Here is a 144,179-nt window from a genome sequence, read left to right as displayed (position 1 = left end):
TTACTTTGGCTGTCTGTTCATTATATATTGTTTTTATCATATTTATATAATTCTGTCCGAAATCCATTATTTGTAGTTGCTGAATCATAAATTGCCAGGAGACATTATCTAATGCCTTTTGGGCATCTAAGAATATTAGTGCCATTTGTTTCCCTGGGTGTAGCTCATAATATTCTAATACATTTATTATCACTCTTAAGTTGTTTTTAATTGGTCTCTTTGGTAAGAAGCCATTTTGATCTGGATGTATAAATTCAACTAAGCATTTTTTCAGTCTCTCAGCCATTATTGAAGTAAAGATTTTATAATCCACATTGAGCAGTGAAATCGGTCTATAGTCCTTAATCTGGGTCAAATCAGAGTCGTCTTTTGGTATTAAGGTAATATTTGCTTCCATCCATGTAGATGGGAGTCTAGCTTCTAATAAAAGTTCATTACAAACATCTTTCAGCGATTCACTTGGTATCTCTTGGAGATTCTTATATAACTCCACCGGAAGCTCATCTGGACCCAGTGTTTTCCCATTTTTTTGTCTTTTTATGGCCTCTGATAACTCATTGTAACTCTTTCATCTAACATAGTTTTAAATGTTTCTGAGATTTTTGGAAGATTATTTTCTTCCAGATATTTTACAGTTCTCTCTCTTGAGGTTTCCTCCTTATCGTACAATTCCTTATAATATTTTTGATTATCTTTTTTATTTTTTCATTTTTATATTGCAGATGACCTTTCCCATCTAGTAAATTATGTATTGTTTTCTTCTCTTTCTGTTTTTTAAGTTTATAAGCTAACCATCTTCTTGGTTTATTGGTGTTTTCAAAAAAGTTCTGTTTCGCTCTTTTTATCTGTTCTGCCACTTTTTCTGAGTCCAACAGATTTAATTTTTGTTTTATTATGTCCATTTCTCTTTTCAAAGTCTTTTTTTGTGGATTTTTTTGCAGTTCTAATTTTAACTTTCCAAAATTTTCTTTTAGTAATGCATATTGCTGTCTTCTCTGTTTATTTTTCTTTGCCATATATGTTATAGCTATGGCTCTAAAATATGCTTTAGCTGTGTCCCATACATTTTGTAATGTTGTATCTTCTTTTTTATTTCTTTTAAAGAAAAATTCCATTTCTTTTTTCGCTAACTCTATGAATTCTCTTTCTTTTAATATAGATTGATTTAAAGTCCATCTTGGTCTTTTTTGTATTCCTTTCCAAATCCCTTTCAGAGGGTTATGGTCTGCCCATGTGCCTATTTCTATCTCAATATCCTGTATGTTCATTCTCACATCAGCAGTCATCCAAATCATGTCAATCCTTGACTAAGATTTTTGGCTATTTGAATAAAAGGTGTATTGTAGTTTTTGTGGGTTAATCTCTCCCTCCAGACATCTTGAATTCCAATTTCCTCCACTATATCAAAAAATGTCTTCCAGTTTTTCCTATTTTATTGCTCTCATAGTCAATTTTTCCATCTACTATTGTGTTGACATCTCCTACTAAACAAATATTTTCGTACTCCATTTCTATTATTTTTCTGTGTAGGTTTTTATAAAAGTCTTCTTGATTATTGTTTGGTGCATAAATTGCCAGTAGCAGTGTCTGCTTTTGGTGCAGATATATTTCTACCATTAATATTCTTCCTTCTTTATCTGAATGTACCAATTTAGAATCTATTGTCTCTCTAATATATACAGCGACCCCTCTTTTTTTCTGATGTGCTGATAGGTAGTAAAGTTTCCCTATTTTTGGATATTCCAATAGTTTATGATGCTGTTACATGTATTTCTTATAGACAGATTATATCTATATACAATTTCTGTAATTTCCTGAAAACTTTGTTTCTTTTTGATGGGGAATTTAGTTCATTTATATTTGCTGAAAAAATTCCATTTTCTTTTTCCATTTCCATTTCCATTATTTATATTTAGGTCTAGTCGATCTAGTAATCCTCTGTTCTCTGGCAAAAGAAAGTCCTTGACCCTCACCCTCTTGATCGTCTTTCTCTTTCTGTTCTCCTGATTGTGCAGTTGCTCCTTGAGTCATCTCTTCCATTTGTTTCTGTTCCTTACTCTCCCCTTGTCTTTGTTTCCCTCCTTCATCTAGAATTGCTCTGCTCCTTACTTCAAAATCTTCTGCTTTCCAGACTGAATCCAATCAATATCTTGTATTGTTCCAATTTATTAAAATGCCTTCCGGCATCAGCCATCTGAAGTGGTGGTTGCAGCAGGTTTTTGGTCACTTCACATGATCCTGGGACACTGTGACCATCATAAATATGAATCAGTTGCCAAGCATCTAAATGTAAATCACAAGACCCTGGAGATGCTGCAATATTCCAGCTGATTGACGCTTCTTCTGTGCTCAGCAGAAACGCCAGGATCAGCACTGAGCTCCAGCTGGAGCCTGGCGCTGATCCTGGCACTTCTGCTGAGCCCTGACAGCCCTGCAGCTCCAGCCATCTCTCGCTTATGTGGTGCTGCCACCGGTTCAGCTCATTCCCCTCCCCCGCTACCACTTTTCTAGGAGGTCATGTACCACCTGCCAGGTGCCAATGTACCACAGGTTGTACCCGTACCACTGGTTGAAAAGCCCTACAGTAAGGGACATACCTGGAGGTTCCTAACTCCAGGCTTACTTACATTGAAGGAAGCATCTTCATTAAGAAATGTTTATTGCACGGACCTGCACATGGACAGTTTAGGATGATACAGATAATTATACACAAACACAGAAACATTTTTTACTGTTATTGCAAATAGCCTACAATGTTACCAGTGTTTTTGTTATTGTTGTTGTTTTTAGGAATGTCTAAGTTCTAACTTAGCAAGAAAATCATCTTGTTTTAACTTTCAGTCTTCTGTCCTTGTGTTACTGAAAGACTGAAAAATTACACTATCCATAACAGTGAAACCTACATCAGAGTGGCAGAATAAATGATCACCTGCCAAGACTGAGTGGCTGTGCATATCGGCATCTCGGGTTAACCAGACCATTCCACCTTTAACGATGGGGGGGCGAGGTGTTACCCCCCGTTGATAGGGCTCGCAACTTGGGTGTCCTCCTTGACTCCTGGCTCAATTTTGAAGACCATATAGGAGCCGTGACCAGGGGGGCTTTTGCCCAGGTTCGCCTGGTGCGCCAGTTGTGACCCTACCTGGACCGAGATGCCCTACGCACAGTCACTCATGCGCTCATGACCTCCCGTTTAGACTACTGCAATGCTCTCTACATGGGGCTGCCCTTGAGGACCACTTGGAGGCTTCAGCTGGTGCAGAATGCAGCCGCACAAGTTGTGATGGGGGTTTCCCGATACTCCCATGTAACACCTCTACTCCACGAGCTCCATTGGCTTCTGGTTGCCCTCCGGGTGAGATTCAAGGTGCTGGTAATGACCTATAAAGCCCTAAATGGCTTGGGTCCGGGATATCTGAGGGAACACCTGCTGCCAGCATCAAGTTCCCTTCGTCCAGTGTGCTCCCACAGGGAGGGTCTTCTCAGGGTGCCGCCGGTAAAAGATTGCCGGCGGGTAACACCCAGGGGGAGGGCCTTCTCAGTGGGTGCGCCTGCCCTCTGGAACCAGCTGCCCATGGAGCTGAGGACTGCCCCCAACCTCCGTTCATTCCGCCGGGACCTGAAGACCTGGCTCTTCGAGCTCTCTGGCCCAGGCTGAGAATTTTAATTTTAATTTTAATTGGGGTTTTTTACTTTTTCATGGACTGTTGTAATCTTTTTAATTGTTTTTAATTTTTGTATTTCTTGTTTTAATTACCCTGTAAACTGCCCTGAGTCCTTCAGGAAAGGGCGGTATACAAATCCAAATAAATAAATAAATAAATAAATAAATAAATAAATAAATAAATAAATAAATAAATAAGCAATCATTAAAATCTATGACAATGCTAGGGAGGAATTATTTGAATACTAAATACCATTTTGGTTATATAGAAGAGGAATTAATGTCATGTGCAGAACATGTATTTAATAGTCTATTCCAGGGGTGTCAAACTGGCAGCCCACGGGCTGGATGCATCACGTGCAGGCCATGCCACCCCAGCTCATCAAAGGCAAAAAATGTTGCAATACGTCACAATACGTCACATGATGTGATTGAGTTTGACACCCATGCTCTATTCGATTGATTTTTATCTACACTGCAAATGAAAAATGTTACTGTACTATTTTAAAAGAATTTCATTTATCAGAGAATTACTATCAATGTTTTAAAAATCCTGTATTAGAGTCCAAAAGAATAGGGTGATGATGCACACCCAAACTGCTGTTAAGTTAAAAAACAAAAACAAAACTTATTTTTAATATGCATATTGACATTCAACAGGTAGATGCAAAAGACATTATATGGATGCATAAAATTTCTTATTGCACTTCTTGCCTGTTTCTATGCTTCAGCTTATTTCATTCAGAGAAGCTAATATTGAGTCTAGTTTGCCACAAAAACACTGCAGCAATGATGTGATACCAAAGTATTAGTGGTCCCAGAAACAAGAAGGCAATTTGGAAAGCAAACAAGGAGATATAATAAAATGGATATAACAGTACATATTTTATTACAAGAAATATAATAACAAAAACAACAAAAATGTACTTTCTCAATTCTAACTGTAATTCTCAAGATCGTAATCAAAGAATATAAAATTCAAAGGCCTTCCTTATGAATATGCAATCAGTGACCCCCAGGCCAGTCCATGTGATAATGTTTTCACCTCCCAAATATATATTTACACTAGCTGCACACAAAGTTTGGTAATGAATTGGGTTTTTTCCCCAATTTCTTTTTAAAAGGGGGCTAGGTGGGTGAAATTGATTAAAATAGCATTTGGAGCTTAAATGGAGGCAGGGAGAAGTTACATAGGAAAGATTAATGAGAAAAGTTGTGAATTAAAATATGTGATTTTTACACCATTAAAAAATCATACTTTTAAGATTTCAATTCAGATATCTAAGTCAGTTGGTGTACAGTATATCAAATTAAGCCAGTCAGCATGATGACAATCCTGTTTTGGTATTAGAACAAGCTGCATGTCAGGAAATAGTTACATTACAAGAATTGGGCTAGCAATGGTCAAATTATGTCATCTCCTTGTCTCATTTGCTAATTATAAAAAGAACAGAAGATATGCCTGTCACGGAATATGCTCTGTACTAAAAAAAATCAATTGGCCCATCCTATTGTATCTACATCTATATTCCTTTACCTATGAGCTATCACAATCATTCCACTAATGTCTTCTCAACATCACTAGAAAAATTAGCGTCCTTATCTTAATATCACTCAGTCTTCCCCAAATAGTTTGTTGCCAAGGCCAGCTTCTTACCTTCTGAACTTTCCCACAGCCTCCTCAGGAATTATACTCCAAGACAGTCTCAAGCTGGTGACTATTACAAAGGTTGACATTAGCAGGATAGTACACTATTATGAAGAAGCCGTGCTTCTTACCATTAACCACCATTATGAATAAGTCATGCTTCTAACTCTAGCTTTTCAAGAGCTAGTGCCATGCTCAAAGAACAGAGGTGGGCTTCTCAAACTGATGTCCTCAGAGCTGGCTGACTGCTGCATACTAAACAGAGAACAAATCTTTATGCCTGGTTTCTCCTAAAGAAAAGCAATCATGGATTTAATATGATGATAATTCCACATTTTCTGGCTAGTCCATGGATCCTATTTAACAGAGTCATTGGCCTAATATTGCTGACTAGCTATATTATTTTAGACCATGGCAAAGGTCTGAAATGGAGTTTATTTACAATTTAATTGTTTTCTAACCTTCCTGTTCCACATATATTTCAGTAGGAAAACTTCTTGCTTGAAAATACTACACTGTTATGGGAAGCAGCCAGCAAAACAAAGCAGTAACAGGAAATATCAGAGGAGCAGCTGAACAGATCTGCTATTATTTGCTATCATAGTTCATTAGAAGAACTGTGAGGTTTTTTTAAAAAGAATTTTATTAGATTTTATAGGGTTAGGGATAAAATAGGGTCAGAATTAGGATTAGGGTTTAGGCTAGGGTTGGGGTCGGGATTAGGATAAGGACGGGGTTGGGGTCAACATTGGGGTTATCCCCCAGTGACATTTTCAATATTTAACAAACAGAATATTGTCTGGGTACATATATTTAAGTAATGATAGTTAATATAGTAATAGATATCAATAGTAAGTATGACTAGTTATCATAAACAGTATTAGTTAATCAATCCATAACATTATTCTTACTAGTATGTATTCAAAATAGCATATCACATTCCTTTCTCACTAGTTCATTTTCTTAACCATTGATAAAAGTTATCCCATGTTCCAAAATAAACTGAATCTTCTTTCTCTTTAATCTCTAAAGTCAATCTATCCATTTCTGCACAATCTAGAATTTTCTTAATATTTCTTCAATTGGTAAGTTTTCATTTTTCCAATATTGCTACTGTTAATACATGTAATATTAATATTCACTCTCCTTCTCATAATTAGCTCCTAATATTCCTAACAAGAACAGTTCTGGTTTAAAATCTATCTGTTTTTTAGTCATCTTTTCCAACCATATATACCCCAAACCTTTTTTGCTTTAGGACATGTCCACCAGATATGATAATAAGTGCCTGGCCTTTGTTTACATTTCCAACAGTTACTTGAAGTATTTTTAAACATTTTCGCTAATCTTACTGGTGTCATATGCCATCTATAAAACATTTTGTATAAGTTTTCTTTATATGGCACTGCTTTAGTTAATTTAATATTTCTATCCCATAGTTTTTGCCAGTTTTCCAAGTCTATAGAATACCCAGAGTTCTTTGCCCATGTTATCATTGTTTCTTTCACTTGTTTTTCTTCCATCTTTAAATTTAGCAGAAATTTATAGTTTCTTAATCAACTTTTCATCTATTTTTAATATTTGATCAAATTCTGTCTGTTCTTTATAGAATCCTGTTGTTTCCTCATCTTTTTCATATCTCGTTTGAATTTGCAAATATGGCCACCATGTTAAATCAATACCTTGTCATTGTAAATCTTGTCTATCTTTCAGTTTTCCTTCAGTATCCAAAATGTCTTTGTATGTCACAACTTTGTCATATTTAATTAAATTTGGGTAGGCAAAAGATTCCATTGTTGAAAGCCATTCATGTATCTTGATATAAATTTTCTTCTTTATTCTTTCCCATTCTAAAAGAAGTGCATTCCCTATAAAATGGTTTTGAAAATATCTGTGTATTTTATTCTTCCCATACCACAGAAAGGCATGCCAACCAATCTGTAGGTAATGCTCCTCTAGGTACAATAGTCTTTTATTTCTAAGCCATGTTAAAATAGTTGTTTGGTAATATAATCTCCAGTCCAGGAGTCCAAATTCTCCACTATCTTTAGCTTCCTGTAACATTTTCGATTTAATTCATGCTTTTTTTCCTTGCCAGATAAATCACAATATTGTTGCATTGAAATCATCAAAAAAGGTTTTTCCCAATTTTATAGGAATCGTTTGAAATAAGAAGAGTATTTTCGGTAAAATATTCATTTTCACAGTAGCTATTCTTCCTAACATTGAGAGTTGGAGATTTTTCCAATTTTCCAAGTCCAATTTTATTTGTTTTAGCAATCTTTCATAGTTATCTTCTTTTAGTGTTATGCATCTTGCTGTTAAATAAATTTCCAAGTACTTAACGTTTTTAACTATTTGCAGATTTGTCTTTTTTGTAAGCTGACTTTTCTGTTTATCTGTTAAAGTCTTTGTCAATACTTTAGTCATTTCTCTGTTTATTTTCAGACCCGCCACTTCTCCAAACTTTTCTATTTTCTCCAACAGTTTAGTGCTTGTTTCAAGTGGCTCCTCCAATACGAAAACCAGGTCATCCGTAAAAGCTTGTAGTTTATATTTTTCATCATTTACCTCTAATCCTTTAATTTGTATATCTTGTCTAATATTTCTTTTCAGTTTGAGTTTTGAGTTTTGAGAGTATTGTTTTTATCCAGCCACTGTCCGTCTCTTGGAGAAGGCTGTGTTTAAGACCAGTTGGCCTTGGAAACAAACCATTTGGAGAAGCCATTTGGACAGTAACATTCAGACAAGGACCTTAATTTTTCTAGTGATGTTGAGAAGACATTAGTGGAGTGATTGTGGTAGCCCATGGATAAAGAAATTTGAATTACTCTTTCGGTGTGTTTATGTCTGCACTTATCTGCAATATTCCTTTTAAGTAATTGATTTCTTAGTGTATATATTGCAATAGGTCAGCAAGCATGTGGCAGAACAGAATATACATCTTTGGAAGATTTGATATTAGCAGGCTAGCACACTATTGCAGTAATCTAAGATAGATTACAAATGCAAAAATTATTCCAACTTCTAACAGCCTTGTTAACTTCAGGCTTTGGGAAAGTTTATCTTGCAATATCATGCTAGTTCAATATGAAGGAAAGATCTACAATTTGATCACAGGAAAATGCTGACTTGACTTACCTATTAAAAATTGGCTGCAGAGAAGCAGGTTATTAGTTTATTTCCAGTTTCTTCTGTATGGGTACCTGGACATGTGGATGGCAAGGTATGTGTTTGTGATCATAAGGCTCACACTGTCCCTTTATCTGTGAAAGAACAGGTGTCAGGACCCACCCCAATCCACATCTTAGGAAAATAAAGAACTCTTGGAGCCAGGGCTTGTCCAAAAGGAGGTTTTACTAGGATGTGATCGGTTGTGGAAATACAAGACAGGATCTGGCATTGTGTTACAACTTGATACTTTATAAAGAGTTCCCGGTTCCACCCCCTCCCCTCAAAACCCATTTGGTCAGACCCACATCAATTAAACTTTGGTGTCAACCCTTTCGTGGGAAAGAGGGAACTTCCCATGTCTTTATGATTATTGCCTCCTTCCTTTTCAGATTCAAATGGAGATACAAACCAGACCCCCCCTCCCATCCCCTCCTTTGTTGTCCTAAGATCAAAAGGGTTTTCCCTGGTGTTTGAATGCAGTCTGAATAAACACCTTCTCCTCTCCCCCTCGGAGAAATGGCAGAATCCAGGGAAGGCACAGTATTTTAAACATACATTTATGAATGTGATATAAATGGATTCTGACAACAGGTCTATACTGAGAGTACGTGCTTCATTCTTGAGACCAGGAATAGACTGGAAATCTAGTAGCAAACTTTCTGTATTTTGCCTTGACAGAATCCCTGACTGAGCTAATACAGCTGATTTTGGACTTGATGTTTATCATTTAATAGACACTTATATATCACCCTAACAGAATTCTGGGAAGCTAACAAAATAAAAATACCAAAAAATTTAATAAGATAAAGAACATTGGGGCCCAATACAATTCCTATTCAACCACCAACTATCCCATGCTTGTTGTTAGCTGCGAAGTCGTGTCCGACCCATCGCGACCCTATGGACAACATTCCTCCAGGCCTTTCTGTCCTCTACCATCTTCTGGAGTCCATTTAAGCTCACGCCTACTGCTTCAGTGACTCCATCCAGCCACCTCATTCTCTGTCGTCCCCTTCTTCTATTGCCCTCGATCTTTCCCAGCATTAGGCTTTTCTCCAGTGAGTCCTTCCTTCTCATTAGGTGGCCAAAGTATTTGAGTTTTAGCTTCAGGATCTGGCCTTCTAAAGAGCAGTCAGGATTGATCTCCTCTAGGACTGACCGGTTTGATCGCCTTGCAGTCCAAGGGACTCGCAGGAGTCTTCTCCAGCACCATAGTTCAAAGGCCTCAATTCTTTGGCGCTCAGCCTTTCTTATGGTCCAACTTTCACTGCCATACATTGCAACTGGGAAGACCATAGCCTTGACTATACGCACTTTTGTTGACAGGGTGATGTCTCTGCTTTTTAGTGTGCTGTCTAGATTTGTCATGGCTTTCCTCCCCAGGAGCAAGCGTCTTTTAATTTCTTGGCTACAGTCCCCATCTGCAGTGATCTTGGAGCCCAGGAAAATAAAATCTGTCACTACCTCCATTTCTTCCCCATCTATTTGCCAGGAATTGAGAGGGCCAGATGCCATGATCTTGGTTTTCTTAATGTTAAGTTTCAACCCAAGTTTTGCACTCTCCTTCTTCACCTGCAACAAGAGGCTCTTTAGTTCTTCTTCACTTTCTGCCATTAGAGTGGTATCATCTGCGTATCTTAGGTTGTTGATATTTCTTCCGGCAATCTTAATTCCAACTTTTGATTCATCTAGCCCTGCCTTTCTCATGATGTGCTCTGCATATAAGTTAAATAGGCAGGGCGACAGTATACAGCCTTGCCGGACTCCTTTCCCAATTTTGAACCAATCAGTGGTTCCGTGTCCAGTTCTCACTGTTGCTTCTTGGCCCGCATATAGGTTTCTCAAGAGACAAATAAGATGGTCTGGTACTCCCATCTCTTTAAGAACTTGCCACAGTTTGTTATGATCCACACAATCAAAGGCTTTAGCATAGTCAATGAAGCAGAAGTAGATGTTTTTCTGGAACTCCCTAGCTTTCTCCATGATCCAGCGTATGTTGGCAATTTGATCTCTAGTTCCTCTGCCTCTTCGAAATCCTGCCTGTACTTCTGGTAGTTCTCGATCCACATACTGCTGAAGTCTAGCTTGTAGGATTTTAAGCATGACTTTACTAGCATGAGAAATGAGTGCAATGGTGCGATAGTTTGAACATTCTTTGGCACTGCCTTTCTTTGGAATTGGAATGTAAACTGATCTTTTCCAATCCTGTGGCCACTGTTGAGTCTTCCAAATTTGCTGGCAAATTGAGTGTAGCACTTTTACTGCACTGTCTTTTAAGATTTTGAATAGCTCAGCTGGAATACTGTCACCTCCACTAGCTTTGTTGTTGCTCAGCTTTTCTAAGGCCCACTTCACTTCACATTCTAGGATGTCTGGCTCGAGGTCAGTGACCACCTCATTGTGATTATCAGGGACATTAAGCTCATTCTTGTATAGTTCTTCTGTGTAATTTTGCCACCTCTTCTTAATCTCTTCTGCCTCTGTTAGGTCCCTGCCATTTTGGTCTTTTATCATGCCCATTTTTGCATTAAACGTTCCCTTCATCTCTCCAATTTTCTTGAAAAGATCTCTGGTCCTCCCTATTCTATTGTTTTCTTCTATTTCTTTGCACTGTTCATTTAAGAAGGCATTCTTATCTCTTCTAGCTATTCTCTGGAATTCTGCATTCAATTGGGCATATCTATGTTTTTCTCCCTTGCCTTTCGCTTCCCTCCTTTCCTTAGCTATTTGCAAAGCTTCCTCAGACAGCCATTTTGCTTTCTTGCATTTCTTTTTCTTTGGGAGGGTTTTGGTTGCTACCTGTTGTACAATGTCGCGAACCTCTGTCCATAGTTCTTCAGGCACTCTGTCTATCAGATCTAATTCCTTAAATCTATTTGTCACCTCTACTGTATATTCAACAGGGATATGATTTAATTCATACCTGAGTGGCCTAGTGCTTTTCCCTACTTTCTTCAGTTTAAGCTTAAACTTTGCAAGGAGAAGCTCATGGTCTGAGCCACAGTCAGCTCCTGGTCTTGTTTTTACTGACTGTATAGAGCTTCTCCATCTTTGGCTGCAGAGCATATAGTCAATCTGATTTCTGTGATGACCGTCTGGTGATGTCCATGTGTAGAGCCGTCTCTTGGGTTGTTGGAAAAGAGTGTTTGCTATGACCATCGTATTCTCTTGACAAAATTCTATCAGCCTGTGCCCTGCTTCATTTTGTACTCCAAGGCCAAACTTGCCTGTTATTCCGGTTATCTTTTGGCTTCCTACTTTAGCATTCCAATCCCCCATGATGATAAGGACATCATTTTTTGGTGTTAGTTCTATAAGGTGCTGTAGGGCTTCATAGAACCGGTCAATTTCATCCTCTTCAGCACCGGTGGTTGGGGCATAGACTTGGACTACTGTGATATTGAATGGTTTGCCTTGGATTCGAACTGAGATCATTCTGTCATTTTGAGGATTGTATCCCAGTATTGATTTTCCTACTCTTTTATTGACTATGAAGGCTACTCCATTTCTTCTGAGGGATTCTTGCCCGCAGTAGTATACCTGGTGGTCATCTGAATTAAATTCACCCATTCCTGTCCATTTTAGTTCGCTGATACCTAAGATGTCGATGTTCAGTCTTGTCATCTCTTGTTTGACCACGTCCAGCTTTCCTTGATTCATGGATCTTACATTCCAGGTTCCTATGGAGAAAAAATCTTTACAGCATCGGACTTTCCTTTCACCACCAGACACATCCACAGCTGAGCGTCCTTTCGGCTTTGGCCCAGTCGCTTCATTCTTTCTGGCGCTACTAGTACTAGCCCTCTGCTCTTCCCCAGTAGCATATTGGACGCCTTCCGACCTGAGGGGCTCATCTTCCAGCGTCATATCGTTTTGCCTTTTGGTACTGTCCATAGGGTTTTCATGGCAAAGATACTGGAGTGGGTTGCCATTTCCTTCTCCAGTGGATCACGTTTTGTCAGAACTCTCAGCTATGACCTGTCCGTCTTGGGTGGCCCTGCACGGCATAGCTCATAGCTTCATTGAATTACGCAAGCCCCTTCGCCACGACAAGGCAGTAATCCATGAAGGGGTATCCCATGCTAGCTCAATCAAAATCCTGGCTCTATGTCTTCACCACTTTCCTGAGGGTCAACAGAGTTGGGTGCCATTCATAACTCTAGGGAAAAGCTGTTCAATAAGGTGGATATCATGACAAAGTAACATTGTTTCACTAAAGGGACCCAGAGCATGCCAATCCTAGGTTCCTGGTACTGGTGGAATTTCAAAATTTGCACTAAGTTTGTGAATAAATGTATTAAGAATAAATAAACTTTTAAGAATAAAATAAACAAAAACCTGGTAAGATCAGCACTCTCATTGGTCACATACCTTTTTTGTTTTTGAAGCACCTAATTTGTAACATAAACAAATTCAAAACTGAATAATTCTTTCAAACTCATATGAAATTGATTATACAATATCTTCAACATTGCTGTAAAATATAATAAAAGTTGTTATACTTCAATGTCAGTAACAAGTAACAAAATCTAATATTAATCTGTTATCTTATATAGTACTCATATTTCAATAACTATTATTAAACAAATTGAATATGTGTGATGCAACTGCTTCTTTATAACATTTATGACAGGCTATTTATAATACAACTTTGCAAATATGTCTAATTTAGAATTAGACAGCACTGCTTTAATTTCTAAAAACTTCTTCTAAATGTACTGAGGAAAAAAAATGTAAACCTGCAATGCTAACAAAACATTTCAACATTTGTGGAAATGTATTAACGTATTAAAGTTACAAATTAAGCATTTATTTTGTTGTAAAAGATAAAACTGCTTAAAGGTGATTATAAAAGTTCTCTTGCACAGTACTTTTCATCTGGCAAAGTAAATGAGAATTTATACTTAGTGCCACAAGATTTTATTGTATTAGATGTGCTGGCATTTGGATACAGAATTTAAACATTAAATTTTAAAGCAATTGGCTCCCAGTCAAAAGTTAAAACAATATAAAGGTAAAGGTAAAGGTAAAGGTAAAGGTAAAGGTTCCCCCGCACATGCGTGCTAGTCGTTTCCGACTCTAGGGGCCAGTGCTCATCTCCGTTTCAAAACCGAAGAGCCAGCGCTTGTCCGAGGACGTCTCCGTGGTCATGTGGCCGCTGTTGCTCCGGCCAGCTGGCAACTTCTGACAGCTCCGGTTGCTCTGCGCATGCGCGGCCCAGGCAACTTTGACAGCTGTCAGTGAGCTGCGCCTGCGCGGCAGCTTGACAGCTGTCAAGGTCAGCCGCTCGCCGCGCCTGCGTGGATGAGAGGCGGCAGCCCTTTTGACAGCTGTCATCGGGCTGCCGTGTTCTTCCTCACGAACGTGTGAGGAGGGTAAACAGTTTAACAGTCAATATATAACACCCCCTTCCCCCTCCCCTTGAAAGTTTTTAACTTGGCTGGGTTTCGCTGCTTCTGCTTCCGGCCCATTCGTAGTTGACTAAGTATGCTGGTGTTTTCCGCAGTCTGGTGGAGCGGCAGAGGTTCTCTCCGGGCTGATCTTCCTTTCCCCCGGCAATGGAAGTTGTTGGGCTTGGAGGTTCGGAAGCGTCGGAGGGATCGGAGATGTGCGGCGGTGGGCTTGGCGGCATTTGTGGTGGAGTTGGGTTATGCAGCGTAGTGGGGGTGTTTGAGGGGGGCGTTTTTGCGGCACCCTGGGTCTCAACTGGTCGGCGTGCCGTTTGATGTGCCGTCCTCCCCCTAAGTCAATTAGATAGGAGATTGGTCCTGTTTGGTTTAGTACTACGCCTTGAACCCATTTGTCGCCAGCCCCAAAGTTCCTGGCCCAGATGAGTTGTCCGGGAGGGAAGGTTTTGACGGGCGGTGTATGGTCGGTTTCTGCGGCTGTCCTGTCAGGGTGCAAGCGGTCCAGATTGGTGACCAGGCGGCGGCCCCAGCGGAGTTCTGCTGGTGATTTACCGGTGGAGGAGCAAGGGGTTGAGTGTTGGGCTAGGAGGAATTGTGCCAGCCGGCAGTGCCAGTCTCCGGAGATGATTTTCTTCAGGAAGTCCTTGGTGGCCTTCACCATGACCTCTGCGAGGCCGTTCGAAGACGGGTGAAAGGGTGCAGACGTGGTGTGCCTAATTAAGTTGTCCCTGGTGAAAATCTGGAAGTCATGAGAGGTAAATTGGGGGCCGTTGTCGGACACTAGGACATCGGGTAACCCGTGGGTGGTGAAAACCCTCCTCAAACCCCTGATTGTGGCCGCGGTGGTCGTGCTGGAGACGGGGATGACCTCCAGCCATCTGGAGAAGCTGTCAACTATTATGAGGAAGTTTTGGCCCTGGAAGGGGCCGGCATAGTTGATATGAACCCTGGACCAGGTGTACTTGGTCATCTCCCACTAGTGAACGGGGGCGTGTGGCGGGGGTGGTCTAGTTTGCTGGCACATGTAGCAGCTGGCTACATGGTTTTCTATCTCGGCATCAAGCCCCGGCCACCAAAGGTAGCTGCGGGCGAGCGATTTCATTTTAACCACACCAGGGTGGCCCTCGTGGAGGGATTGTAGAGCTTGTTGTCTGTGGGGAATTGGAATAATGACCCGGCTGCCCCATAGGATGAACCCTAGGTGGGCGAACAGTTTGTGCCGTCTGAGGAAGTAGGGTTGGAACTCTGGCCCGGGGCAGGCGGACTGCCAGCCTGTCAGAACCCAGGTGAGAACTCTGCCTAGAACCTTGTCTTTGCTAGTTGCTGCGGCTATGTCCTTGGAGGACAAGGGGCGATCTGGCAATTCCTGGATTGCCAGGATTTGGCCAGCTGGTGCAGGATCTGGCTCGAGAGTGGGTAGGGGCAGCCTGCTTAACCCATCTGCGTGACCCATTTCCTTTCTGGGTTTGTGTTCAAGTTTGAATGTATAAGCGGCTAGGAACGTGGTCCAGCGCAGCATTCTTGGGGAGAGGATTTGGGGTGTTAATTTGTTCCAGGTGAAGAACCCTAGCAGTGGTTTGTGATCGGTAAAGATTGTGAAGGAGCGGCCGTATAGGTAATCGTGAAATTTTTTCACGCTTGCCACTATTGCTAGGGCCTCCTTGTCTATTTGAGTGTAGTTTCGCTCTGCCCTGGAGAGGGTCCTGGAATAATACGCGATGGGAGATTGTGTCCCATCCGTGTGCAGATGGCTGAGGACTGCGCCTATGCCGTAGGGAGAGGCGTTGCAAGCGACGCAGAGGGGCATCTTTTCCCTGTAATGGGTGACTGTGGATTTGCTGGATAGGAGCTGTTTCAGTTTCTGAAAACTGTCGTTGTGGACCTGAGTCCACTGTCAGGGGGCTCCTTTATCTAGCAGCCTATGAAGTGGTTCTGCTATGGTTGCCTTCTGGGGAAGGAAGGCGTGATAAAAGTTAAGGAGTCCTAAGAAGGCTTGGAGTTCAGCCTTGTTCTTAGGGGGTGGGGCTGCCTTGATGGCCTGGATCTTAGAATCAGTGGGATGGATTCCCTTGGCATCGATTCTGTAGCCCAGGAATTCAGTGGCTGGGACTCCTATGGAGCATTTTTCTTTTTTCAATTTAAGGCCGGCTGTGCGAAATCTTTGCAGCACCTCCTGCAAATTATCCGCTAAAATTTCCTCAGTCTCCCCTGCGATGAGCACATCATCAAAGTAGGGGCAGACTCCGGGGATCCCTTTGAGGGTTTTTTCCATGGCCTCCTGGAAAATGCCAGGTGCCACAGCAATTCCAAATTGCAGGCGGTTAACCCTGAACGCCCCGCGGTGGGTGACGATGGTCTGGGCGTAGGCTGTCTTTTCTGAGACTGGTAATTGTAAAAAGGCGTGAGCCAAGTCAAGCTTGGCAAAAATGGTGCCCGACTGGATGGCTGAGAGGACATCCTTGACAGCTGGGACTGGATAGGCGTGGGGGTTTAATGTGTGGTTCAGGGTGGCCTTATAGTCCGCGCAGAGGCGGACTTCCCTGTTGGGCTTAACTGGGTTAACTATGGGGGTCTCCCAAGTGCCCCCTTCCGTGGGTTCTAGCACTCCGAGGCTAACTACCCTATCAAGTTCAGCTTCAATTTTAGACTTGAGGGCGAAGGGAACCCTCCTTTCCTTAATCCTGACAGGCAGGATCTCCGGGTTCAGCTTTAAGTCTATGGGAGGGCCGTTGTACTGCCCCAGGGTCCCATCAAACACGTCTGCGTACTGGTGGCAGACAGCTTCTAATTGACGGGACTGAGATTGGTTAATTCCAATGATTTTTATGCCCAGAGTTTCAAACCAATCGAGGCCGATGAGGCTAGCTCGCCTCCCTACTGCAATTTGGGCTGTGAGTTCGCCGTGAAATTGCTTGTAGTCGACCATAAGTTTGGTTTCCCCTTTAAGTTTGATTGGGGCGCCTTGGAAGTCAGCTAAAATTTTTTTTGAGGGGCTAAGAGGGAAACGGCGTCTGCATTGACGCGCTATTCCTTGCAGTGTGTCCCAGGATAAGATGGAGACTGAGGACCCTGAGTCCACCTTCATCTCGCAAGGGACTCCCTGTATTCGAATTTGGGTTTTTACTTTTGGCCTGATGTAGTTGGTGAATAAGGGCCCCTGGTCCATGATGATGGTCAAGATAGATGACCTTGGGATTTCCCTGGGCAATTTAGGGGGGGGTGTCCTACCTTCAGGGGCGACTTCCAGATCGTTGAGGGTCTCACGGTTTGTGCTGCGACAGGCGGAGCGGATGTTGCCGGTTTTGTCGCATCCGTGGCACTTGGCGTTGCGAAATTTGCAAGAGGCTCTGGCATGATTTCCGCCACAGCTGGCACATTTGGTGCGGATGATGGGGAGGTTTTTGGTGCCCACGACTGGTCTGTCCGGTCTTCTGTCGCTTTCTCGGCGAGCTTGGGGGTTGCCAGGTCTCGGACGGATGGCGTCCACTTCGGTTTTCTCCTCAGGTGCTCCGAGGTTGGGGTTTCTGGGGTAGTGTTGGTGGACTGACCCGCTGAAGGAATTCCCCGATGGGGCCGAGTCTTCCCTGTGGCAGTCCTCATAGGCCATGATTTCGAGTGTCAACTCGGCAAGGTCCATTGTGGGCTTGGTGACGATCTTCTTTTGAAGCTTTTCGTTCTGCAGACCAGTGATGACCTGGTCCCTGATGCGGTCTTCTAGGTTGGGGAAGTGACAGCGGCGGGCTGCCTGGCGGACCGTAGCGATAAAGGACTTGGCTGACTCGCCCGGTCGTTGGAATTGGCGGGCAAAATTCAGTTGCCAATAAAGTTGCCGCGCCTGTGTGGATGAGAGGCGGCAGCCCTTTTGACAGCTGTCATTGGGCTGCCGTGTTCTTCCTCACGAACGTGTGAGGAGGGTAAACAGTTTAACAGTCAATATATAACAGTTTCAAAGCCGAAGAGCCAGCACTTGTCCGAGGACGTCTCCGTGGTCATGTGGCCGGCATGACTAGACGCCAAAGGCGCACGGAACGCTGTTACCTTCCCACCGTAGTGGTCCCTATTTTTCTACTTGCATTTTTACGTGCTTTTGAACTGCTAGGTTGGCAGAAGCTGGGACGAGTAACAGGCGCTCACTCTGTTATGCGGCACTCAGGATTCGACCCGCCAAACTGCCGAAAACAATAAAAACCTGACAGCAAGTCAAACTTCTAATATGCAGACATCTAATCTTATCCTAGCAATTATGGGGGGAAACCAGGTCTTTAAAGCTTTACAGAAAGCTAGGAGGATAGAGGCCAGCTGAACTTTAGAGGGCAGAGTCTAGAAATTATCAATTTATATTTCAGTACCAAAAAGGGTTGTGCCAGAGAGTGCTTCAAACTACTGAACAGTTGCACTTATCTCATGTTGGTCAGTTAATCTTCAAGATGTTTGCAGCCTTACGGAAAGGCCTCTGATGGTGAAATGGAAGCTGAGGGGTGCCACACACGTTAATGTAGAGCTCATTTCTTGACTGCAGAAGTATTTCTGGAAGGCCTCTGATGGGAAAACAGAGGCCGGTGATGATGCATATGAGCTGCGGCAAGCAACCGCAGAACAAGTGGGCCATCAAGACAAGGCAGTTGTCAGGGCGTGGGAGGCCTGGCTCTGATGGTCCTAAGGTAAGCGAGTAAGACATCCCCTGAAAATAAGACCTGGTACTTCTTTTGGAGGAAAAAAAAGACTTATTTTGGGGGAAACACAATAGCATTTAATTGTGTGATATCACCTGGATATTTTTTTTTCCTTCTACCTGAAAGAATGTTTAAAATGGAAATTGGCTGGTACTTACAAACAGCTTATTAGTGGTTGCCAATTTCCAGGATATCTAATTGAAAAAAATGGTTTAGGATAGGATCCAAAGAGCAATAATTCTTTCTATACTTGTAAAGGGTTCTGTTGTTATTTTTTTAAGTTACTGCATATTACATATAAAATTTGGAAAGGTCTGAAAGTCCACAGAGTCAATACCAATGCAGACCAAAACAGAAAAAGAGCTTGATATGTGAATTTCCAGTGCTACTCAAGGAGAAATCTCTCTGCACATCCCTAAAATATAGGTGTATCCCTGAGACAGTTTAGAAGGGGCAGATTGTGTTGGGAATGATGGATTGCAGCATATAATAAAAATGTCACTAAAATGGGAAAGTAGAAGACATCTCTCTTGTTCTCAAAACTTTCAGTTTTGGAAAGAAAGGAAACCTTAAAAAGGGAAAACATTTGTTGTTTCCTCCCAAAATCTTTGTGAAACTTGTATCTTTCTTTCCAGAAGTTAACTGAAACATGATATAATCCATCAGCCATAACTACACACAAAAAAAGATGTCCTATTATTTGGCAAAGTAGGGTCGTAAATACTTTAGGGAGCCCTATGCTATAAGACTACACAGACCACACCTATATGAATAAGATGGCATCTGAAAACTAGAAAAAACTTATAGGAAGCCTGCTTCCCATTATTCAGGACACTGCTTATGTGCTACATGCTTAGAGCTCAAAGCATTGTTAGAGACCACATGCACCCACTTCATGGTCTGTTTCTGTTGCTCCCCTCTGGAGGAGGTTTTGAAGTATTTCTAGTAGGACTACCATATTCTGTAACAGCTTTGTTTCTTATGCAATCCATCTGGTAAATTCACAGGATTCATTTTTCTCACCATCTATATGTATACATCTGAACTAGATTGTGTTGTTTTTCTGGGCCATATATGTGTGTGTATGTGGGTATATGTATTATTCATTCATTCATTCATTCATTCATTCATTCATTCATGTCATGTTTATGCATGTATATTGGAGATGGTTACCCTTTGAAAGCTGTATGCAACGAAATCTCATTTCAATGTATGCTGATTAGTGGCACATTTAAAGTGAAAATAAAGCTATTCTATTCTATTCTATTCTATTCTATTCTATTCTATTCTATTCTATTCTATTCTATTCTATTCTATTCTATTCTATTCTATTCTATTCTATTTTCTTGCTACTTATCAGCTGTTTCTGCTGGTTGCCTATGGAACTTTCTTCTAATGTAGCCCAGATAATAAAAAAAAATCTGAAAAACCTGCATACAAACAGAAGGGCAGCCAGACTAGGCCAAACTTCCATATGTTTACATATGGACAATGCTTTGCTCAAGGGATGCACACCAAGAACCTGTACAATGAACCTGTCCTGCTCTGTTTAGTTTAGTCATCAAGATGTGGAGATAGCTTGTTTCAAGGCTGAACTATCAAAATGTCTAGGTCCAAGCCTGAAAATGTTCATGAGCTCAAAATTTTACCACTGACAGGGATATTAACTTCCTGTATTTTCACAAATACTTAGCTCATGTTCCACTCAACGTGGAAGTTAGATTGATATAAATTACATCCAAGATGGCATGCAGGATATTTGGAAATACATTTTATTTTGCCTGCCTGCACACATTTTATTATGTAAATACTATAGCCCAAGTTAGAAAGTGATGTGAATTTCAATAATATAATTTCATTTGCTCTATGCTCTTTCTGTCAGTGGAGAAAGCTTGAAAAAAATGTTGCTGGATATAGTTCTTAAAAATGCTAGGTAGGAGGAAATGTCTTCAGCAATATCTTAATAATTATTTTGTTTTATTTTGCTCTGCTTTGCCACAAAGAATACCAAACATAGATAATGCCATATAGAAATATTTATTTTCAATAAGCCCTGATGAAAAAAATCACAGTCAATTTATTCATCTTTCACAGATGTGGATGATAATGCCATTGAAAACTGTTCATAAACAAGGTGCCTACTGGCTAAATATTACACTTAGAAGTTAACTAAACTAACAGAAATACAAATTCGGATATATTTTTAAGAGGATATTTGCATGTCAAAGTGTTTTAGGACCATATAATAGCACATCAGCCCTTCTGAAGCTCAAGTCTCATTTACTTTGGCCATGTCATGTAGGGGAATTCACTGGAGAAAACAATTATGTTTGGAAGAGTTAGTGGTAAAAGGAAAACAGGCTGCCAAAGAACATGATGGCTAGACATTATCAAAACTGACACCAGCCAGAGCATGGAAAAATTCAAAGAAATAGTGCAAGACTGGAAGATATGGAGAGAACTGCCAGGAGTCGGACATGACTGAACATAATCAGAGCTCAAGAACCAGGGTTAAAATGAAAATAAATAAAAATTGCCCTAGGTAACTAAGGTTGCCCAGGGGCTTATCAAAGAGGTGGGTGGCATATAAATTTAATAAATAAACAATAAATAAAATAAATAACTCATGCCTCTCCTTTTCTACCTAAATGAAGGACTCTTAGCAAGGAATGGGCTGCACCTCACGAAAACAGGGAAAAATCTATTCAGAAAAAGACTGGCCCAACTCATCACAAAGGCTTTAAAGTAAAATTGAGGAGAGGGTGACCAATCTTTAGAATTTCTAGAACACAAAACCAATCATAAATCCCAAGAAAACAAATCAAACAATGAAGTAGGGAGTGATGAGAGAAAAAAACCCTCAAACAAGTAGGAGATGCAGGAAACATACCCACAGAGAGGCATAAAGGTCTTAAATGCTTATATACAAATGCTCAAAGCTTGAGGAACAAACAGGGTGAACTAGAAGTAATAGTACATGAGGGTAACTTCCTGGCCCAATGCTTGAGGGAACATCAAGGTATTTAATGGCTTACAATAGGCCAAAAGGATCAGGCTTCTGCTTGTTTTTATGGTCTAAAGTCTTTTTTCAAAAAAAGGGATTGTTTAAAAAAATAATATTTTACTATCATACTAGATTGTCTTTTGATGATCTGGATCATCAGGTAGTTGGGAGAATGAAAAAAGGAAAATAAAATCTTTTAGGTGGAACATCTTTTTTTTTTTAAAAAAATTGATTTTTAACATACACCTTAATATTTGGTAAACATCATGTTGTCTGGGCTAGTATTTAAAAAACAATCAATAACAATGAATTTCTATAATACTATAGTCTGTATAATAACTTTACTTGATTTCCTCTTCTTCCAATAATATTCTCTTTAGCCAAGCTTAAATTAATAGTTCTCATTTAAATAAATGACAATTAATATAAACATTTTTCTCATGTTTCTGCAAATAATAACCACATCAGTATAAAGTTTCTTTTCATTGATCATCTTGATTGCATCATCATAAATCCTGTTTACATTCTAATTTAAATTTGTTTTCACCACAGTATTCAAAACATTTTTACTGGTTAAGATTTTCTCAAAGTTGGATACATTTAAGTATTTAAATCTTTTTTCTCATACAAGCCATCACGTTTGTACATTTCTCATATCTTAAAAGAAAAAAAGAGCAAAAAGAAAAAAAGACAAACCAAAGAAAACATTTATATAAACCATCCCAACATTTTTATATTTCTCATGTAAAAAGTTTGTCCTGATGAAGACTGTAGACCAAGTGCACATATTAACTGTAAGTGTCAGATTATACTGACCATTCAGGAATAAAGGGTTGATTCACTTAGCTCTGAAGGTAAAACTCGTAAGACTCTTGGCCAAACTGTGTTATATTACCTAGAAGGTGATGAAGACTGAATTGTATAGTCCACCTTCCAAAAACAGAGTATCTTCTTACTCTGTAGACCAGACATGTCAAACACAAGGCCCGGGGGCCGGATCCGGCCCGCAAAGTGGTTTCATGTGGCCCGCGAAGCCACCCTGGAAACAGTGAGGGACCGGCCCCCACTGCCTTGGCCCTGGTCCAGAGACTCTCCTTCTACCAGAGACCCCCAGATCTGTCCCACTCCTGCCCAGGCCCCCATAGGCACCCTTGATGCGAACGATGTGGAGCTGGCCACGCCCACCCAGTAGGCCATACGCACTCTAGCCATGCCCATCCAAGTAGGCCATGCCCACCCTGGCCATACCCACCCGGCCCCTTGAGGGCAACCGCAATGCTGATGTGGCCCTCAATGAAATTGAGTTTGACACCCCTGCTGTAGACAGAGTAATTGTGGTATTATCCAATACACATAAAATGATTATAGCTGGATTGGGTTATTTTTATATATATATAAAGATTTCATTGTCCTGTTCACACCAAATTACAATAGGGAATTGTATTGCAGTATGACTGAGCTGAAACCTTTTCTACAGCAAACTTTGCTTCGGGGCAACTGGCAGTTTTAGACTTAACATTTTAACACATCTTCTTGCTGGCAAAGTGAATCAGCCCAGTACTATCTGTGTTTGTTTTCAGAATACATAGGATGGGAAATTTTTATCAAGTAGTTGCATGTTGATCTGATTCCTGGCAAGATTTATCTTATGAAAAATTGCTGACAACAGTACTGGGTGGGGGAAATATTTTCTAAGTGGAAAACATTCTGATGTTAACTTTTATTCCATTCTAAGAACAACATATTAACTATTCTTTAAGAAGGGAGGGGGAATCAGGCTATTGAAAAGCAAATAGATGCAGCTTCTGCTATGGAAATTTTGCCTCAGCTGCAATGCTGCTTCAAATTGTCCCACAGGACAATACAAACCTAGCCAGATGTTTCTCAGCCAGGTGGAGGAGGATCATCATGCAAGTCAAAGAATAAACCTTCCCTCCAAAGTAAATATTACAGTACTTTCATTTTTGCTGGTTCACAAAGAAGCCCTGCAAAAATATTTTGCCATTTCAAAACAAATATTTTTTTAAAAACAGTAACAACAGCAAGTTACACTACATTATGTTAGTTGGCTTCTTCCTCCCTGCCAAATGGCAATAGTGCTGTCAATATCAATAATCTGCACACTCAAAATGCCTCCTAAAGAGATCATCTTAGTTTCTCAATGATTATCAATATAATTTACATGATTAGAAACTTCAGAAGTTGCAGGTAACCTCAGTTCATCTATGTCATCTATGTGTACCACCAGTGGTACTTTGGCACCTGGCAGGTGGTACACAACCATCCTAGACAAGTGTAGTGGGGGAGAGGAATGAGTTGAAGCAGCAGCAGTGCTGCACAAGCCTGAGGAAGAGACAGCTGGAGCTGCAGGGCTGTCAGAGCTCAGAAGAAGCCTCAGAATCAGTGCACATGGCTGCAAGCTGATCAGTGCTTCTGCAGGGGTGTTGGGGCTCAGCAGAATCCCCAAGATCAGTGCTGGGCTCCAGCTGATTGGGGCTTCCAGAAGCAGCATGTAGCTGGAGGTGCACCAAAGAGAAAAGGAGTGGGGGGAGAGAGGATACAAAAGGAGGTTTTGGTTGGAAAGGGAAACAAAAGACAATGGGGGAAAGAGAAGGGGATGGAGAAAGAGAGACTGAGAAGCACAGTCTTGAGGAATCAGCTGGAGGTGCACTGAAGACAAAAGGAGGAGGGGGAGAGAGAAGAGGATATAAAAGGAGGTGGTTTTGGGAGGAGAGGAAAAAAGACAACAGGGAAAGAGAAGGGGACAGAGAAGAAAGTGTGAAAGGAGAGCCTAGCAGGCAGGGAGGAAGAAGAGACAGGGAAGAAGAAGGTGTGGAAGGAGAGCCCAGTAGGCTGGGAAGAAAAAGAAACAGGGAAGAAGAAGCTGTGGAAGGAGAGCCCAGCAAGCAGGGAGGAAGAAGAGACAGGAAAGAAGCTCTGGAATGAGAGCCCAGCATGCAAGAAGAAAGAAGAAGCTGTGGAAGCAGACCCCAGCAGGCAGGGAGGAAAAGGAGATAGGGAAGAAGAAGCTGTGGAAGGAGAGTCCAGCAGGCAGGGAGGAAGAAGTTATGGAAGGAGAGCCAACAGGCAGGGCAGAAAAAGAGACAGGAGAGGGAGAGAGGAAGAAGGGCCAACCAGCCAGCTGATCACCAAGGTAGTGGTGCATATTAATAAATATGGATGAATTTGTCATACATTTGTCAGTGCAAAGGAAAAGTGATTCAGCAAACTGATATTTTTCCCTTTTTTACGGTTTGTAACATTTTATTAGATTATAGAATAAAATACAAAAATACAGAAGCAAATATTGGGGAGGAAGAAGAGAAAAAAGTGAGGGGGAGAAAGGAAAAAGTAAAGGAAAGACACTGACTTCCGAATTCCTCTGTTGCAGTAGAATGAAGCATTAACATCAAACTTCAACTTTTTACTTTTCCATAATAGTATAAACTAACCATTTCTATAACAACAAATGAATCTAATCAGTAAAACCCAAAATCCCCCCCTTTTTTTTCTTAGTCATCAGGTTTTTGACACCTTGCTAAGCACTGGTGGTACTTGAATATTGTCATATCCTAAAAGTGATACAATCTGTGAAAATGTTGAAAGCCCTGATCTATGTGTCTTCCCAATACCAAAAGATTAGTCTCTTAGCAATAAGAAAAGCATGGAGAATCCATTTACATTATCCAGCTACCAATTCGCAATAGGTATACAATTCAAAAGATCATAGGCATCTGAAAATATTAAATCTTGTCTCAAAGTCAAATTAAGTTATGTAATTATTGTTCCCAGAACATAACAACTTTAAAAAGGTAAAGGTTCCCCCGCACTTGCATGCTAGTCGTTTCCAACTCTAGGGGCCAGTGCTCATCTCCGTTTCAAAGCCGAAGAGCCAGCGCTTGTCTGAGGATGTCTCCGTGGTCATGTGGCCGGCATGAGTAGATGCCAAAGGCGCACGGAACGCTGTTACCTTCCCACCGTAGTGGTCCCTGTTTTTCTACTTACATTTTTATGTGCTTTTGAATTGCTAGGTTGGTAGAAGCTGGGATGAGCAACAGGCGCTCACTCTGTTACGCGGCACTCGGGATTCAACCGCGCATATCACAAAAACCGTATGAACTAATGAACATTATTCTATTGATTCTAAACAAAGAAAATGATGTACTTGTTTCTTTTCTCTATAAATACAATGAAATCCAACAAGTCTAAACTATTACATAAGCCATATTTTACCATGTATTGAAATTTTTGATGCAGACATAGAAACAGCTCCCCATTGTTTAAGCAAAGTGGGGGTCTCCATTTTCTTGTTCCATTCAATTTTTAAAATTCATATATTAATTTGATTGATCAGTAAAGATTAAGACTGTTGCAGTTGCCAAGATTGGCAGATGTTTTTCTATTGGTTACAGTGCGCAAAAGGGGAAGGACAAAAAGCCAGAGGCATCAGCCAGGTGATTTGTTTATCAGGCGCTGCACAAAACTTGTGGCAGTGAACCAGAGCAAAAGCAATGGAAGCAGGACAAGGAATGGAAAGCAAGAGAAGCAAACTGCATGTCTGCATAGTTTTCTAACAAATCAGTAGAAGTAAAGAAAGACAAAGTTAAGTTCTTGCTGCAGCACTTTCAGTGAATCCCTGGCATTATTTGGCAGGACTCTAAATTCCAGGATTTATGGGAAAGACAGTTACACTGATTCCAGTCATCCATTATTCTGTATGTTTTTATGGGAAATGAAGATCACTAACTGTAGGGGTAATACTTATTATTCCTTTAAAAATGAATCTAACCCAAATGGTCCTGTGGAATATTAACATATCCATATAGAAGTACACCCATCCATCCATCCATACATACGAAGCAATTGTCTTCCCTATCCATTTTTGCCTTCTCCCTATAGTGTATTTAATGAAATTGCTCTAAATGTGAGTCTCATTTAGTTTAGGTACAGAGAGGCAATATCTCAGCAAAATTACCCATGTCAAAAGCTTATGCAGTGAAAGCTGGCTAATTCTGACAGTTTCTGGGCACAATTAATGAAGATAGCAAGGCTGGGTATTGGAGACTGTTAAAAGTTTGGCAAGAAAATACTTTTCCACTAGGGGCATTGTTCTGATTTTGTATCTTCCACTTGCCAAGGACTTAGAAGTAATTCTCAGCTTGAATAACTTGCAGATTAGTTAGTCACTGTCTTTAATAAGAGTTTATAAAACTCCATTCCTAGCCATTATTTCACTGATAGCTGTTCATCTTTCTGGCTGAGGATTCTGGGAGTTGAAGTCCACAAGTCATAAAAGGACCAAGTTTGAAGAACCCTGCTCTATTCTAAGCAAGCAGAATTCTGGGTATAAAATATATTTTCAAAGAAAACAACACTTTTTTCAAATTTATCAAGATTGCAAGTTGGTGAAACTGGGTTCGGAATCCTATAGACATTTAAGATTAAACATTAACTCTACTGAATCAAAATATGTTGTCAATCGCTAAAGAAGTATTTGATACAAAAAAAGGAGAAGAAAGGGTAGACAGGTTGCCTATAGCAGCTTTAAAATTTAGCTGTTTATACTTATTCCTCTTAATTCACAGGAACATTTTCAGTATGTTGAAAATGAAAGAATATAGGAATCAAATATTTTCCTTAAAATGGGCTTTCCTATGTTACTTAAGCTTCAAAAGAAATATTTGGGGGCTTTGTTTTCTTCATTCCAGTCCAGTGTTTGCATTAAACTTTATTTTGGAGTCCAAAAAATGAAGTCATATCTAATGAAAGTATATTTAAAGCTTTCCTAAGGCAATAAGCAATTTGAAACTTGTTAACCAATTTCTCATTTTATCTAGTCATAACACATTCTTGATTGCTGCTTTCATGAAAATATGCTGAAGCCAAAGGAGAATAAATGTTGTAGCACTGAGAAACTACTTTCAATGCGTTAAATTGGAGGAACAAACAAACTCAGACATTACCAGAAGACTGCATAAATTTAGAATATTACAGAGTTCAAAAATATTAGAAGACAGTATTATGCTAATTAATCAGCTTTTAAATTGAAGAAACCTGGGCACAGATTTCTCCAAGTTAATAGACATTTTTTTAAAAAAATACATTAAATTATTACATATTTTTAAAGTTTAAACCTACCAAACTACAGTAACATCAAGGGAATAAAGAGACAGGAAGGGAAGGACAAGAATAAATCACTTGAGTAATGTTCAAAAGATAACCAGATGGAGATAAAAGATAATGTAGAGATAGGAAGATAGGAAACATCCTTCTATTAAGTTGAACTATTTGTTTATTTAGCCCAAGATAGTTTATTTGTTTTATTAGGCTTACATTTTACTCCAATCACAGGTGAGTCTGTAGTAGTAATGGTTTGAAAGTATGTTTTGCATCCATACTGGAGATCCTGAAGTAATTAGGGATTGAACCTGGGATCTTCAGCATGAAAGCTATACGCTCTGTTTTCTGTCAAGGTACTATATGATGGAGTTTAGATTAGCAGAATGAGTGGGCAATTCTCAGTCCAAGCTAGACACCAAAATGTTGTTTTCTGGCTTCTGGGAACTATCCTTGATGATGTTGCTATGTGGTTTGCCAACATTTTATGATATTGATATTGATTGCAAGCAACCATTTTAGTAGTGATAGGAAATACACACACACACACACACACACACACACACACACACGTATATATTTATCTCCCTCTCCCAAAGCTTCCAAACATGTGTCAATTCATACTGATACACATACATATACACAACACAATGCACATGTACTAGTGGACTTCCGGGTGGCAAGGCTCCGTTGACGGCAGTCATTTCGGCTGTCAGCCCCGTTGTTTCCGTAGAGCCGCCAAAAACAGCGACAATCAGCTGTTTGGCGGCTCGGAAGCCCGCTCCTCAAGAGAAGAGGAGGGGGTGAGCGCCCAGGCAGGGGTAGAGCTCTCCTAGACCACCAGAGTTGAAACTCTGGTGGTTGAAGGATTGAGCCCCCCCCCTCGAAGCCTGAGTTTGCTCCAGACTTCGGGACGCCTCTGCTCCAGGGCTTTGGAGCAGAGCAGGACGCTGCAACCATCCCTGTCAGCGAGAGTGAACTTTGGATTACTTGGATGCAGGCAGAGCTGTACAGGAGAATGTTGTCAGACCAAGTATATGAACTTTAACTCAGTAGATTTTGTGGAGACTTTTAAAAGTGAAAGTGAAACAGAATTAAGTGGGTGAAAATGGCTGCCAAATCATCTAAAGTTCCTAGAAGCACGGGGACTTCGCCAGTTCAGCAATCTTCATTACAGGCTTTAATGCCCCCCCGGCACCTGCACCCGCACCAGCCTTGACAATAAAAGATCTGCAGGATGTTTTGCAAGAGGCTTTGAAAAAGCAATCTCAACAATTAGCTGAACTTATTGAGGAGAAGAACACAGAAATAAGGGCAGACATTTTACTTGCACTTCAAGGCATGGCTGTTTATATTGAACGTTTGGATGAGAGAGTGGAAGAACTTAGCCAAAATAGTGTGAGATTAGATGCCAAAATGATGGATGCTGAAACGGTGATGGAAAAGATTGACGACGATTTATTATTGGTTCAGCTTAGAGAGATGGAATTTGCTGTGAGAATTAGAGGGATGAAGGAAGACCCTAAGGAAAATTTGAAAAAAGTAGTTTCAGAAGCCCTTGAAGAGGTTTTGGGGCGCTCAGCAGAAGATATTATGGTGGATATAGATAAAATATTTCGTGTCAATTCCTGGATTGCAAGACAAAGGAAACTACCTAGAGATGTGGTGGTTTATTTTACAAAGAGAGCAATTAGAAATGAGGTTATTCAAGCCTTTTATAATAGCAAATTTGCAGTTGCAGAGCAAGAAGTTTTAATTTTAAAAGAGATCCCTCCAAGAATTTTAAGGAGAAGGAAAGTATTGTGTAATGGGTCCGACGCAAGAGAGACACCAGCCGGTGTGTGAGTTCAGCTCTTTATTGGAAGGGAAGTGAACTGAGGAATGAGGGCTACCTGGCCTCCTTATATACCTGGCCAGGTAAGCTAACAGCCAATGGGGTTGGCCCTAGGTTTCCCGCCAAAACTGTCCAGGCCACACACCCTGATGGCTGTTGCTATGCAGATGCCTGCATACATAACACCCCTCCCCCCTTAGAGAAGACCCACATAACAACAACAACATGCAACTACTATAACTATGAGTATATATATATAAAAAAACAGTGGTGTCCTTGTGTGAGGGTCACTTGCACACATAGTCCGACAGGTAGGCTGTTGTCCTGTGTGGACGGGTGGATCGTCTGGGTGTGCTTGGCCCCTGGGCTTGGACCGTGGGTTCCTGAGGCCTTTGTGCAGGGCTGCAAGGAGCCGGCATCAGGAAGTCCTCCTCCTCTGGTCCCTGCCCTGTGACGTCCTCAGCTGGGTTGACCCCTCCTGGAGTGTGGTCCTCCTGTTGATCGTGTGCATTGAGTTCAGGGACGTGTGTGACGCGCTCAGGGGCGTGTGTGACGTGCTCAGGGACTCTTCCTCTGAGCTGATCGATGTGTCGCCTTATGCGTCTGTCCCCCTCCACCCCTACAATGTACGAAAGGGGTCCTGTTTTTCCGACCACTGTCCCCGGAACCCAAGGATGTCCAGCCCCATAGTTCCTTGCCCAGACCAGGTCCCCCAGGTTGAAGACCCTGTGTGTGGGTGATGATGGCAATGGTGATGGTAGTGATGCTGGTGGTGATGGTGATGATGGTGATGATGGTGATGTTGCCCTACTGGTTTCGGCTGCTACCCGGTCTGGGTGTAGGCGGTCCAGCTTGGTGATGAGGCGCCGTCCCCATCGCAGTTCTGCTGGGCTCTTGCCGGTAGCCACGCATGGTGTTGTGTGTTGGGCTAGTAAAAATTTGGCCAGTCTGTGGTGCCAGTCCCCGCTGATGATGCGCCGGAGTGCGTCTTTGGTCGTCCTTACCATCCGTTCGGCCTGCCCGTTGGTAGATGGATGGAAAGGCGCAGAGGTGGCGTGCCTAATCCAGTTCACCTTCAAGAACGCCTGGAAATCAGCAGCAGTAAACTGAGGCCCATTATCAGACACAATTACGTCAGGGAGGCCGTGTGTGGCAAAGAGAGCTCTGAGCACCTGGATTGTCCTCCCCGAGGTCATGTTGGGGACAGGGACTACCTCTAACCACTTGGAGTGACTGTCCACCACTACTAAAAATAGTTGACCCTGGAATGGCCCCGCATAGTCAATGTGAATGCGGGACCATGGCGTGTGTGTGACCTCCCACCGGTGTACTGGTGCATGTGGCACTTCTGGCCTGGATCTCTGGCACGTATAACAGGCCTTGACCCGATCCTCAACCTCCTTGTCCAACCCGGGCCACCAGAGGTAGCTCCTAGTCAGTGCCTTCATCCTGACCACCCCCGGGTGCCCTTCGTGTAAGGAGTCCAATACCCTGGCGCGTAGTGCGGGTGGAATGATGACCCTGCTACCCCAAAGGAGGCACCCTTTGTGTGTGGAGATTTCATCGTGTCTAATGAAATAGGCCTGAAACTCTGGTCCCGGGGATTTGTCCTGCCACCCTGTGCAAACCCATGAGTGCACCCTGCCCATGATGTTGTCTGTGGCTGTGTGGCTGGCAATGTCCTTGGCAAGAACTGGGCACTCGGGTAGTTCCTGCAGGGCTAGGATCTGTGTGGCTGGTGCTGGGTCTGGGTCGTGTGTGTCTAGGGGGAGCCTACTTAGACCGTCTGCGTGGCCCATCTCCTTCCCTGGCTTGTGTACCAGCTTGCAATTGTATGCTGCAAGGAAGATGGACCACCGGAGCATCCTGGGGGACAGAATCTGGGGGGTTTGCCTGTCTGTGGTGAACAGGCCCAGGAGTGGTTTGTGGTCCGTGAAGACAGTGAACTCCCTGCCATATAAGTAATCATGGAATTTCTTGATTCCTGCCACGATTGCCAGGGCTTCTTTGTCTATTTGGGCGTAGTTTCTTTCTGCTCCAGACAGTGTCCTAGAATAGTATGCTATGGGGACTTGTGCCCCGTTGGGCTCAAGGTGGCTTAGGACAGCGCCCACACCATAAGGGGATGCATCGCAGGCGATACAAATGGGCTTGGACTCGATGAAATGGGTTACTGTGGACTTGTCCGACAGCAATGCCTTCAGGGCCTTGAAGCTCTGATCATGGGTGGCCGTCCAGGCCCATGTTGCCTGTTTGTCTAGCAGCCTGTGGAGCAGTTCAGCGATGGCTGCCTTGTGTGGGAGGAATGTATGGTAGAAATTCAGCAGACCCAGGAATGCCTGAAGCTCTGCTTTGTTCTTGGGTGTGGGTGCTAGTTTGATGGCCCTCACCTTGGATTCTGTGGGGTGGATTCCCCTGGCGTCTACTCTGAACCCCAAAAATTCTGTGGAAGGAACGCCTATGCTGCATTTTTCCTTTTTGAGTTTGAGGCCAGCTGTGCGCAGCCTTGCCAGCACTTCCCTAAGCCTCCCTGCCAGTTCCTCTGCTGATGCTCCTGCGATCAGGATGTCATCAAAATAGGGGCAGACTCCTGGAATGCCCTTGAGTGTCTTTTCCATAACCTCCTGGAAAATGCCGGGAGCAACGCTGACTCCAAACTGCAGCCTGTTCACCCGGAACGCCCCCCTATGGGTTACTATGGTTTGGATGTCAGCTGTTTCCCTAGTGACCGTGAGTTGCTGGTACACCTGTGCAAGATCGAGCCTTGCAAAAATGGCACCGCCTTGGAGGGAAGCGAGAACGTGGCTGACCGCGGGAACCGGGTAAGCGTGCGGGTTTAGGGCGCGGTTCACCAAGCACTTATAGTCGGCGCAGATCCTTATTTCCCCGTTGGATTTGAGGGGGGTCACGATGGGGGTTTCCCACTCCCCTCCATCTACAGGCTCTAAGATTCCCTGGGCCACCAACTTGTCTAGTTTGCGCTCGATTTTGTGTTTGAGTGCAAACGGGACTCGCCGCGGCCGGACCCTAACGGGGGAGACGTTCGAGTTAAGCTTGAACGATATGGGGGCCCCGGTGTACTTGCCTAATGACCCGTCGAAGACATCGGCGAACTCCCGGCAAACGGCCTCAACGGAGTCCCCCTGGATCCGATGGATCCCGGATACTGAGATTCCCAGGGCCTCAAACCAGTCCAGCCTGACCAGGCTGGCTCTGCGGCCCTCTACCACTACAACGTCCAGGTGCTCTTCGCGACCCTTAAACCCCACTGAAATGGTGGCCTCCCCCTTCACCTTGACCGGCGAATTCTGAAAATCGGTCAGGGTTAATTTAGTAGGGCGTAATTTAATCCGTTGCTTGCTCCGGCTAATTATGTGGTTAAGGGTCTCGTCCGAAATAATCGAGACCGCTGATCCGGAGACAAGCTCCATGCTGCAAGGGACACCTTGCAAACGGATTGTTAATCTAATTTTGGGTTTGAGCAGCCGGCGGCTACCCGTGTGGTTAATGGCCAGCCGGCTCTCGACATAGCCAATTTTTGTTTTGGTGGGGGCCCCAGTACCTTCGAACGGCGGTTCCTCCGGCTGCAGCTCGTGGATCTCCTCTCGGGGGCGGCAGCTACGGCAGACGGCGGCTATGTGGCCTGTTTTCTTGCAGGCCCGGCACGTGGCGGACCGGAACTTGCAGAGGCTGCGCATGTGGTTCCCACCACACCCTGCGCACCTCTGGGGAACGGCAGTGTTGCTGGGAGGCCTGGGCCTGTCTGGGCGTCTGGCTCGCTGGTCGGGGGTCGACTTCCGCTGGAGGAGGTTGATGCTCAGGTCGTCCTCCTCTGTGGCCCCTTGCCGGTGGACGCTGGTTGCCTGGTTGCCGGGCCGGGTTCCCTGGCAGGCTTGGACGGCCCCGCAGGCCACTTCGTGGGCTAGGATGGCGTCCTCGGCTTCCTGGAGAGAGACCTCCTCTCTTTCGAACAGGCGCTCCTGCAACCGCCTGTCGCGTAGGACGCAAATCAGCCGGTCCCGTAGTCGCTCCTCCAAATTTGTGAACCTGCAAGCGACGGCAGCTTCCCGTAGGGCGGCGAGGAAGTCAGCACCGGTCTCGTCGGGGCACTGGTCCCTTTTCTCAAATTGTGACCGTGCGGCCACCTTGGAGCGCCGGGGCCTGAAATGTGCGTTGAGCCTGGCCACGAGGTCTCGGTACGCGATGGTGTTGATGGCCTACTGGGGGAACAGGTTCGCGGCGACTTCCAGCAGCGCTGGTCCCCCAAGGCAGAGCAGGGCGGCCGCCTTTGCACCGTCCTCTGATATCTGATTGAACCGCATGTACAGTTCAACGTGAGCCAGGTAACGGGTCCAGGTTTCGGGGCGGCGGGTCTCGAATTCGCGGGGTTGTCCGGCTCTAGCCATGGCGGCAGTTGGTCGTGGATGTGGCGCTTGGCGTTGCCGGTTCGGCTGGCGGTCGTGGGGGGAAGAAGGAAAAATGCCTTTCCCTTCAGCTCGCGGAACGTTTCCCCAGTGACTTCAGCTCTTGGTCGGCAGCAATCCCACCTTCGTCGCCACTATTGTGTAGTGGGTCCGACGCAAGAGAGACGCCAGCCGGTGTGTGAGTTCAGCTCTTTATTGGAAGGGAAGTGAACTGAGGAATGAGGGCTACCTGGCCTCCTTATATACCTGGCCAGGTAAGCTAACAGCCAATGGGGTTGGCCCTAGGTTTCCCGCCGAAACTGTCCAGGCCACACACCCTGGTGGCTGTTGCTATGCAGATGCCTGCATACATAACAGAAAGAGTTTGCTTTTTTGGCAGAAGAATTAAGAAGACGGGATATCCAGTTCAGATGGGAGATCCCAGTAGGTATGGTGGTGATGTATGCAGGCACAAGATATCGTCTTCTCACAGTGTTACAGGCACATGATTTTTATGCTAACATTTTGAAGGCAGTCCCCATACCACTTCTGGAATCCAAAAGGAAAAATGGTGAAGTAGAGCGTCAATCACAAAGTGAGAGTACACAAGGTGCTGAAGGAGTCACGCAGCTGAAAGATGGAGAATTCCAGAAAGTTACAGGAGTGGATCAGATTTCAGTACCAACGGAGGAGGTCAGAGACCAAAGAATGACACGCGCTGCAGCTAGACGAATGAGACAAGAGCAAGAACAGCAGAGAGTTATGATGGCATCTCAAAAACTTACTTACAGTGAAGCAGTGGGAGGAGTGAGGCCAAAGAGAGTGCAGGTGATTTTGGAAGAGGCGCTCCAAAAACTTCAGGTCGCAAAAGATGGCGACAAAGCTTCTAACCTGGAAAGTTAATGGTCTAAATTCACCACATAAGAGAAAGAAAGTATTTCAATATCTAAAGCAATTTAAAAACGATATTATTTGCTTACAGGAAACACATATTCAAGCGGCTGATCAAAAGTACTTGGTAAACTTTAGGTTGGGCACACAGTTTATTGCTTCCGCGCCTGATAAGAAAAATGGAGTTGTTATTTATGTTAAGAATACTTTGACAGCGAGTTTAATTGAAGCAGACAAACAAGGAAGATATGTGATACCGTATATACTTGAGTATAAGCCGACTCGAGTATAAGCCGAGACCCCCAATTTCACCCCCAAAAACTGGAAAAAGTTGTTGACTCGAGTATAAGCCGATCCGCCGTTCTGCAAGCCTCTGCCGCCAGCAGAGGCTCGATCCGCCATTTTGCAAGCCTGAATACACAGGAATACCCTGTGTGGCCGCGGCTCTCGGGGAAGCCCTGGCTGTCCGCTTCCTCGCTCCACGCTGCCATTCGGGGCCCGCGCGTTCCCCGGGCAAATCGCGGCGCCCAGCAGGCGAGGAAACACGCCCGCTCCAGTCGCCCCCCCTTCCCTCAGGAGACGCGAAGCAAGTGACCGCCCGGAGCTTACCGAGGACTTGCTTCGGTGCTTCCAGGATCGCGCGCACCTCTCCCAAGCCGCCGCCGTCCGGAGACCTGCCGAAGTTTGGGGAGGTTTGGGGAGGTGCGCGCGCACCTCCCCAAACCTCCCCAAACGTCAGCAGGTCTCCGGACCTCTGCGCCCTGCCTGCCTGCTTCTTTCCGCTGCAGAAAGAAGCAGGCAGGCAGGGCGCGGAGGAACGGAGACCTGCCGACGTTTGGGGAGGTTTGGGCGCCTCCCCAAACCTCCCCAAACGTCGCCGGGTCTCCGTTCCTCCGTGCCCTGCCTGCCTGCTTCTTTCCGCTGCGGAAAGAAGCAGGCAGGCAGGGCGCGGAGGTCCGGAGACCTGCTGACGTTTGGGGAGGTTTGGGGAGGTGCGCGCGCACCTCCCCAAACCTCCCCAAACTTCGGCAGGTCTCCGGACGGCGGTGGCTTGGGAGAGGTGCGCGCGATCCCGGAAGCACCAAAGCCTCGGCCGCGCACAAGTCCTCGGTAAGTTTTTTTGTTGACTGGAGTATAAGCCGAAGTGGAATTTTTCAGCCCAAAAAGTGGGCTGAAAAATTCGGCTTATACTCAAGTATATACGGTAATTGAATTATTAATAGAAGGCAAGAAAACGCTTTTGGTTGGACTATATGCTCCTAATCAACAGCAAGGAGATTTTTATAATTTACTACACAGCAAGATTATTCAGTGGGATTATAAATCTTGTATTTTTATGGGAGATTGGAATGGCATCTTGGATGTACAAATGGACAAGGGAGGCCTTTTTAAAAGCACGCCAAGTCATGCTAAACTGCCTAAATCTTTTTTTGAGATGAAGGACGACTTGGAATTGAGAGATGTTTGGAGAGAAAGGAACTTGCAAAAAAAAGACTACTTTTTTCTCCGACAGGCATCAATCTTTCTCCAGGATCGATTTTGTATTAATTACTAATGATTTTTTTCCTAGGATTAAGAAGACCAAGATTTGTCCAAGAACTATATCTGATCATAGTCCAGTATGGTTGGAGATAGAAAAAGATAATGGAGATAGACGTTCTTGGCATTTAATTGAAAATTTGTTTAGATACCAGGAAAATGTGGAAGAGTGTAAAAAACAGATGAAGGATTTTTTTAAAATTAATATGCATAAAGGTACTCCTATTGAGATGGTTTGGGATGCAAGTAAAGCTTATATGAGAGGTGTATTAATATATTTGAATAATAAACATAGACGTAAACTGGAATTTAAGGGGAAAGAATTAGAGGATGAAATTAAGGAAAAAGAAAATGCTTTAATTCTGAATCCATCTGATGAGAAGATCAAAGAGGTAATTACTTTATTAAGGGGTCAGTTTGATACGTTAATGGCAGATCAAGTGGCAACTAACTTACGGTATGCTAGACATAACACTTTTTGTAATGCTAATAAACCGGGTAGATGGTTAGCTTACTTGTTAAGGAAGAAGCAAAGAGCTTGTAATATAGATAGAATAGAACATAAGGGTAAAGTAGTGTATCAGCAGAATCTTATTAAAAAGACTTTTTTTATTTTTATTCTAAGTTGTATGCTAGAGATAAGATTAGAGATGTAGATATAGATGAATATTTGATAAAAGCCAATATTCCTGTTCTTACACAAGAACAAAAGGAAGGGATGAACCAATTGATAACTGATGAAGAAATTTTTCTAGCAATTAAACAATTAAAAGTGGGTAAAGCGCTGGGAACTGACGGTTTGACCGCTGTTTACTATAAAAATTTACAGTTAGAAATGGTGGAACCTTTAAGGGAATGGTTTAAGACAATTCAATTGGGAGGAGGGGTACCTCCATCATGGAAAACTGCTTTTATTTCGTTGATCCCAAAGGAAGATCAGGATGCCACCCAAGCCAAAAACTATAGACCAATATCGCTTTTAAAGATATTATAAGATTATAAGATATTTAGCTAACAGATTAATGAAGGTAATGCAACAAGTGATTCATAGTGATCATACTGGATTTATAAGTGGTAGACAAATGAAGAATAATGTGAGACACATTGTAGATCTATTGGAATTTTTGGAAAGAAATAATCAGATAATCAGATCCCCGCAGCGCTGATCTTTTTGGATGCTGAAAAAGCCTTTGATCAATTGGATTGGCAATTTTTGATGAAAGTATTAGAGAAAATGGAATTTGGGGGAAATTTTTTACAACCTATTAGGGCAATATATCAAAAGCAAACAGCCCGTATAATAGTAAATAACAGTTTGACAGAACCATGTAATATTGAAAAGGGTACAAGGCAGGGGTGCCCGCTGTCACCTTTATTATTTGTTTTAACATTGGAAATATTACTGATTAAAATACGAGATTCGAATAAAATCAGGGGAATCCAAATAAGAGATCAGGATTATAGATTGAGGGCGTTTGCAGACGACCTGGTTATTACAGTAACTCAGCCGGATTATTCAGTTGTAGAATTGATGGAGATAATAATGTTATATGGGAAGGTTTCTGGATTTAAGATAAACATACAAAAAACTAAAATATTGTCTAAGAATATGACTGTATCACAAAAGGCTGTTTTAGAAGAGCTAACGGGATTTGAAATAGTTAAAAAGATTAAATATTTGGGGATATATCTGTCAGCCTCAAATGTGAAATTATATAAAAATAATTATGAAATGTTATGGGGAAAAATACAAAAAGAATTAGATAGTTGGAAAAAATTACAATTATCTTTATTGGGAATAATTGCAGCAGTGAAAATGAATGTTTTGCCAAAATTTTTATTTTTATTTCAAATGATACCTATACTTAAAAAGGATTTAAATCTGGAGGAATGGCAAAAAGGAATTAATAAATTTGTTTGGGCAGGGAAAAAGCCACGAGTTAAATTTAAGATAATGCAAGATACGCGTGAAAGAGGCGGTCTTAAAATGCCTAATTTTAAATTATATTATGAGGCTGCTGCTTTGTCATTGATAAGTGACTGGTTTAATTTAACACAAGGGAGATTATTAAATCTTGAGGGTCATGATTTGTTATTTGGTTGGCATGCATATTTATTGTATGATAAGAAGGTGGATAATGTGTTTAAGATACATATTTTAAGGTATGCTCTGTTGCGAGTTTGGAAAAAGTATAGACATAAGTTAAATTATAAGATACCAATTTGGGCAATACCTAAACATGCAATAGAAAATATAAATGTGGGATTTAAACATGATGAGACTACATATAAGGAAATCTTAAGTTTAGAAAGGAATGTATGGCAATTAAAGCCATATAATATTTTAAAAGAAGAAAAGATTGTACAAACTTGGTTCCAGTATGGGCAATTACAGGCAAGATGGAAAGAGGACCAGAAAGTTGGTTTCTCGATGATTGATGAAAATTTGGTAAAACAAATTAGAGATCAAGGTCAAGCACATATAAAAAGGATATATAATGCATTGATAGAAATTGATTCAGAAATGGAACTTGTTAAAGATTGTATGATAAAGTGGGCCCAGAATTTTCAAGAAGTTATAACAATGGACACTTGGGAAAAGATTTGGGTTAGAAATGTAAAATTTACACAGGCCCAAAATTTAAGAGAGAATTTTTATAAAATGTTTTATAGGTGGCACTTAGACCCTAAAAAATTAGCAAGTATGTATCCGAACTGCCAGCCCAAATGTTGGAGGTGTGGTTGTGAGGATGCAACGTATTTTCATATATGGTGGACTTGTAAAAAGGTTAAAGCTTTTTGGATTAAAATTTGGTGGAATATGCAAAAGATATTTAAGAAAAGGATGAAGTTTTCTCCGCAATTGTTTTTATTGGTTATTATTACAGATACTACTGTTATAGATACAAAGTTGATGTTGAATTTAATTACGGCAGCGAGACTCTTAGTAGCACAATATTGGAAGAAGGAAGAACTGCTGACTATAGAAGAGTGGACTTTGAAAGTTTCTAACTTGGCGGAAATGGCAAAGATTTCAGCATATTTGAAAGATCAATCGCAACAGAGATACATTGTGGAATGGAGAAGATGGATTGAATATATTCAGAATAAATATGGGACTAAAAAGTATCATTTAGCATTTGAATAAGTAGCGGATTTTAATGACGTATAATTAGTTAGTAGTTATTTTATTAATATTTTGACTATGGAGAGTTAAAGTGTGATAGAATTTAATGTTTTATTATTGTTGTTAGCATATTTTAGATTATGTTTGTTTGTATTATTATACCCTGTATTCAGCTCTGGGAAGTCGGGGAGGGGGGAGGGTAGGGGAGGGGGGGTTGGGGAGAGGGGAGGGGGAGGAGCGGGTTTTTTTGTATTTAAAAATGTATTGTAAATCTTTTCAATAAAAAAAAATGCACATGTACTAGTATGTGTTGACACAGCTTTGAAAGAGGGAGATAATCTCCAGTTCACTACAGCTGGCCAACAAATGCATTTAGATGTGTGTGTGTGACAGAGAGAGAGAGAGAGAGAGAGAGAGAGAGAGAGAGAGAGAGAGAGAGAGAGAGAGAGAGAGAGAGAGAGAGAGAGAGATTTAAAAGAGATAATAAAAAAGAGGACTGTTTATTTTGTCCCCTATCGCCACCAAGCTTTCAAGAATTCCTTTAACTTCCCATTAACTTCCCATTTACCATACCTAGGACATATGTTGAAGACATTAGACATTATTAAATGTGGATTGCCAGAAGGAGACTCAAATTTATTTGTAATAGAGACAAACACTCCATATTTGGGTAGATGCTACAAATGGCTGAACATTTGGTGCCCTAGGCAAAACTTTCAGAGACAGTTCATATGGTTTTGCTAGTTGTAATCAGCACAACTCAAATTATCCATAATTTGGTTTTCACGATTGAGTCTTAAGATTGCCCAAAATCAAGTATAATTACTACCACAAAGGAGAAATTTAGATGCATGTCAAGACATCCACGATGGACTTATAACACACTAAAAAAAAGATTCTACAATTACTAGGAAATTATTTAAAGACATTTTATTGGGTTTTTTCCTCAAAGGCACATGAAATTGCAGTGAGTAATCACAGAATCTGTGGTAAATGGTTGTTAGAATTGTGTGTGTGTGTGTGTTATTATAGTAATAAAATTATCAACTTTTTTTGCCTAGAGAGCATAAAAGTGTCCTTAAAGAATCTAGGAAAGATAAAGGAAGCAGGGAATGGGGAAAACTAAACAGAAGGAAGAAGATAAAAACTTTTGCTATAATGCATAGATAATAAAAAATGGTGGTAGAAATATCAAAATCCTGCTCTTTTGTAAAGAATATTATGCCCACATATAATCTGTCAGTTTCCTCCAAACTGGCATTTGTGAAATATGTAGGGGCTGCTATTTTTAGAATTGGTTCTGGATGTTTATTCTCCAGAATTATGTCTTCCAACACATCACCATTGGCTTAATGTAATACATTCATCTTATACTACTTACAGCATCTTCTGCTCTCAGCATTTTCACTTGACATGCTGAAATGTGATGACAACATTGCCAATTATGAACAGGAATTTTCCAACTCAAACATTATAGGTGCCTCATAGATATATTAAGGCTTAATATACTTTTGAAACATATGAAAAGAAAACAAAGCCAAAAAGAAAAGTTAATAATGTCTGTACTTTTTAATCCATCTCTCACTTTATGCCACTCATTCTGAAGTGGAGGGTGTTAGACTATGCCTGATTACTAAATGTAACTTCCCGGGAGGGGACACGAGGCTGGTTCCAGGCGGTTATATCTGCCTCTTTTTTTTTATTGAAAAGTTTTAAAATACATTTTATCTTTAACAATCCCCCCTCCCCCACCCCTACCTATCCCTCCCTACCCCTACCCCCCTTCCCCCCTCCCCCCCGACTTCCCAGAGCTAAGTACAGGGTATAAAAACAAAGAACAATCATAAGCATCCATATGCTACCAACAATAAATTCTTAAATCTATCACTCTCTAGCTCATATAAGATAACTACAAGCAATACTAATATTTCATATAGGAAAAAAAAAAGAAAATAGAAAGGAAGACTTATTCAAATGCTAAATGAAACTTTTTAGTCCCATATTTGTTCTGGATATATTCAATCCATTTTTTCCACTCCATAATATAACGTTCTTGCGAATGATCTTTCAAATAAGCCGAGATCTTTGCCATTTCTGCCAGGTCAGAAACCTTTAGAGTCCATTCTTCTATAGTCGGCAGTTCCTCCTTCTTCCAATATTGACCTATTGGTTATATCTGCCTCTTTGAGTGAGGGTAGTTTCCCCGCTGCCTTGAAGGAGGCGGTGGTGAGACCTCTCCTCAAGAAGCCTGCCTTGGACCCAGCTGTGTTAAATAACTTTCGTCCGGTCTCCAACCTTCACTTTCTTGCGAAGGTTGTTGAGAGTGTGGTGGCGCATCAGCTTCCTCTGGTTCTGGATGAAGCGGATTATCTAGACCCGTACCAATCGGGCTTCAGGCCCGGGTACAGCACGGAGACAGCATTGGTCGCTCTGGTGAATGATCTCTGGAGGGCTTGGGACAGGGGATATTCCTCTGTCCTAGTCCTATTAGACCTCTCAGCGGCTTTCGATACCATCGACCATGGTATCTTGCTGCGGCGTCTCAGGGGATTGGGAGTGGGAGGCACGGTCCTTCAGTGGTTCTCCTCCTATCTCCTGGGATGCTCGCAGTCGGTGTTGGCAGGGGGGCAGAGGTCGACCTCGAGGCCTCTCGATTGTGGAGTCCCTCAGGGGTCGGTCCTCTCGCCTCTCCTGTTCAACATCTACATGAAACCGCTGGGTGAGATCATTCGTGGTTTTGGAGTTGGGTATCATCAGTATGCTGATGATACCCAGCTTTTCCTTTCGACCCCAAACCACCCCAGTGATGCCCTCGACGTGATGTCCCGCTGCCTGGAGGCGGTTCGGGTCTGGATGGGGAGGAACAGGCTTCGACTCAACCCTGACAAGATTGAGTGGCTGTGCGTACCGGCATCTCGGGATATTCAGGATATCCCATCTCTCTCTATGGGGAGAGAGTTGTTACCCCCCGTAGATAGGGCTCGCAACTTGGGAGTCCTCCTAGATTCACAGCTTTCTCTAGAAGACCATATAGTAGCTGTGACTAGGGGGACCTTCGCCCAGGTTCACCTGGTGAGCCAGTTGCGGCCCTATCTAGACCGGGATGCCTTACGTATGGTCACTCATGCCCTCGTGACCTCTCGCCTGGACTACTGCAACGCTCTCTACATGGGGCTACCCTTGAAGACCACTCGGAGGCTCCAGCTGGTACAGAATGCAGCTGCGAGAGTTGTGTTGGGAGTTTCCCGACACTCCCATGTTACACCTCTGCTCCGCGAGCTGCATTGGCTTCCAGTTGTCTTCCGGGTGAGATTCAAGGTGTTGGTAATGACCTACAAAGCCCTACATGGCATGGGTCCGGAATACCTTGGGGAGCACCTGCGGCCGACGTCAACTTCCCTCCGCCCAGTACGCTCCCACAGAGAGGGCCTCCTCAGGGTGCCACCGGTCAAAGAATGTCGACTGGTGGCCCCCAGGGGGAGGGCGTTCTCTGTGGGCGCGCCGGATTTATGGAACCATCTTCCGGTCGAGCTCCGGATGGCGCCTGACCTCCGCTCCTTCCGGCGCGATCTCAAAACCTACCTTTTCGAACAAGCTGGCCTGGCCTGATGGGATGGGGTTGGGTTTTACTAATCTGTTTTAACCTACTTTTTAATGTGTTTTAACTTATTCGTGGGCATTTTGTTTAATCGTTTTTAATTTTTGTATCTTGTTTTTTTAATATGTATTGCCCTGTTCACCGCCCTGAGTCCTTCGGGAGAAGGGCGGTATACAAATAAAATTAATAATAATAATAATAATAGTTGCCATTTCATGACAAACCTATGACCAGCTTTTTCAAGGGATGTTATATAAGCTTATATGTATCTCCTGTGTTGGAAGAAAAGTCTTCATCCTAGTTCCATCCAAGCCGGGGATAAAAAACACAGCGACTGCTTTGGGAAGAGGGTTACAGTTTATTGCAGAGGAAAGCCTGACAGGAAGATGGATCCAGAAAAAAAGGGCTGACCACATGTGCGTAGTGGGTTTTTATACCCTCTGGACTCTATTGTATGATCAAGACTCACCGCCCTGAGTCCTTCGGGAGAAGGGCGGTATACAAATTAAATTAATAAATAATAAATAAATAAATATTGTTTGGAGTTATTTCCGGTTCCTCTTTGGGCTATTTCCTGTGTGTCCTTAGTCCAGGTGTGCCTTTCTAGGTATCTTGCTGGTTGTATGTCTTTGTCTTTCCTAAGCTCCTGGGTCCAACCTTCTTGATGGCTCACATTTGCATGGCTATAGAACTGGTTTTTTGCTTGGGAGGAAGGAGACCTGAGACTATTAAGAAACCTGGGCATGCTTTCCTGGTTCTTCAATTTCTTTTTAGGAAATGTATTTTTCTGCCCTTTTAATATTTCCTTCTCTGGGGAGCTGACTTCCCACACAAGCAGTCTTGTCAAGCAATTACCTCTTAAAATTAAAACAAGTATCCTATCCCAAAAGATTCATAAAGCTTCTTTTTTTTCCTAGAAAATCTTTAAAAGCAGCTTTATGTCATCCAACATAGGTGAGCTATAAAAACTGTGAAATCCACTTATCCATCCATCTACTTGGAAGAAACTTGGTAACTTAACGTGAGTTTTCATCCCCATTTTTTTTCATTGTGATCATAATGGTACACAAAGTGCTATTTCTATTTATTCACCCAACAATCATGTGAGATAAACAGGGAGAGAATGGTTGAGGATCATTTAAAGACTGTCTCTCCCACATCTCAGAGTGTATTACTTTTGAACTTCAATTTTTGATGTGGTGATTAGGAGCTGGGCTTCTTGGTGACAAAGGTGCAATTACAGAAGTCCCACCTGAAAGAAATTTGGCTGATTATTGTTTTAATCAATTAAAAACAGTTCTGTTCACCATTATGTATTTTCAAGATTGCAACTGTTCCAGGACCAGTTTTTTTTCAAAATGTGAATTCTTTTTATTTTGTTTAATTATTTTTATCAAAATTTTACTGAGTATTTTCATTGGAAGTATACATGGAACTGAACACCTTTTGGAGGAAATGAGGTATTATAACACCATCAACATCCTTATCATCTACTATGCCATATAGGTTGAATTAATTAGGCTAAAACAATTTCTTGACAACTGCAAATCTGGAAATGGATTTTTTAAACATTGTTTTAATGGAATTACTTATATTTTTGAATATGAAAAGATTGTTATCCTCCAATGAGTAAATTTAACTATTCAAATGTCAACTTCTTGGCTTTCCCATCCTTATACAGTTAAAATACAGCAATATGACAATGATGTAAACTTGTCTCATGTCATTATTCACAGTCTTCATTCCTTACTTCTTAACCTGTTGCCCTCCAAGTCAGTTGGGAGTTACAACTTTTATCATTCCCAGTTCAATATGATCAAGATGTTTTTAAGTGATGGAAATTGTAAACACACACATCTGTAAAATTGTTTGGGGCAAGCTGCTTTACAGTATAAAAAGGTTCATTTTAAGTGTAGCATAAACTGTTCCATCAGAGTCTGAACAGAACCAATATTAAATCTTTTTGTATGGTAACTGTTATGTACTGGGCTCTTAAAGAATACCACGTGGGTTGCTGGAGCAGCTAAGGGCTCTCCACCAACCCAGACTACAAGTCTCCTGTGCTGCAATTGGCTATCTCCAGGCGGCAATGGTTGATTCAAACCTATTGGCTGCTGCCTAGGGGCTAGACTATATATTGTGGCTAGTTGCAGCCTTTTCCCCAGTACAGTTTCTGCACAAAATAAACTATGAGTTACCTTGTATTCAGCTTCGCGTCTTCATTCCTGCACCAAAGAACCCGCTATTTAACAGTGGCGATGAGGGTGGGATCCTGCTTCACTGATTAAGAGTTGAAGTCTACGAGGGAAAGGCAGCGCATGCCAGAGAGAAAAGGCATTTCCCCCTCCTCTCTCAAGGTCGACTAGCAAGCTACACTAGCGACCTCATGCTCAGTGGACTCATTCCCTGAGCCTGGAAGCAGGATCCGGAAGAATGCAGGAACCAGCAAAAGAATGCCGAAGGTTGGGAAACAGAGAATTTGACATGAAACACCTGGAGGAATGGCCATCATATCTATCACAAGTAGGGCCAATCAGATTGCGGAAGAAGGACTGAAGGCCACAACGCTACTCTGCATGTGAGGCCCAGCAACCTTTGATTTGGCCGAGAACCTTTTCATGCCTACACCGATCGAAGCAGTCTCCTACGCAGACCTCAAAAAGAAGCTAACCGGGCACTTCCAGCCCAAGATGTCTGAAATGGTTTGGCGGTTCAAGTTCGACCGAAGAGTGCAGCAACCGGGTGAATCAGCTTCCGAGTTCATAGCGGGCCTGAGGCAGGCCGCACACCTTTGCAAATCTTCAAATTTAGAAGAGCAACTACGAGACCGGCTCGTCTGTGGCCTACGGGACAGAACGCTTCAGCAGAGACTCTTTGCTAGGCCAAATTTAACATTTTCTGAAGCGCAAGACGAGGTGATCACCGATGAAGCTGCCGGGGGTGCCGTTCAAACAGTGCAGCCCACCAAATCGACAAAGTTTGAAGAAATGGTCCACCGTGAGGACGCTAAATGCAGCAAATAATTCTCTGAGGAGGAAGAACCTGAAATAACTGACTCCAAAAGCAACATCTAAACAGCCAGCAGCGAGAGGACAATTACAAGGCAGTTCTCTTACCGAGATGTAAGGGTTGCAGTGCTAACCATTTTCGCACCAACTGCAGATTTCGATCAGCCACGTGCAGAGCTTGCGGAAGGACAGGCCACATCGCAGTGGTTTGCAGAGCCCGCCAGAGAGACCAGCCACCCAAACACCAGTCGGAAGAACCGACTAGGAGAGGTACTGGGGCCCAGGGTCCAGTTAGTGTGGGCTTTTTCAGAAGCCATAGAAGCATATGCCACACCGGGGCTCGACGCCCCCTCAAACCCAAACTTAAGCTCATGATAGAGCTACAAGGAGTTCCATGTAAAATGGAATTGGACTCTGGCTCTGCAGTTTCAATTATTTCACAAGACACTTTTAACTTCGTGTGTAGGCGCAGTAACAATTGGGCAAAAATAAGACCCTCAGATATAATCCTAACAGATTTTCAAAATGCTCACATTAAAGTTATGGGAGAAGCCACTTTGTTGGTAAAGTTTAAAGGGTTTTTGGAGCACCTGGATGTAATAGTAGTAGGGGGCCATAGAATGAGTCTCATTGGACTCGATTGGTTTGATGCCTTAGGTATTCAGATTACTGGCATAAACCGGACACAAACTGCAGACCTTGCGTCAGTATGTGAGGAATATGCGGATGTTTTTGATTCAACCCTAGGCACATACACAGGCCCGCTTATAGTTTAGAGTCAGTGTTGCACCGGGTATTTTTCAGGGAATCATGGAGTGTACACTCAAGGGTATTCAGGGCATCTGCCCTTATTTTAATGATGTTCTTATTGCAGGGGAATCCCCAGAAGTGTTGGCCAGTAGGCTCAGGGCTGTCTTGCAGAGGCTTCACAAAGCAGGCCTCAAATTAAAAAAGAACAAGTGTAGTATTGGGGTTTCTTCAACAGAATTCCTGGGTTTTTGAAGTGATGCTAACGGCATTCACCCCGCTGATTCTAAAGTGAAGGCCATTAAAATGGCTCCTAGGCCCAAATCAAAAGGAGAGCTACAAGCATTCTTGGGCCTCCTAAACTTCTATCACACATTTCTACCTCATAAGGCAGCAATAGCAGAGCCCCTTCACAGGCTTCTAGATAAGAAAGCTCCATGGAAATGGATTAACTTACATGAAAAAGTTTCCAGGACTTAAAAGCACTATTGTCAGAAACGTCCACTGTAACTCACCAAAGAGTCTAAACCTGTATGTCTTGCATGTGATGCATCTCCCTATGGGGTGGGGGCAGTTTTAAGTCACATAGAAAAAAATGGGAAACAGGTTCCTATAGCATTTTACTCAAGAACATTGTCCTCTGCTGAGTGCAACTATGCTCAGATTGACAAAGAGGCCCTGGCCATCGTTGCTGGAATAAAAAAATTCCATGACTATTTATATGGCAGGGATTTCACGGTATACACAAACCTCTGTTGGGACTTTTCACAACAGACAAACAACCCTCCCCCCACATACTATCACCAAGAATGCTGAGATGGTCTATTTTTTTTTAATCCCATTTATATCCCGCCCTTCTCCGAAGACTCAGGGCGGCTTACAATCTAAGAAGCACAAATCAGTGTGCTTTAGTAATAGCCTTCATTCTATGTATATGCATGCTTATTAGGGCTTTCGCCCCCCCCCAGCGGCATTTTCACAAAGTCAGCTTATTGCCCCCAACAATCTGGGTCCTCATTTTATCTGCCTCGGAAGGATGGAAGGCTGAGTCAACCTTGAGCCTGGTGGGACTTGAACCTGCACTAATTGCAGGCAGCTGGTGTTACTTAAGGAGGCATTAGCCCACTGCTCCACCAAGGCTCTTTTCCTATCTGCATACAATTTTGAATTAATTCACAAACTGGGCAAGGAAATGGGCCATGCTGATGTCCTCAGCAGACTACCACTGCCACTAATGGATCCAGATCCGGCTCCAGCTGCTGAAATTCAGGACATACCTGAATTTCCCCTCCATGCAGGGGAAATTGCTGCTGAAACTGCCACATATAAATTACTTAGTAGAGTGTTGTAATGGGTATACATGGGCTAGTTGGATAAAAGTCAAGGCTCAGAATTTCAGAGCTATTTTGTCAGGAGGCATGAGTTATCTGCCCATAAAGGGTGCATTTTATGGGGAAACAGAGTCATAATTCCCACTTCCCTAAGAGACAGGGTTTTACAATCATTTCATGAAGGCCATCCAGGCATTGTCAGAATGAAAGCATTAGCTAGAAGCTACCTCTGGTGGCCTGGCCTTGGTAAGGCCATTGAGGCACAAGTCCATGGTTGTTATATATGCCAGCAATCTAGGTCTGAAATACCACAGGCTCCAGTTCACAGGTGGGAGGAAATGCACACTCCCTGGTCTAGGGTTCACATAGATTACGCTGGGCTTTTTCAGGGACAGCTCTTCCTTATAGTACTGGATAGCCACTCCAAATGGCTGGAAGTAATTCCAGTTCCTAACATGACTACTGCTAGGACCATCCAGGTGCTGAGAAAACTCTTTGCCACACATGGGTTGCCAGATGTCTTATTTTCAGACAATGGGGCCCAATTCACTGCTGCTGAATTTCAGGCTTTTCTTAGACCTAATCTCATCAGACATGCAATGTCTGTGTCTTTTCATCCATCTTCTAATGGTCAAGCTGAATGCATGGTGAGGACAATGAAGGAAGCACTCAAGCGCATTGTCACAGGTGACTGGCATCACAGATTGACAGATTTTTTACTATGCCAGCATTCTACGCCCTGCACTGCTACAGGCAAAACTCCTGCAGAACTACATTGGGGGAGGCGTTTGATTACTAAACTGGACAGGTTGCATCCAGATAAAGTGGCAGCAGAAGCCTCTCGACCAAAACCCCTGAGGGGGCTGCACATGGGCGATTGGGTTTGGGCCAGGAACTATGGTCATGGGAATCTGTGGGTTCCTGGTCAAATTACCAAGGCATCCGGACCCCTATCTTATGAAGTGGGGGTGGAGGGAGGGCGAGTTGTCAGATGACACATTGATCAGCTCAGGAAACGGTTTCCAGAATGGCCACTAAGTGAGGACTGCATCATAAGTCCCTCCCAAGGTCCTCAAACATGCGGCCAAGCCAGTCCTCACATGGACTATCAGGACTTTTCCTTCTTAACTGAGGCAGAACCGAGAGAGAACTGGGGAGCCCTGGAGTGCAACGTGGGTCCCCTGAAGGAGCTAGCCAACCGAACTACAGCAACCGCTGTGACTACTCTGCCGAACAGTCTGACTCTGGGGTGGGCCAACCTGGAGAGGCTAGCCAGAGTGCATCGAATCCCCTTGACTCAGGAGTACAAAGGGACACAAGTCTACCCAGCCCACTGGGTAAGCTGGTAGACCACAAAGTGATGGGAACTCCAAGACGTTCCTCTAGGGCACACAAGCCTCCTTCATATCTTGCAGATTACATTGCAAAATAGCTATGTATTGTTGTAATTCCTGTTGCCACTACACTGCAGAAACTAGTGCTATGATGTAACTGTCTAATAGTGCCATTTTTGAAGCCTATTCATTGAGACGTTTAATAACATTGTAACCTACATTGTTTTTTTTACTTTTATTATTATTATCACTTTTATTTTAGTGTGTTTGGATAATGAGTCTTAACAATTGTTGAGACTAATTGTTGTTATTATGGTCCAGTCTAAGAGGGGAGGGGTGTTATGGTCAGGGGTGTTATGGTCAGGGGTGTTATGGGCTCTTAAAGAATACCACGTGGATTGCTGGAGCAGCTAAGGGCTCTCCACCAACCCAGACTACAAGTCTCCTGTGCTGCAATTGGCTATCTCCAGGCTGCAATGGTTGATTCAAACCTATTGGCTGCCACCTAGTGGCTAGACTATATATTGTGGCTAGTTGCAACCTTTTCCCCAGTACAGTTTCTGCACGAAATAAACTATGAGTTACCTTGTACTCAGCTTAGCGTCTTCATTCCTATGCCAAAGAACCCACTATTTAACAGTAACACCACCTTAGTTAACTATCACACCTTGAGTCTTTTTGTAACAATTCTGACACCAGTCACATTAACAATGCTGTACTTATTGCATCCTGTAAAGGCCACATATTTGCAATCACTACTTCCAAATTCTTAGGTATATTACCCATTGATATAAATTATTTTAACATACAAATAAAAGAGCACCTTATTTCTAGTCATTCTTTTTTGTTTTTTATAATGAGGTTAAACTCTCCATAATTTAAGGCCCTTTTAGACCCTGGTCTTTTTCTTGAAAGTTAAAGTAAACGTTTAATGCCTCTATTAACACTTATTTGTGTCATTGCCCTTGCCAACACTCAAGAAATGCTGTGATGTTTTAAAACACTTTCCAATCAAGCCCAGGTTCATATCAGCAGAAAGAGCACTTTTCAACTGCTATTGAATGACCTCTACTTAGACCTTGAATAACTTAAATTTTGCAGGATCCAATCTGAGTCGGTCACCAGGACCAAGTTTTAGTCTTCCAAGCTTTTGGACTCCTGCTGGAGCCTATCCTCAGGGAACTTCTTTCTCTCCAGAATGTGTACGGTAGGCTGTTCCATGTGCAGTATTTATGTGGTGCATGGTTGTGTGTGGCATAAAATTCAAATTTATTAAAAACAAGATATTGATTAGATTATTGACTGGACGTTCAGTTTCCGCTATCACCTCCTGGGCGTATTTGTGCGCCCATTTGGTACGTTTGCACAAGCGGGTCTGGGTTGGCTTGAGATGGTTCCACGGCTTTTATTCTGGCAGCACTGCTTGCAAAGCGTTCCGCTCCGATCGGCTCCCCGGGTCAGAGCTATGCTTCCCCCGGGGGCCCCCGTCTTTCCCCAGCTAATCCGCCCCGTCAGTCCCCGGCCCGCCGTTTTGTTGTTATCACATGGCAGGGGGCGGGTTCCGCCGGTCCGGGCAGGCGCGGGAAGCGGCAGAAAGTTTGGCGAACTGAGCAGAATTGGGCGGACGGCGCGGAGACTTGCCCGCAGATTTGCCTGGGGAGGGGTGGTGGCGGCATGGAACGACGCTTCCCAGCGCCCTGAGAGTGGCAAAGCCCTACCTCGATTTCACTCCACTCGCCCAGCCCGAAAGCCCCAGGTGTTGATCACGCGAGGGACTCCGAACATGGGCTCCTCTGGGCGCCGCTGGGTGCTGCAGCTGCCGCTGCCGCCGCCACTTTTAGGACGCCTGCTTTTATGCTACAGTCTTTTCTTCTCAGGTCTGGCCCAAGAATGCCCGGCTCCTTGCCGTTGTCTTGGGGAACGACTGGATTGCAGCCGCCTCAGACTCAGAGAAGTGCCCGCGCTGCTCCCCAGCAGGATGGTGCAGCTGTGAGTACAGGCGCTCTTCTGGGGAGGGGGGAGCATTGGCGACGAGTCTGAGGCGCGGGTCTCCAGCGCTAGGAGGTTCTCCTCTGCTGAGCCCTCTAAATAGAGGTGCTGGAGAGGAACTAAAACGAAGTCTTCAGCACTATGGCTCCCCAGCCCACAAATATTTCAGCTTCCCACCTCTCCCGTCGACCTCTGCAACCTAATTCAGGCCGCTGGACATCATGGATTGGAGACAATCTCGTAGAGTTGCCCTGCACCTTTCTGGCCATTAAGGCAGGATTTACAACTAGGCTAAAGATGTCCGTGGCTAAATTATAATTCAGCCCTTTGTGTGGACCCAGCCCTTGTGGATAGTTTATGGATCTGTTGTGCAAGGCCTGACAATAGAATTGATTTGGCAAACTAGGACATTTTAATCCAGTCTACCTTTGTTGTCTTGGTACTTCCTGTTGCAGAGATAAAGTTGGTGGGCACAGTCCTACCTGATGATTTGCAGTAGCATCAGTAGAATTAGCAGTTAAGCCATCCTTCCCCATTTAGGACTCCCAAGTATGTTGAAAGGTAACAATTCCCATAATTCTTATCCATCACCTGGAAGTAGTTTAGTTACTCACCTATATACTTCTTGTCTAGGCATCATAGAAATCAGGATTGGGCCAACTATTAATGGTCTTTTCACTCAAAGGTAGGCAAGCAGTTAAGAAGTGAAACAACCTCTGATATATGGTATGTCCTGTTGTGTGTGAATGGAGCTGGCATTTACTTATTTTGTGCCTCTCAATAGTCCTTGGTCCTGGGAAAAGGGGATGACTCAGGAGATCTAGCAAAGTTTTTTAAAACTCAGGGCACCATGGAAGTTGGGGCTTGAGCCAGTCCTCCAATTATTAGAAGAAAGAGCAAGCCAGTGATCATGGGAAGGCTTTCCTTTTCTCACTTGGAAAAATGAAAGGCAGTAATGGTGACAGCTTCTACTGACATCTGATTGCCTGGGTTGGGGCAGGTAGGTAGGAATCTATTGCCATAATTACATAGAAGGAAAAAATAGTGGAATGAAAACAAAGAGTAGCTCCTTTCAGTTATGATTTGTCGGTTTGTGCTGCCTCTGGCTGAGTTGGTAAAAGAGTTAACAATTGTTGGCTTAAAAGTAGAAAACAAATCTACTTACTGAAGGAAGCCAGAAACTCCCAAAAGACCTTAAGGCCTACATGTTCCGCTCTTTGTAGAGCTAAGGCCTTGGAGATGCATCAACAGCTAGATACTGCAGGAAAAATTCTTGACATTTTTATACGTCCTAATCATCTTTTGAATGGGGAATAGATGTTGCCATTTAGATAACTGAGGAAAACATACAGATTTATATGTCAATAATCATTGAAACTTGGGTTGTAGACCAGTGTTCATGTCAAGTCTACATCTATTCCAATAGAAAGGCCATTGTTTTTCTCTTGTATCTTTTTTTTCCTGTTAGGGTTTCATCTTTTAAGAGATCTTTTTTTAAAAAAAAATGCTTTGCAAAATCCTAAAATGGGAAGTATTTTTATAAAAGAAGTCTGCTCATGCAACTCTGAAGAGTGCACATGAATTTCCCTCAACTTGGTATGCTTTGTGTAAATACAATTTATATATATTGTTAAGGATTGTGGTAATTGTAATACAAAATACTAGAATTTATCAGGATAGAGCTAATTAGTCTAGCTGTTGGTAAGTGTTACTCTCTACTGGGAATATGATTCCACACTTGAGTAAGAGAAGATAATATATGTTGATTCCAAACTTGAATAAGATAAGATTATATAAGTTGATCTTCTGATGTATTGCACCAGAACACGTAGGACAGGGTTGTCAAACTGCCAGCCTGTGGGCTAGTTGCGTCATGCAGAGGCCACACCCACCCAGCTCTAGCAATACAAAAAAAGTCACGATACATCGTGACATGTCATGTGATGCATTGAGTTTGACACCCGTGATGTAGGAGATGAGGGAGAAGTAACCAGTTAGTCTTTCAAATAAAAGCAAAAGAACAACAGTTGTATGATGCTTAACAACTAACAAATTATTATTTCATAAGCTTTGAATTTGAATAGAATTCTTAACTTATGCAATAATTCATTTGTTAGTCTTTAAGGTGCCAGAAGCTTTATTATTTTATTTGGATGTTTCTAGTGGCAGATTAAAATAACTATTTATTTATTTATTTATTTATTTATTTATTTATTTATTTATTTATTTATTAATGGGACTTATATCCCGCCCTATCTCCCGAGGGACTCAGGGCGGCTAACAACAACAAAACTTAAAGGTCTCTGTACAGTAAATTAAAATTAAAAATTGAAATAAATTAAAATAAATTAAAGAATAGAGTTAAAATTGTAAACATAATTAAAATCCGTCAGTCCAGGTCAGCCAGGTGGAAAAGGAGTGTTTTGAGGCCGCGGCGAAAGGACTGGAGATCTTGGGCCATCCGAAGCTCAGGGGGGAGCTGGTTCCATAGGGCTGGCGCTCCCACAGAGAAGGCTCTTCCCCTGGGGGTCGCAAGCCGACATTGTCTGGCCGACGGTACCCTGAGGAGGCCTTCTCTGTGTGAGCGTACTGGGCGATGGGAATTCGTTCCCGGCAGCAGATGGTCCTGCAAGTATCCCGGGCCTAAGCCATGTACGGCTTTAAAGGTAAGTACCAGCACCTTAAATCTCACCCGGAGGGCAACCGGTAGCCAATGCAGCTCACGCAGGAGGGGTGTAATATGGGAGTATCGGGGTGCTCCCATCACTACCCGTGCAGCTGCACTCTGCACCAGTTGAAGCCTCCGGGTGGTCTTCAAGGGCAGCCCCATGTAGAGAGCATTGCAGTAGTCTATACGGGAGGTAACGAGTGCGTGGGTGACTGTACGTAGGGCCTCTTGGTCCAGAAAGGGGCGCAACTTGTGTACCAGGCGAATCTGGGCAAATGTCCCCCTAGCCACGACTCCAATATGATCTTCAAAACTGAGTCGTGAATCCAGGAGGATGCCCAGGTTGCGTGCTCTATCAACGGGAGGTAGCATCTCTCCTCCTATAATCAAAGATGGAACCTCTTGGACTAAACGAGATTTCGGTATGTAAAGCCACTCAGTCTTGGCCGGGTTGAGCCGGAGCCTGTTCTTTCCCATCCAAATCTGTACCGCTTCCAGGCAACGGGACATCACATCGAGGGCATCACTGGGTTGGTTTGGGGTGGAGATGAGATAAGATTAGATAAGGGTTGCTTATCATTTGAAAATTGAAGGGCAAATCTAAATTAGGACCAGTGCAATTTTTTTAGAAGCAATAACAATACCTAATGTAAGGGAGAAAATAAATGCTGTCAATGATATTCACATGGATTTATTTTAAGGCACCATGACTATTAATCAGAGCAATTATGAACAATGGGAGCTGAAATCCAAAAAGATTTTAAGAACCATTTTCTTCCTATTTCTGATACAGAAAAATTCTATTTGTATTTAAACTTTGCATCCAGTATGGTTCCTGAGCAGCAGTCTTGCATGCAGAGTTGTATGGTAAAAGTGAAGGATTCTAAATACTTTTTTGTCCATGTGATTTTATTTAATTGCTCTATTAGTTTCTGTAATACACTAGGCACCCTCTCCTTCTGACTTTGATTTCTGTTAAGAATGGAATAAATTAGTATGTCTATATTTGCATGAATGATGGGCACGATAGTTTTGATATTGTTTAATTCTGTAGGCATTTCTTATACAAAATCTTAATGGTTTATATTTGTTTAAAGTCAGCAAGGAATTGAAATGTACTGTTGTGGTATGTTTGTTCTGTATCTGTTGTCATTTCAATTACTTCTAGAAGTATTAACTTCTGTTCCACTTCAGAAGCTAGTAAAGATAAGATGTGTAAAGTAACAGGAAGTCTTTCAATTAGTTGTGGCTAATTCTATTCAAATGCCTCTTCTGGAAATTGTCCTTGCTTTCTTGAAAAAAAGACACTGGTGTATTCATACCATATGGTAAGGCATATGGGATCAACTATGTATGATTATAGCTGTAAATGTCTACTCACATGTAAATCCCCCTGTATGCAGTAACTCTTTCTAAATATATGAATTGCAGCCTTAGAGAAGGAAGATTCAAGGAATGTAAACATAGAATAAATATTTATTTGCTAAGTAATAAGTGATGTATTGATCAGCTTGAATAATTGGTTTTTTAAAATACTTTTAAATAAAAATCTTCATTTTTCTTAAAAGCTATTATATGTAGATTGTAAATATCCAGAAAACTTCTATATAATAGCAAAGAGGCCCCAAACCAATCTATATATGGTAGACCTAATTGTATACAACATTTGAACAAAAGCTTTTCAAGGTTTATTATAAGTATCAGTTCACAAAATGTGCAGTATTTAAGCACTCTTATCAGGCAAGATCTTTGTGTCTCTGGTTTTTTTTTAAAAAAAAACACTAAACTAGAAAAACCAAATGAGAGGGAAAAATTGGCAGATGTTCAACCATGTCTGCATTTTATTAGTTTTAGATGGAATGTGGGAGTAGACTACAGACATGCAAATAGAGCCTTTTCAGGTGCTTTCAGTAGTGTCAGGTTGCACCAGGACTCTTACGGGTTTTTTGGGAAGAAGAAATAAATATGCAGTGGGGTTTTTTCCTCTCCTGTTTCTGAAAATATAAAATCCAGCTGTCTGAATGTCCCAATCCTTCACTGAAATACCTCAGTTATTTCTTAAGTAGAAAACAGAAGAAAACAACATAGATGTATCCATGAAGTCTTCAGGAGTCAGGCTTGATTTGAGGGAGTTTACCTAAGGCACTCTGCTGTTTTATTTAGAAAGAATAAAAGCAATAACCATATATTAGTTGTCTGCAAATAAAATCACTTGAACACAGAGTGACTTAATTTTCAGTAGGCATGTATTAGCATTGCCTCATAAGTTCATGTTTTCCTTGATCAGAGGTCCCCAACTTTTTGAGCACCAGGGACCGGTTCTGTGGAGAAAGGTTTTTCTGTGGACCGGAGGGGGTTTGGTTTCATGTACTGCCTGCATCCCACGGATGGGGCTTTGTTTGCGCGGACCGGTTTCTGGCATGCCATGGCCCAGTGCCGGTCCACGGACTGGGGGTTGGGGACCCATGTCCTTGATAACCAATTTCCTGGATAACCAATTTTACTTGTAAGAAACCACTAAAACCCAACATGTGTAGCTAGTAATTCACTAATTAGGATTTAAAACTTTAAAAAAATGTTCTTTTCAAATGGATGGTGGATTAACCAAAATAAGAACAAGGTATCTTGGTGACAGTTAATTTAGTGTCTGTTAAATTAAAGATATCTTTTGTGGTTGCAAAAGCAGTGGAAGCTTTCTAATTGGATTTCCCTTGTAGAGGTGAATTGTCCATATGTACATTCACATTACTTTACAAGAAGTGTGAAAAATGGGCTCCACTTGTATAAATAAGCACTTGGCCTTTTGTAAGGAACCCTGTAGTGATCACTCATGGGCAGCTGTGTCACTTGTTCTTAAACTCACTGGGTGACATCTTTGTAAGTGTCATCAGACTATGTGGTCTGGTAGGTTTTTTAACAAGTTTCTTTTGTTAAAATTAAATGCCTTCAGCAGTCACTGTTCATTGCTTGCTTTTCATGCCTTTAAGAAAAGCTAGCAAACTGGTTCTTCCTTCCTTCCCCCCCCCTTGGCCTCCTTTTGCTCTTGCCCCAGGAACCCTCAAATGCTAATAACTAAACAAAATTGGCTGTTGTTTTTAGTACTGGTAATTGTTTACCCAGTTTGTCTGTGAGGAATGTCCTGATATATTGGCAACAGGATAAATAGAATGCCTAGGGTGATAGAGAGATAGATAAATAACGAAAAAGCATTTGGTCTGTTTCTGTATTTAAATTCTAGATTTTAAATTTTATTTTATTTTTAGTGAAGATTTCAGTAGATTTGATTTGTTAAAAGTACACACTCATGCACATGCATATAGCTCTGTGGGGGGGATGAGTGAGTGTGTGAGAGAGAGTATAAAGAAATAAAGAACCCTAGGAGAAATTTACTTTATATATTTATTATTGGTAATGTAATTAGTCAGAGTGTAACCCTACAGTGTTAAGTTGAAATGCCAGGCCAACCTTTTTCTTTGTATAATATCTTTGGGGGACAACACTTTTTTATTTTCACATTCAGAGTTCTAGATAAAATAAATGCTGGATGGTTGGAAGAAACAAATGTTAAGTACAAATATTGAAATTATTATTTTTTAAATTTTGGAAGCTCTCTGAAGGCTCCTGGCTCTTGGAAGGCTGAAATTATCTTTACATGTTGTCAGTGTTGTGGTTACTCTTATAATTGTGATTTACATAACAAAATGGGTGGTGGAAAACAGCCAGTTTTAACACAGTTTTAATGCAGGTTTTCAGTAAAGATGTGTGCATATACTAAAAATAAAGCCAAGACTGTTCAAAAGCAGTGAATTTATAATAATTTATCAAAAATACATCTGCAGTCCAATTTTACTTGGAGCATAGATGTTTAAGAATTCATAGAAACACTCCACATTTTAAGATTGTAGCTTTTGTTAGGTTTAAAGTTTAGCAGCCAGATGGGAAAAGATCTGAATAATTACCAAACATCTTTGCTGTTTTTCAATTATCTTGGGAATTTTAGATATTTAACTAGGGTTTGTCTAAGAATGTTAAGTCTGTTACTGAGACAGGGAGGGAAGTCTAAAGGATGCTTTCTACTAATGTTTGTATTACATCTCAGTATTTACATTTTCTAAACTCTGTAGTCCTTACCAGAATTGCTAGAGGAAAAAAGTTTGGATAGTTTTCACAGCTGTTCTGCAGTATTTTCCAGACTAGAATCTGAACAAAGCAGGCTGATTTATGAGTCACTTTAGACCTGTGTCTTAAAACAGCTACAGCCTGCCTCTTTGTTTTTTAGCTTTCCTTTCTGCTGAATTAGCAGTTCTAAGGGTCTCAGTGGGGATTAATTAAGAATATGTTGCTGGATTTGCATTTAAAAAAAACTACTTACATTTCAGCATTTCCAAGAAAAAAAGATAATATACTTAAAATGAAGTACATTGAGTCAATTCCACGTGTGCTTTGTGAAGATTAAGTGTCTCTGAAATTACTGAGTTTTATGAACATTGGGGCATAGTATTAGGTTGCTCTATTTCTTTACCAGGGACACGGTGGCTCAGTGGGTTAGGATGCTGAGCTTGTTGATCAGAAGGTCGGCAGTTTGGTGGGTCGAATCCCAAGTGCCGCGTAACAGAGTGAGCACCTGTTACTCGTCCCAGCTTCTGCCAACCTAGCAGTTCGAAAGCACGTAAAAATGCAAGTAGAAAAATAGGGACCACTACAGTGGGAAGGTAACAGCGTTCTGTGCACCTTTGGCGTCTAGTTATGCCGGCCACATGACCATGGAGACGTCCTCGGACAAGGGCTGGCTCTTCAGAGGTCAACCTCGAGGCCTCTCACTTGTCGAGTTCCTCATGGGTTGGTCCTCTCGCCTCTCCTGTTCAACATCTACATGAAACCGCTGGGTGAGATCATTCGTGGTTTTGGAGTTGGGTATCATCAGTATGCTGATGATACCCAGCTTTTTATTTTGACCCCAAACCACCCCAGTGATGCCCTCGACGTGATGTCCCGTTGCCTGGAAGCGGTTCGGGTCTGGATGGGGAGGAACAGGCTTCAACTCAACCCTGACAAGACTGAGTGGCTGTGCGTACCGGCATCTCGGGATATTCAGAACATTCCATCTCTTTCTATGGGGGTGAGCTATTACCCCCTGTAGATAGGGCTCGCAACTTGGGAGTCCTCCTAGATTCACAGCTTTCTTTGGAAGACCACATGATAACTATGACTAAGGGGGCCTTCGCCCAGGTTCGCCTGGTGCGCCAGTTGCGGCCCTATCTAGACCTGGATGCCCTGCGTACGGTCACTCATGCGCTCGTGACCTCTCGTTTAGACTACTGCAATGCTCTCTACATGGGGCTGCCCTTGAGGACCACTCGGAGGCTCCAACTGGTACAGAATGCAGCCGCGAGAGTTGTGTTGGGAGTCTCCCGATACTCCCATGTTACACCTCTGCTCCGTGAGCTGCATTGGCTCCCAGTTGTCTTCCGGGTGAGATTCAAGGTTCTGGTAATGGTTTTCAAGGCCCTACATGGCATGGGTCCGGAGTACCTTAGGGAACACCTGCTGCTGGCGTCAACTTCCCTCCGCCCTGTGCGTTCCCACAGAGAGGGCCTCCTCAGGGTGCCACCGGTCAGAGAATGTCATCTGGTGGCCCCCAGGGGGAGGTCCTTCTCTGTGGGCACTCCGGATTTATGGAATCGTTTGCCGGTTGAGCTCCGGATGGCGCCCGACCTTCGCTCCTTCCAACGCGATCTGAAGACTTATTTGTTCGAACAAGCCGGCCTGGCCTGATGGGGGATGGGTTTGGATTTTATTGTTGTTTTAAATGTATTTTAACCTATTGTTATAACTTGGGCATTTCGTTTAATTCTTTCTTAACTTTTGTATTTTTGTATTTTTATATGTTTGCCCTGTTCACCGCCCTGAGTCCTTCGGGAGAAGGGCGGTATACAAGTAAAATTATTATTATTATTAAATTATTATTCAGCTTTGAAACAGAGATGAGCACCGGCCCCTAGAGTTGGAAACGACTAGCACGCATGTGCGGGGGAACCTTTACCTTTATTTCTTTACCACCATTTTGTTCCGATTTGAGTTGATCATATATATTAATATTTTCTGATAATGTCTTGAGTATTTGAATAACATGGCTGCTTTCTAAAAATCTTCATTGTCCTAATGCAAGAATTGTGAAGAATAAAGCTAACATCTGTCCCTACTTCTAAGGAAATGAGGAAATTCAGGAATTTGTATTCAGGAGTTGAAGTAAGATGATACTGGTTTGAATGAGGATTTCTGTTTTCAGTCCCAACATTCAAATACAACAAGAAATGATTTAATATTGCATGAATGAAACTCAGGCTCCTGAGCTTTTTGCTCTCTATGATTCAGCGACAATAGTATATTTGTAAAAAGATGCAGTTTGTCATGTTTAAAGCCAAATTCAATCCTTGGTGTCTAATCTTGCCTTTTTACACTATATCATAGTTAGGATCTGCATAGTTGTAAAGTTGCTGGTAGTGGTGTTGAATCCAAAGCTTTGATTCTTCTCTTTGGAGCCTTATGGAAAGGAAAGTAAGTGGAAGAGACAGAAATGAATGAAATGCTCTTTATCTTCATCCATTTTACAGATCAACATCTGTCTGGATATGGTACATAGAGGCTTGCTGCTGGGAAAACCTCACCACATTAAAGTTTCTGAAAAAAATGCAGTGTTTCAAGATGTCCTTTGCAATTTTCACATCCAGGAAGGCATTTTCAAGGCCTCTGCTAGTTGCCCTGGAAAGCTTAAAGAAGAGCCTTCCTCCTTGGAAGATTGTACCAACTGCTGGCATGTTAACAGGCCTGTCTTTTTAAAAGTGAAATGTGTATTTTAATCCCGGAGTCCAGCCATTCTTAGTCATTTAGAATTTCCATTGCTACTAGAGATCTAAAACCACTGGAGAGATTTTAATTTAAAACTGTGGTTTTAAAGAGGGAGGAGGCCAGAGGAGTGGAAAATGTGAGCTCCAGAACTTCAGTGATGCTGGTGCTCACTGCTAAATTATAAGGAAAGATTGCTTAATATTATTTCATACCAGTTTAAGGATTTCGTTCAAAAAAATTTTGAGGTGCCAGAAAGAGATGCATTTTAAAACCTATGTTTGTCAGGAAGCTTCTTCAAAATCGACATTAGAAAGGATCACCTGTATTTCAGCTCTTAGAGTACTTCTTTTTGTTTTGTAGGAATGTCTCTTCAAATGAATAAACTTTTCCTTTTTGTATGCTTCTGCAAGCTAAAAATAGATTTAAATGGCAAGTCTATTAAATTTCTTGTCATAGTATTTGATTTTGGCTACTGAGCACTAAAAATCTGGACAAGAAGAAGGGAAAGAACAGATCACATAAAATCTGCTGATACGAGCAGTGCCTGAAAATACAAAGGTTTAGTCTGAAACATAGTGCAAATTCAAGTTATAGAGTCCAGATGGAGAGTACACCTGAGCTCTTTAGTGAAAAATCCCTGAGTCTAGTTTAGTGATAATTAACAGCAGTTGCAACAGTAGGATTTCTATAATATAAAATCTGGGCCAGGTTCCTACCCCACTACATTCCCAGAGTTATAACTTTACCAAAACAATTCTACTCACTTCTGTTATTGTGTGACAGGTCCTAAAGAAAGTATGTCTTCTATACTGTTTCATGGTGTTGACTCTTTCCTACCTTTATTTATTTATTTAGTGTCCATGCCTTCCAATCAATGTCAACTTCCTAGATAAGTCCTTAAAGTTTTCTCAGCAATATTTCAGTAGTGGTTTGCCATTTTTTTTTCTTAGGGATGGGAGTGAGTGATGGGCCCCAAATCACCCAACTGGCTTTGTGACTAAGGTGGGACTAGAACTCATAGTCTTCTAGCTAGTTTCTACCTTGGTGCCTTGTGTAAAATGAAGAAAGGATGTGTGCATTTATCTGTGACTAAGTCAATAGAAACCTGAAACACTGTTGAAATAATAGTTGATCTTACATTCTTTGCTTATGCAGAATAAAGTCTAATATTGTAATAACATTGTAATAACCATAACTTTACAAAATTATAATGCTTTGATCCAAAGTCAAATATTAGTATATTAGTATTAGTATAAAGGTAAAGGTAAAGGTTCCCCCGCACATGCGTGCTAGTCGTTTCCAACTCTAGGGGCCGGTGCTCATCTCCGTTTCAAAGCCGAAGAGCCAGCGCTTGTCCGAGGACGTCTCCGTGGTCATGTGGGCGGCATGACTAGATGCCAAAGGCGCACGGAATGCTGTTACCTTCCCACTGTAGTGGTCCCTATTTTTCTACTTGCATTCTTACGTGCTTTCGAACTGCTAGGTTGGTAGAAGCTGGGACGAGTAACAGGCGCTCACTCTGTTACACGGCACTCGGGATTCGACCTGCCAAACTGCCGACCTGATTGACAAGCTCAGCATCCTAACCCACTGAGCCACCGCGTCCCACCAGTATTAGTATAAATAATACTAAATAAATAGTATAAATCAGGGGAAGTCTTTCTTTATTCTGAGCTTTTTTTAGACCACTTACACAATATTGATATATCATTTTCATGTATTTTTCATTTCTTCCAGAAGGTACACATACATACCCATCAAGAACATGCACCCTAGAAATAAACATATGATCTTGCAGGAAATAGATTTCTTTGGCATATTGAACAGTTTTATTCATTACTGAATCTGAAATGAGTTATTCCTTGAAGCTGAAATATTTATTCAGGTTTTTTTTTCATTCCGGGTATTGCATATGGTTCAAATGTTAATCATTTCATATGAGAGAATTAGTGATGCAGAGACATATGAATGGAAGAAGTTTCCATGTCACCCAAACATGTATATATCCATATACCACAAATTTAGACATACCAAGTAAAAATTATAAATGAAAAGACACCTTAATGCTTTGTTTGCCAGATGTGTCTTTGGTCTCTCCTATGCTGCCAAGATAGAAAAAAAAAGTTTGATTTATATGGTACATGGGACAATTATTGCCATGCTGATCTTAAATAGTTTTTTATTTTATTGTTTTAAGCTTCTATGAAAATAGCTTTTGAGTTGTATGCACTTCATAGACATCATATAAAAATATATGAAAGGCTATCATGGGAGGAAATAGAAATCAAAATGTATTTAGATTATTTTTAAATATCTCTCATTTTGATGAGTATTTATGCATTTTCTAACTTTACAGTGATCTAAGCCACAATAGGTTGTCTTCAATCAACTCTAGTTCTTTGAGTCATCTTTATAACCTGCGAGAAATGTAAGTAGTTATTCTGCCTCCAGATTCTTATGGCTGTCTGTGTTGCAAGATGTCTTCTTTTCCATTGCTTTATTTTAAATTTCTAAAATCATAATGACATGTGCATATAAAACCTAGAATGATTTTATTTGTATTCAGTGATAAGTTGTGATTCCAAAGAAAGCTGATATATAAAGCAGTTGGCTTTTGCTTTGCATTTGATGATGATGATAACTTTATTGTCACTTTGAATGTACACCAATCGGCATACATCAAAATGAAATTTCGTTGCATACAGCTCTCAAAGGGTCACCACCTCCGATATATACTCCTTGTTCGAGGCCCGCTCAAATTTCACATTGTCCATTTTAGTCTCTAGGGAGTGAACGATGGCAAACAGGACAGATGGGAATGGGGCTCCATGTGGATTAGCCCTCAAATTTGCTTGTATTCTGACAACCTCGCCTCCTTTCCTTTTTCTGATCCTGACTCTTCCACCCTTTCCTTAAAGAGGCCTTGCTTCTTTTCGCCCCTGGAGCACGCTGCTGCCGCCGCCACCAACTCCTCCAAAAGCCTCTCTCTCTTCCTCTGGGCCTGCCGACAGCCTCATCCAGTTCCTTCGCTCCATAAGCTCCAGGTTCTTGGTGGAACATGAGGAACAATCTTTTCTGCCTACTCATGAACATATATTTACCTATTTAGACACATGGGACATTGCTGTATTTTGATAGCCTACACTTCTTGACCCAAATTCCTAAGTAAAAGCTCCTCTTGTTTGATAGCTGAGCTTTCAGCTGATGGAAAGCATGAGTAGTAACAGTTATTTGCCAAGCCACAGAAGATGTTATACAACCATAAGCAATCATTAGCCATGGATTTTCTATCTGTATGCAGAAACCAACTACTAAGAGTAAAAAAAAGAAAACAGTAAACCAGTTTCTGTGTGTGTGTGTGTGTGTGTGTGTGTGTATTTGGTGTGTGATTTCACTCCTTCAGAGGAATAAATGAGCCACATGTACCACACAAAGGATACTCTCAATAAGCCAGAATTCTCTGGTTTATTATTCCGTATATAAATGGTAAGTGCAATATTCAAAGGACCTACAGCAATCCAGTGGGCATCTGTGGAAGTCAGCATCATTAAAAGACTTTGTTTCTTTGGGAAATTGTGCCACTATGAGTGTGGGAGGTGAAAACTGGTAAGTTGTTAGAGATAAAATGGGAAGGGAAAATTAGAAGATACCAATTACCATTTATGTCTGTCTTGGCTAAGCTTTCATTATTTTTTTTAAACAGAAAACTGAACAACAATGAATTGGAAGCTATTCCAAATCTGGGACCTATTTCAATAAACATTACTTTCCTGTCTTTGTAAGTTGATTTCATATATTTATTTTATATGAAAAGAAATATATAGACATATTTTCTATCTATGCCCAATATTAATCAGATATTTTCAAAGATAAAGCTAATATTTGAAATGATAGCATTAAAATATGTTTAATATAGTGCCACCTTTGAATCACCTTGACTGTCATGATATATTTCTTCTTCTAGGATAGAAACACATATTGTAGAAATTGTACTTGTTAGAGAATATTACAGCTCAAATTCTGAGAATGGTTTATTCTTCCCCTGAATTCTGTACAAAACAACTTCTGAATTCAATTTATTGTATCTCAACCTATAATCAGGAAAGACTTTTTCTGAAATCCTGAAGAACCACTTTCAGTCACAGTAGAAAGTATCTAACTATAACCTGTCATTGTTGTTCATTTTTATTGCCCTTGGTTGAATGGGTGCTTGGGAAAACAGATTAGCTCAAGTCAAAGATAGTATGGAAGAAAACTTTTTAAAAAATCTAAAATGCCACTAATTAGTTGGAAGGACTATAATCTAAATCAGGGGTGTCAAACTGCCAGCCCACGGGCCGTTCGCATCATCCGGAACCTGCACCCACCCCATTATCGGCAATGGCAAAACAGTCCCAATAAGTCTCCTGACGTCACATGACGTCACAAGTCTGATCTAAATCCTAGAGGTTTTCATTGCTGTTTTAAGGTCTTGACTGAATAGAACTAGTAGGGTAGACTAATACATGTAACTTTGTCTTGATCCCTAAAGCTTCATAAAGTGATACGTACATTGATGTTTGTATAGATCAAAGTGAAGTGTAGATGTGATCTCAATTCATCTAGCCTTGGGAAAGACTGGTTGTTTACTTTAAAATGTATATGCCACTTTTTATTAAAGGTTTCTAAAAGTGTTGATAGCCAAATGATACATAATAAACATTGATACACACATAATCGAATTACTGTATCATTTTCATAGATTTTGATGGTGATGTGTTCAAATCTATTCACATTTCATTAGAAGTACATTCTATTACACATAGCAAGAAATACACAGGCATCAGATTATGACTATGAAGAATATTTGTAGGATTCAAATCTGTACAGTGAATGTATCTGTGATTTTTAAATGTGTGTGTGTGTGTGTGTGTGTATGATAAATTTGTATGTGCATGCATTTATATGCATATTTATACAATCTGTATCCAGTTAAGTTTAATATCCTTAATTTCTTGGTAGAATGCACATAAAGTCTCCACTCATGTATTGTATAGGACAGGGGTCGGCAACCTAAAAAAGGAAAAGAGCCACCGGGAACCGGTTCCATCACAAATTAAAAAAACTGGGAGCCGCGTGCGTGTGTCCATACACGCGCATGCGCAAAAAACGTTTTGCGCATGCGCGGACGCACGCGGTTGCCATTTTTTTAAAAAGTGAGATGGAACCGGTTCCCGGTTGCCCGACGGCGACAGCCCGTCTGCAAAGCTGCCGCTTTCGGCAGCTTTGCAGACGGGCCGCGGCAGCTTCCTCAAAGAGCGGCACCGCTGCCCGTTCGCCCGGAGGTACGCGCGCACCTCTCCAAAGGTTTGGGGAGGTGCGCGCGCACCTCCGGTCGTTCGGAGAGGTGCGCGCGCACCTCTCGGAACGGGCCGCGGCATCGCTCTTTGAGGAAGCTGCCGTGGCACATCTGCAAAGCTACCGCTTTCGGCAGCTTTGCAGACGGGCCGCGGCAGCTTCCTCAAAGAACGACGCTGCGGCCTGTTCGCGCGGAGGTACGCGCGCACCTCTCCAAAGGTTTGGGGAGGTGCGCGCAGCTCCGCCCATTCGGGGAGGTGCGCGCGCACCTCTCGGAACGGGCCGCAGCATCGCTCTTTGAGGAAGCTGCCGTGGCCCATCTGCAAAGCTGCCGCTTTTGGTAGCTTTGCAGACGGGCCGCGGCAGCTTCCTCAAAGAACGACGGCACGGGCCGTTCGCGCGGAGGTACGCGCGCACCTCTCCAAAGGTTTGGGGAGGTGCGCGCGCAGCTCCGCCCATTCGGGGAGGTGCGCGCGCACCTCTCGGAACGGGCCGCGGCGTCGCTCTTTGAGGAAGCTGCCGTGGCCCGTCTGCAAAGCTGCCGAAAGCGGTAGCTTTGCAGATGGGCCACGGCAGCTTCCTCAAAGAGCGATGCCGCGGCCCGTTCCGAGAGGTGCGCGCGCACCTCTCCGAACGACCGGAGGTGCGCGCGCACCTCCCCAAACCTTTGGAGAGGTGCGCGCGTACCTCCGGGCAGCGGTGCCGCTCTTTGAGGAAGCTGCCGCGGCCCGTCTGCAAAGCTGCCGCTTTCGGCAGCTTTGCAGACGGGCCGCGGCAGCTTCCTCAAAGAGCGACGCCGCGGCCCGTTCGCGTGGAGGTACGCGCGCACCTCTCCAAAGGTTTGGGGAGGTGCGCGCGCACCTCTCCAAACGGGCGGTGCCACTCTCCATTTGGAGAGGTGCGCGCGCACCGCTTTCGGCAGCTTTGCAGACGGGCCGCGGCAGCTTCCTCAAAGAGCGGCACCGCTGCCCGTTCGCCCGGAGGTACGCGCGCACCTCTCCAAAGGTTTGGGGAGGTGCGCGCGCACCTCCGGTCGTTCGGAGAGGTGCGCGCGCACCTCTCGGAACGGGCCGCGGCATCGCTCTTTGAGGAAGCTGCCGTGGCACATCTGCAAAGCTAACGCTTTCGGCAGCTTTGCAGACGGGCCGCGGCAGCTTCCTCAAAGAACGACGGCACGGCCCGTTCGCGCGGAGGTACGCGCGCACCTCTCCAAAGGTTTGGGGAGGTGCGCGCAGCTCCGCCCATTCGGGGAGGTGCGCGCGCACCTCTCGGAACGGGCCGCAGCATCGCTCTTTGAGGAAGCTGCCGTGGCCCATCTGCAAAGCTGCCGCTTTTGGTAGCTTTGCAAACGGGCCGCGGCAGCTTCCTCAAAGAACGACGGCACGGCCCGTTCGCGCGGAGGTACGCGCGCACCTCTCCAAAGGTTTGGGGAGGTGCGCGCGCAGCTCCGCCCATTCGGGGAGGTGCGCGCGCACCTCTCGGAACGGGCCGCGGCGTCGCTCTTTGAGGAAGCTGCCGTGGCCCGTCTGCAAAGCTGCCGAAAGCGGTAGCTTTGCAGATGGGCCACGGCAGCTTCCTCAAAGAGCGATGCCGCGGCCCGTTCCGAGAGGTGCGCGCGCACCTCTCCGAACGACCGGAGGTGCGCGCGCACCTCCCCAAACCTTTGGAGAGGTGCGCGCGTACCTCCGGGCAGCGGTGCCGCTCTTTGAGGAAGCTGCCGCGGCCCGTCTGCAAAGCTGCCGCTTTCGGCAGCTTTGCAGACGGGCCGCGGCAGCTTCCTCAAAGAGCGACGCCGCGGCCCGTTCGCGTGGAGGTACGCGCGCACCTCTCCAAAGGTTTGGGGAGGTGCGCGCGCACCTCTCCAAACGGGCGGTGCCACTCTCCATTTGGAGAGGTGCGCGCGCACCGGGCGGCTGGGAGCCGCAGAAGACGGCTCAAAGAGCCGCATGCGGCTCCGGAGCCGCGGGTTGCCGACCCGTGGTATAGGATAATAGCAGTGATTTATAGTTTGTCATGAATGCTTCTGGTCAAGCATGGAAGCCTATGCTGTGATGTATTTGCTAACCATTTGTTTTAGGTTTGGGCTGGTGATGTGGCAAAATTTACTGCCTGATGACATTTGATTGGCCCAAAACCCTGAAGTAAACCAGCAGAAATTAAGAACTGGGTGGGGCTTTGGGAAGTGGCCATCACATAAAATTAGCTATGTTTTTTTTTTTTTTATTGAAAAGTTTTAAAAATACAGTTTTCCTTTAAAAAACCCCCTTCCCCCTCCCTCCTCCCCTCCCTACCTCCCCCCTTCCCCCCCCTCCCCCCCTCCCTCCTCCCCCCCCTCCCCCTAACCCCCCTCCCCCCCCCCGGACTTCCCAGAGCTAAATACAAGGTATATATATATAAAAAGGCAACCATAAACAACCATATACTAACAACTATAAATTCTAAAATCCATCACTCTCTAACTTATATAGGATCAAACAAAACTTAGCATTATTAAATATATATAGAAGACAAAATAAAAAAAGAAAAAAGAAAACGAAAGAAGACTTATTCAAATGCTAGATAAAACTTCTTGACCCTATACTTATTCTGGATAAACTCAATCCATTTTCTCCATTCCATAATATAATGTTCTTGCGAGTAATCTTTCAAATAGGCCGAAATCTTCGCCATCTCTGCCAAGTCGGAAACCTTTAAAATCCACTCTTGTATAGTCGGCAGTTCCTCTTTCTTCCAATATTGACCTATCAAAAGTCTTGCTGCCGTAACTAAATTCAACATCAACTTAGAGTCCACAACTGTAGCGTCAACAATTATTCCCAACAAAAAAAATTGCGGACAAAACTTTATCCTCCGTTTAAAAATCTTCTGCATATTCCACCAGACTTTTATCCAAAAAGCCTTGACCTTTTTACATGTCCACCATATGTGAAAATATGTTGCCTCTTCATCACCACACCTCCAACATTTAGGCTGATAATTCGGATACATACTTGCAAGCTTTTTAGGATCTAGATGCCATCTATAAAACATTTTGTAAAAGTTCTCTCTTAAACTTTGAGCTTGAGTGAATTTTACATTCCTCACCCAGATCTTTTCCCACGTGTCCATTGTAATAACTTCCTGAATGTTTTGGGCCCATTTTATCATACAATCCTTAACAAGCTCTGTTTCTGAATCGATCTCTATCAATGCAAGATATATCCGTTTAATATGTGCTGGTCCTTGATTTCTAATTTGCTTTATCAAATTTTCATCAGTCGTTGCAAATCCATTTTTTTGATCTTCTTTCCACCTGGCCTGTAACTGAATATATTGAAACCAAGTCTGAACAACCTTCTCTTCTCGCAAGAAACTATATGATTTCAAGCACCAAATATTCCTTTCCAAACTTAAAATTTCCTTGTAAGTAGTCTCATCATGTTTGAAACCAGCATGTATATTTTCTATTGCGTGTTTTGGGATTGCCCACAATGGTATCTTGCTGCTTAACTTATGTCTATACTTCTTCCAAACTCTCAGCAATGCCTGTCTTAAAATATGCATCCTAAACACAGTATCTACCTTCTTATCATACAGCAAATATGCATGCCAGCCAAACAACAGATCATGGCCCTCAAGATTTAATAACCTCGATTGTGTCAAATTAATCCAATCACTTATTCCTACTAGTGCAGCAGCTTCATAATATAATTTAAAATTAGGCATTTTAAGGCCACCTCTCTCACGAGTATCCTGCATAATCTTAAGTTTAACTCGTGGCTTTTTCCCTGCCCACACAAATTTATTGATACCACGCTGCCATTCCTCCAAGTTAGAGTCTTTCTTAAGAATCGGTATCATTTGAAATAAGAATAAAAATTTGGGCAGGACATTCATTTTCACTGCTGCAATCCGTCCCAACAAAGACAATTGCAATTTTTCCCAACTCTCCAGTTCTTTTTGAATTTTCCCCCATAACTTTTCATAATTATTTTTATATAGCTTTGTATTAGAGGGCGACAAAATCACCCCCAAATATTTAACCCTTTTAACAATCTCAAATCCAGTTAATCCTTCTAGGAGAGCCTTCTGCGAGACTGTCATATTTCTAGCCAAAATTTTAGTTTTCTGTATATTTACTTTAAATCCAGAAACCTTCCCATATTGTGTTATTATCTCCATCAGGTCCACAACAGAGTTCTCTGGCTGGGTCACTGTAACAACCAGATCATCTGCAAATGCTCTCAATCTGTAATCCTGATCTCCAACTTGTATCCCCTTAATTTTTTCCGAATTCCGAATCTTAACCAATAGTATCTCTAATGTTAATATAAATAACAAGGGCGATAGCGGACAGCCTTGCCTTGTGCCCTTCTCAATATTACATACTGTTGTCAAACTATTGTTAACTATAATTCGGGCAGTTTGTTTTTGGTATAATGCCCTAATCGGTTGTAAAAATTTTTCCCCAAAATCCATTTTGTCTAAAACTTTCAACAAAAATTGCCAGTTCAATTGATCAAAAGCCTTTTCAGCATCTAAAAAGATTAGCGCAGCAGAGATCTGGTTGTGCCTTTCCAAAAACTCTAACACATCAACTATATGTCTCACATTGGTTTTCATTTGTCTTCCACTAATAAACCCCGTTTGGTCCCCATGAATCACCTGTTGCAGAACCCTCATCAGTCTATTAGCCAAAACCTTAGCAAATATCTTATAATCTGTATTTAAAAGCGATATCGGTCTGTAATTTTTAACTAAAGTAGCATCCTGGTCTTCCTTCGGAATCAAAGAGATAAAAGCTGTTCTCCAAGACGGGGGCACCTTTCCCCCCCTCTGGATTGTCTGGAACAGTTCCTTTAACGGTTTTATCATCTCTAATTGTAAGTTTTTATAATAGGCCGCAGTCAAGCCATCAGTGCCTGGTGCTTTATCCACCTTCAGTTCCTTAATAGCTGTAAAAATTTCTTCTTCTGTAATCAGTTGGTTAATCCCCTCTTTTTGTACTTGCGTAAGAACCGGGATGCTAGCCTTCTCCAAATACGTATCAATATCTTTTGCATTAATGTCCTCTTTAGTATATAATTTCGAATAAAAATCCACAAAGGCATCCTTAATAAGATTCTGTTGATACACAACCCTTCCTTTATGCTCAATCTTATCTATATTAGATGCCCTTTGTTTTTTCCTCAGTCTATAAGCCAACCATCTGCCTGGCTTATTAGCATTGCAAAAAGTATTATGCCTAGCAAACCGCAGATTGGTCGCCACTTGATCAGCCATTAATTTATCAAATTGTCCTCGTAACAGTCTAATAGCCTCCTTGATCTTCACCTCCTCTGGGTTCAAAATCAAAGCCTTTTCTTTTTCCTTTATTTCATTCTCCAGTTCTTTCCTTCTAGTTTCCACTGCACGTCTATGTCTATTATTCATATATATCAACACCCCTCTCATATAGGCCTTGCTAGCATCCCAAACCATATCCATAGAGGTACCCTTATTCATATTCATCTCAAAAAAATCCTTCATCCGCTGTTTGCATTCTTCCACATTTCTCTGATTTCTAAACAAATTCTCATTTACGCGCCATGAGCGTCTATCTCCTCTTTCCTTATCAATCTCCAACCACACTGGACTGTGATCAGAGATAATTCTCTGTACAGGTAGTCCTCGAGTTACGAATATAATGGAGCCTGCCCATTCCATTCTTAACTTGAGGATTCATAGGAGTGAATTGTGTTGTCATGGTTCCGATAGATGAAACCAATTAAAAGAACTTCAAGGCAAGAGTTTCTTCCTTGAGGAACATTTTACTCCGGAAACAAAGTTTCAGCACTTACATAGTTGAACCCAAGACAGAGAGTTCCTCCCCCCAGATGCAAAGCAACAAGTTGCAATTCCCACCCCACAAAAGCTGTCATAAATCACATTCCCCAATTAGAGCAAAACACGGGCTATTCTCTCTGTCTCCTCAGCCCACCAAAAGCTTATCAGACAATGTCCTTGAGTTTCCACACTTCTGCATTGTTATGGCTAGCTAAACCCTCAAGCATTTACCCCATCCCCCCTTCTACATCTAAATTCTAAAAGAATAGAAAAGGCACATTAAAAGCAAAGATAACATGGCTGCTGAATTTCAGTTGTCAGAGCGTGGACATTTTTTAAAAAAAATTCCATTTATATCCCGCCCTTCTCCGAAGACTCAGGGCGGCTTACAAACTTAGCAGTAGCCTTCATTCCATGTATATGCCTGCTTATTAGGGCTTTCACACACACCCCAAGCAGCATTATTACAAAGTCAGCTTAGTTGCCCCCAACAATCTGGGTCCTCATTTTACCTACCTCGGAAGGATGGAAGGCTGAGTCAACCTTGAGCCTGGTGGGATGCGAACCTGCACTAATTGCAGGCAGCTGGTGTTACTTAAGGAGGCATTAGCCCACTGCTCCACCAAGGCTCTTGACATTCAGCCCCCCTTAACAGAAACGATTAATACTGCAATTTAAACAGAAGCATAGGTAAAGGGTTGCCCTTTGGCTTATTTGGGTGTTTGAGCCTGTTAGCTTCATTAGATTTTGCCCATATGGCATCTGATAATGGATATCCCTTCCACTGTACTAAATACTGCAACTTTCCTTTGTGAAACCTAGAATCAAGAATATGTTTCACTTTATAATGTGTTTGTTCAGCTACCACTAGGAGACCAGGTACTTTCTTGGGAGGAGATCATAAAGTAGATCCCCAGAATGGTTTTAATAAACTGCAATGAAATACAGGGTGAATCTTTCCTAGAAGTCATGGTAGTTTCAAATCCACCGTGACTAGATTTATGATCCTGACAATGGAGAAGGGACCTAGATATTCCAGTCCCAACTTCTTACTAAGCAATTTAAGTCATAGATATTTTGTGGATCAATAAACCTTTTCCCCAATATGGAATGATCTCTGGGGAGACCTTTTTTATCAGCTTGCTTTTTATATGTTTCTGAGGCTTTTTTCAGCGCAGTTTTAGTTTTGTCCCAAATTTTCCCCCATCCTGACATCCATTGGTCAAAAGTCTGGGAGGTAGAAGGTCCTTGAGGATACTCAGGAATTGGGTTGAATTCTTTCCCCGTAGCAATCTTAAAAGGCATGAAACCAGTGCTGCTATAAACGGTGTTGTTTTAAGCCACCTCAGTGAAAGGGAGAAGGTCAACCCAATTTGTTGATAATCCACATAACACCTAAGGTACTGCTCCACTATCAAGTTTGCTTTTTCAGCCACCCCATTCGTAGACGGATGAAAAGCCGATGACAACCCCTGCGATGAACCAATTATTTTCAGGAAACCCCTCCAGAAGGTGGCTGTAAACTGCACCCCTCTGTCAGAGATTATTCGTTTTGGCGCACCGTGCAGCCTTTAAATGTGCTTAAGGAACATCTTGGCCAATTTCTGGGCTGACGGGACTCCTTTGCAGGTGATGAAATGAGATTGCTTTGAAAAAAGATCAATCAAAGTCCATATTACCGTATTTCCTCTGCTTTCAGGTAACTCAACTATAAAATCCATCGCAATCTCTTCCCATGGTTGGGAAGGGTCCGCGACTGGTTGTAATAGTCAAGGGGTCTTTCCCGGAATTCTCTTCAAGGTGGCACACACTGCACAGCTTTTGACATAAGTTTTCCACGTCTTTTTTTTTCAAAGTCAGTCACCAAAACCTCCAGCGAATTAAATGTTATGGACAGCTGGGAGACTTGCTCTCTCTCCCCTGTCCAGTTTCACATCGCTCGGCCCTGAAAAGGGCCGAAAGTTGCCCCAAAGAGGTGACTAGCAAGGAGGGGTGCTCATTGGATTGCAGGAGAACCGCAACTCTCCTGTTAGACCTGGCGATCCCTCCAAACAAGCAGACGAAAGGACCAGCCATTATGGCTGGTCCCTAGGCTGTGAACAGCCGAAGTTACATTTTTTACCAGGCAATTCTTAAAGCAGCGCGGAAGAGACTGGGTGAGATCTACCTCTTTTACACCCTAATTACTTTCTGTACTTTCTTAAGCTGCTAAACGTTCTCCCCCCTGCAGTGAGGGAATAGCTGTGAAAGGCTTTGTGTTCCCTACCTAGGAAAAAAAAAATCTCTCTTTTGGCTTTTCTAAGTGATATGTTGAAAACACTAATCCAAATTCTTACCACAACAAATGAAATACTAAGAGGCTATGTGAAGAAACAAGAAGACAGCCCAGATGTGAAAGCCCAAACTTTGACCACAACTAAAGAATCATCTATACAAAATACAATAGATAAAATGAAACATTCAAGTACGATGACAGAAGAACCTACTATTCAACAAATATTTATATTTGAAAATCCAGAAAAGACATTGATAATTTGGAAAAAGGAAAAGGTTTCTTATACAACTCAGAAGGAACTAGAGGATCTACAAAAGGAACAGATGGATGAGAAGATAAACAATTCAGAATAACTACGTCGATATGGAAGAATAAAGAAACAACCCACTAGACCTACAAGTTCTCTCAAAAAAATGGCAACTGGATGGTTTTGCCAATATCAATTAACATACATGATATTACAAGGAGATTGGTTCGATGACCCAAAAACAAGGACATGGAAGATGATTTGGCAAAGGAAAAAAGCCAGAATAAGATTCAAGAAGAATGGAATTTTGACCATCTTATTGAAATCTGAAACAGAATGTACTTAAGATGTGTATGTTGAACACAAGACATTGTTATGAACTGAGATAAAGAAAAAAATTTGGTCATTAAAATTTAGCAGTATAAATATTAATAACTAATTTGAATATTGTTTTGTGCATAAAGGTCATGTAAAGGTGAATAATGTAGACAAGCTAAAAACCTATTGTTGAAAGTAATAAATAGGTCTATATGGAAGGTTAAAAACAAAAATTATCAGTTTAAGCAAGAGATAGCAGATACAAAGAGGAAGAGACGAACTATTAAATACTGAAATAAAAATAAATTTTGATTACTACTTAAAAATACAACTGAAAATTAGCAAAAAAGGAAGGATATCATATTGTATCCTTAATTTGTTGACATAGAGGGTGAAAAGTTAAGTAAATGGGATGTGTATTTTGAATATTAGATTTTGTGAGTAATGGTGATAGATGAATTGGGAATGATAAATATCAAACGTTAAATCTAAACGTTAGTGGAAATTAAAATTGAAAAATCTATTAGGTCATTGATTGTCTAAAAGATTGTATGTTAAAACAATTAGAATATGTGTAAACTAAAAACGATATATGTAAGAAAGTTACTTTCTATGTGATTGATAGGATAAAACGTGTTTTTTAATCTACAAATACTATATATGAAGGGAAAAAGAGGAAATGTTTATGGTAGCAATTTGAAATCTGTACTAATGATATCTGTATGTAGTTGAATTACTACTACTACCCAGCCACCACGTTGTTTTTCAAATATGTGAATGTAATATTAGAAAATCAATAAAATTTGTAAAAATAAATGTTGTGTTTGCAAATAGCCAAAGTGTCCAGCTTGTTTCACATCATGGCTGCGTTGGAGTGCATGGAGGCGGAGGGTTTCAGGCAAATACAATTTTCCCCCCTTTGTAAGCTAGTCCATCTCTACAGATTAGGGTGGTTTGATGGTCTTTAAACCATTGATCATTGAATTTCTGCTTCAGCTTTCTCGTCACAGGCTCGTAAGGGTTCGGATTTGTCGTAGACAGGGTTTTCTGCGGTGTTAATTGAGAAAGAATCTGTGGTGTAGGCATGATCGAATCATTGACTTGTTCACGCTGGCTCTTATACTGGAGCAATCTGGATAGAGCATCAGCCAAAATGTTTTTTTCCCCCAGTATATACTTTAAGGTGAAATTAAACCGGTTAAAGTATTGTGCCCATCGTTCTTGTTTAGGGGAAAGTTTGCGAGGAGTTTTCAGTGCTTCTAAGTTTTTGTGATCAGTCCATACTTCGAAAGGCACCTTGCTCCTTCTAGGTAGTGCTACCAGGTTAGTAGAGCCCAACGAATTGCAAAAGCTTCCTTCTCCCAAGCTACCCACCTCCTTTCGCAATCAGTGAACTTTTTTGAGATGTAGGCACAAGTTTGTAGGACCCCCTTGTGATTCTTTTGCAAAAGTACTGCTCCGACTGCCACAATGCTAACATCAGCTTGAATCACAAATGGTTCCCACGGGCAGGGGTGCTTTAAGACCGGCTTGACCACAAAAAGTCTTTTTAAATTTTCAAAAGCAGTTTGACAGTTCATAGTCCATGTTAGTGGTTGGCCCAGTTGTTGCTTTCCCCCATATTTACCCATTTTTAATAAGTCTGTTAGAGGTAAAGCATTTTCAGCAAATTAACGAATGAATTGACGGTAGACGTTTGCAAGCCCCAGAAAGCTTTGAAGCTGTTTTCAAGTCTTTGGGGGTTGCCATTCAGTTATGGCTTTCACTTTGCCAGGGTCCATCTCTATGCCCTCACTGGAGATCCAATAGCCCAAATAATCCAATCGTGTTTGGTGGAACTCACACTTCGATAATTTTACATACAATTTAGCATTTAGTAGTTTCTTTAGCACCTCACGCACTAAATTCACATGGTCAGTCATATTCTTGCTATAGATTAAGATGTCATCAAGATACACCAAATCTCCCTTGTATAGATGATCGTGCAGCACCTGGTTGATCAGCTGCATGAAAACAGCTGGAGCTCCTTGTAGTCCAAATGGCATAACTTTGAATTGATAGCTGCCCATAAGACAGTTAAAAACAGTTTTCCATTCACGTCCTTCTTTTATTCTTACTCAGTAGTACGCTTTCTTAGATCTAATTTGATGAAGATACAGCCCTTTGCTAGATGGGTTAGTAGATCATTCAGGAGGGGGAGGGGATACTTATTCTCCACACTCACACAGTTTAGCCCCTTGTAAACTACGCAGAGCCTCAGCGATCTGTCCTTTTTCTCTTTAAATAACACCAGAGCGCCCACTTGGGATTTAGCCGGTTCAATAAAGCCTCTGGCTAGATTTTTATTCACATACTGTTGTAGTTCCACCATTTCGAGGGGGGACATGGTGTACATTTTTGGTTTAGGCAGCTTGGCCCCTGGTATTAATTCAATGGCATAATCATTTGGTCAGTGCAATGGTAGGAGTTCACATTACTTATTGTCGCTGTTGTAGGAAGCCAGAGTGGTGGTGGAATCGGCTGTGGTCTTGACTCTCTCCTGCATAGGCGATGCGACTTGGGTGACGGGTTCTTGGGCAGCCCAGCTTGACTTCTTTGCTCGGCTGCTGAGTGGGCTTCTTCCTTTCTGGCGGTCCCAATCTACCTCTGCTGGGGGTACAGGATCAGACAGATCTCTGCTGACCACACCTGAAGCACTTGATCAGTGGTGCTGGAATGGGCCTGGGTGATTCAGCTGCTTTTATCGCTGGAAGTTAACAGGGAGGTGGTCATCTGGCAGGTTCTGGACTTGGAACTGGTCCGGGAGTTGCTGACTTTTTTCGATGGGTTAACTTGATATCTATCTTTACTGCTATCTGGTACCATTCTTGTAATTGGTCGGGAACTCCTCGGTAGACGCAGGCCTGGAATAGGTCGTCGTCCAGGCCCTCTTTGAAATGGTGCACCAGGAATCATTCTGGCCACCACTCGATAAGGCCTATGACCCTTCTGAATTCGCGCACCTAATCCATTGTTGGTCTGACAGCTTGCTTCACTTCATGAATGTCTTTCTCTGCTCTCAAGGCTATGGAATTGTCTTCAAATCGGGTTCTCAACCCCCTGATGAATAGGTTGAAATTTCATTGTTCAGGTGCTTGCTCGTTGTACAGACTATTGAGCCACTCAGACGTGTCTCCCTACAGGTTACCTGCAATAACATCAGGGCTTGTAATAGCAGAAAACGGTGAGACCGACCTTAAATCAGAGGCTGCTTCTCCAAGACATGTAGCAGATGCGAGCGGAGTCTGTAGACTGGAAGGGAGGTGTCTCTGTCAAGAAACTGTCTCCTCCGCAGCAGGCTGATAACGGGCCTTCTTCTTTTTCTTTGGCATATTGCAGCAATTTAATCACAGCGTTCCTCAGTCGCCGGACTAACGAGCTGGCTAACTGCCTATCAGTAGCAATAAATCTTGAAAACAAAAACAAACCATCCTCTGCTACCAATGTCAGGGAAATAAATTAATACTTCCCTATCACAGGGCGATGAACCGTGGTTTATTCGATGCATGGTAAACATCAGGTAAAAATAAACAAAACCGAGGCATATTCTACTGTATATAAAACTTTAATTGGAAAGCAAAAGAAAACTCCTAACTGACTACATCCTCTCATCAGACAGAATACAAAGAGAAGGAAAAAAAAAGTAAAGTGAGAACTTGTAGACATGCGCAGTTACTAGCAGTTCTAGGCATGAGACCATAACATGGCTGGACATGTGACAGTCACCTTGGTTACATTGATAAGATTACTATGCAGCTGGCAGAGAAACAAAGTGAGACGTGCGGAGCTGACAAACACTTAAAAAACATGCAGTGACACTTCTCACGGTCCCCATCAAATGTAGCTTTCGGGGGGGGAACAGCCATGCATTGCTATTGGTCTAGCAGATCGTTCATTCGCCCATAATGCTGCATCCGGTTACAATGGAGGCCTCTATCCCTTTCCCTCCTGGGAAGGGGCCCGGGACTGGCATGGCAACGAGGGTAAGGATCAGGGCTGTGTCATCAACAACACAGCTCAGTGATAGCAGTGATGGTCAGGGCTGCCACTGTCTCTGTACTGATCAAAGCCACCCCGGTCTCTGTAATGGCGGGTAACAATCGGGGCTCTCAGAGGGGTGATGGTGCTCAGGGCTAACATACCATTCTCGACACCCAAGGTTGTCACATTGACAATGGGCTGGACTCGCTTATTGCCAGTGATGATCGGGACTGGTACGCTGTTGCTGACAGTCCAGACTGCTCTCCCGCATGGGGCTCGAGCCTAATGCTGGTGGCCGCAAAGGTGGAGAGGCAGCGCTGTCCCCTAGTGTGGGACTAGGACTTCTATTCAGGAAACTGCTCCTGCCTCGTTCATCTCCCCGTTTACTGGTAGGCAGTAGACGGATGGCACGCTCCTTTTTCCCCACTTCCATCACTTCAAATATGTCCCTAAGGTGCTCAACTGACTGCCTCTGGACTGCAGTCATGTACTTCCAATCACTTGAGTCATCCGATGGTTTCATCCTTTTCGCCCATCTATCAGGAGAGTGTGTCCTTTGGGGAGCTGGCAACGAATGTTCGGTTTTGGTAGCTTTCGAAGAATCCTTCTGCTGGCTTGTTTCTGATCACTTTGGATCTCCATTAGGTAGGGTCCATTCAGATGACTAGATGAGCTCTTTAGTTTTGGTCTTGCCCCCGTTGCTGAAGCATCTGAGACTACGCTTTCAATTGGCGCGATGGCCTGCGCTCCATCCACCGATGTAACAGCTGTGGCTATGATGCCAGTGACAGGGTTCTCCTTCTCCATATTGGGATCTTCCCTGAGTCTTTGTCAGCCTCCCTTCTACTTTGGGTAGGTGACTAGAGCTCTGGACCCTGTAATTTTAAAGAAAAAGGGAGTCTTGGGTTAATGTCATGGTTCCGATAGATGAAACCAATTAAAAGAACTTCAAGGCAAGAGTTTCTTCCTTGAGGAACATTTTATTCAGGAAACAAAGTGTCGGCACTTTTATAGTTGAACCCAAGACTGAGATTCTCTCCCCCCAGATGCAAAGCAACAAGTTGCAATTCCCACCCCACAAAAGCTGTCATAAATCACATTCCCCAATTAGAGTAAAACACGGGCTATTCTCTCTGTCTCCTCCGCCCACCAAAAGCTTATCAGACAATGTCCTTGAGTTCCCACACCTCTGCACTGTTATGGCTAGCTAAACCCTCAAGCATTTACCCCATCCCCATCCCCCTTCTACATCTGAACTCTAAAAGAACAGAAAAGGCACATTAAAAACAAAGGTAAAATGGCTGCTGAATTTCAGTTGTCAGAGCATGGACATCCATTGTCACAGCGTTGACACACGTATCTTCAATGCAATCATTCCCTGCTTTTGCCCATGCATTCACTAATCAAATGCATGGGTTGTTAAGTGCAATTGAGGTTTTTCACGGTGGGAAAGGCCACGAGGGGGTCTACTGATGGAACAGGCCACCTGTTTAAGACGACCCAAGGCTTCCCCCGACCCACTGAAATACGTCATGCTCCTCACAATCGTTTCCTCCCCATCCTGCAATGTCATTACCTTGCAGAGATCTAGCAAGCTGTCTCCTCTCCAGCTGTCTCCTTTCCAGCCTCTCTGCCGCAGAAGATCATGGCACCCAGAAGCTTCCAGTTTCGGCACCCAAAGTGCTTGCAAGTTCACAAGATGCTTTGGGTCACTGCCACAAAGTATCTGCACAGCTTGCAAACACTTTGGGTGCTAAGACTGGAAGCTTCTGGGCACTGTGATCTCGCATGACTTCAGGCCGTGAGTTCACAGCACTCAGAAGCTTCCAGTCTCGGCGCCCAAAGTATTTGGAATCTCAGCAGATGCTTTGAGGCAGTGCTTTTGCTTACTCAAAGCATTCCGTCAGCCTGTAAACATTTGCACGGAGACTGGAAACTAAGGGGCTCCGTGATCTTGCGGCCTGAAGTCATGCAAGATCATGGCACCCAGAAGCTTCCAGTCTTGGCACAGGAAGCATTTGCAAGCTGCTCAGACACTGGGTGTAAAATGTTCAGCGAAAGATGAGAGGGAGGCGGCAGGCAGGGTTTCAGAACGTTTATTTGGCTTCAGCTCCGGACAGCTGACAGGCGCGGAAAACCCGCTTTATAGAGAGAACTGTCAAACATAACAACCAATCAGGGAACCGTGTTTTCCCGCCGCTCGGGCGGCAGCCAATAGCCTTCCGGCAGTCTGACAGCTCCTGGGGGCTGTGCTTGTTCGGCTGCTTGGGGAATCCGCCAGCTGACCGGCCGGCTGGCTGGAGGACCTGTTTGAGAACCGGCGTTCTGACAGCTTCGGCGGCTCTCAGCTGGATCGGTCTTGGCACATGCGTGTATGCTCCCGGTAGCCCTTTTGACAGCTGTCACTGTCAATGGCTGCCAGCTGGCTCGTGCGCATGTGTGACCTCTTCCGGCAGCCTTTTGACAGCTGTCAACTGTCAACGCCTGCCGGGTTAAGGATTCCCCGTTTGGACTGAAGGCTCCCGGGGTATTGGTATGTAACACCCCTTCCCCCCCTGAAATGAGATCTTTAACAATGTTTTTAACTAAACTTTTAGAACAAAAACTTTCAACGGGGCTTTTATGTGTCGGCGAGTTTCCTGCCCATTCAAAGTCCGCGAGGTAGGTGGGGGGCTGCCTGGTCCTGCTGGAACGGCGGAGGAGGGGCCCCTCCTCTTCTGAGTATGACGCCGTCGGAGTTACTTCCTGGGGAGGCAAGGGCGGTGTTTGTATGTCCTGGGGTGATTGTGGTTCGCTGGGGGCGGTGCTGCTTAACGGTTCGGGCTCCTGGGGAGGTGAGCATAGGGGAATGTTTCGGGGTGCCCTGGGTCGGAGCTGGTCTGCATGTCTGCGATGGACAAGTCCCTTCCCCGTGTCCACCGTGTAGGATAAGGGTCCTGTTTGATCCAGGATGACTCCCTGGATCCATTTGTCCCTTCCCCCATAGTCCCTAGTCCAGACATTTTGTCTCGGAGAGAATGTCCTTGTAGGGGTGTTGGTGACTATTTCAGCCGCTGGTCTGTCGGGGTGAAGTCTGTCCAGCCTTGTCACCAATCGACAGCCCCACCGCAGTTCCGTAGGAGTTTTCCCAGTGGTGGAGCAAGGTGTAGCGTGGTGAGCCAGGAGAAACTGTGCCGGGCGACGGTGCCAATTTCCCGTGATGATCTTTTGGAGGGCATCTTTGGTGGCCCTCACCATAACCTCAGCAAGGCCGTTGGACGATGGATGGAAGGGGGCCGACATTGCATGCCTAATACAATTGTTCCTTGCGAAGATCTGAAATTCATTAGAGGTAAATTGAGGGCCATTGTCTGAGATTAACACATCGGGGAGGCCGTGTGTTGCGAAGATTCCCCGGAGAGCCTGAATGGTTGCAGCTGTTGTTGTGCTGGAAACCGGGAGAACCTCCAACCACTTGGAATAACTGTTCACTACAATGAGGAAAACCTGCCCCTGGAATGGGCCTGCGAAGTCAATGTGGACCCGGGACCAGGGATTCCTGGTGGTTTCCCATTTGTGAATGGGGGCCTGGGGGTGAACTGGACGGGACTGCTGGCACAAATAGCAGCCAGCCACGTGTGCTTCAATGTCTTTATCGATTGCTGGCCACCAAACATAACTGCGGGCTAGGGCTTTCATCTTTACGATGCCAGGGTGCCCTTCGTGTAATGTGTGCAGGACTTTGAGTCTGTGCACGGGTGGCACAATCACTCTGCAACCCCAGAGTATGCACCCCAGGTGTGAAGTCAGTTCATTTTGTCTGGCGAAGTATGGCTGGAAATCTGTGCCAGGGCAAGCGGATTGCCACCCAGTATGTACCCATGCCATTACCCTGCTAAGTGTTTTGTCTCGTGAGGTTGCGGCAGCGATGTCATTCGCTGTCAGCGGGCATTCCAGGAGCTCCTGGATGGCTAAGATGTTGCCTGCTGGGGCTGGGTCTGGGTCTACGAGGGGTAGGGGCAGCCTACTGAGGCCGTCAGTGTGGCACATTTGTCGCCCAGGTTTGTAAATTAATTGATAGGAATATGCCGAGAGGAACGTTGTCCATCGCAACATTCTTGGAGACAAAATTTGGGGAGTTTGATGGTCCCAGGTGAATAGCCAAAGCAATGACTTATGGTCAGTATAAATTGTGAAGGGGCAGCCATAAAGGTAGTCGTGAAATTTTTTGATGCCAGCCACAATTGCCAAGGCCTCCTTATCGATCTGAGCATAGTTCCTTTCGATCTTGGAGAGGGTCCTGGAATAATAGGCGACCGGTGCCTGTGTCCCATCGCTAAGTAAGTGGCTTAAAACTGCTCCGATCCCATACGGGGATGCGTCGCAGGCTATGCAGAGAGGTTTATTTTCTTGGTAGTGGGAAATGGTCGCGTTGCTAGACAGCATTAGTTTTAGAGTTTTGAAGCTGTTGTGGACTGCCGACCATTGCCAGGCTGCCCCTTTATCAAGTAACCTGTGGAGGGGTTCTGCTATGGTTGCCTTCCTGGGTAGGAAGGCATGATAGAAATTCAAGAGCCCCAGGAAAGCCTGGAGCTCTGTCTTGTTTTTGGGGGTCGGGGCGGCCCTGATAGCAAGGATTTTGGAGTTTGTGGGGTGGATCCCTTGCGAGTCAATTTTGTAGCCCAGGAATTCTGTGGATGGAACTCCTATGGAGCATTTTTCGCGTTTAAGTTTTAAACCTGCTCTGTGGAATCTGGTTAGTACTTCTTGCAGTCTGGCTGCCAAAGTACTTTCAGATTCCCCTGCGATGAGGACGTCATCGAAGTAGGGGCAGACCCCTGGAATCCCTTTCAGGGTTCTCTCCATGACTTCCTGGAAAATACCAGGAGCCACTGAAATTCCAAATTGGAGGCGGTTTACCTTAAAGGCCCCGCAGTGTGTGACGATAGTTTGGGCATCCGCTGTTTCTTTAGTGAAAGGTAGCTGGAGGAACGCGTGCGCCAGATCGAGTTTTGCAAAAATGGAGCCGGAGCCAATTTCGGACAGGACGTCCTTGACTGCGGGGACTGGGTATGCGTGGGGGTTCAATGCGCGGTTGAGGGTGGCCTTATAGTCTGCGCAGATCCTCACGTCTCTGTTTGGCTCAACTGGGGTCACGATTGGTGTTTCCCAGGTTCCCCCGTCTGTAGGTTCCAGGACCCCTAAGGTCACTAGGCGGTCCAATTCCGTTTCTATCTTTTGTTTTAAAGCGAAGGGGACCCTTCTGGCTTTAATTCTGATGGCACCGACCTCCGGCTTGAGCTTGAGGTCTATGGGAGGGCCTGTATACCTCCCTAGTGTGCCATCGAAAACGTCAGCGAACATTTGGCAGACGTTTTCTAGGGTTTGTGACTGGATACGGTTTGTTCCCTCAAGGCGGATGCCCAGAGCCTCGAACCAGTCAAGGCCGATGAGACTGGCTCTGGGTCCTTCGGTAATCTGAACCGAAAGGTACCCTTGGAATTTTTTTAATTCCACCTTCAACCTGGCCTGGCCCTGAAAATCAGCAAGTAAGATTCGGGAAGGCTGAAGGGAAATAAGACATTTGCCTTTAGAGCTGATCTTCTGGAGAGTGTCCCAGGACATTATGGAGACGGAGGACCCAGAGTCCACTTCCATCTCAAATGGGACCCCCTGAATTTTGACCCAAATTTTGATTTTGGGTTGTAGGTGGTGGATAGCCAGGGCTTCCTGTGTGGCGAGGATAGATAAAACGGAGGTCTGGGAGATTTTTTTGGCTGGGAAGGGAGATTTGGTCCTACCTGCCGGAATTTCCTCAAGTTCGTGGAGGGTCTCCCGGTTTTGGCTGCGGCACACGGAGCGGATATGCCCGGACTTCCCACATCCATGGCACTTGGCGTTCCTGAAACAACAAGTAGCTCTGGCGTGGGCTCCGCCACAGCTGGCGCACTTGGCCCTGGGCCCAGAAAGGATGGCTTTTTGGCCGGAACCCCCTGGCTTGGTCAGTCTGTGGTTCCCCTCACGGTCAGCGACCATCTTGTTGAATCAGGGAATGATTGCATCAACACCGGTGCCGGTCTCGGGGGATTCGCTGTCTGGCTCCCAGGCCTGATGGACTGAGCTGCTGGAGTTGCCTCCGAATGCAGGGGAGTCCTCATGATGGCTATCCTCATATGCCATGATCTCTAGTGTGAGTTCAGCGAGATCCATCGTGGGCCTGGCCACCAATTTGCGTTGGAGCCGTTCGTTCAGAAGTCCAGTGATGATTTGGTCTCTAATGCGATCCTCCAGGTTCGGAAATTGGCATCTGCGGGCAGCGTGGTGCACCCCCGCGATGAATGCGGTAGATGCTTCGCCCGGTTGTTGGTGACGGCAAGCGAAATGGAGTCGCCAATACAATTCTGCTCGTCGGGGCATAAAATGCCTGCTGAGGCGTTCGGTCAGCTCGGCATATGGGATTGTAGCGACGGGGTCCGGGCTGCAGAGCCCTACAGCGATGTCATAAACGGCCGGCCCGCTGAGGCAGAGTAGCGCTGCGGCTTTGTGACGGTCCTCCGTGATTTTGTTGACGATGAGGTAGTCCTCGACCTGCCCCCAGTGCGACTCCCATCCCTCGGGATGTTGGACGTCAAACTCCCTGATGTGTCCCAGGTTGGCCATAGTGTGGGTCTGCGGTACCGTTCGAGCTGCAGAAGGGTTCCTTTACCCTCAGTAGCGACTTCAGCAGTGACTTAGCCGGCTGGAGGGATTGGAACTCCTTCTAGTCGTGACTTAACTCAGTGACTAGCTCTGTGGTACCGGAATCCCATCCTCGTCGCCAGGTAAAATGTTCAGCGAAAGACAAGAGGGAGGCGGCAGGCAGGGTTTCAGAACGTTTATTTGGCTTTAGCTCCGGACAGCTGACAGGCGCGGAAAACCCACTTTATATTGAGAACTGTCAAACATAACAACCAATCAGGGAACCCGCCGCTCGGGTGGCAGCCAATAGCCTTCCGGCAGTCTGACAGCTCCTGGGGGCTGTGCTTGTTCGGCTGCTTGGGGAATCCGCCAGCTGACCGGCCGGCTGGCTGGAGGACCTGTTTGAGAACCGGCGTTCTGACAGCTTCGGCGGCTGTCAGCTGGATCGGTCTTGGCGCATGCGTATATGCTCCCGGTAGCCCTTTTGACAGCTGTCACTGTCAATGGCTGCCGGCTGGCTCGTGCGCATGTGTGACTTCTTCCGACAGTCTTTTGACAGTGCTTTTTTATATATAAAAAAGGTGCCGGAACTCTCATCTTGTTAATCTTTTATTTATATAATTTTATTTATATATATATTTATATAATTAAAAATTATATATTTACTGATTATCTGGATTTTTGTCACTCGCTTAGCTGCACAATAACTGGGAAGCGGGATGTATTAAAATACGACACAAATTCCACCCCTTACATTACAACACCAGTACAAAGGGGGGAAGCTTGTATTGTGGCAGTTTTTATTGTATTTTTGCTGTATTCTGGAACTGAGTACTATAGATTATTTTTGAAAACAGGCAAATCCTTGTCTGAAATAATACTGGTTTTTTATGGATTCATACATTATGCTCAGCCATATTGTTTGACTGCAATAAACCACCATTGGCAAGATTCATACACATTGTCCCACAGTCTAGGTCACAGGTCTGCAACCTGCAGCTCCGGAGCCGCATGCGGCTCTTTCAGCTGTCTCCTGCGGCTCCCAGTCTTCTGCTATGTGTAGTCCAAAAAAAAAAAAGTGGGACTAAAAAAGTTCAACCAATCAATTCAAATATGCAGGGTAGGTGCATATCTCGCCTTGGCTCCACTCTTCAGTCAAACCCTGTTCTGTGCATGTACGTGCATGCGCACACATTTTTTGCGGCTCCCAGTTTTTCCTTGTGTGAGGGAACCGGTTCCGAGTGGCTCTTTCACCGTTTCAGGTTGCTGACCCCTGGTTTAGGTATACTATATTTATTCATACTTTATATATACCATAAATTATGCATCTAATCTGGATTTGTCAAACATGCTAAAGTGGATCAATCATTTGCTGCTTCAAGTGATGTTTGAATCCAGTCATTGCAAAGCAACATTTATGACACAGTTTATGTCCTAAATAAGTCAGTTTGGGGCATAATCAGGAAACTATGGCCTAATAATATGATGTGTGAACTTATTTAGAATATCCTCCCCTTCTGCTTGCAAGGAAACCCTTTTTTGTCTTGCTTTCTGATGTCTGACGAACCTGCTGATGCGGCTGGGCCGGGCATCGCTGGCGGAGTCCCCCGGGGCCAAAGCCGGAGCGGCTGGTGCTGTGGGAGCTGCGGGGCCCGCTCTTTGCGGGGCGGGCGGCATTGCTGGCAGGGCAGGGGAACGGGGGGTGGCGGCGGTGGGCTGCCCCCAGAGGCTGGAGTCAGCGCCAAAGCAGCTAGTGTGGCAATCGTGGGGCCCGCTCTACACGGTGGGTGACGCTGCCAGGGCAGCTGCGGGTGGGGGGTGGTGGCAGTGGGCTGCCCCCCGAGGCCGGAGTCAGCTTTGGAGCAGCTAGTGTTGTGACAGCCACAGGGCCCGGTCTACATGTTGGGGTGGGCAGCGCTGCCGGGGCAGCTGTGGGCAGGGGCGCGGGGGGTGGCGGCAGTGGGCCGTCCCCCCCCAGGCCAGAGTCAGAGAAAGTAGATGCTGTACTTTCTCCAGATGCTACCTCAAGGTCACCCAGCTGGAAGAAGAAGGGAGCTGCATATCAACCTGTGCTTGGACTGACTATTATGAAAACATCTTGCGTGGACTTGATTGGTTACCCTGGGATGGGCAATGAGAGACAGTAAAGGGGGAGAAAGTAGAACTTAGGGATTTTGGTGTGCGATTCTGGCTATGCAATGCTGCAATACACTTGATCTCTAATAAAACCATACCTTACTCAACAAATGGAGCCAAAGATCATTTTTATTTAGAGGTTCAAGTTGTGGGAAGTCTGACAGCTATAGTTTTCATCTGTAATATAGTTCAGTATTCTAATTGGAATTGTGGTTATACATGTAAAATTGTTACTTTCTTCAGAATTACAAATACATATATATGTACATTAGATTTCTCCTTTGTCTGTATATTTTCATCATATTTTGATACATTTCAATTGAAAATAATTGTGTGTTGAGGAACTTTGAACTTCTGTGATGATGATTGTACATGTACAAGCAAGAGTCAACATATGCCTGAAAACATCTCAGAACCTTGGAATTCTAATCTAATTGAAAAATAGGTTATAACTAAAAGCTATACATCCAAAATTAGTTAAAATAATGTAGATCACATTTTAAAAATTATTTTCTATTAGCATTTTTATGGCAGGCTTAAAGGCATGCGACTCTTCAAAAAGAAAGCTTAAACTTGAAATGAAGATAGACACATGGCACATTGAAATACAGGCAAGGAATTTCTTGGAATTCATTTGGAAAAAAATCCATGGAATAAAAAGTATGGCATTTTTATTTATTATTACTTATTAAATTAAGTAAAATTGCCCATCACAATGTCATTATGGAGAGGCAAGAGAAAAAAGCAGAAAAGGAGATTGGAGCAGGTTTGGGGAGTTCTTAAGTGTGATTCAGGATAAAGATAAATCGTTCATCTCCATGTTAAATGCTTGGTCCGTAGTGCAGAATAAAATGTAGGAACAAAAAACAAATGAGTATGTGGGAGCCTCAGCATATGTGAAGCATGCCACATAAATGAGATCACAGAGAAGTACACAATTGGAAAGGAAGTAGAAATTCAACAGTGAGGAAAGGTATAGAAAAGCAGGAAACAGAAGCAAACATGAGCCTGAAATAAAGTTTTAAAAAGCAAAAGACATACTAGATAAGTCAATATAGATGAAGACATGGTATCTTGGCCTCATGACATCTATAAAATTTGCAAGTTTAGACTAATACATTGATTTAGACTCAGTCTGGAAGCCAATTCAGATGGAAAATACCCGCATATTGGGATGATATCAGCCAATCCTTGTTTAAGGAGTTTTAGAAGCTGGTATGTACACATGTCCAAAGCACCTTTTGAACTCTGAAGAGCTGCACAGCCATAGTAGTTTATCCTACTTGTAATCTTTTATTTCTCTTCTAATAGAAACATAAAAGAAAATTAAATGTACAGGAATCCTTTTGGCCCAAGGACATCTTAACACTGTAAGTGGAATTGTGGATATCCCTGATAAACAAAAAATATATAAAAGTACATTGAATTGAAGACAAGCAGAATGTAATACATAAAATAATACACAGTTTTTGCTGTTTTGTGCTTTTATGTATTAATATAGCAATTAATTAAATAATTCACTGTAGAAACATTAGTAACTGATTAATTATCTGAATCAGTTTCTGCTGTTTCTGCCAGTTGGAAGCTAAGGGAATAAAAACTGGAATATCTGGAGGACACTATATTGAGAAAGACTGTCCTAGCCCCATTAACTGATATAGTGCTTTAGAGCAGGGCTTTTCAACCTTTTCACCCATTGTACCACTTTTAGGATATGGCAATATCCGAGTACCAGCAATTGCCTAGCAAGGTGTCAAAAACTTGACGAAAAAAAAAGGAGAAAAGTGATAAAGTACAGGTAGTCCTTGAATTATTGTTTGAAGTTACAACAGCACTGAAAAAGTGACTTATGACCACTTTTCACACTTATGACTGTTGCAGCATCCCCAGGATCTTGTGATTTACATTCAGATGCTTGACAACTGATTCATATTTATGACGGTCACAGTGTCCCAGGATCACGTGATCCCCTTGTGTGACCTTCTGACAAGTGAAGTCAATGGGGGAAGCCAGATTCACTTAACGGTGTTACTAATTTAACAACTGCAGTGATTCATAAAATGGGGAAAAACTCATTTAACAAATTTCTGACTTAGCAACATAAATTTTGGGCTTAATTGCTGTAGGTTGAGGACTGTCTGTACACTCATTCACCACATTTTTAATGGGAAATTTGTGCCTGTTTCTCTGACATTAATCTTTGCACAGTTCTATCCCCTTTTGGTTGACTCAAAGAAGCTGATAGGTGATTGTAGGGGCTTTGGAAGGGGGGATGCGGCTTCTGCACTTGAAGTGGGGGCATGGGGGCGTGTTTGGCTATTCCCCAACTTTAAAACAGCTCTTGGGTGGCAACAGTTAACCCAGCATGAGGGGCTCAGGATAAAGAGATGCCGGCAATGCTAACTCCCCAAAATGAGGGGCTCAGAGGCAGCTACAAGCAGGGGAAGTGGGGGGGGGGCAAAGAAAGGAAAACAAACCTGATTGACAGGGAGCATAGTAACCCTGCCCCTATTCCACAGAGGGCAGATCCCCATCATCCCTGGCCTGGCAGGGGTCTTCCTGCCCCACTGTTGCAGACAAAGGGAGGCTCCAATGAGAAGGAGGAAGAAGAGGGTTTAACAAGTTTAGCAACCGGAGTGGGGATCCCACCAAAAAAATGTGCTTCGTGGGTAACCACCCAGCACAACAGAAGTGACCAAAACCTTCTGCAACCACCTAGCAGTCGGGGGTGGGAATAAAAACCAAACAGCCTACCCCCTGCCAATTCTCAACAGAAATGCTCACGACAACGAAAACCTCAGAGGAGGAAAAGCACAGGCAGGCGGGTGTCTTGCTTGGCTGATGGCTTGGGTTGGGGGAAAGGCGGCAGCTTCATACCTCCCCCAAATGCTGCCCTCTCACGAAAGCAGGATGAAAACTCCAAAAAAACACCAGGAAAAATGGTTAAAACAGAAGAGTGTCTCTTCTGAACAAGAAAAAAAATCACATCTGAATGGGGGTGGAGTGGGAGATTTTTATTTTTTGCCTAATTTGCTGTTTTAAAAAGACCCCCCCCCCAAACACCAGAAGCCGCACGGCATCACTATTCACCTGCTGCACCTCCCACAGACTGGCGCTGATCCTGGTGCTTCCGCTGAGCCCTGCAGCTCCAGCCATCTCTCGCTCAGGCTTGTGTGGTCCTGCCGCCAGTTCAGCTCATTCCCCTCCCCCACTACCAATTGTCTAGGATGGTCACGTACCACCTGCCAGGTGCCAATGTACCACAGGTGGTACCCATACCACTGGTTGAAAATCCCTGCTTTAGAGCAGGGGTATCAAACTCGCAATGTCACGTGATATGTCGTGACATATCACACTTTTTTGCCATTGCTGGCAATGGAGTGGGTGTGGTTTTGCTATGATGCATCCGGCCGGCAGTTTGACACCCCTGCTTTAGAGTTTCTAATTCTCTTTTTAATTTTTTTCCCAAAGAGCTGCATCACCAAAAACTAGAAATATTCTTACATCAAATCTGAACCTGCCAAGTGAAACAGTGATTAGTAAAGCAAAAATATTGCGGAGGACTTTCTTAAAGGGTGTGAGGATTCTGTTAGAACTGGAGTTTTATAAGTAAAACTTGAAATAAGTGAATGCATTCTTCTGCCTCTATTCAGGTTTAGATTCACAGCTTTAGATTTCCTTGGTGGGTCCTTATTGGTTGCAGGAAAATTAATGGAGTGCTGTTACAAATCACAGTCTACTGTCACATTTGATTCTCCATGGGATTGATGGCTGTTGAAGTAGTTGCAAGTTAAATTGCAAGTTAAATGCCTTACGTTTTATTAGAGATACATTTATTCTAAGCATTTACACTGTTTTAGGCACTAAATAATTCTGACAGTGAATTTTAGTGTAATAGAAACTCTTAGAATACTTTTATAGAGATTAGATTCTTTACAGAAAATAGCACTGGACCTTGAAATGCCTCTTTAGTTCCACTAGCCCACAAATATACCATGGCAGCTGAATAGATAATAATAAAATCTAGTTAAAATGGTAGCATGTGTCCAAGTTCACAAAGATAATTCTAGTCCAGAGCAATAGAAAAACCTTGTTACCTTTCCAGATCTTTGGATTTATTTCTGTTACTGTGTCTAAATTTTTGAAGCTCTGAATTGATTTGAACCAATTCTGAATGTCAAATTCATTTCACAAATTGAATAGACAGTTTTATTAGATCCATTTAATCAAATATGTCCAAATCAATTTTGTCCAATTCAGGCACTTTTGACAAGTGGGCATGTATGTATGTATTTTAATCATTGTATTTGGTACACACTGAATCTGATATGAATGAAAGATTTGGTTCAAACCAGTTTGGATGTTCAAATTTAATAGGCTTATTTTCATTTAAATTGAATAGGGTTAGGTCTTCCATTCTACAGATGTCCTAACCACTACTCTTCCCTTTTGAAGGTTAGTCTAATTTAACCACCCAAATAGTTCAAGTTAAAAGAATTATGGAAGTAATGCCATATTAACAATTGTTTTAATAGGGAAAGGGCAGTTGAAAATTAAAATTTGTTGTTGGAGTTTGATGGCTTTCAGAATGCAAAAAGTAATCTGATTTCAACAATTATTACTACCTAGTGTCCTTAGTCTACTAAAATCACAGATATGGGCTCAAATACATTATTACAATTTTGATTTTTCTTCCCTCTTTTTGTAACTTCTTGCTGCATTAATAACTCTGAAGAACTCAAAAGTATGCACTATTTTGGTGGCTCTTAATACAGATATCGCTGTAATGAAGAATTTGGTGGGGGGGAGTCTTTTGGAGCAACTTGGCTATCACTTTTTAATGTAAGAGATGCTAATGACTAATAAATCATCAAAAAATACGGCAGTTCTGATTTTTGTGTAGAGCCATGTAGCAGTAGCTATGACTGAGCACTTAATTGCACTCAATGAGTCTGAAATCTTAGAAACCCAACTAGCTCATTCTGCCCCATCTAGGAATGTTTTCCTGAGAAGTCAGGCTCCTTTTCAGATAGCAGCCAACATAATGTTGCGTGTCTTAATTACTGAGTTCTCTGGACTACATTGGGATGCAATTAAATCATTAATGTCTCACCTGCTGGTCTCTCTTTGCAGTACCACATTAAAATCTAATGGAAGTTGTCTGTAGAACAGGCTGCCTCAAGTAATCTGCTAGGCAGTTAATCTAATTAGAGGATGGGATTACTTGGAGTCATTACGAACTGCTAAACCCCATGATACAAACAACCTTATCAAACTAGTTGGGGAAAAACTGTTCTACCAAACAGTGATGACCCAAAGATATATGTTCTGTTACCTTAACTGAATATTTTTCACATTGCAAAGCTGGTCTAGGTTATAATTTTACAGCAAGGAAAAGTTTATTTAGCACTTAATCATTGACAATTTTAGTGGCTTGTTAGTAATCAATTTATTAAGGCCTCATAAACATGTGGTCTCTGTTTATCTTGATTGCTAATAAATCTAACTTATACATCGTTATTTTTTAAAGATATTTTTAAGTAAATCTTTCTAGCCAAGATTTAAAGTTAAGGATCAGGACTAGACCTAAGCAAGACTGAAAGTTGATGCTGATTGAGAACAATATCTGAGCATAACAAAACAGCATTTCTTGTTTTCTCATCTGCTGTGACCAGTAAATACACAACTTCGATTTTGTGTTTATGTGTATGTCAATTTTTTGTTTCGAGTGGTAATTGTGTGAGTGGAATTCCCATCGCCCAGTATGCTCACACAGAGAAGGCCTCCTCAGGGTACCGTCAGCTAGGCAATGTCGGCTGGCGACCCCCAGGGGGAGGGCCTTCTCTGTGGGAGCGCCAGTCCTATGGAATCAGCTCCCCCCTGAGCTTCGGATGGCCCAAAATCTCCAGTCCTTTCGCCGCGGCCTCAAAACACTCCTTTTCCACCTGGCTGACCTGGACTGACAGGCATTTTAATTATATTTACAATTTTTAATTTATTTTTAATTTTTAATTTTAATTTATTGCACAGATGATTCTAATTTTATTTTTATCTTAATTTCTGTACTTATTATATGTTTTGTTGTTAGCCGCCCTGAGTCCTTCGGGAGATAGGGCGGGATATAAATCCCATTAATAAATAAATAAATAATTAATAACAGTCTTACAACTTCCTTTTAATGCTGTTTTGGACACTGCCAGACATCTTGTTTTAACTAGGAATAGCTTGTTCTGAATGAGTGCTATTGATGCATTCAGAATATTTTAAGTGATACAATTTTTAAACATCTAAGAAAGGACAAACAGACAAGCTTCTTCCTCTCTTCTGCAGAGAATCTAATATACTTGTTAAGTTTCTGCTCTAAATTCCTTTTGTCTCAGCAGTTGGACTAATAAAAAACCTTATGTTAGTAGATGTATTTGGACAATTTCCCTTTCTAATTCCTCATCAAGTTCAGAACCAATTATATATTTACTTGATTTATCAAAACACTCAGCAGGGCATCCAAGATAATACATAACGTAGGACAACTTCTTAATAATTTAATAATTATTAAATTATTTTTGTTAATTTATTTATATATTTATTATATAAATATAATAAATATATACTAATTTATTGTATATTTATTATTATTATTTAATAATTTAATATCAGCCCTAGCCTCAAGTACACTAGACAGGAAACACAACACAATGAGTTAAATTTACTTTATTGTAGGGCTACATTAGGGACGCGGTGGCTGAGTGGGTTAGGACGCTGAGCTTGTTGATCAGAAGGTCGGCAGTTTGGCGGGTCGAATCCCGAGTGCTGTGTAACAGAGTGAGCACCTGCCAGCTTCTGCCAACCCAGCAGTTCAAAAGCACGTAAAAAATTCAAGTAGAAAAATAGGGACCACTATGGTGGGAAGGTAACAGCGTTCCGTGCGCCTTTGGCATCTAGTCATGCCAGCCACATGACCACGGAGACGTCCTCGGACAAGTGCTGGCTCTTCGGCTTTGAAACGGAGATGAGCACCAGCCCCTAGAGTCGGAAATGACTAGCACGCACGTGCGGGGGAACCTTTACCTTTAGGGCTACATTATTAGAATCTTGGCAGTCTGAAGGTACAGACATACCACCATACCACTTCTAACCATCTAATCAATTAGGGTGGGTCATTCCTAAGTTTCTTTTCTGACTAGTCCTTGGATTCTCTCTTTTTTGATTGTTTCCTAGGCAGATCTCTTTTCCTTTTCCCCCGATGTCATCCATACATTTCATCACAGTGGAGCCTACAAACTGGCATTTATCATCCTTTCTGGTTTCTTCCTGGGATATTGTTTCAGCTTGTCGCTATCTGATACAAAGCTCGGCAGGGATTAACATAGGGATGAACCCACTTTAGAGTCCTCTAAAATCTGGAATTTACCTTTATAACAATAAGTACCACCTATTTTAAAATTTTGGACCTGAAAACTATAATCGTTCTGTAATTTGAATCAAATGTCTTAACATAATATACAAGGAAGAAAAGATGCAACTGTGGTAGAGAGATTAAAAACTTTTCTCTAATGATGTGGCACTGCACTTTTGTTGCCTGCACAGTCCACTCTCTGCAGTGAGATCAATTTTCTATAATTTTCCTCAAAGAGCAGAAGTCACTTTACAGGATTACTATTGGAGGAGAATGATACAGCTTTTGTTTTTAATAGAGTTCTGACTGAAGAAGGGTAGAATATTTCAATAATAGTTAATTAGATATCTAATATCAGTACTCTGAATTAAAAGATCAGAAATGAGGGAAATAATTTCCTTTGCTGGAGTAATCCTCAGGAAATTCTAACTCATTTCTTTTTCCCAAATAATTGAATTGAATTTAGAATATGATATCTGCCAATACTGTAGCAGAAAGGCACATTTCCAATATTTGTATATCTTATAAATGGTATAATCAAAAGCCATCACAATTATGCTGACACTCTTCTTGATTGTCTCACGAGTTTATATCATATTTATAATGTGATATCAATTGAATTTAATTAAACTACATATATTGATCTTTATATTATGGGATAAATGATTTTCTCTTGTCTATTAGATAAACTTTCTTTTTTAGATTTCCTCCTTGATTTTTTTTCTTACATATCACCATGTTCTTTACATTCGTCTTCTGGTCATCCCTCCTATTTCCTCATATGCCTATTGTCGTTTGTTCTATCTTGAGTTTTAATTTGCTTTGGTCTTTCTTGTGCTATTTCATATCATTCTGCCTCTTTTCTCAGGGTTTTTTTTGTAAGTGGGCTTTTAAATTTTTGACTTGCTTCATCTTTGAGTAACTTATTCAAAAAAGAGAAGTCTTATTTCTTTGATTATCATAATACTTTCCTAGGGATCAATCTCTTTATTCTTTTACTTCTTTTCCTTTCTTCCACTGTCTTTATTGGAAGGAAATGTTTTCTTCCTCCTCACTTTCTCTAATTTTTATTTAGAGATGATTATTATTATTATTATTATTATTATTATTATTATTACAATAATTTTATTGTGTTAATATATCGTGGCTTGGAAAAGGTAGGTTCTCTTTTTTGTTCATGTGCAGCACTTACTGCTTATAAAATGGCTTTAATTTTATTGCTAAAAGTTTACTTTTAGTGAACTCTGGGTTAGAGTTCAAAATCATTTTCTGATACTCCTTTTGCTAGCATTCTTCCCTTTCCCTTCTTCCATTTCAAAACTTTTAGATCTTTATTTGGTACTTAGTAATTTTAAGTATTTCCTAAACAATGTATGATATGATATTGATACTATGCATGCCTGTGTATATGATTAAAATGAATTATTGGGAAATATAAAGCTTGTTGGTGGTCCAGAAGAAGATTTTAATATGATTGCTAATTTTTAATTCAGGACAAATAACAAGATCATGAACATTCTGCCTGAAGAACTGAAACCATTTCAATCTCTCGGAACTTTAGATCTCAGCAACAACAATATTTCTGTGCTTGAGGTGGGGTCATTTCCTCCCCTGGTGCTCAAAAACCTGTAAGTTAAGTTCAAGCTTTCATTTCATCCAACGTTTTCTTTAAAAAAAACCAAAACCTTTTTGATCCCCTACTGTAATCAGAAGAGGTTCATAGTGATTCACAAAAAGCTCTGTGGGAATGGGCTTTTTTTTTTTTGCTCCTAACATCTGGCCTTAAAGGAAACAGGTTAAAAATGGCCACACGGACCAGTGTACTTTTGGAATTTGGCAATTGTCTACCGTGCTATCACTTCCTGGCTAGAATTGATTATCAAATTCAAAATAATAACACATATTCATGTGACTCTATTATAAAGATAATTGGGGGTGAAATAGTGCCTTGTGCAGATTTTGCTTTCTGTTCATCTTATTCTCACCCCATGCACAGTGGATGTTATATTTGCATAGTCTGTTCTCATAGCTTCAAACTAAGTAGTGGTGAACATAATGCCTAGAATTTAGAGTCAGGAATGTCCACTGCAAGTTGTATAGGACAACTGTCAGAATCTCAAGAGAGAACCATCATTTTAATCAAAAGAAAATTCACTGGACTTTGTTGACTGTGCCAACTGATTCATTCATTAATCCTTTTTATCCTAATTATCATACTTTTTTAAAGACAGAGACAACTATCTCACAAAGTATTTTTAATGTTCTGTAAATCAAGTCAATATTTATATAATAAAACAATAGATATTTGAGACTATTGTCAAAAAGGACCAAATATTTCAGTATAATATTTTGAAACTATTTAAAATTGAATTGAATATTTTTAAATATTTATAAAACCCTAGTAAGACCACAAAGGGAATACTGCAATCAGTTTTGGTCACCATACTACAAAAAAGATGTTGAGACCTTGGAAAAAGTTCAGAGAAGAGCAATTTAGATGATCCAAGGCCTGGAGACTAAAACATGAAGAACAGCTGCAGGTCTTGGGTTTGGCTAGTCTAAATAAAAGAAGAAACGGGTGACATGATAGCAGTATTCCAATATTTGAGGGGCTGCCACAAAGAAGAGGGCATCAAATTATTCTCCAAAGCACCAGAAGGCAAGACAAGAAACAATGGTTGGAAACTGACCAAAGAGAGAAGCAACCTGGAATTAAGGAGAAACTTCCTAACAGTGAGGACAATTAACCAGTGGAACAGTTTGCCTTCATAAGTCGTGAGCACTCCATCACTGGAGGTTTTTAAGAAGAGACTGGACAGTCACTTGACTGGGATGATAGGTTCTCCTGCTTGAGCAGGGGTGGTGGTGGACTAGAAGACCTCCAAGGTCCTTTCTAGCTTCTATTCTATTCTATTCTATTCTATTCTATTCTATTCTATTCTATTCTATTCTATTCTATTCTATTCTATTCTATTCTATTCTATTCTATTCTATTCTATTATCACTGTCATTTCAGGATTAATGTAAATTGTAAAATATATTTCTTTGGAATCAATGCGGGGGATTCTCTGAATTTTAAGAGCCATTCAAAGTGATGCTTATCTAATGATGGGGTAAAGAATTTTAAAATGAAGATTAAGATGAGTAGTTGCAAACAGCAGATGATTAGGATTTGGGTACAGAATTTAAACATTTCCAGATATGTTGTTCTTTCCTTTTTCCCCAGCCATATTAGCAACAATCGGATAGTTTCACTGGAACCAGGCATTTTTGACAACTTGACTAACACGCTTCAAGTCTTGAAGCTGAACAAGAACCGCCTTTCAACCATTCCACAGAAGATGTTTAAACTTCCCCACCTCCAACATCTGTGAGTACATCCTCCAACTGCCTTGTTCCTTTCAGTGATATATGCAGGCTTCCTTCAGTGGTCGAGCATTAGCCCTATTAGCAATCACATAAGCTTAGGAGAGATTTAGATGCAGCAAAAATACAATTCCGGTTCACTTTCTGAATGTTTATATTAATTTATTTTGTTTGCATTGCCTGGATTAAGATACTTGTAATGCTATTGTGTTTTATAGTGTTGTATAGAAGGAAGGTAAGACGTTTTCTTTAGATTCTTTTCTCTCATTGTTAGTAAATCACTAAAAATATTGACAGGGTAAATTGTGAAAGACTGGATGTACCAAAAAAAGAAGTTACTTCTTTTCTCCACATGGCCCAACCCTCATCATTCACCATCCCATTCTCAGATTAAACTAACCTCCTTGATGACTTCTTTTGTTAAGAAAAGTAAAGTGAGAAACTGATAAAAATGCTGTATGTGTAAACTGCAATGTGAGAAAATTAGTAGAGAAGTGTCAGATATTAGAGATGCAAAGAAATACTTGCCTCTCAAAGAGATAAGAAGTAGTTGTATAGTACAGAATAAGAAAACTTAATAAACAGAAGCAATGGGTCTCAATTGGGGGCACATTCACAGAACTCAGAAATAATCTGGGTAGGAAACACAGTAAGTCACTGAAAGTTTAATTAAAACTTTAATAAGGTATAACAATGCCTGGAAATATATAAATAACAGTTTCAGAAGAACTGTTTCTATCATTATTAAAATCCAACTTCTTGATTCAGTGACTAGTGGAATTCAAAATATGAAATGGGAGAACCAAGTTTTCAAGAATAATGACCAGATGTCCATAACACAGTGCTGAAAAGGCACTATGGCAGGAGTGTCAAACTGCTGACCCACAGGCCAGTTTCATCATACCAAAGCCATGCCCACCCCATTGCCGGCAATGCAAAAAGAGTCGCGATATGTTGTGACACGTCACGTGACATGGCAAGTTTGACACCCCTGCAATATGGCATCCATGGTGCCCTTAGGTAGTAATCAAAGAGCTCCAATATTTCCTTTAATTTCTAAAAAAATTATGAGAGAATAAAATATTTCAAGATTTACATGACCTCACATGGCATTGTACTTACTGTGTATACTCAATAATAACCTGAGAATTTTAGGTGTCAAAGTGCACCCCAAAATTGGGTTCAGCTTATCCACAGTTGGGCTCATTCACTACTATTAACAGAATTTCTTTGTTAAACTACCATATATTTTTGTGTATAATCCCAGCCAAGGAAAAGCTAATTTCTCGATTTTTACCAAAATTCCATGAAAAATGGATAGCCAATGGTTTGCCCACAGATAAACCAATTCCAAAAATTAAAATAAATAAAAATATCAAGAACCTGAATATGTAGAAGGCTAACAATTTGGTATTTGAGGGGGTTGGTAAGAGTCACTGCAAAAGCTTAAAAGAGAGGCTGCATCACAGTAAAGCTAGCATGAGCTTTCTGAATTACTCTTTTTTAATTCATTAATAATACTTTAAATTACAGAAGATTTAAGATGTGGGGAAAGGAAAAAATGCTCTAGAGTTTACATGGGTAAAAGGAATAACAACCATAGAAGTGACAGAAAAGATTCATATAGAACATAGTTGTAAAAATTAAGGTGCTGAAAAAAGATGTCATGTACAGCAAATCTAACTAACATTTTAAATGTTCCATAAGAGAACATCAGAAGTAGGACCAAATACACACTGACGCACACATAGTCATGGATAGCAAATAACTTCCTAAAATGTTAACTGAACCCCCTGAATTCCTGACAAAAAAGTAAAATAGGCTTGAAAGTTAACCAAAATTATTGGCACTGTCATGCTTTAGAGTTCAATATTTTTTTGTTAAGAGAAGTCTAGTTGAAGAGTCTGGTTTGTACTTCTTCTAAACATATAAAGACATAGGGCCACACACACGGTGCTTAGAAACTGAAATTTATCTACAATAACATGGAATATTTTTTTTCCCTTCAGAGAGATGAGTCGCAACAGAATTAAAAAAATAGATGGACTTACTTTTCAAGGACTGCCTTCTTTGAAATCATTAAAAATACAGAAAAATGCGCTTGTTTGGCTCATGGATGGAGCTTTTTGGGGATTAAGTAATATGGAAATTCTGTAAGTGCATATTTTCAGTCTTCAAGAAAGAATAATTCTGAATATTACAATTAATTGTGTTTGAGGACTAATTTGTTCATAAAATATTTATGTACAAAATGCAAAATGATAAAAAAATTTCTAGTTTGTATGAGAAAGATACTTGATCTTTTTTTCTACCTTTTAATGGTTAAAGCTTGCAGCTATAAATTGGTTTTTCATTTTGTATTCTTAGGGAGCTGGATCATAACAACCTAACAGAGATCTCCAAAGGCTGGCTTTATGGCTTGTTCATGTTACAGCAGCTTCATCTTAGCCAAAATGCAATCAGCAGGATCAGACCTGATGCCTGGGAGTTTTGCCAAAAACTCAGTGAGCTGTGAGTAGTGAGTTTGTGGTGTGAGTGTGTGTATTTGGCTCTCCTCTGTTTTAAAAGTAAGGTGCAGGCCAAAGTATGACTGGAAAAACAATTGGATAATGACTACATGATGACAATACATTTGCTTTTATGTGCATGTGCTGAATTCATTGATGCTTTGTTGTAAGAACTGAAGCCAATTGTGTTGCTTTGTACCAGTAACAATTTTGACTTTGCTACTGTAATATCAAATAAAAGAAACTAGTTCTGCAATAATATTACATGTCATGGAAAATAATCCACAAACTTGTATTAAAAATAAATTATTCTGAAACTGATTAAGAAGTTGCGTTCTTAGCTTGAATATTTTGTTTATGCTGATTTAAAACCAACATTTGCTCCCATTTTTTTTAATTTGCAGTGATTTAACTTACAATAACTTAGCAAAACTAGAAGATTCAAGCTTTGTTGGTTTAAGCCTACTAGTAAGGCTGAATATTGGGAACAACAAAGTCAGCTACATTGCAGATTGTGCCTTCCAGGGATTATCCAGTTTACAAACTCTGTAAGTTTCAAGAAGTTTCAACGAAGTGACTGTTGGCATTTACTTATGTATGTACATATGTACCTACCTACCTATTTGATTTCATTTCTATAGCCACCCATCTCAATGAAGTGATTCTTTGCATTTATCTATCTATCTATCTATCTATCTATCTATCTATCTATCTATCTATCTATCTATCTATCTTATCTATCTATCTTATCTATCTATTTGATTTCATTTCTATAGCCACCCATCTCAGCAACTAACACTGGGTGACTCATAATTCTACATTATATAAAACTTAAGAAAATTATGAGAACTAAAGACTATTTCAGTGTTTCTCAATCATTTGCTGACTGGGGAATTCTGGGAGTTGAAGTCCATACATCTTAAAGTCTCCAAGGTTAAGAAACACTGGACTACTCCATATAAAAGACATTAAGATATAATAAAACAATGTTGTCTTTTTGTAATGGGTCTCAGAAACGTATGAAGGAAAACTCAGTAATAGGTGCAGTTTTCTTAATACAGATTGACTTGGAACCAAGGACTTTTTAAAAGCACCAAAATTCATTCTTTGTCTAGGTATCAAAAAACAACAACATATTGCTTACTTTTGTATGAATTTCCATTTTAAATTATGTGTTAAAAACTTAGACAGATTGTTATAGAAATAAGGAATTATAATACAGAACATATCATACAGTACCATCATGGGAAAAGGTGAAACTCCAGCAGCAAAATTTTGGGAAGGAACACAAAATATTGGGATATTTGAAGATAGAATTTTGTATACATAAAAATATTATAATGTCAGAAGAATAATTTGGGGTTCCAACTCAAGCTAGGGTTGCACAAGAATAAATAAAAATGAGATCTAGACAGTTGTGAGGAAAGAAGAAATATTTATTCCTAAAAGCAAAACCATTTGCTTTTAGGGGCAGACAGAAAAACAGGATACAGTGCCAAACTTTTATAGAGGGAGCTTGTCCAGGGTATGGAAGTGTCTATGTACTGGGAGAGATAGAGAGAGAGAGTGAGAGAGAGAGAGTATTTGCTTGTGAACATACAGTTCTGTTGGGAGACTTAATTTAATTAGTACTATTTGTATCTACAGATTTTATCTTTTAATATGTCGATTAGGTCTGGGTAACTTATTTCAGGGTTTGAAGAAGTTTGTTAATTTGATTAACTGGAGATACTGATTCTCAGACCATTGTGGATTCTGTTAATATTTTAAGGGATGATGGAAACTGTAAAGGAATAAAACGTATTTGGATATAAAACTGCTCACAGTAATTTTGGATTTTTAGACATTGCTTATTTGGGGGCAGGTCATATATCCTATGATACTCACTGGAGCATTGTTGCCAACTTCTAGTTGTGTGCTTACCACTGAAAAGCTTTCAGTGATGGTGTTGTAATCTGCATAATGGCATAATGGAAAAGAATGGGAACCACGAGCAACATCATTTATTGTTGCTGTTGTTATAAAAGCACTCACCCATTTACAGTACTTGCTATTGTTGCCTACATGCACTGATGTTTACATGTTCCGTTGATGGGAATATCTGTATTCCAACTCACATTATGACATGTAAATCAGACAATGATCTCAACCTCTTGAACTCTCTTTGTGTCATCTGTAATAGCTTGTTTTTTAGTGTAAGAAATGTCTGGTCTTTGGTACCATCCATGTACATTAATCCAACAGTTAAGCCTCTGTTACAATTAGCCTGCTTGACTTTTTAACTCCCCTCACCCCTTGCTACTGGCATAGTAGCTCTTCTAATGAGTATTTTTATGATCCATAAAAGCCCTATATGTTTCGTAATAGCATTAAAATTACCAAGATACCATAAAATAGAATTTTAGTTTATGACTTGCAGATGGAATTACCATAGATAAAGTGTGATCAATGCTTAGTGAACTGAATATCATGTTTCTCCGAAAGTGAGACCTATCCTGAAAATAAGCCCTAGCTTGATTTTTATAGGTGTGCCCAATATAAACCCTACCCCCAAAATAAGTCCTAGTTTTGGTTCGAGGCACACACATAAAAAACAAGCTGGGGTGGGGGGCTGAAGCTGCCCCACGTGCCCCACACCACTTTCCTTAGGTCCGCTGCAGCCAGGCCTCCTATGCCCTGACATCTGCTGTTGCCTGACTTCTTCTGCGGCCGCATGCCACATGGCACTTCATGATGCTGCCACCGGCTGCTTGCACCTGGAGGCTGCAAGGCTCGCCACTGCTGTGGCTCACAGCAAGACACCACATGGCTTATTGCGCCAGTGCTGCTGCTCGTGGCAGGAGGTCACACAGTGCATCATGCCAATCATGCCGGTGCCACCAGTTGCAGCAGGAGGCCACAAGGCTCATTGCACCGATCGCACCGGTGCTGTCACTTACGGCAGGAGGCCATGAGGCCCATCGCATTGATTGCGAGCATGCACAATGGAGCTTAGGACCGCCCCCGACCTCCGTTCGTTCCGCCAGGACCTGAAGACCTGGCTCTTCGAGCTCTCTGGCCCAGGCTGAGAATTTTAATTTTAACTGGGGTTTTATTTGTTCAGGGACGGATATAATTTTTTTTAATCTGTTTTTAACTTCTGTATTTTTTGTTTTAATCACCCTGTAAACCGCCCTGAGTCCTTCGGGAAAGGGCGGTATATAAATATAATAAAATAAATAAATAAATAAATTGGTGCAATGAACCTCACGGCCTGCTGCAACTGGTGACACCAGTGCAATGTGGTGGGGGGCTGCAAGCGGCCGCAGAAGAACTCAGGCAGAGGCTCAACAGGTGTTGGAGAATGGAAGGCCTGGCTGCGGCAGTCCTAAGGTAAGCAGGTAAGACATCCCCCCAAAATAAGACCTGATGCCTCTTTTGGAGGCAAAAAAATATAAGACCGGGTCTTATTTTGGGGCAAACACGGTAGTATACTGAGTCCTTTTTCCCCCACAGAACAAGTATTAATACATAATCTAAACCGCAGACAAAAATTCAGGTAGTGTAGTAAGGTAGAAACCAGGACACATTGCTTCTAGTGCCTCCTTAGTCATAAAGTCAACTGGGTGATTTTGGGCCAGTCACTCTTTTTCAGACCTAGGAAGAAGATAATGGAAACTACTTCTTTGCCAAGAAAACTGCAGGAACCTCTCTAGGTAGTTGCCAGGAGTCGATATTGACTCAGAAACACAGAAACACACACAAAAGATTATAAACTAAGAGTTACATAAATTAAAGTTGTGATTTCAAAAAAAAGGTGTACCTTTTCATATTTTAGGACTGATTTAAAATCTTTTCCTCCCCTCATTACAGAGACCTTAAAAATAATGAAATCTCATGGACAATTGAAGATATGAATGGTGCTTTCTCTGGACTTGACAAACTTAGATGGCTGTAAGTATAACTTCTCTCTATTTGAGTAATGATAAATATTTCTTCTGTGGTCTTGGATATGAAACTATATCAAGGACACTAGTTCCTGCAAATTATAATTACTATCATTGTTAATATCATTGTTATTCTTGTGGCAATAATAGTTATTATTATGGTTCCATAAAAGTCCATAGATAAAACAACTACAGATGAAATGATAAATCACTGATAGCCAGACATAATATGTAGGGAAATTAGATAGTATTAGTTGATATTAGACCAGCTGGCAGCTGCCTGCAGTGTGAATTTAACTTTGATGTTTGTTTGCTCACTGCTTTTATGTTTTCTCTTTGACGCTACCTTTAGAGTACTTTCAGTGTTTGCATCATTAGTAGCACAAAGCTAACTGGAATTTTCTTATCAAACCCATCCATTTTATTTCTCTTGTAATGTGGAGTGTGAAAACTAGCTAAGATGGAGATGGGAAAATGTAAATAACATGCTATGAGACTTTGTAGCCAAAGTTTCATCCTTGACATACTATCTTTCTAATGCAAAAATATGAAAATGATTTGAAATATAATTCAACTTCTTGCTGTTGATTTTGTGGCTTTTCTGTTCTCGCTTAATAATGATTAAATCTGTTTTAATCACTACTCTACATATTTCTATTTCATAGCATGCTATTATTTGGGGTATATTTTACAGGATGTTTTTTATTTTAAATTGATCTTGCTTTCATTGCTTTTTATCTTGAAAACATAAAGCAATCAATAAAAGCAATATATAAAAATAATAATTTCTTAGTGTCACATATAGTACTACAAAATGTCTTATTTTAATTCCTTATAGATATTTAAGTAATTACATCATTGAAATGCTGATTAGTTGTGTGCAGAGACAACATTTTATAGCTTCATTAGAATGCATATATTTTCTTCAGATTCCAACAGGTGGAAAAACGGGATGGGTTGTGTGGATTCCTAAAATAATTGCTTTACCAAATTAGGTTAATAAACATTTTTAAAATGCCTTCATCTTTTTAGTTGTTGTTGTTGTTGTTGTTGTTGTTGTTGTTGTTGTTGTTGTTATTATTATTATTATTATTATTATTATTATTATTATTATTATTATTATTATTATTATTAATTTAATTTGTATACCGCCCTTCTCCCGAAGGACTCAGGGCGGTGAACAGGGCAATACATAATAAAAAACAAGGTACAAAAATTAAAAAGTAATTAAACAGCAACGCCCGTAATAAATTAATACAGATTAAAAGGTTAAGATCAATTTATAAAACCCGAACGCATCCCATCAGGTCAGGCCAGCTTGTTCAAAGAGGTAGGTTATAAGATCGCGCCGGAAGGAGCGGAAATCAGGCGCCATCCGGAGCTCGACCGGAAGATGGTTCCATAAATCCGGCGCGCCCACAGAGAACGCCCTCCCCCTGGGGGCCACCAGTCGGCATTCTTTGACTGGTGGCACCCTGAGGAGGCCCTCTCTGTGGGAGCGTACTGAGCGGAGGGAAGTTGACGCCGGCCGCAGGTGCTTCCCCAAGGTATTCCAGACCCATGCCATGTAGGGCTTTGTAGGTCATTACTAACACCTTGAATCTCACCCGGAAGACAACTGGAAGCCAATGCAGCTCGCGGAGCAGAGGTGTGACATGGGAGTGTCGGGAAACTCCCAACACAACTCTTGCGGCTGCATTCTGTACCAGTTGGAGCCTCCGAGTGGTCTTCAAGGGTAGCCCCATGTAGAGAGCGTTGCAGTAGTCAAGACGAGAGGTCACGAGTGCGTGAGTGACCGTACGTAGGGCATCTCGGTCTAGATAGGGCCGCAACTGGCGCACCAGGCGAACCTGGGCGAAGGCCCCCCTAGTCACAGCTACTATATGGTCTTCTAGGGAAAGCTGTGAATCTAGGAGGACTCCCAAGTTGCGAGCCCTATCTACGGGGGGTAATAACTCACCCCCCATAACGAGGGGTGGAATATCCTGAATATCCCGAGATGCCGGTACGCACAGCCACTCAGTCTTGTCAGGGTTGAGTCGAAGCCTGTTCCTCCCCATCCAGACCCGAACCGCCTCCAGGCAGCGGGACATCACGTCGAGGGCATCACTGGGGTGGTTTGGGGTCGAAATGAAAAGCTGGGTATCAGCATACTGATGATACCCAACTCCAAAACCACGAATGATCTCACCGAGCGGTTTCATGTAGATGTTGAACAGGAGAGGCGAGAGGACCAACCCCTGAGGGACTCCACAAACGAGAGGCCTTGCGGTCGACCTCTGCCCCCCTGCCAACACCGACTGCGAGCGTCCCAGGACATAGGAGGAGAACTACTGAAGGACCGTGCCTCCCACTCCCAGTCCCCTGAGGCGCCGCAGCAGGATACCATGGTCGATGGTATCGAAAGCCGCTGAGAGGTCTAATAGGACTAGGACAGAGGAATATCCTTTGTCCCGAGCCCTCCAGAGATCATTCACCAGAGCGACCAATGCCGTCTCCGTGCTGTACCCGGGCCTGAAGCCCGATTGGTACGGGTCTAGATAATCCGCTTCATCCAGAACTAGAGGGAGCTGATGCGCCACCACACTCTGAACAACCTTCGCAAGAAAGCGAAGGTTGGAGACCGGACGAAAGTTATTCAACACAGCTGGGTCCAAGGCAGGCTTCTTGAGGAGAGGTCTCACCACCGCCTCTTTCAAGGCGGCGGGGAAACTACCCTCACTCAAAGAGGCAGATATAACCGCCTGGAACCAGCCTCGTGTCCCCTCCCGGGCTGCATAAACCAGCCAGGAAGGGCACAGGTCCAATAAACATGTGGTGGAGCTCAGCCTCCCCATAATCCTGTCCACTTCCTCCAGAGTTACAGGATCGAACTCCTCCCAGATAACATTGACAAGACCACCCGTGTCCTGATCGTCCGAATCTGCCCAGTCGGAGTCCAAACCGGTCCGAATCCGAGCAATTTTGTCCGACAGATGTTGACTAAACTCCTCGGCATGCCCCTGCAAGGGTTCCTCACTCACCTCCTGATTAAGGAGGGAGCGGGTCACCCTAAACAGGGCGGCCGGGCGATTATCTGCGGACGCGATGAGGGTAGCAAAGTAATTAGACCTCGCCACCCTCATCGCTGCGAGATAAGACCTAATATGGGTTCTTAGTCGCAATCGGTCAGATTCAGATCGGCTGGACCTCCAACCGCTCTCTAGGCCCCGTCTCCGACGCTTCATCTCCCGGAGCTCCACAGAGAACCATGGAGCCCACTGGGATCTGCGCCGGGTCAGGGGCCGCAAGGGTACAACTCGGTCAAGTGCCTCCGTGGCCGTCCTTTCCCAGGCTTCCATTAAGGCATCTGCCGAGCTGTGAGCAGAGGAGGCAGGTGGGGACCCCAGCGCTGCCTGGAACCTCTTAGGGTCCATTAAGCGCCTGGGGTGGTACCATCTAATTGGCTCCACACACCCACGGCGGGGAGTGGCAAAACGGAAGACCAGCCGCAGGAGATGATGATCGGTCCATGACAGGGGCATAACAATTGGGGGGGCCCCACCAAGATCATCTAACCACCGTCCAGATAGAAAAACCAAATCCAGGGTGTGACCTCCCACATGAGTCAGTCCATGAATTACTTGCGTCAGGTCCATGGCCGTCATGGAAGCCATGAACTCCCGAGCTAACTCAGATGATCCTCCCAGGGATGGTAGATTGAAGTCACCCAAAACCATGAGTTTGGGGAACTCAATCACCAGCCCCGAGAGGATATCGAGAAGCTCAGGCAGGGCTGCCGCTGCGCGACTAGGCGAAAGGTACACCAGCAGCAAGCCCAACTGCGCCCTAGGACCACACCTCAGTAAGAGAGATTCACATCCGACTATCTGAAGAACGGTGGCCTCCTGCGGACATAAGGTCTCCCTCATAACCACAGCCACTCCCCCACCCCTACCCTGAGTCCGAGGCCGGTGTAGCACCCGGAAGCCTGGTGGGCAAAGATCAACCAGGGGGATACCACCCTCTGGACCCAACCAGGTCTCCGTGATGCAAGCCAGGTCCGCATGCTCACCCTCGACCAGATCCCGGACGAGAGGAGCCTTATTAACGACAGACCTGGCGTTCAGGTACACCAGCCGGAGCTCAGGTGGCTGCACATCCTCGCTCCCGGGGCCTTGGGGTGAAGACAGAGGGTCGGAGCGCCTCACCGCTTGTAGATAGCGGGGATGCCCTCCCGGATATCGATATGGCCCTCTGTTCATACACCTGCTGCCATTCCCTAACGTCGTGGGAATAGGTAATCCCACGACCCGCTCCGGAGCTCCGGAGGCAACTAACCCCGGCTCCCCCCTACGCGATCTGTCCCAGGCCTGGCCTGAACAACGGTTGGTGGATTACCCCCCATTTCCAACCAACCACGACCCTCCCCCCTCCCTAACCCCACAAAAATTTTGCTAAAAAAGTAACCAGGGGCCTCTTATTAAATTTAAACCTGAGGCCCCTGTTCCTGCCCAGCCATCAGGGTCCCAACAATCGGGCCCTTCATCAAGAGGCAGAGTGGAAAATGAGGCAGGTCGCACCCAGGATGGAGGGGCACCTCTGAGGGCGAACAGAACGGTACTAGGGTAACTAAGGCGCTTAATAATAATTAAATAAATCCAGCGGTCCACATTGGGCTATTTGTAGGCAGCTAGATAGTTAGAATAAAGTTAGAATAGAGATGTTAAAGAATATTGTTGACCTTGTCAAGTCAGGGTGGCAAAACATAAAAAACCATTAAGCCAAGCCCGTCCAAGCCAGTCCAAGCCAAGCCAAGCCAAGCCAGCTCTACTCTCACCCGAGCTGGCAACAGATATAAAGCCATAACAGTTCTCTCACAACAAATGGCGATACATCTGGACAAAACTTGGCTAAAGACAACCGGGATAAATCCACCTCAGCTGATCTCTCACATCAGAGGGTGGATTGATAGTTAATTGTTCTGCCCTCTCACTGCAGACAAGTCCCAGATCTGTCAGGGCCATTGAACCAAAATAAAAGCACCCATTTAGCAAATGGAATCATTGTAGCAGGAAGATGCTTAAAAGGCAAATAATTGCAACATGATAAAATATGGCTCCAAAGGTATTATCAAAATCTCCAGATATACTTACTTTATTACATCTGTTACGTATTATATTTCCAGGCTTCTCCAAGGAAACAGAATTAGATCTATTACCAAGAAAGCATTTTCTGGTCTGGATGCACTTGAACACTTGTAAGTATTTCAAAATTATTCTTAAATAAAGTTACTAAAATGTACAGTGGTGCTAATATTAAAAAAGATTGCTTAGGGGCTGGCAATGCACTGTCCACAAGCAAAAATTGAATATTTTTCTGGGTTGGGGATTAAAAATAGTTTTACCCTAGGCGTAAAATGGAGGTCACTGTTAAAAAGATCCATGAAAGGACAAGTGTGATGCAGTCCAGCTAGCATTTATCTACAATTGGAAAATCTACATTATAGGTAGTTGTGAGTACACTTACTTTCTAAAATGTCTTTATTTTCATTTCTATTATTAAAATGAGTAAGTTAGATCCTTGTGTTTTTTTGGAGCTTTTAATAAAGCCAAATATACCTGTAGCAGTAAAAGTTTCTTTGAAGTATCGACTTCTTCATGACATTGCATAGACTATGTCCAGGAAGTTCCAGGAAGAAATCTTGGTTTATCAAGTAATCTACCATTGTTGTAGGAATGCTGGTCTTTCTAAACATTAGAAAGAACTTCTGTCATTTTAGGAAGTACATCAATCATGTTTTACCCTTGAACCTCAACTAGATAGACTTTAAAGAATTAAAAAGGGCTTTTTTATAAAAAAAATGATGAAAACCGACACACAAAGTGAAGTTAAGATCACCTTTTTATCATTCCTTTCTTCCTTCCTCTCTCCCTCCTTAGGCCATACCAGTAGTCCTCAACTTATGGCCACAATTGAGCCCAAAATTTATGTTGCTAAGTGAAATATTTGTTAAGTGAGTTTTGCCCCTTTTTACGACCATTCTTGCCACAGTTGTTAAGTGAATCATAGCTATTATTAAGTTAGTAACACAGTTGTTAAGTGAATCTGGCTTTCCTCATTGACTTGTGTTTGTCAGACGGTTGTAAAAGGTGATTGCATGACTCTGGGATACTGCAACCATCATAAATATGAGTCAATTGCCAAACTTCTGAATTTTGATCATGTGACCAAGGGGATGCTGCGATGGTCATCAGTGTGAAAAATGGTCAAAAGTCACTTTTTTTTTGTGCCATTCATTATAACTTTGAACAGTCACTGAATGAACTGTTGTAAGTCGAGGACTATCTGTATTAATTTCTTAAAAATCCAAACACGTTTACAGTTTTTTTTAAAAAATTGAAATCTCTTTTTTTAATTCATCAAAAGAATTCCCTTACCTAATGTTATTTTTTAGGGATGCGGTGGCTCAGTGGGTTAGGACACTGAGCTTGTTGATCAGATGGTCGGCAGTTTGGCGGGTCGAATCTCGAGTGCCGCGTAACAGACTGAGCGCCTGTTACTCGTCCCAGCTTCTGCCCACCTAGCAGTTCGAAAGCACGTAAAAATGCAAGTAGAAAAATAGGGACCACTATGGTGGGAAGGTAACAGCGTTCCGTGCACCTTTGGTGTCTAGTCATGCCGGCCACATGACCACGGAGACGTCCTCGGACAAACGCTGGCTCTTCGGCTATGAAACGGAGATGAGCACCGGCCCCTAGAGTCGGAAACGACTAGCACGCATGTGCGGGGGAACCTTTACCTTTACCTTTACCTTAGCATGCCTGTGCGGGGGAACCTTTACCTTTACCATTTTTACTGTTATTTTTATCCAGAAATATTGGTAAATTGTTCTGTCTAATTGCAATGAGATACAAATGTTTTTTTTTTCTCCTTTTTGGAATATAATTTGCCCTAAGTTGATCTGCATTATTCTTTTCTCCTATAGAGATCTGAGTAACAATGCAATCATGTCAATTCAAGGAAACACATTTTTACAAATGAAGAATCTTAAAGAATTGTAAGTATCTATCTGTCTCCTCCAACAGAGCTTTCACTTAGTTAAAAATACCCAATAATAGTTGAGTTTATCTAAGGTTGCAGTATTTATGAGACCTATGCTAAGCTTTAAAAAAAGTTAAATCTAGACTTAGTACTTGCATTGGGAAATCACAAGGTGAGAGATGGGAACCAGACAGTTGGAACAAATCCCAGAAGGAGGTAGTGGTAAGTCACATCTGTATTATTCTCCCTCTCCCCAAAAATCACATGGAAGTTTTCATGAAATTACATTTAGGTTAATTTGGAGGAGTCTTTCCATTTATTAAGACACAATGAAATAAGGGGGAGGAGGTTGCTCACTTGTGAAAAGAACTGTGAGACCTAGTTCTCACACTGTGGAAAATACCCTGATATCAGATCTCACCATGACTAAAATAAAACAAAGAGGGAAAATTGACTTCTTGTTCTGAAACCCTGAAAAAAGCATGTGTTTAATGGAATTCAAGCAACAATATTTTTAAGACTTCATACTGAAAAGTAAAATTAATTAGTGAAATATCACATTTTTCTTCAGGATAATTCTAGGTTTTGTAGGCATACTTTCTGTATCACACCCTATTTAAAATCCTGTTGATACTAATATGTTTGGTGCATGCTTAGTGTTCTCAAATGTGTTTTGTGTTGATAGAGTGCAGAGGATTTTTTTTTTAGTTTCAATGAGTTTGATATGAGTTGAAATCAGCTTTGAGAGATCATCATGGAATACAGGTTCCAAATTAGGCCATCATGAAGAGTTAAGGCTCTAGTTTTAAAGACAAAAAGTTGCTTTGAAATATGCAGAATTCCTTGAAGCAGTTAAATCTTTTTCCCAGAGTCACATGTCTGGGAAGACACATGTTTAATTTAAGGAGTTCCTATAAATTGCTACATGTGCACCCATGCCAGCTCTCAATCAATTTTTTTCTCTTTAACTTTGAGACCCTGCACGACCCTAGTAGGCATATGTTATTAAAGAATGCAAAGCTTGTTATTAGGAACCTGGGTGGAAAGACCATCATGTGAGAGTTACTTGTTACTGTCTTGATATGTTATGATGGAGCAAGATGTTGGGCATCAGTTTGTTGTTTGTTTATCCACTGGGTTATTTTTAATATTGTTCCCTTCAGATGTAGAGGTCTATTTTTCTTACAATTCTAATGTGTTCCTGTTTGTTTTCCAGATATATAAATACATCAAGCCTTTTGTGTGATTGCCAGCTGAAATGGCTACCTGAATGGCTAATAGACAATACATTCCAGACTTTTGTAAATGCCACATGTGCCCATCCTCAGGCATTAAAAGGAAGAAATGTTTTTGCTGTCAGCCTAGAAGGTTTTGTATGTGGTAAGTTTAAACTGTCCTTTTTAACTCTTGTCTAAAAGGGAGTTAACAAGATTTATCTTTAATGTTTTATAATTAATTCTCTTTCACTATATGTGTGTGTAGGATAATCTTCTCTAACTCTTCATGTACTATGAACTGCATATATTACAGTAAGCAATTTCAGACTGGGAATCACATGTAATTATTGATCATGCATGCATATTTCTACAGTGAATGAAGGTGGCTTATGTACGGTATATGCTAGGGTCGTAAAATACATATATTTGTTAGGTAAGAAATGTAGTTTAATATGTTTAAATTGGTGCAAGTTTAGTGTTCTCAAATGCAAATAGCGTGACATTTTCACTTGTGAAATATGATTATGAAATATGATTAAATATGATTATGATTAACTAATAATCAGATCCAGTCCTCCTCTTCCTCCTCCTCCTCCTTCTTCTCTTCCTCACAAACCAAATCAAATATTTTTATTACTATCTTTGACTGGCCCTTACAGTAAGAAAAGAGTAATAGTTTGATACAGCAATTCATTATCAAGGAGAAAACAATAGGACAATAAACAGCACAAAACAACAATAAAACCCACAAATCTAGAAATGCTTGTGAATCCTGAATATGGCTCCAGAATCCCTGTCCATTTTCTCATTAAAAGAAATCTTTCTTATATCTGACTATACTTATGTAATTAGGGCAACCATATTCTTTTTTTTCTTGCTGTCTTCTCAGTATACTCTGTGTTTCTAACATTCTTGTAGTATTAGGAAGTATATGCTATATTTATTTCCATTTAGCATGGCACTGTCCATCTTCTGGCTTGGTATTTTTCAGAGTTGTAGCATAACCTCTTATTGCCTAAATCTCATAAGACTATCTCAGCTACACTGGGAAAGTTAGCGTTATCCAGATGTCGATATGCTACAACTTTCAACAACTATTATCATGGTTGTTGTAGCTGGGGATTCTGAAAGTTTAATAACACAGAAGGACTACTGGTTCCCTACATCTTATAGATTGCATTTCTAAATGGAAAGGATACATGCTCACAATTGAAAAATTGCAAGAAAAACACTTTATGTTTGCAGTGTTATCTAATAATTAGTATGTTATGTAAAAGGAGATTAATCAGTTGGTCTTAGACTGTTCCAGTCCAGATAGGAGGGCTGATATTTCCATAATAAGGGCATATATTACTATATCTGAAGAATAGTCAGGAAACTGGAAAGGAAGCCTGAAAGAAAAATGCCTTTAAAAGGCACAGAGTTTGTGAGGGTAAATGAGATTTAAAAATATCCTTTATTGGCTTAAGCTTCACCTTAGTCCAGCATGTTGTAATTCAAACAAGTGACTGTGGTGCTTTCCATCAAGAAAGGGAGACCTGCTCTGTGAAAATATTATTGGTGCCCTGGTCCAGGAGAAACATCACCTCTTAAATCTAATAGTTAATCTTGTTCTCGCCACATTTATATGGTTAATTTCCAAGTGAGCTTGTACTCAGTTAGAAATAAGTGCCAAGCACATTGGACTTTCATTATAGCAAGAGATCAAGTTGATAAAGAAAGGGAAATAATGGTTTTACTACCTAAGCATCAGTGTAATTTCTCATGTTTGTTTTACTGTTTTCTCCAACAGTTTAAGACTCTATTAAAAGAAGAGGCAAAGTAATTTATATATAATATTCTATTCCACTGTTCATAACTTTCAGTTGAACTGAAGTAGAGGTAACCAACTGCCAAGCATCCAGTCGTAGCACTTCATATCTTATATAAAATAAGATACTTGGTAATAGCATTTGCAGCACCTGGCTTCTTAATAGTTTTAAAAAAAATTCCCAGCATGCCATTTAGAAGAGTTACTATTTGAATTAATATTATTGTGCAGTTTATTTCAGGAGATGGACAAACTTCAGTTTTCTTTACTAAGCTAACCAAATGTAAAGAATAGAATAAGCTTAACTCATACTTTGCATCAGTCTTCACAAAAAAAGAAACTATAGCCCAACATACCAAAAAAACCACTGCAAAAGACAAATTAGAAACAAAAATTAAAATAAGCAGGAAAATGTTAAGAGAACAACAATCTGACCTTGACGAATATAAATCACTGGGACCTGAGAGATTACATCCCAGAGTTCTGAAGGAGCTGGCAGATGTTATCTCAGAACCACTGCACCACATCTTTCACAAATCTTGGAGCACTGGAGAAGTAACTGAGGATTGAAAAGGGGCTGATGTGGTTCCCATCTTCAAGAAAGGGGAAAAAACAGTCCCAGGAAACTACAGATCAATCAGTTTAACATCAATACCTGGGAAGATCCTAGAAAAGATAATCAGAAAACAGATCTGCGAACAACTAGAAGCAAACAAAATTATAACTACCGTATTTTCCGGCGTATAAGACGAGTGGGCATATAAGACGACTGGGCATATAAGACGACCCCCTACATTTCCTGTTAAATTATAGGGTTTGGGCTATACTCGCCGTATAAGACTACTCCTCTTCCAACGCACACCAAATAAAAATAAAAAACATCAGATTTGATTTTAATATGGTAATTTTAATTCAAATGCTTATGACATGCAGGTACTTAGTAGGAAAACTGTCACTTATAAACATACGGCTGTTTGTTATCAAACATGTAAACATAAAACAGTGCAAGTGGATTACACTTTTCCTAATTCACTCTAAAGCTTTCCCTGCGCAGACCAAATGGGAGATCCGCTCCAGGTTTTCCAGCCAGCCCGCCCACCCAGTTCCTGAGTCAAATGTGTCCTTAGAGCTAAGCAGCTGCTCTGGCTGCTGCATTCCCCACCTGCCTTTCAAGTTGGGATAGACTGCAGCTGCTCTTCAACTTTAGAAGGAAAGACGCCCAGATCCCAGCCTGTAAAAAATCACAGACTGCAGCTTCTGCAGACCAAATGGGAGATCCGCTCCAGGTTTTCCAGCCAGCCCTGTCCCTAAAGTTTCAGCACCCGGCGTATAAGATGACCCCTGACTTTTGAGAAGATTTTCATGGGTTAAAAAGTTATCTTATACGCCAGAAAATACGGTAGTAGCCAGCACGGGTTTGTTAAAAACAGATGATACCAAACCAAACTTATTTCATTCTTTGACAAAGTAACTAAACTAATAGACCAGTGAAATGCTGTGGACGTAGTATACTTAAATTTCAGTAAGGCATTTGATAAATAGACCACAACCTACTGCTTGGTAAGCTACAAAAAGGTGGAATAGACAACATCACCATCAGATGGACTTGTAGCTGGCTGGCAAACCGTACTCAATGAGTAGTCCTCAATGGCACTACATCCACACAGAGAGAAGCAAGCAGTGGGGTACCACAAGGTTCCATCTTAGGCCCAGTACTCTTCAATATCTTCATCAATGACTTAGATGAGGGAATTGAAGGGGAACTCATCAAATTTGCAGATGACACCAAACTAGCAGGAGTAGCCAACACCCCAGAAGACAAACTCAGGACCCAAAAAGATCTTGACAAACTTGAACAATGGGCCTTATCCAGTTTTAATGTGGAGAAAAGTACAATTTTACATTGAGGCAGGAAAAATCAAGGGTTTAAGTACAGATTAGGTAAGACCTGGCCCAAAAACAGCAACTGTGAGAGGGACTTTGGAGTCCTAGTAGACAGTCATTTGACTATGAGCCAGCAGTGTGCAGCTGGCTAATACAATCCTGGGTTGTATAAACAGAGGGATAGAATCAAGATCACATGAAGTATTAATACCGTCTTGTAAACCCTAGTAAGACCACACATGGAATTCTGCAACCAATTTTGGTCACGATACTACAAAAAAGATGTTGAGACTTTGGAAAAAAATCAGAGAAGAGCAACTTCTTTAGCCTGGAGACTAAAACATACGAAGAACAGCTGCAGGACTTGGGTTTTGCTAGTCTAAAGAAAAGAAGAAATAGGGGAGACATGATAGCAGTATTCCAGTATTTGAGGGGCTGCCACTAAGAAGAGGAGTCATGTTATTCACCAAAGCACCAGAGGGCAGGACAAGAAACAATGGTTGGAAACTGATCAAAGAGAGAAGCAACCTGACAGTGAGGACAATTAGCCAGTGGAACAGCTTGCCTCCAGAAATCGTGGGTGCTCCATCGCTGGAGATTTTTAAGAAGATACTAGATAGTCACTTGTCTGAGATGGTATAGATTCTCCTGCTTGAGCGAGGGGCTGGACTAGAAGACCTGCAAGGTCCCTTCCAGCTCTATTCTATTCTTCAAGGATATCCCCATGTAGAGCACGTTGCAATAATCTAAATGGGAGATGACCAGGCACAAACAGCTATCTAGTCTTTCTCTCTGTATCAGTGCAGCTTTTCCTTCTCTATGCTTTTAGGTTACTGGGTAGCCAGCTTTTCAATAAGTAGCTGTGTGATTGAGTGTGCTATGGAAAATGGAACTAATTTCTTTTAAACCATACAGAATGCCTTTGTATATAAGTATACAAAGATTTGTGAACTCGATGGTACATATTTCTGAGCAGAATATTCATGAAAGATTGACATTTACTAGATTAGCAATTCCTAACTTGGCATTGGTCCCAACCAAATTGTAGAAGACTGTTTTAGACAAAGATTAGTAAAACAACTGTTTTTTTAAAAAATGTGTTATATAAAATTAACTGTATCAGAACTAATAAGTTTTCAAATCTGATCTCACTTTTTTAGATGGACAAGAAATTGTGTGGTTTTATTCAGTGCTACTCTTTTTGTTTTGCTCTTTTTTATAGATGATTTTCCAAAGCCACAGATAACTGTCCAACCTGAAACTCAGTCAGCAATCAAAGGCTCCAATTTAAGTTTTGTATGTTCAGCAGCCAGCAGCAGTGATTCCCCGATGACTTTTGCATGGAAAAAGGATAATGAATTAATACGTGATGCTGAAATGGAGAATTATGCTCACCTTAGGGCACAAGGTGGTGAAGTGATGGAGTACACCACCATCCTTAGATTGCGCAATGTTGAATTCAGTAATGAAGGAAAATACCAGTGTGTTATATCCAATCACTTTGGCTCATCGTACTCTGTTAAGGCTAAACTTACAGTGAACAGTAAGCATTTAAAATATACTTACACATTAAAATAAAAATATATGATATAGCATTCTTTCCGAAAGGTTTTGCTTAGCATACGTAATAGATATTGAGCAGGTATTAGCTGGCTGTATGAGTACATGAGAAAATAAATGAGTTTTTTTGCTGAAGTTTTATTGAAGAGCTTTAAAAGAGTAAATCCTGCTTCTCATTTCAATCATAGTTACTTGTACCTGCAAGCTTCCATTTAGATTGCTGTAATTTGTAGGTAAAATAACTAGGCTCCTCATATTATAGCTCCCAGCATCCACAATGCCTGGCTATTCTAGCTGGAGTTTCTGTAAGGTACTCAACAACATGTGGAAACCCCTGGGAATTTATTAACATTAAAACTATATTTCAGTGCTAGCTAGAAATAACTATTTCAAATATATTTGCTCAGTTGATAACTAGAAGCAAGGTTTAGAATAACTAGGCTCCTCATATTATAGCTCCCAGCATCCACAATGCCTGGCTATTCTAGCTGGAGTTTCTGTAAGGTACTCAACAACATGTGGAAACCCCTGGGAATTTATTAACATTAAAACTATATTTCAGTGCTAGCTAGAAATAACTATTTCAAATATATTTGCTCAGTTGATAACTAGAAGCAAGGTTTAGAATAACTAGGCTCCTCATATTATAGCTCCCAGCATCCACAATGCCTGGCTATTCTAGCTGGAGTTTCTGTAAGGTACTCAACAACATGTGGAAACCCCTGGGAATTTATTAACATTAAAACTATATTTCAGTGCTAGCTAGAAATAACTATTTCAAATATATTTGCTCAGTTGATAACTAGAAGCAAGGTTTAGAACTGTTATTTCTTATGAGCTCTTCTGTTTCTGCTCTCCTGAAGGAATTAAATGAGGTTCTTTATAAACCAGAGAATGCGGTTATATAAAAACATTCTAATCTTTATATCTGCTCGATCTTCTATGATGGGTGGGTCTTCTCAAGGAACCCTATGAAGTGAAGAAAAACAGGTGGCAGCAAAAAGATTCTCGGTGGTAACATCCTTTTGGTAAAATTGTCTCTCTAGAGGTGCTACCATATATATATTTGTTTGCCTGTTTTCATTTTTAAGACTTTAAACCTACCAGTATAATAGTTTGTTTTTGTTGTTTATTTTCCAGCATCAGTCTTCTCTAAAAAGTTCACAATAAATATTAAAAATGATAAATCATTAAAAATCAATAAGTAAATCAATAAATTGTCAGCAAATTTACAAGCTAAGCTCCAGTATAGTACCTAAGACACCAGGCTAAGACTCAGGTTGTGCTTACTCACCTAGTCGGGCAAAAGGCAAAGGCAAACCACTTCAAAAACTGCCAAGAAAGTTGTCTGTACTTGCTGAGGCAACTACCAGGAATCAAGACTGAGTCAAAGCCACAAATACAAAAGCAAGATACAGAAAAAAATGGTCCGAGAAAGCAAGACATTTTATTTTATTCTTTTGGGAATTGGAAATCAGTTGTGCCCTTCCCTTGAAAGAATTCGTGACAAATCTCCATTGGAAACATTCCCAATATGTGGATTTGTTCTTTCTTATAGTGCTTCCATTGTTTACCAAGATGCCCATGGATCTTACAATCCGTGCAGGGGCAACAGCACGGCTAGAGTGTGCTGCTGTTGGTCATCCCATGCCCCAGATTGCTTGGCAGAAAGATGGTGGTACTGACTTTCCTGCAGCACGCAAGAGACGCATGCATGTGATGCCTGAGGATGATGTGTTTTTTATTGTGGATGTCAAAATTGAAGATACTGGTGTTTACAGCTGCACAGCTCAGAATACTGCAGGCAGTATTTCTGCAAATGCAACATTAACAGTACTAGGTAAGGATATCATGGCCCTGGCAGCTGAACACTGGTAATTTGGTAGCTCACCATTTTGTTTTTGAAAACAATAAACAGAACTTAATACACATAGTGTTTCAAAATAGAATAGAATAGAATAATAACTTTATTGTCACTGAATGTACACTAATCGGCATACATTAAAATGAAATTTCTTTTCATACAGCTCTCAAAGGGTCACCACCTCCAATATACACTACATAAATATGACGTAAATAAATAAATACAGAATTATGCATATACCCACATATATTATATGACACAGAGACAACAAAGTCTAGTTTGGATTATGTATACATGTACATGGCAAGAAAAACTGTATTAGACTTGCTCTATTTTCAATAAAAGGGATGCGGTGGCTCAGTGGGTTAGGACGCCGAGCTTGTCGATCAGATGGTCGGGAGTTTGGCAGGTCGAATCCCGAGTGCCGCATAACACAGTGAGTGCCTGTTACTCGTCCCAGCTTCTGCCAACCTAGCAGTTCGAAAGCACGTAAAAATGCAAGTAGAAAAATAGGGACCACTATGGTAGGAAGGTAACAGCGTTCCGTGCGCCTTTGGCATCTAGTCATGCCGGCCACATGACCACAGAGACGTCCTCGGACAAGCACTGGCTCTTTGGCTTTGAAACAGATGAGCACCGGCCCCTAGAGTTGGAAACGACTAGCACGCATGTGCGGGGGAACCTTTACCTTATTATTTTCAATACATTTAAATATAAGTCTGTGGTTAAGATTCTAGCCTGAGAACTTTATGAGTTTACTTAAGTTATTTTAGAATTTTTATGCATTTTCAGAAACACCCTCCTTTTTGAGGCCCTTGGTGGATCGAACTGTGATGAAAGGTGAAACAGCAGTCTTGCAGTGTATTGCTGGGGGCAGCCCATCTCCTCGGCTGAATTGGACCAAAGATGATGGCACTTTAGCAGTGACAGAGAGGCATTTCTTTGCTGCGGGAAATCAGTTGCTTATTATTGTAGACACAGACTTTGAAGATGCTGGGAAATACACATGTGAAATGTCTAACACACTTGGAACTGAGAGAGGCAATATTCGCCTTAATGTGATTCCTACTCCTACCTGTGATTCTCCACAGAATGCTGCCCTATCTTTCGATGATGATGGATGGGCTACTGTGGGAGTAGTGATCATAGCTGTGGTGTGCTGTGTGGTTGGCACTTCCCTTGTGTGGGTGGTCATCATATACCACACGAGGAGAAGAAATGAAGATTGCAGTGTCACAAACACAGGTGAGTAAACTAGAACTTGGAACAGAACTCTCAGAGATGTTTTTCGTTACCGTCCTGAAGTTTCCTTACAGAAATATTTGTCTTGATTCAAATTCAGAAACGTAAATAAACTGATCCTTATGTAGCTTATGTAAAATACTTCAAAGAATTCAGCCACTGATAGTTTTGTGCATGTACATTTGATTATCATAGATGAGACAAACTTACCTGCAGATGTTCCAAGCTATCTGTCATCCCAAGGAACTTTAGCTGAAAGACAAGATGGATATGGGTCATCAGAGAGTGGAAGCCAGCATCACTTTGTACAGTCCTCCCCCATAGGTGGATATTTCTTTCAGCAGAGAGAAAGCAGTGGTAAGGATCTAACAGATCTATGTAATTCATGTGTATTTGGGGATTCATTCAAAGATAATGTGCTGCAGAATTGTAGTTTAAGATTCCACTACTTTTGTTCTTTGACCAAATAAATTGGAGAACAATAGTTTTATTATTTCTAAATTGCTCATCAACTGTTTTTTATGAAAGATTGTTTTCTGACTATTATTGGCCCAAAGATGTACTAGTATATGTCCAGATTTTCTAGTTTTACAGTAGTGCTATTCTGTATATCTTCTTAATATGTGTGCTTTTTCCAGCTGAAGAACACTTCCAAGAAATGACTTGAACATTCTTGTTACTCTGCATATTTCATTTTTAGTTTTTACCTAGAGCCATGTTTTTCAACAAAAATCCATGATGCTAAAAACACACAGTTTGCTGCTAGGTATTTTCAACTGTAATACTAGCTAAGGTCTTGCTGTGGACAGAAAAGTTCTGATTTTTTTCACAGTTGTGAAAGAAGAAATAGAAGTTATATTCCAAGATATTCTCTAAAGATTTAACCTAACCCCAAACTTAAACCTGTGTTCTCAGCAGTGATCTTATGAAGCACATGGCAGAACAGGAAGAGGCTACATTTTATGCTGACAGTTTTGTCTATCCATGATTAAAGTTCCCGCAAAAAAGGAAGGAGAGGTTCCCCCTCTATATGTGCACACATCTGGAGAAATAATATTTCAACCATGATCTAGGCAATGCCTCCAATCTGGTTTATTTCAGGATTAGAGGTAGAATTTCAGCATAATATAATTTTAGATTTTTGTCATATAACATACTCTTTGGCATAATAATGTTTTCCAGTATTTTTCCCTCATAATAGAGATTCCTCAGACTTTTTTGAAGAGCTGCCTGGGAAAGTTAGGATTATTTACAGGAATTTAATGATTTCCCCCAACAGAATCAATTTGATATCCATCAATAGAGTGTTTAATTTGTGGCTAGTGAATAAGTGAATGGAGAGTGTGTCTTACTAAAAATTTGGAAGCCACCGAGATTGTGACTGCTGAAAGAATCTGTAACTTGTCATACCACAGCTAATTATTGCTTGGTATTTGGTTAGGTTTCTCTATAAATGTAATCCTCGAGTTACGAATGTAATGGAGTCTGCCAATTACATTCATAACCCAAGGATTTGTTAATTGGAACTCATTAAATGATCAAGCCCCATCCCTCCTCTCCCCAATGCATTCGTTAATTGTATGTGTGGGTCATTAAGAACGCACAGGGTACCTCAGGAGTGGAGAAGACCATGGGAGGCCTAGTGCAGAGACAAGACCACTGTGTCCAGCCACCAAAGGCCTTCCCCACCCACTGAGAGATCCCATGCTCCTCTTCCCACCTTTTGGGGTCCCTAGCTGCTTCGGCCTTTCTTCCCCACCCCATCACCAACTGCTAACTTATCTTTGGTGCCATGCTTGAGAGCCCTGTGCTGCCCACGCTTGCCCCCTGCATGGCCTTGGATGCTGGAGCCCTTGTCCAGCCAGGCGGAGAAGCACCAGGCCGGCCTCCCCTCTTTCCCGCTGAACCCCAGCCTCTCTTACAACCCCAGCCTCTCCCACTTGCTGTAGCGCCGAATGTGCCCAGATTTCACAAATTGCGCCATCGCAGAGCTGGAGTGCTTAATGTGCCACCACCCTGCTCCCCTCGCTTGCCAGAAGCAGTCCTTTTCCAAATTGTAAGAGAATGAATGAATGAATGAATGAATGAATGAATGAATGAATGAATGAATGAATGAATGAATTGAATGAATGAATGAATGAATGAATGAATGAATGAATGAATGAATGAATGAATGAATTTATTTATTTAGCTAGCTAGCTAGCTAGCAAGCAAGCAAGCATATGGCTGGTCACACAGAATTAAAAGCACTTCATATTTACAAGTTAGAACAGTTAAAACAATTTTTTTAAAAAAGAAGCAATTATAAAACCTAAGAGGAAAACAGAAATAACATTTCAGAGTTTAATGTCAAGTCTGGAGATCCAGTCAGTAGCTGCCGTTGTTATGCAGAGGAAGTCCTTAAAATCTCCTGGGTATCTTCTATTAGTGCATTCCCTCGCTATATGTTGGATAGTCTGTCGGGGAGCCCCGCAATCACATTGTGCTGAAGGTGTCTTTCCCCATTTATACAGAGAATCGGCACACACCCCATAAGTCGTTCTAATTCTATTGTATGTCACCCATATGTGTTGGGGTAGATTAAATCCTGGAGGTATACTATTAGGATTAATATGCTCAGAAATATCTTGGGAGGTATAGCTACTCCATGCTTCCATCCACTTTTGTATAGTGCTCTGATGTTCAGCCAGCAGCTTAAGCGCTGTGAGGAGTGGTGGATTTCTTGACTTTAATCGACATCTTAAGAGATTAGAGGTATAGGCATGAATGGGTAGAGAGCAGTTTAGCAGGATCTTACTATACTCCTGAATGAGAGCTTCTTGTCGTCGTAAGTGCGGGGGAAGTATGTGGCTAAGAACTGGTAGCCAGTGAATAGGTGTAGATTTTATGCACCCAGTAATTAATCTCATCGTATGGTTGAGTTGAACATCAACAAGTCTTGTATGTGAGCTGTTTATCCATACAGGTGCGCAGTATTCCGCTACAGAGTAGCAAAGCCCAAAGGCTGCGCATCGAAGAGTTGGAGCTGAAGCTCCCCAAGTTGTTCCGCATAGTTTTTGCAGAATGTTGTTTCTGCTGTTAACCTTGGCAGCCATATTCTGAATATGTTTTTTAAAAGTCCTGTCTAAGGTGACCCCCAGATATTTTGGAGTTGCCTCATATGGGAGCAATTTGTTATTTAGGTATACATTGAGTTTTCTTTTTGCCAGTTTATTATTAAGGTGGAAACATGATGTGACTGTCTTACTTACGCTTGGGATTAACCTCCATTGGTGGAAGTATGTGCTCAGAGTTGTAAGGTCGGCTGTAAGTACACCTTCTGTAACTTCGATGTCCTTGTGGCTATATGCTAATGCCAAGTCATCAGCGTAAGAGAACTTTGTTGATAGCGTGGGTGGTATATCGGAAATATATAAGTTGAATAAGGATGGGGCCAATACAGAGCCCTGAGGGAGTCCATTATTCAGATGTCTTTGCTTACTAATTTTATTGCCCATGATGACTTGAAAGGTCCTTGCTGAGAGCAAGTTATTTATTAGGCGGCCCATGGTACTACAAGGGACAGCGTGGAGGAATTTGCTTAATAGACCATCCCTCCATACTGTATCGTATGCTGCTGTGAGATCCACAAATACAACAGATGTTTTCAATTTATTCTGATAGCTGCTTTCAATGTGGCTAGTAAGACTAAGGACTTGATCGGCACAGCTCCAATAAGATCTAAACCCAGCCTGTTCAATCGGTATTTGTTCGTTAATTTTCTGTCCAATTCTGTTAAGTATCAACCTTTCAGGTAGTTTATAACAAACATTTAACAGAGCAATGGGGCGATAGTTTTCTGGCTTGTTGCTTTCTTTTCCAGGTTTTAATATGCCGATTACCTTGGTACTCTTAAATTCTGGAGGGACCTTACTGAAAGTTAGGATATCTGTGTAGAATTTTGCCAGCCATTCTCTTGTGCGAGGCCCAGAATGGATGATAAATTCAGGCATTACTCCATCAAAACCAGGAGATTTTCCAGCTTTGACATTCTTCAGGGCAGTATCTATTTCAGCCACTTGGAAGGGTCGAGCATATTCCTGGTTAGGCGAGCATAAAGTTTTTAAGTGCTTTAGTTCTCTTTTCACTAATTTAGTATGTTTTTTATCATGGGGTACTCTAGTTAAGTTGACAATTCGAGTTGCTACTTGATCTGGAGTAACCTCTTCTTGTTTGCGTTGAGCTGGTTGGTCTCCTCTCAATTTTTTCAGTAGGCTCCATGCCTTCCTGCTTGAGTGTTTAAAGTCTAGTCCAGACATAGTTTGCTCCCATTTCTGCCTGCGCGCCAGGTCAAATTTATGAAGAAGTTCATCGGCTATTTCAGCATCACCATTCTCTAGATGTTTTTGGTACAGGTTTTCGCAGGTTTCATTCCATCCTGGGATATATTCCTTGCAGAAGCCACGTGGGATGGATTTTTTTAGCCGATGACACGATTGCTCCGACAAAGCGATAGTAGCTTTTACTAACTGCCGGGATACGTCCTATTGTGTTCTCAAGGTCCATCGTAAACTTTTCCCAGTTGGCCATCTTCAGGTTCCACCTTGGTCGGGGTATAGATCTGATAATAGGTATCTTCATTCCTGTCTTAATGATAATAGGTCTATGTTGGCTATGGGGGAAGGTTGGTAGCACTTGCCGAGAGGCAGGTACAGGTTTGGTTTTATCTTGTGTAACAAAACATAAGTCAGGGTTATACTCTTTCTTCCAGGAAGCTGATTTAAAAGTACCTTGATCTTTAGCATCAAAAAGTAGGTATAGGTTGTTCTGCTCTGCCCATTCGCAGAGGGTCTCGCTGTTAGTATCATTAAGCATATATCTCCATTGGGTATGGGGACTATTGAAATCTCCTATATAGATGCCCGGGTGTGGAATCCTTGGATGCTTCTAAGCAAACCTGTTTTGCGGCTCTGTCATGTTTCTCCTTCAGCTCAAGATGCTGTTCTTTTGCTGGAGAAATGGAAAAGCTGTATTGCAAAAGGAAAAAAAACCATGCAGGGAAACCAAAGAAGAATCCTCTGAAGATTCGTGAGATCCAGACAGGTTCGCTGCTCCTCTGAATGCAGAGCAGGAGAGACCAAGCAAGTTCGTGAAGCTAAAAAGAAAAGTAAAATCATCTTTTCCAACTTCGTGAAATCCTACTTTTTTTCACCAGAAATTGGAAAGGCTGGTCTTACTTTTTTTTTTGCCTCACGAACTTGTCTCTTGAAGTTGCTTTATCTCTCCTGCTCCACATTGGAGGAAGTGATGAGTTCAGAGGATACTTCTTTGGATTCCCTGCATGTTTCTTCCATTTGCAACACAGCTTTTCCATTTCTCCAGTGAAAGAGTGTCTTGAGTTGTGGGGAGAAACTTGATGAAGCTGGAAAGCAGGTTTGCTTAGGAGCCCCTCTTGCAATTTAGAAAAGGAGTGCTTTTGGCAAGTGAGGGGAGCAGGGCAGTGGCACACCAAGCTCTCCAGCTCCACAATGGCACAATTTGTGAAATCTGGGCATGTTTGGCGCTCCAGCAAGTAGCAGGGCAGGGCCATGCCCACTTGTGAGAGAGGTTGGGGCTCGGCGGGGAAGGGGAGAAGCTGGCCCAGCGCTTCTCTGCCTGGCTGGAGAAGGGCTCTGGCACTCAAGGCTGTGTTGGAGCTGAATGTGGACAGCACGGAGCTCTCAGGCATGGCACCAAAGGAGCATGTTGCAGCATTTCTACAATCGTTCATAAGGGCAAATGACCATTGTGGTGCTGCAACATATGTAACTTTGGGACCTGTTCGTAAGTACTTTTGGCATGGACGTTGTAACTTTGAACATTCACTAAATGAATGTTCATAACTCGAGGAATACCTGTACAAAGAAGATGTTTTGGTTTGAAAAAAAATCTAAAAGGAGACTGATATATGTCATCTCCCTTTCAAAGGACTTTGTCATACAGATAGCTACAGTGAAAATGATCTGGAAGCTGTAACAGATCCATTCTTATGCCATTACCTGGGAAGTTCAGGAAGCCTGCATTTAAAAAGAAATTTATGTAGCCCAGAAATGTTTGAAGCATACCATACAGGTAATTTATATTATATGCATGTTTTAATTATTTCCCTCTTTTTAAATTTTAACAGTCTTTAGTAAAGTTGAAAGGTTTTTCTTTCCCTGTTGGTTTTTTTAAGGCAGCAATTCAGAGCAAAGAATAGCATGCATGGGCCTTTATGATTTAAGCTGCTTAAAGAAAAAAGATTGCTACCCATATATCCACTTACCTGAAGATCCTTTTGACCGATATCTCAGTATCTCCAGAATAAACATGCCAAGTAATAAGTTGATTCCTTCTATTTATCCCCCAAGTGAAGAGGATAGAACAAGAAGCTCACATTTAAATGTAGACACATGTGAATTTAAGAGAAATCAAAAACTCTCCTCTGTTACACTAAGCACCACTTTCATGGGTATGTTTTAATTGTTTTCTAATCCAGAAATCCTAAATACATATAATGGGGAGCAAGCCACACTGAAATTAAGTAAACAGAATTGCTTTTTGAAAAAGTGTTCTCTTCCATACCCATTGAACATTTTCTTTAGAGATTTTTTCAAGATGTGTTAACTAAACATTGGGTTTGCCTTTGGGTAACCACTTAGTGGCCTATGCCCACTAAGATATTTTCAGCATGTCTCCATATTGGGATAGCTTAAGCTATGCCTTACTACTGTTCTGTACCATCCTGCTACCGGCCCTGCAGAAAGGCAGGGACAACCCCTTTTACAAGAAGGCAAGAGGCTGGAACTAAGCCTGCCGAATTTATGGATACAAAAGCAAACAGAACAAGACACGAACCATGAAACAGGAGCTATTCAAGTGGTTGCCTTCAGCAAACCAGCCCTCCCACGCATTCCCCTTTTATACAGTTCAGGGCGTGGCTTCTCTCTGCCTCCTTCTGAGGTGCCCCATTGCCTTCCTCTGTTTACTCCTGATTGACTGCCTCCTGTGTCGGGCGTCCTTGAACAGGGCCAGCTGTGGGTCATCTTCATCCACGCTGTCAGGCTCACACAGCTGGGTCTCCGTGGTGACCAGGTGGGAGGGGCCTGGCTGAGGGCTCTCATCATCAAGCTCTCCAACCCCCTCAGCAAGCTCTTCAACACCCCCCTCCTCCTCTGAGTCGTCCGACCCAACTGCCAAACCCACAGGCTGACCCTGAATCACAACAACTACATTAGAATGCAAGCCATAAAGTTATAAGGCTGTAAAGTTAAGTCCTCATTTGACTTAAACTACTCTATTCATTGAAAAAGTCCCATTTTCCTATGTGGTTGCTAACTGACAAAATACACACATACGAAGTAAAGGTCCCATTCATCAAGCATCTATGTTATTTGTTCTTTCTTGAAAGAGCTCAGACAATATTTAGTCTTAATACCTTCCGGTATTATCCCCTTGATAAACCTTACAAGTAGAGTAGGCTGAATGACCATTTAGTGAGCCATACAGACTTATGTCAGGTTTCAAAGGCTATCTACTAAGCTTCATGACTGCATAAAAATGTGAACCCAGATCTTAACACTCACAAGACACCAAATCTTGAAAGATGAATAGGAAATCAATGTCTTGCTTTGTTTCTCCCAAATAAACTTTGTGAACATAGGTCTGAACTGAGTAATTAGAAAGTGTAATTATTAAATTTATGATATTAACATAGACTTGATTGTTGGCTATTTTGTGAATTTACTTTGCTTGTTCATTTTTATAATTGCTAATAAATGTTTTCTCTTATCTCTTTAGGAACATTTGGAAAACCTATATGGAAGCACCAGCTCGATTCTTTGCCAAGCTATAAGCAGTCCTCATTTTTGCAGCCACAAGCCTCCCAACATTATTCTAATGAATCATTGGATTTTGACTCAGAGTCTGAAGGTGGTGAAAAAATGATTAGGACGTTTCCTGAAGTGGACAATAGCAATTTTATTTGTGGGCAACCAGCTGAAAACTATAGAACTCCTACTTTTCAGTCTTTTGACTTAGATACATAGTTTGCCATCAGTGCCAACCCAAAATCAACTCATGAAATAAAGAACTATACTACCTCAAAGTGGACATTATTTAAAAAGAAACTTCTGGTTGTATTTTAAGAGAGATTTATGATTTTTATACAGATGCTGGTTTATTTACAAAATGTATTATATCAGGCAGATTATACATTCCTTATATTTCAGATACAGTTTTGTTTAACCAAACTGTATTTTTGTAAATTAATGGCGTGAATAATAACTATACATTTGTTACTGAGACAGACTTCATTTTATTCTAATGAGTGTTTTCAACTAATACCAATTCATGTGTTTCTGTGATTTAAGGAACTGTCAAAAATTATGGATGGTTAACATTAATATCTGACATAATACTTACATTTTGTTGATTTCTGCATTAAATAGCACTGATAAAAACATATACAGGCAAGAATCATATTCAGGGGAATGAGGAAGTTGTATCTTTTTTGATAGTTTCGCTTGCACTGTGGTGCATAATGTTGCCAGTGTCAGAAAATATGTTTTGGATATATGCAAAAATGCACTTGTAAACTTCCTGTTCCCCATAGACATTCCAGGTCTAGTTAATATGCATGGTCAGTATCAAACTAAATTAGTAGCAATCTCAAATTATAATGTATCCAGTCCAGTAATTCAATTTACATTTCTAGGTTATATTTTAATAGATGGAAATCCTGGTCACAATTAGCTTTGTTTTGGCCCTGCTTGTCCCGAATCTACTTATCTTTAGGAGTAATGTACCCTTGGTTTTTACAAGCCACTTAAATTACTGCATTCAGTACAACCCAATATTGACTTTCTAAGTTTGATCATTGACAAGAGGTATGGGGAAACATCCATTTGAGATCTTGGACTGACCACCTGAAACCCCTAGATTGTTGTAACCAGTAAAAGAAGACTGCTGGGTTGGTCCATATTCCTTTGCATCCTTATCCTAAGACACTCATTTAATTCAATTGCACATACTTGTGAAGATAAGATTATGAATTGGGCTATTAGATTGAAAAGTGTTACCAAATATAAGGCAGTATCTGATGTTAGGGAAGTCATGCACACTTATGAATTTAATAACATAGGGGAGAATAGATCTATCTGGAAAGGACAATTGCTGGAAAGAATGCTACTGCATTTTGCACACATCATTGTGGGTGGGTATTTGTATTTTTTAAAAATACAGAACCATTTTAATTAAAACTTCAAATGGTAATTAGAGAGTGGTTGGGTCATCTTTAGGACATGGCTGATGAAACACAATGGCTGGTGAAGTTTGTAGCTTTAATGCCACTATCCTATTACACTGCTTTGGTAAATGAGACAAAAGAAACCATAGTTTCAATGAACTTGTACCTTCCAAATCCATGGTTATAATGATGTTGACATTTTAAGTTACCATGGTAGTGCTAGGTTTTCTGTAGCATAACCTAATCCTGTTTGTGCTAAGCAAAAAGCTCAGCATTTCAAAAATAGTCATATTTTTTTTTTGTCTTTCTAAGTGTAGACCAGGCATGTCAAACTGCCGGCCCATGGGCCAGATGCGCCATGTTGAATTAACGCCCACCCCATTGCTGGCAATGGGGAAAAATTTGCGATACCTGGTGTAGACTATTCTGTTCATATAATAATTGATCCACAAACTACTTGTTAGTTGTGAAGTCGTGTCTAACCCATTGCGACCCCATGGACAACGTTTCTCCAGGCCTTCCCGTCCTCTTTTGGAGTCCATTTAAGCTCACGCCTACTGCTTCAGTGATTCCATCCAGCCACCTCATTCTCTGTCGTCCCTTTCTTCTCTTGCCCTCAATCTTTCCCAGCATTAGGCTCTTCTCCAGTGAGTCCTTCCTTCTCATTAGATGGCCAAAGTATTTGAGTTTCAATTTCATGATCTGGCCTTCTAAAGAGCAGTCAGGGTTGATCTCTAGGACTGACCAGTTTGATTGCCTTGCAGTCCAGGGGACTCACAGGAGTCTTCTCCAGCACCATAGTTCAAAGGCCTCAATTCTTTGGCGCTCAGCCTTTCTTATGGTCCAACTTTCACAGCCATACATTGCAACTAGGAAGACTATAGCCTTGACTATATGCACTTTTGTTGGCAGAGTGATGTCTCTGCTTTTTAGTGTGCTGTCTAGATTTGCCAAGGCTTTCCTCCCCAGGAGCAAGTGTCTTTTAATTTTTTGGCTGCATTCCCCAACTGTGGTGATCTTGGAGCCAGGAAAATAAAATCTGTCACTACCTCCATTTCTTCCCCATCTATTTGCCAGGAATTGAGAGGGCCGGATGCCATGATCTTCATTTTTTTAATGTTAAGTTTCAAGCCAACTTTTGCACTCTCTTCCTTCACCCGCAACAAGAGGCTCTTTAGTTCCTCTTCACTTTCTGCCATTAGAGTGGTATCATCTGCATACCTTAGGTTGTTGATATTTCTCCCAGCAATCTTAATTCTAACTTTTGATTCATCTAGCCCTGCCTTTCTCATGATGTGCTCTGTATATACAGGTGAAACTCGAAAAATTAGAATATCGTGCAAAAGTTCATTTATTTCAGTAATGCAACTTAAAAGGGGAAACTAATATATGAGATAGACTCATTACATGCAAAGCAAGATAGTTCAAGCCGTGATTTGTCATAATTGTGATGATTATGGTGTACAGCTCATGAAAACCCCAAATCCACAATCTCAGAAAATTAGAATATTGTGAAAAGGTGCAATATTCTAGGCTCAAAGTGTCCCACTCTAAGCAGCTAATTAAGCCATAACACCTGCAAAGGGTTCCTGAGCCTTTAAATGGTCTCTCAGTCTGGTTCAGTAGGAATCACAATCATGGGGAAGACTGCTGACCTGACAGTTGTGCAGAAAACCATCATTGACACCCTCCATAAGGAGGGAAAGCCTCAAAAGGTAATTGCAAAAGAAGTTGGATGTTCCCAAAGTGCTGTATCAAAGCATATTAATAGAAAGTTATGTGGAAGGGAAAAGTGTGGAAGAAAAAGGTGCACAATCAGCAGGGATGATCGCAGCCTGGAGAGGATTGTCAGGAAAAGGCCATTCAAAAGTGTTGGGGACTTTCACAAGGAGTGGACTGAGGCTGGAGTCAGTGCATCAAGAGCCACCACATACAGACAGATCCTGGACATGGGCTTCAAATGTCGTATTCCTCTTGTCAAGCCGCTCCTGAACAACAAACGTCAGAAGCATCTTACCTGGGCTAAAGAAAAACAGACCTGGTCTGTTGCTCAGTGGTCCAAAGTCCTCTTTTCTGAAGAGAGCAACTTTTGCATCTCATTTGGAAACTAAGGACCCAGAGTCTGGAGGAAGAACGGAGAGGCACAAACTGCAAGATGCTTGAAGTCTAGTGTGAAGTTTCCACAGTGTGTTGATTTGGGGAGCCATGTCATCTGCTGGTGTTGGTCCACTGTGCTTCATTAAGTCCAGGGTCAATGCAGTCGTCTATAGGAGATTTTGGAGCACTTCATGCTTCCTTCCGCAGACAAGCTTTCTGGGGATGCTGACTTCATTTTCCAGCAGGACCTGGCACCTGTCCACACTGCCAAAAGCACCAAAACCTGGTTCAATGACCGTGGGATTACTGTGCTTGATTGGCCAGCAAACTTGCCTGACCTGAACCCCATAGAGAATCTATGGGACATTGCCAAGAGAAAGATGAGAGACATGAGACCCAACAATGCAGAAGAGCTGAAGGCCGCTATTTAAGCATCCTGGTCTTCCATAACACCTCAGCAGTGCCACAGGCTGATAGCTTCCATGCCACGCCGCATTGAGGCAGTAATTGCTGCAAAAGGGGCCCAATCCAAGTACTGAGTACATATGCATACTTATACTTTTCAGAGGTCCAATATTGTTCTGTGTACACTCCTTGTTTTATTGATTGCATGTAATATTCTAATTTTCTGAGACTGTGGATTTGGGGTTTTCATGAGCTGTACACCATAATCATCACAATTATGACAAATCACGGCTTGAACTATCTTGCTTTGCATGTAATGAGTCTATCTCATATATTAGTTTCCCCTTTTAAGTTGCATTACTGAAATAAATGAACTTTTACACGATATTCTAATTTTTCGAGTTTCACCTGTAAGTTAAATAGGCAGGGCGACAGTATACAGCCTTGCCGAACTCCTTTCCCAATTTTGAACCAATCAGTGGTTCCGTGTCCAGTTCTCACTGTTGCTTCTTGACCTGCATATAGGTTTCTCAAGAGACAAATAAGATGGTCTGGTACTCCCATGTCTTTAAGAACTTGCCACAGTTTGTTGTGATCCACACAATCAAAGGCTTTAGCATAGTCAATGAAGCAGAAGTAGATGTTTTTCTGGAACTCCCTAACTTTCTCCATGATCCAGCGTATGTTAGGAATTTGATCTCTAGTTCCTCTGCCTCTTCGAAATCCTGCCTGTACTTCTGCTAGTTCTCGATCCACATACTCCTGGAGTCTAGCTTGTAGGATTTTAAGCATAACTTTACTAGCATGTGAAATGAGTGAAATGGTGCGATAGTTTGAACACTTTGGCACTGCCTTTCTTTGGAATTGGAATGTAAACTGATCTTTTCCAATCCTGTGGCCACTGTTGAGTTTTCCAAATTTGCTGGCAAATTGAGTGTAGCACTTTTACTGCATTGTCTTTTAAGATTTTGAATAACTCAGCTGGAATACTTGTCACCTCCACTAGCTTTGTTGCTCAGCTTTCCTAAGGCCCACTTCACTTCACATTCTAGGATGTCTGGCTCGAGGTCAGTGACCACCTCATCATAGTTATCAAGGACGTTAAGCTCGTTTTTGTATAGTTCTTCTGTGAAATTTTGCCACCTCTTCTTAATCTCTTCTGCCTCTGTTAGGTCCCTGCCATTTTGGTCCTTTATCATCCCCATCTTTGCATGAACCGTTCCCTTCATATCTCCAATTTTCTTGAAGAGATCTGTGGTCCTCCCTATTCTATTGTTTTTTTTTTCTATTTCTTTGCACTGTTCATTTAAGAAGGCATTCTTATCTCTTCTAGCTATTCTCTGGAATTCTGCATTCAATTGGGTGTATCTTTCTTTTTCTCCCTTGCCTTTTGCTTCCCTCCTTTCCTCAGCAAAGCTTCCTCAGACAGTCATTTTGCTTTCTTTCATTTCTTTTTCTTTGGGATGGTTTTAGTTGCTACCTCTTGTACGATGTTGCGAACCTCCGTCCATAGTTCTTCAGGCACTCTGTCTATCAGATCTAATTCCTTAAATCTATTTGTCACCTCCACTGTATATTCATCAGGGATATGATTTAGTTCATACCTGAGTGGCCTAGTGCTTTTCCCTACTTTCTTCAGTTTAAGCCTAAATTTTGCAATGAGAAGCTCGAGGTCTGAGCCATACTCAGCTCCTTGTCTTGTTTTTACTAACTGTATAGAGCTTCTCCATCTTTGGCTGCAGAGCACATAGTCAATCTGATTTCTGTGCTGACCATCGGGTGATGTCCATGTGTAGAGCCGTCTCTTGGGTTGTTGGAAAAGAGTGCTATGACCATCGTATTCTCTTGACAAAAGTCTCTCAGCCTGTGCCCTGCTTCATTTTGTACTCCAAGGCCAAACTTGTCTGTTATTCCAGTTATCTTTTGGCTTCCTACTTTAGCATTCCAATCCCCCATAATGATAAGGACATCATTTTTGGCGTTAGTTTTATAAGGTGCTGTAGGGCTTCATAGAACCGGTCAATTTCATCCTCTTCAGCAGTGGTGGTTGGTGCATAGACTTGGACTACTGTGATATTGAATAGTTTGCCTTGGATTCTGTCATTTTGGGGATTGTATTCCAGTATTGCATTTCCTACTCTTTTATTGACTAAAGGCTACTCCATTTCTTCTGAGGAATTATTGCCCGCAGTAGTATACCTGATGGTCATCTGAATAAAATTCACCCATGTTCATTTTAGTTGACTGATTCCTAAGATGTCAATGTTCAATCTTGTCATCTCTTGTTTGACCAGTTCCAGCTTGCCTTGGTTCATGGATCTTACATTCCAGGTTCCTATGGAGAAAAAATCTTTACAGCATCAGACTTTCCTTTCACCACCAGATATATCCACAGCTGAGCATCCTTTCGGCTTTGGCCCAGTCGCTTCATTCTTTCTGACACTATTAGTACTAGCCTTCTGCTCTTCCCCAGTAGCATATTGGACTCCTTCCGACCTGAAGGGCTCATCTTCCAGTGTCATATCTTTTTGCCTTTTGGTACTGTCAATGGGGTTTCCATGGCAAAGATACTGGAGTGGGTTGCCATTTCCTTCTCCATGGATCAGATTTTGTCAGAACTCTCTGCTATGACCTATCCGTCTTGGGTGGCCCTGCACGGCAGCTCATAGCTTCACTGAATTATGCAAGTCCTTTTCCACGACAAGGCAGTAATCCATGAAGGGGACAAAGTACTAGGAAGCTGTAATATTTTGGTCCAGCCATTTATTTGAAAGCCTAACATCAGGATTTAAAAAGTTGACTTTCTTACTAGTTTTTTAACAGGAAACCCAAGCTGAGATTTTGTTCTTTTTGATCACTTTCATTAAGAACAATTCTCATTACAGAGATTAAAATTTTAGATATTGCTTTCAGGTGTTCTGAGTTCATCATACTATGTCATAAACTTCACCATGAAGTATTTTTGCAAATGGCTGAGCTTATGTGTGTTTAATTTATTTTGAATTAATTGAACAAACTCAGATTAAAAGTAAAACAATTCAGTTTTTAACTCAGAAATTACTCAGTTCTCAATACTCACGTTCTCACAAATTTATTTCAAAATTAAACTGAAAAGTGCATCATTTTTCACTCAAACTTAAACTAAAACTGTATCCTGTTTTCCTTTTCCCTCCCTTCCTTCACCTTCTCCCCTCAAGAAAAGCCCCTTAATGGTTGTTTCAAATCAAGGATTAGAGCTTGTTTTTCTGGTTAAAATATCAAAGAGTAGTACTTTGGGGCAATTAAGGATAAATTAGTACAGTCCCATCTGTTCCATCAATACAGTAGTCTAGGCTCTTGAAAACTGAATCTTCATGTCAGCAATGTTCTTGAGACCCATGTATCTTCCTATGGACTAATGTTATAAGGCTTCCTCCCCCATCCAACCCATTCACTTTGAAAGAGCAAATTTATATAGTTGTCAAGATCTTTTCAAAAGAAAATTGAAAGCAGCTGTTTAGACAGAACTGTATAAGCCACATATTTCAGATGCGGAAGAAAAGTTCCCCCATTTGCACCATCCCATCTAGCAATGTCAAAGAAGCCAGGTTTTTCCCCTATCAAGGAACCTGGTATCCAGATTGTAGTATAATTTCCCTCTTTAATTTAGCTTTGGAGACAGGAAGTTAATCTATCTTCAGACACTGGTGGTCTCGCTGTACAGAATGGATTTTTCATGCTTTTGTTTATCCAATTGCCAGGTTTTCTGACTCTTCTTGTTAATTTGTCTTCATTGTTGCCAGATGTAGTTATGCCATGGCAGTCATTCATATTGGCATTTGGGGATAATTAACCGTGTTTTGCAAGAAATTATTTTTTCCAGGATTGCAAATAAAGCTCAGAGTCAATAATGCAAGAAAATCTTAAATTGGGTTCTTCATTAAATCACCTTGACCTCTGATTTTTCTGCTAAGTTGGTATTCATACACATCAGGCATCATTTTGAAAATATTGGATACAAAATGACAAAATAGAGAACATTCCCTTCAGAGGGAACATAGCAGATTGGCTATTTTAAATTTGGCCATATTTGGTTTTCAACTTTTAAGAAATAGCATTTAATATAAATGTGTTTGTTGTATGAATATGTGTTCCCCTATTCAACCTCAATTTTGTGGATAGGTATTGTCAAATTTATACTGCAATTATTTGTTTTTTGTTAATTTCTGTCAGAACTATTTCAAATCAAATATGGAATTGCAGCTTGAATTTATTTATTTATTTATTTAATTCAATTTATATACCACCCTTTTCCCGAAGGACTCAGGGCAGTTTACAGGGCAAAATTAAAACAATACAATATAAAAATTAAAATAAAATTAAATCAATAGCCCCAAAATTTAAAATTAGAATTTAAAAACCTTAAAACCCCTCAGTCCAGGCCAGCTAACTCAAAAAGGCAGGTTTTTAGGTCCCGGCGAAACGAACGAAGGTTGGGGGTGATCCAGAGTTCCACTGGCAATTGATTCCATAGGGCAGGCGTGCCCACAGAGAATGCCCTCCCCCCTGGGGATCGCCCGCCAGCAATCCCTGACCGGCGGGACCCTGAGGAGGCCCTCCCTGTGGGAGTGCACAGGACGATGGGAAGTTGATGCTGGCAGCAGGTGCTCCCTGAGATAATCCGGACCCATGCCATTTAGAGCTTTATACGTCATCACCAGCACCTTGAATCTCACATGGAGGGCAACTGGAAGCCAATGCAGCTCGCGGAGAAGAGGTGTTACACAGGAGTATCGGGAGACTCCCATCACAACTCGCGCGGCTGCATTCTGCACCAGCTGAAGCCTCCGTGTGGTCCTCAAGGGCAGCCCCATGTAGAAAGCATTGCAGTAGTCTATCATACTAAAGGTGATTATACAAATGTTTTATAATACACATTTGCTTCAACCATATTTACGATATTGCAATTTTTTTAGTTAGAATTAAACTGACCCAAAGTGTGTATGCAAAACTCTTGAACTTACTTATTTGCAGAATGTCTAAACTGCAATCAAAAAAATGTCTAGATCAACTCCAAACTCAGCAATAAAAGAGCCAGCTAACATAAGAAATCTATATAAAGAAAGGTTATCAGCTGGGTTTTGGATTTCAAAGACCATTAAAAAAAATAAAAATAAATGGTCTTAGACAGTTTTTTTTAAAAGATTGGGAATGAGAGGGCAAACATTCAGTGGGGTAGTACATTCTATAGCTTTGGAGTGATGTCAAAAACTTAAAACTGTAATTATCCAAAAATTTGGTAAAAGTTGGTATATTCTTTTGTTTTTCATGGCTTACCTTTCAATGCTAGATTTCAGAAACATATACTCCACTAACCGTATATTCCAGATACTGGACTTTGAATGCAATCCAGTAGTTCTGGGAGTTGTAATGGAGCACAGGACCATTTCCTGCTATTGTTAAACACTCTTAAATCCTATTAGTTTCAATAGAAATTTTTATATATTAAAATTTCTATTGAAACTAATAGGATTTATGTGGTGGTGCCATGTTTTTATAGTGGGTGTCAGAAAGGGAGAACAAACTTCATCCCTGTTCCAACACTTTAAAGCCACGGGACATGAAAATGATTTTAAAAAAACCAAAACTATTGCCAAAATTGAACATTTTAACAACAGAATAATAAGAGAAGCCATTGAGATAGAAAAACGCCCCCACAGCATGAACAAACGAGATGATACCTCTCGCCTACCAGCCATTTGGAAACCCGCCTTGATTGACAGACAAGTCCCAACCACCAAGAATGATACCAGACCCAAACTCACGATAACATCACATGACATCACCACCACACAACCATTCAAAAAGCAAGTCCGAACCCACAACGATAACGACACACAACCACAAAACAGAAACCTAACTACAGCTGCAAAATCAGCCACTTTAAACCCCTCCAAATCACACAATAAGCAAACTGACACCCACTATAAAAACATGGCACCACCACAAACACGGAGCCGAACAAAAGCAGCACAACTCACCAGTTCAGGTCTAAGGCTGGCAGCTGAGACCAGCCCATCCACTCAAAACACACCCCCACCCAATCAGAACACAGCTAACCCCCCTCCCAATCAGAGCACACCTCCACCCACAGAACACACCCCCTCTGGCAGTTTAAAAAAGAGGAACAAACAGCCACTACCACACACTTCTCCCAGAAAAACGAAACTGAAGCCACCAGCCTGAGGATGACGGATGAGATTTCGTCGAAAGGTTGCTCTTACACCTTCAATTCTACGTGGGAAAAAACCCGAATGCCTATATATATATATATATATATATATATATATATATATATATATGTCACGTTTTTTTTATTTAAAAAGTTTTACAATACATTTTGACTTTAATCCCCCCCTCCCCCACCCAACCCTCCCTATCCCTTCCCCCCATTCCCTCCTCCCCCCCCGACTTCCCAGAGCTAAATACAGGGTATAAAATCAAAAAACAAACATAAGCACCCCTATGTTATCAGCAATAAACTATTAGTTCTATCTCCCTCTAGCTCATGTAAAATGAATACAAACAATACTAATATTACAAATAAAGTAAAAAAGAAAAAGAGAAAAACAGAAAAGAGCTTTACTCAGAATAGATTTTCTTAATCCCAGTCCTTATTCATATTAATTTCAAAGAAAAAAAAATAAACAAATTCTCAGTTACGCGCCAAAAGCGCCTATCTATTAACCTTAATAATCTCCAACCAAACTAAACCATAATCAAAAATAATTCTTGCATGTATCACACCAAATGTCTCGCAGTTCCAAGTCATCCTTGAGTTCAAATAAAAAGAGTAAAAAAAAAAAGGGTTAAGCAGTCTGTAAGACAACTTGTTGTTAATTAGGAGCTTGCATACCCATTCTTAGTTCAACACACACTTTTAGTCCATAACCCTAATATACTTTTCTAACAAGCAAATAACATCCATCTTAAATTGTGTTAAATATTAAAAAAACTTTCTTTCTCCTCTATGATAAATTTAATCCATTAAGATACTAATTTAAAATTTAATCAGCAATCTTAATGCCCCAAAACTTTTGGAGCACGTCTGTCAAGACCCCCAAAACTACTTTGGACCGCGCCCCTCCCACATCTTCACTGTAAATACACTTTGGAGATTCCATAACTATCTGCTGGTCTTGCTCTTGCTCTCGTCTCGCTCTTCTTAGGGTGGCACGCGTCTTCCTCTGGCCTCCTGCAACATCCAATGAAACTGTATCTTGATCCCCTCCAACACCATTGTCCTCTATCTGTCTGTCTGCAACATCTTGAAGCTTTCCCTCGCCGTATCCCTTAACAGCTTCCAAAAATGATAGGGGGGTTGCTTTTAACACATTGCTATAAAAATCACGTGCCTGGGCCACAGTAACCAGACGATGTCTTTTACCTTCATGCGTCACCACCAGTCCAACTGGAATCTCCCATCTAAACTTAATATCACATTTCTTAAGTTCCTGTACTAAAAATGCAAAATCTTTCCTTCTCCTTAAAATCTTCGGAGGAATCTCTTTTAAAACCAAGACTTCTTGCTCAGCCACTACCAGTTTAGTATCATAGGCAGCTTGAATAACTTCATCTCTAATTACTCTCTTTGTAAAATAGACCACCACATCTCTGGGTAACTTCCTTTGTCTTGCAATCCATGAATTAACACGAAAAAATTTGTCCATATTTCCCTCAATTTCAGATGCTGGCTGGCCCAATACCCCTTCCAGAGCCTCAGAAATCAGCTGCTTTAAATCTTCTTTACAGTTCTCCTTTAAACCCCTGATTCTAATAGCATACTGCATCTGATGATACTGAGCAAGGCTCAATTCTCCGTCCATTTTATCCCTTATATTTTCATTTTCTGATACCTTTGCTTCTAATATAGAGTTCTTTTGACTGAGATCCTTCACTTTTTCATCCAGCTGTTGCACACATTCAGCTACAGATTCAATCATAGACAACATGTCCACCCTCATTGCTCTAAACTTCTCTTCCATCTTCTTCTCCAGTTTCTCCTCCAACTTTTTCAGCTTTTCATCCATCATGTCAGACATCAATTGTGAATGCTTTCCAAGAGCATCTTGTAAATCCTTAAGCGTCAATGCCGGAGGAGGTGCAGGAGGAAGCAAAGCTTGCAATGAGGTCTGTTGCACCAGGGAAGACCCCGCACTCCGAAGAGCTTTAGAAGTTTTAGCCGCCATCTTCCCCCACTTTCACTTATTGCGCACTTTCACTTTAAAGCTATAAAATCCATTGAGCTTGAGAGTAAAGATAAGAGTCCACATCACCTTGACCTCCTGTACCGCTCTGCCTGCATCTTGACAATCAAAAGTATTTCCTTTTGGCAGGGATGGTTGCTAACGCCTGGCTCTGCTCCATAAATCCCGGAGCAGGGGCGCTGCGCAGCTCGGAGCAACCCAGGCTTCGGGGGGGCTCAATCCTTCAGCCGCCCAAACTCTCAGCTCAGGCGGCCCCGGAGAGCTCAACCCCTACCTGGGGCCTCACCCCCTCCTCTTCTCCCGAGGAGGGGGCTTCAAATCCATCTAAACAGCTGATCGGCGCTGTTTACGATGGAAAAACACAGCTGCGGAGCGGGCAGCCCAAAAACGGCTGTCTTCGGCGTCGCGTCGCCACCGGAAGCCCATATATATGTCACATGTTAACTATTTAGATTACCTTGCTAGGCCCCAAACATGGGGCAAATCTTTATTTCCTGTTTTCAGCCTATCTTGAAGGCCATCAAACAGGCAGTAGTCACACCGGACAGCTCATATATTTGTGTAAATTACTAAGAAAGAATTAAGGGAGACTGATATGCATTTCAAACTTATTAGTTTTCATCAGTCAGCCATACCCTTCTGAGATTCGAACCTGGGCTGATTGCACATTAGGCAGTTGTTTTTACCTCTTGAGCCACAGGATCTCTCTCGCTTTGTTAGCTTTAGAAGCAAGGGGATATATGTGTCAAATACTTGTTAACTATTTAGATTACCTTGCTAGGCCCCAAACATGGGGCAAATCTTTATTTCCTGTTTCAGCCTATCTTGAAGGCCATCGAACAGGCAGTAGTCACACCGGTGACAGCTCATATATTTATGTAAATTACTAACAAAGAAAGTTAGTAATTTACATAAATATATGAGCTGTCACCGGTGTGATTACTGCCTGTTCGATGGCCTTCAAGATAGGCTGAAACAGGAAATAAAGATTTGCCCCATGTTTGGGGCCTATATATATTTAGGTGATGGCGCCATGTTTCTAATGCCCACCGAACGGCGTAGGCTTCCTTTTCCCAGATAGCCCAGGCCCGTTCGGTGGCTGACAGCTTCTTTGATGCGTAGGCACATGGTTGCAACGCTCCTTTGTTGTCACGCTGTAAGAGAACAGCCTCAACCGCCACGTCACTGACGTCCGCTTGGACGACGAAAGGGGCTGAAGGGTCAGGATGCAGAAGTACGGGTTCTCTGGTGAATAAGTCTTTCAGTGTCTCAAACGCCCGCTGACAATCAGTGGACCATGCTACCCGTAACCCTGGACGCGGTTTCACCGCCAGTTGCTTGGTTTGCAGCAGGTCTGTCAACGGCAGTGCGACTGCAGCAAACGACAGTATGAACTGCCGGTAAAAATTGGCAAACCCCAGGAAACTCTGCAACTGCCGTCTGGTTCCCGGGGCTTGCCATTGCTGTATCGCCTCCACCTTCTTTGGGTCCATCGCGATTCCAGCCGCCGAGATCCGGTAGCCCAAGTAGTCCAAACGAGAGGTATGGAACTCGCATTTTGTCAGTTTCACATAGAGCCGTGCATCGAGAAGCTTCTGTAACACTTGCCACACGAGAGTGACGTGTTGGTCCATAGTTTCCGTGTAGATCAAAATGTCGTCGAGGTACACAAGAACCCCCCTGTATAGGTGCTCATGCAGGACCTGGTTTATCAACTGCATGAACACAGCGGGGGGGCCCTGGAGTCCGAACGGCATCACACGGAACTGATAACTGCCGAGAGGGCAGTTGAACGCTGTTTTCCATTCATCGCCCCTTTTTTTATTGAAAAGTTTTTCAATACATTTTATCTTTAACAACCCCTCCCCACCCACCCCCTTCCCAGCCCTACCCAACCCTCCCCCCCTCCCCTTCCCCCCTCCCTGTCCCCGACTTTCCAGAGCTAAATACAAGGTATAAAAGTAAAAACAATCATAAACAACCATATGCTAACAACAATGAACTATTAAGTCTGTCGCACTTTAGCTCTTATAGAGTGACTACAAGCAATACAAATATCACATCAATACTTATTCAAATGCTAAATGAAACTTTTTAGTCCCATATTTATTCTGGATATAATCAATCAATTTTTTCCACTCCGTAATATAACGTTGTTGCGAATGGTCTTTCAAATACGCCGAGATCTTTGCCATTTCCGCCAGGTTAGAAACTTTTAAAGTCCATTCTTCTATAGTCAGCAGTTCCTCCTTCTTCCAATATTGACCTACTAAAAGTCTTGCTGCCGTAATTAAGTTCAACATCAACTTAGTGTCCACAACAGTAGTATCAGTAATTATGCCCAGTAAAAACAATTGCGGACAAAACTTTATCCTTTTCTTAAATATCTTCTGCATGTTCCACCAGATTTTAATCCAAAACGCTTTAACCTTTTTACAGGTCCACCATATGTGAAAGTACGTTGCATCTTCGCCACCACACCTCCAACATTTAGGCTGATAGTTCGGATACATACTTGCAAGCTTTTTGGGATCTAAATGCCACCTATAAAACATTTTATAAAAGTTCTCTCTTAAATTTTGAACTTGCGT

At 41.9% G+C, this 144,179-nt stretch overlaps 1 protein-coding gene across 5 annotated transcripts; it reads left to right on the top strand.

Moving 5' to 3' along the window:
* Positions 1–51,102: 51,102 nt before the first annotated feature.
* LRIG3 (leucine rich repeats and immunoglobulin like domains 3) lies at positions 51,103–129,950 on the top strand. 5 transcript variants are annotated; one of them, XM_081331253.1, is made up of 19 exons: positions 51,103–51,256; positions 51,378–51,489; positions 63,363–63,434; positions 64,710–64,784; positions 96,691–96,825; positions 98,424–98,567; positions 100,573–100,716; positions 100,931–101,074; positions 101,475–101,618; positions 104,923–105,003; positions 110,164–110,235; positions 111,964–112,035; positions 113,236–113,399; positions 118,153–118,473; positions 120,049–120,330; positions 121,147–121,599; positions 121,792–121,953; positions 127,543–127,686; positions 129,394–129,950. In XM_081331253.1, exons 2-19 carry the CDS (start codon positions 51,479–51,481, stop codon positions 129,639–129,641), a joined length of 2,868 nt encoding a protein of 955 aa, XP_081187379.1. In that variant the 5' UTR covers positions 51,103–51,256; positions 51,378–51,478; the 3' UTR covers positions 129,642–129,950. The 5 variants fall into 5 exon arrangements, with proteins under 5 accessions (XP_081187379.1, XP_081187376.1, XP_081187378.1 ...); XM_081331250.1 differs by having other exon boundaries at positions 51,110–51,489; XM_081331252.1 differs by lacking the exon at positions 100,573–100,716 and having other exon boundaries at positions 51,110–51,489.
* The last annotated feature ends 14,229 nt before the right edge of the window (positions 129,951–144,179 follow it).

Source organism: Vipera berus (assembly GCF_964194415.1).
Source record: "Vipera berus genome assembly, chromosome: 6".
Lineage (NCBI taxonomy): Eukaryota > Metazoa > Chordata > Lepidosauria > Squamata > Viperidae > Vipera > Vipera berus.
Note: the sequence above shows the minus strand (reverse complement) of the source record. Positions and strands in the feature narration are given on the sequence as shown.

Coding starts and splice junctions, on each gene's coding strand:
- LRIG3 (XM_081331250.1), top strand. CDS start 51,284: ATGGGCTCCTCTGGGCGCCGCTGGGTGCTGCAGCTGCCGCTGCCGCCG. Junction 98,568..100,572: donor CTTCCCCACCTCCAACATCT/GTGAGTACATCC, acceptor TTTTCCCTTCAG/AGAGATGAGTCGCAACAGAA. Junction 121,600..121,791: donor TTGCAGTGTCACAAACACAG/GTGAGTAAACTA, acceptor TGATTATCATAG/ATGAGACAAACTTACCTGCA.